Source organism: Magnolia sinica, chromosome 7 (genome assembly GCF_029962835.1).
Source record: "Magnolia sinica isolate HGM2019 chromosome 7, MsV1, whole genome shotgun sequence".
In the NCBI taxonomy this organism is placed as follows: domain Eukaryota; kingdom Viridiplantae; phylum Streptophyta; class Magnoliopsida; order Magnoliales; family Magnoliaceae; genus Magnolia; species Magnolia sinica.
Window position 1 is genome coordinate 74,550,810 of NC_080579.1, and position 144,179 is coordinate 74,694,988.

At 41.0% G+C, this 144,179-nt stretch overlaps 2 protein-coding genes across 6 annotated transcripts; one reads left to right on the forward strand and one right to left on the reverse strand.

The window, feature by feature from the left end:
* The first annotated feature begins 5,360 nt into the window (after nucleotides 1-5,360).
* On the forward strand, nucleotides 5,361-11,296 carry LOC131250669 (polyphenol oxidase, chloroplastic-like). The gene is made up of 3 exons (XM_058250951.1): nucleotides 5,361-5,429; nucleotides 5,511-5,608; nucleotides 10,324-11,296. The coding sequence occupies exons 1-3, from the start codon at nucleotides 5,361-5,363 to the stop codon at nucleotides 11,294-11,296; spliced, it is 1,140 nt and encodes a 379-aa protein (XP_058106934.1).
* An 8,727-nt stretch (nucleotides 11,297-20,023) lies between these two features.
* On the reverse strand, nucleotides 20,024-117,650 carry LOC131251449 (phosphoribosylaminoimidazole carboxylase, chloroplastic-like). 5 transcript variants are annotated; one of them, XM_058252145.1, is made up of 18 exons: nucleotides 117,500-117,650; nucleotides 116,892-117,136; nucleotides 115,803-116,018; nucleotides 115,569-115,680; nucleotides 112,089-112,151; nucleotides 111,857-111,995; nucleotides 105,646-105,701; nucleotides 87,795-87,868; nucleotides 87,472-87,619; nucleotides 87,138-87,311; nucleotides 76,684-76,771; nucleotides 76,487-76,589; nucleotides 67,992-68,094; nucleotides 67,764-67,881; nucleotides 67,569-67,663; nucleotides 35,845-35,951; nucleotides 35,594-35,732; nucleotides 20,024-20,431 (listed from the first exon to the last, which is right to left on the reverse strand). In XM_058252145.1, the coding sequence occupies exons 2-17, from the start codon at nucleotides 117,110-117,112 to the stop codon at nucleotides 35,639-35,641; spliced, it is 1,911 nt and encodes a 636-aa protein (XP_058108128.1). In that variant the 5' UTR covers nucleotides 117,113-117,136; nucleotides 117,500-117,650; the 3' UTR covers nucleotides 20,024-20,431; nucleotides 35,594-35,638. The 5 variants fall into 5 exon arrangements, with proteins under 5 accessions (XP_058108128.1, XP_058108127.1, XP_058108126.1 ...); XM_058252144.1 differs by having other exon boundaries at nucleotides 67,992-68,089; nucleotides 76,473-76,589; XM_058252143.1 differs by having other exon boundaries at nucleotides 67,992-68,095; nucleotides 76,473-76,589.
* Nucleotides 117,651-144,179: the final 26,529 nt, after the last annotated feature.

Sequence of the window (144,179 nt, forward strand, 5' to 3'; positions counted from 1 at the left end):
CCAGGGACGCTGGACGTCCATGGAAAACACAAATATAAGCTTGGTTTTCAAGCCTTTTTGGTGGCCCACTTGTGTAGGCACCACCTTGATGAATGGATTCAATCCACGCCGTTCATTCCTTTCCTAAGATCGTTTTAGGCGTCGATCCGGAAGATGGGGCCAATCAGACTTTCAGGCGGGCCATAACACGGCAAACCGCGGGTTTACCGTTGAAAATCCCCTGTTGTTTTTATACACTGAAACAGGCCCAATATTGGACTTGTTTTGTTTGTTTTGAGCCATGGAAGGCCATTGAACGGGGTAGATTCACCTTACGTGGGCCCCACATGAGCAACCCTCAGAAAAACCAGAAATTCAAAAAAAAATAAAAAAAATTTAAGCAGCAGTTGCTGCTGTTGTAAGTACGGCGGCAGGCGTTGCCTGCGCACGCACGGGCGAGCGGGCAGAAACCCACGGCTCTAGCCGTGGGCCCCACCATGATGTTTGTATGACGTCTAAACCGTTCATGAGGTGGGTCCCTGATTGACGTGGGCCCCCTCCAAAATTCAGGCCCATCCAAAGTTCAGATGGCCCACATCACAGGAAACAGTGTGAATTGAACCGTCTGCCATTGAAAACCTTGTTGGGTCCACAGGAGCTTTGGATCAAATGAAATTTGTTTTTCCCTTTCATCCAGGTACTGACGACCTTATGAATGGGTTGGACGGAAGATAAACGTTATGGTGGGCCCCACGTGGGCCCCACAGGGATGTATGTATCTTTTTTTTTGCACCGTCCACTGACGGTGGACGGTGGCAACCCACCAAATGTATGGATCTAATCCACACCATCCACGTGTACTTGGATGGTGGGACCTAATGTATGTGGGCCACACTGTGATGTATGTTTTGATCCACCCGTCTAGTCGTGGTACCCACCTTGATTTATGTATTTAAGCTGCACCGTCTAGATGCACCTGACGGTGATACCACCTTGCTGGATGAAGAGCAACAAGAATATCAGCTTGAATCACGGCAGTAGGCCGCGTGTATGTGGGACCCACACGCTGTATGTGCTGTATTCCCATAGTCCACGTGGGACCTACCTAATGCCTGACTCATCCTCACCGTCTAGCATTTCTGGATGGTGGAAAATCCACAAATATCAGTCATATTCATGGCTGAGGTGGGACATACGTGTGAACCCACCCCTAACGAATGCGTTTAATCCATGAGGGAAGCAATGATGAATGAGCCTTATCCAGACCGTCCATCCACCAGTCAGAAAACTGCTGGATCGACATCTGCAGTTCTGTGCGGCAGATCATATGGGATGCATCACATCCAACCGTCTATCGATGGGTCATCCCTCAAGTGGACCACACTACAAAACAGTGAGGATTGACGTCATCAGGTTACGTAGGACCCACCTCGTTGTGTATCCACATTGTCCATTTAGACGGTGTGCTGTGAGCCTCACCGTGCTCTGCAGCCACACCTTCCATCTGACGTGTGCTGGGTGGGCCACCATGACGTGTGGGTTGATCCACACCGTCCAGTTTATGGGATGGTAGGCCCCACCTTTGATGTATGCCTTTCATCCAACCGTCCATCTAGGCATGGGGCCACCTAGATGTTTATCTCTACCACCCACTGCCATATGGGGTCCAGAATGATGTATGTCTTTCAACCAGATCATCCGTCAGGGCCCTGCCCGTGTTGCAATTCACACCGTCCACTGTTTGGGACAGTGGGACCCACTGTAGTGTGTTTTATCCTCGCCATCCGCCCAGACTGTGGAACTCCACCGTGATGGTTGTATTGCACAGCGTCCATCTGTAGGGCTAGCTGTGATGTATTTGTTATCCATGTCGTCCAACTATATGGACCCCCCACCAGCAATTCACTTGTGGTGTCAACATCAGCAAGTTTGGCCTGATCATGGGTATGTGTTATGTCCCAACCGTCCGTCCATATGGACAGTGGGTCCCACGCTGCATGATGTCAACAAGTTATGTGGGTCCCATTTGATGTATGTGTTCTTCACATCGCCCATCTGTTTTGCCAGGACCCACCATGTTTCATCCACACCGTCTAGGGGGTCTGGACAATGTTGGACAATGTTTGGACAGTGCTGAATTACATGGACAATGTTTGGGCGGTGCTGACCATCGCTGGTGCGTCATGTGCTAAATAGAATGATAGTGTATAATGATACACACGTTGTACCTGCCACTATTGAAATGATTTTAGATGTAATCCAAGCTCTCATCCACATCCTAGTGGGACCCATCGTGATGTATTTAGGCCATCCTTTGGCTGGACCGTTGGTAGGCCCAGCTATGATGAGTAGGCCCACTTGCTGCATGTACAAGGCCCACTTGTGATGTATATCTGAGGCTTGCTTATTGTGTATTTGAGGCCCGTGTGATGAGGCCCACATGATGTATTTGAGGCCCAGGTGCAGGGCCCACCTATTGTGTATTCATGGCTCTCTTTGGCGTGGTCCATTTAGCTATATTTGTGGCCCTTGTGAGGTGTATTGGGCCCATTAGTGCGGCCCATGTAATGTAGCCCATGTAATGCGACCCGCTTGATATTCAAGGCCCATAGGCGAGGCTCAAAGTGATGTATTCAAGGCCCATGGACGTGACCCGTTGTGATACACTCGAGGCCCTTGTATGAAGCCCAATGCGATGCATGTGGGGCCCAATGTGATGCATGTATATCCGCTGCGTTGCCTATAATTCCCTTATGTGGGCCACTCCTTGGGAGTAATGTTGGTTAGATGCCCTCGTTGAGGGGCAATGATGGTTAGGCGTTCTCATTGTGACCTTCCCTTAGGCTTTGTTAGGCCTGTTCTCCTCGTGGGTTACCCAAATAAGTAGGCCCCATTCGCCATAGACGGATGACTCTATGCTATCAGATTTGATATAACCACGGCCGAGTGTCGATCTTTATACTATGGTTACTCGGCTGATCACCTATGGACCTCGCTTTGTTTATCTACTGATTATCGGTGCCAATTATCGAGGCCGTTTATCATGACCGATCGCCGATTAGCGATCGAGGCCGTTTATCATGACCGATTGTCGATTAGCAATCGAGGCCGTTTATCTTGACCGATTGTCAATTAGCAATCGAGGCCGTTTATCTCGACCGATTGCCGATTAGCAATCGAGGCCGTTTATCTCGACCGATTGCCGATTAGCGATCGAGGCCGTTTATCTTGACCGATTGTCGATTAGCAATCGAGGCCGTTTACCTTGACCGATTGCCGATTAGCGATCGAGGCCGTTTATCTTGACTGATTACCAATTAGCGATCGAGGCCATTTATCGTGATCGATTTGTTGATTCCGATTATTGACCGATTTCAATTGTCGAGGCCGATTATCGAGACCTATAGGGTGTATATGCGACTCGTAGTTGAGGCCCTTTGTGATGTGTGTTAGGCCCATGTGAAAGGCCCATCGTAATGTGTATTAAGGTCTTGAGTGAGGCCCATGGTGTTGTATATTTGTCCCTTGTGTGAGGTCATGGATCCATTATATGTGAGGATCATTCCTCGGGGGCAATGTTGGTTAAATTTCACATTGTCGAGGTCGATTGTCGATGTCGATCATTGATACCGATTATGAGTATGCGATTGCATAGCATCATGATACATGCCCACACGCATCATCTGCATGCTTGTTATGAGAGGTGGTTGACCATTGCATATTTCATTAGACAGATTGTTATGAGACTCCTTGATAGGCGGAGGTTATCTCACATGAGCGCATGGTATGCGCAGGATTGATGCATGACTGGATTGTATGACTCATGCGTCTTGCATTATGTGCCCTAGCGACATTAAGGTTGTAGCCTCCACATACATATCGTGGATGGCTAGATGGGATACCGAAAATCTGTTCTACATGGGGTGCTATAGATATCCTTGAGTGAAAGTTCCAGAACCCTCTTGGTTCCAGAGGTTACTCCAACATCTAGACCGAGTGGATGCATGAGCGCATGAAGGCCGTATACCATTAGGCCGCGTCTCTCACTATGTCATGATCGGTTGGAAGGGGTATGGCCTTACCTGCCCGAGAGGAGGGGGCAATGCTAGGCTGAGTCTGACCAGCTCGAGGAATGGGTCAGGTATCGACGAGTCGGGCCCGATATTGATAGGCGGATAGTGAGGTCTCTTCCACCCACCTTGTTGCGCGCGATGGGGCGACAATTTGGTTTGGAGTGTAATAGACTCTGGTGATTCCTCAAAGAGGAACCGTACTGATATGTGGACTTATTGAGTAGGAATTACATACTCATGCATTCATTTCATTCACTATCCACTCGGGCTGGTGGTGCGCAACTAATTATTGTGTACCTTCGCATGGCCAGGATTTCGGTTGGGCGCGACTAACCTGAGATCAGGAGTTTACTACATTGGGTCTGACTATCCAAATTTAGGTATGGGACTAGTTTGGATAGTAGTCCCATGTGATAGACCCCGTAACTTGCGATACTACGTACTATCATCCCGACTTCACACTCCAGCATGGTCATTTCATTCGCACTGCATATTACATTGCATCTGCAGTACTTAGCATTTTGGGTTACCATGTTTCTGCATTTATATGGCCTAGACGGACTTGGCAGGATTTACGTCTTGCATTGTACCCTCGGTATTTGATATTTGGCTCTCTTTGGCTCCTCATTTATATGGTTGATCTAAATTGCTTACTCTGATATTGTATCTTGTCAGTGTTTCTACTTATTCCATTGTCTGATTTATGGCATTGTATTGTATTCTTAACTCTTACCTTGTGCACAACCTTCGCCACCCCCTAAGCTTTCTATAAGCTTATGCACGATAGATGCGTGCAGGTGTTATTAGGTTGCAGTAACATTGAGCTTGGAGCGTGCAGTTGTATTCTGGAGCTTTGTTTTCGATATATGTACTTTTCCCTTTTTGCATTGTACTCAAATGATTATATTAGTGGATATATGATGATGATGTTGCATTTGTGAATTGGGTAATCTTATGGTTATGCTTATTATGAATTATATGTACCAAAAAAAAAAAATCCTCCTGGTAGGATCGCAGGATCGGAATCTGGCGTATGGACACTAGGAGCCGAGAATGGGGTACTACGGAGGCTGTCGGCACCAGATTCGGTGATCGGGATTCCTGCGAATCCGATTTCTGAGTTTGGGGCGTGACACTCGAGCATCCACTCCACCAAGCCAGTAAGTTTCTTAATACAACTGAGTACCTTAAACATCACTTTTGTTTACATGTTAATACAACTGAGCAACTAATATTTGGGTTTCAACATAATATCTGAATCCTAAATTTCATTACAAACGTCAGATCCATGAGAATCAAAATTTGACGATGGCTATCCACGAGGTGTTCAAACGATTGTTCCCAGAATCAACAATGCAAGCAGATTTCAGTAACCAGGTAATGCAATAAATTTTCTTCCTTATAGCCTCTAGAAATATAGGTGATTAAAAATAATGACCTGGGAATCCGTGTTTACAGTTATTGTGGTTTAGGGATGTGAGGGGTACGTTCTCATCCGCATTAGCAAAAGCATCGACTGAAACGATGATGTCATGTAAGTATGGTAACACAATTAGGTAATTGCATTTTTTGTTTAAACTTTAAACTAAAACAAGCTCCTCGTGGATATATAGGTGAGTGGTGGGCGATGTACGGAGTTGACACGCCCGCACTGCAGTTATTGGCAGTCCATGTTCTCGTACAGACTGTATCCTCCTCACCGTGTGAGAGAAATTGGAGCACATAATCACTCATACACACCAACAAGAGGAATAGGTTGGCATATGAGAAGCTACAAAAGTTCATGTACTGCCACTACAATATGAAGTTAAGAGAGGCAGTTGCGGATAGACCAAGACATGGAGGAAAATCAGGACCCACTAGACTTGTTGTCTATAGGTAACATGATACAGATAGGTGATGATGAGGAACCACTTTATGAGTAGGTCAAATCAACTAATTTAGATGATGCGGAGGGAGACCCTGATCCACAGGTAGTCGAGGGAGCAGCAGTTCTAGATATCGACGTCGATCAGGTAGTATCCGAACAGAAGGCAGATACAGACTCCTTTGATCCTTTAGTGAGGAGTTCAGCACATTCCAATGAGGGTGAGGAAGCATCTTCACGGCCCCCTCTCCATCATCAAGTCGTAGTGCACTATCTTCTACACTATTGCCAAGTGTGGTGAAAAGAATTGTAAGGTGATAGTGGACAGTGGAAGTTGTCAGAATGTGATTTTCACTAGCACCTTAGATCGCTTAAAACTGAAATCCACACCTCATCCAGACCCGTATAAAGTTTCTTGGGTTGACAAGACATCCCTACCTGTCACCCAGCAATGTCTAGTCCCCATCGAGTTTGGGTCATACAAAGAGTCCCTGTGGTGTGATGTTTTACCTATGGAGTGTGGTCCACCTTCTCATCTTCCATCTACACCCTCTCATCTCTCATCTACACCATTACTCTTCCATCATCCACCGTCCAAGGCAAAGGCAAGGAGCATTTGAGGCTAAGGGAGCAAGGAGGAGGCTTAGAGGTGGGTGATCCACCGTTGAAATCTTGATCTTCAGGGCCCACTTGTTGTGGGACCCATTTTGATGTATGTGTTGTATCAATGGAAGGCCCATAGTGGCAGGGTCCCTCCTCTTTATCTCACCGTATATTTCTCTCTCTCTCTCTTTCGTTGTGATGGTGTGGATCCCACCAATATGTGTTATATCTACCCCGTCCATCTACATCAGACGGTGTGGCCCACTCTATTGCAGGTGATGATCCACACCATCCACTGTTTGGATGGGCCCAATGCATCTTTTTTTGTTTATATATATATATATATATATATATATATATAATATATATATATATATATATAAAATATAATATAATATGTATTATATATATAACATAATATATATATATATTATATGTATATATATTGGTGGGCCACATCTACGTGGGACCCACCATAATAATGTGCTTATGTATGCCGTCCAGCGTCACTGGACGCTGGACGTTGGCAAACAGTGATGTGTTGACTGACATGGGACTGTACTACCAAGCTAGCTAAAGAGAAGGGAGAGGTGGGCCACTCATGCAGGCCCCACCTTGATGTTTTTATGCAATCCAAGCCGACCATCCTATTTCCCAGATCGTTTTAGGCGTTGAGCCAAGAAATGATCTCAATCCGAATTTACGGTGGGCCATAGCATAGCAAACAAGTTTCCTACCATTAAAATACCTCCCTGATGCTCCTGTATATCAAAAACCACCCAATATTGGACTCGATGGGATTGTATCGAGCCACAGGGACCAATGGATGGGATGAATTCGTCTATGGTGGGCCCCATCTACCAAAAACCATCAAACCTTTGGTTTTTCAAAAAAAAAATTAGAATAGAGGCAGTAGCATCTGCTGCTGCTGCTGTTAGAGGGCGGGCGGACGGCGAGCAGGGCCTCACGACCCCAGCTGCGGGCCCCACTGTGATGTGTTTCAAACATCAAAACCATGCATTTGGTGGGTCCCCACGGACCAGCCGTCCACCCCAAAAATCAGCCGTAAACGGAACTCATGCGGGCCATACCATCTAAAATCATGTGAAGACATGCCTAAAATATATAAGATCATTTGGTGGGGCCTACCTGAGTTTTGGATGTTGCTGAAGCTTGGTCTGGACCGTCAGCCAGATGGGACCCACATAATGGGTGGGCTGGATTTGTGAACCACGTTTCGGTGGGCCCCACACCCACCGCCAGGTCCAAGTGACCTTATCAACAGGTTGGACGTCAAATGAATGTCACGGTGGGCTCCCTGCCCACGTGACCTCATCAACAGGTTAGATGAAAAATAAACATTTCGGTGGGCCCCTCCCTGACGGCGTGGCCCTGTGAACGGGTTGAGTGCAAATAAACATCCCAGTGGGCCCCTGGTCCACACGACCCTATCAACAGGTTGTATGGAAAATAAATATTACAGTGGGCCCAAGTTGAGTGGAAAATAAACATTTCAATGGGCCCAGGTTGGGCCCCAGGTTTGAGTGACCTTGTTAATGGGATGGATGGAAAATAAACATTATGGTAGGCCCACTTGGGACTCACTTAAGTATGTATTCCACACCCTCCATTAGTGTGGGCCCCACCATGATGCATGTGTTTCATCCAAACCGTCCAATCACTTGGAAAAATATTTTAATGCCATGTGATAAGGCCCATCTTGGTATGTTTGTGGCCGTCATTGAGGCCCACCTTGATTTGTATAAGGCCCATACTATGAGGCCCATTGTGATGTATGCAAAGCCCATGTGACTAGGCCCATGTTGATGCCTTGTGGCCGTCATTGAGGTCCACCTTGATATGTATATACGAGACCTATGTATGAGGCTCATTTGATGTACTGGAGGCCCATGGGTTAAGGCCCAATAGGACGTACATAAGGCCCAATATAGTGTAATTCCACCATGGTATATGTATTGATTTTGTAGTGGGCTACGCCTTAGGAGCAATGATGGTTTGACGTCCACATTGAATGGATAATGTTGGTTAAATGTCCGCATTATAACTCTCTCTAAGGCCCATTAATAGGCTCATACTTGTAGTAAGTAGGCCGTCTAGGCCTATTTTCGTTATACACAGAGCCCATCTCTTATACATGTTTAGTATAGACCCATGATTCGTGATCATTCGCATCATATTTATGCCTGATGTGAGGAGTGACCGATCATAACATATGCCTTTGGGCGGACCATTTATGGGCTCCCTGAAAGGCGGAGTTGCCCCATATAAGTGCATGGTGCACGCAGAATTATTGCATGACTGTTAATGTGACTCATGCACTTGCATTTGTGTGATTGTAGTTACTGTATGCCCTAGCGACATCAGGGTCATAGCCTCCACAGACACATCGTGGATGGCAGGATTGGATACCGAAAATATTTGGTTCTAGCATACGGGCGCCATAGATGTCCTTGGATGAAAATTTCTAAACCCGATAGTACCAGAGGATGACTCCAACGTCGATACCGAGTGGATACACGAGCGCGCGAGGGCCGTATACCAGTAGGCCGCGTCTCCCACTGTATCGTGGTCGGTTGGAAAGGAGTGTGACCTTACCCGCCTGAGTGAGGGAGCAATTTCTAGGTTGAGTTTGACCAGCTTGAGGAATTGGTCCGCTATCGACGAGCCGGGCCCGATATTGGCAGGCGGATAGTGAGGTCTCTTCCACCCTCCCAGTTGTGCGTCCGGATAAGGGTGGCAAGCTAGCGTAGAGTGTACTTGACCCCAATGATTATCCATACTGAGAACCGCACTGATTTGATGCTCTAGTGAGGAGCTGCATTGATATGTGAATGAGGATTGACATGCATGACTTGCATTCTGCATCACATGGCCTTGATGTGGCCGATTGTATTCATGTTTTGCACCGCATGGCCTTTGTATGGCTGATTGCATACATTTGTTCATCAGCATGATCCCGCATTTCTCTGACCTTGCATCCAGAGCACGCTTATATTGCGCACACACTTACATCGCCCCCTAAGCTTTCTATAAGCTTATGCACGATTGATGCGTGCAGGTGACGCTAGGTCGCAGCCGTAGCATAGCAGCAGTAGGAGTGTGCGGCCGAGCCTTTGGAGTTTTTGTTATTCGCACTATCTTGTATTTCCCTTCTCACGTATTGTACTTAAAGTTTTTTATCATAGTGGATTTTGTGATGGTGTTCTTGTGTTTATTGTTCGTGGGTTATGCCTTGGTTATGCTCATTATGAATCAAACTGATGATTATAAATCCTCCTTTTAGTATCCCAAGATCGGAACCTGGTAAATGGGTGCCGGGAGCCGAGAATGGGGTTCTACGGAGGCTGTCGGCGCCGGATTCAGCGATCGGGAATTTTGTGAGCCCGGTTTCCAAGTTCGGGGCGTGACACTCGGAATGAAGCCGGTTTTGGTTTGAAAGGGAGTGTTGGAATTGTAAACCAAAGCTCAGCAATTGCTATACTGACTGTTCATCTTCCAAAGCACAGCAACACTTTCCATGGAGATGCTCTTGGAAGATGAAAATGCTTGTGTATTTTCTAGGAACATTTAAGTGTTAGAAGCTCCTAGTAGGGGCAGTTTTGTCTTTTCAACTTACATTCAAAAGCCTATAAATAGGCACCTTGTATCCGGTTGTGGCAAGCAAGTGAAGCAAGAAAAACAGCAAGTGTGCAGCAGCAGCAACAGTAAAAGAAATCAGTTTTTTAAAATAAAAAAATTTCTTGTCCTGTTTCTTCTCTCTTTCTTCCTCCTAAAAATCAGATTTTCTAAGTTGTGCAGAGGCTTTGTAAAGCGAAGAAAAATTTGTTATCTTGAAGCAAAGAGAAAATCTGGCTTACTCAGCCAACAGTTTGAGACGGCTATTCAGAAGATGAGGGAACTGGACACGACCGAACCAAATAACCCACTGGGCTTCACTCAGCAGGCGAAACTACACTGCACCTTCTGCAACGGGGCGTACAGCCATAATAATAAGGAGGCAGCTTCTTTGCAAGTCCACTTCAGCTGGTTCTTCTTGCCGTGGCACCGATGGTACATCTACTTCTTCGAGAGGATCCTAACGAAACTGCTTGATGACGGTTACCCCGTTAGGCTTCCCTACTGGAACTTTGATAGCCTTGACGGGATGGGGTTCCCGGGTATATATGCCAAAACAGATTCGCCCCTCTATGACGAGTTACGCAACAAGGACCATGCACGTGAAGACAACAAACTGGATCTGTTTTACCCCGATGACACCAATTGGCCCGCCAATACAAAGGAAGAACAGGAACTGATGAACAGGAACCTGTGCTATTTCAAAAAGATCTTCGACGAGACCAAGGATGATCCATTGCAATTCATCGGATGCCCTATTAGATCAGGGGAACAGTTTAATTTTGATTATGCTGGTTACCTAGAGAACTTGCACAACGTTGTCCACGTGTGGACGGGGACGACCGATTCTGAAAATAATTACAATTTCGACTTGGGTAACTTCATCAGATCAGCGCGGGACCCTATCTTCTATGCACACCACTCGAATATGGATCGCGTGTGGGAAATCTACAGGGCCCAGAATAAGGGCTCCACTAATTTGAATCACCTCGAAACCAATGAAACTGACTGGCTGGACTCTTCCTTCGTCTTCTACGACGAGAATAAAGAGTTGGTGAAAGTGATGCCCCTGCCCGACTTTTCCTCTAATCTTCTCGCTTCTCCTTACCGATTTCATTCTCACACCTGCAATCGTTAATATCCACATTTGGGATGATTGAGACCTTCCATATCCAGGGGGTCATTGTGAATGGACCACAGTCCAATGGTTGAACTGAAACCTTGGATCCAGATCCTTGCTTTCTTCTATCGAATGTGAAGCTTACTCCTTTTGGGGTGAGAGGTTAGAACTGTGAAACATCCAAGTTAAAAGCAATGAGTTAGTATGGATAGTTCTGATCTGATCACCTGACAACACATATGGGGCCAAATGTGCATGTTACAGCTTTGGTTTTTTTTTTTGTTTTAGTATAATTACCGTCAAGCATCTATACTTAATAGTATACACACACATATGCACCGTAAAAATATTATAATACATTTTTTCTAGGAATTTTAGGGCTTGATCCCAAAAATTTGAGGGATATAAATCTCAGGTGGACCACACCACAGAAAGCAATAATGATTGGATATCCACCATTAAAATCTTCCTACGGCCCACTGTAATGTTTATTTGACATCCAATCTGTTTATTAGGTCATACAAACCTAGATGAAGGGAAAAAATAATAATAATAATAATAATAATAATAATAATAATAATACAAAGATCAGCTTGATCCAAAACATTTATGGCCCCCAAAAAGTTTTTAATGGTCGACTCTCATTCAACACCGTTTCCTGTAATGTGGTCCACTTGAGAATGAGATATACCTCATTTTTGGTCTTAAACCATAAAATGATTTAGAAAAATAGATGAACGGCAAGGATGAAGCACATGCATCATGGTGGGGCTCACAGAGCACCGACCATCAGCCAGGGGATGGTGGCAGGGGAGTAGCCAAATCCGTTTCAGCCCCTGGCTGGTGGTCGGTGCTGTGGGCCCACCATGATGTATGTGTTTCATCCATTCCGTTCATCCATTTTTTTCAGATCATTATATGGCTTCATTTCAAAAATGAGAGGGATATAAATCTCAGGTGGGGCACACCACAGGAAAACAATAGAGATTGGATATCCACCATTTAAATCCTCCTAAGGTCCACTGTACTATTTATTTAACATCCAATCTGTTGATTAGATCATACACCCAGATATATATATATATAAAAGTTTGATCCAAAACTTTTATAGCTCCTAAAAATTTTTTAATGGTCCACATTCATTCAACACTGTTTCCTGCAATGTGGTCCACTTGAGATTGGAATATACCTCATTTTTGGTCTCATATCATAAAATGATTTGAAAAAATGGATGGACGGCATGGATGAAACAATACATCATGGTGGGACTCACAGAGCACCGACCATCAGCCATTGGCAGGTGGCAGGGAGAGTATACAATCCGTTTCCCTCATTTTGGGGCCCGGATTGGGTACGGAAATAGCTATAGACGGACAGCACTCTTTACGGCCCATCATGGTGTATATAATTTATCCATGCCATTCATGGAAGCGGATTGGCTGGTGTACCTCATAAGCTCGCAGTTGTAGGAATGGTTCAAGGGAGATCAAAGTTACATGGTCCCAGAATGATGTATTTGTTATATCCACGCCGTTCATCTATTTTTCAAGGTCATTTCTAAGCCAAAAATATGAATCATATACAATAGTAGGGCCCACAGTAATTTTTTTTTTTTTTCCATATAATCAATTCATAAGGTCACAGATACCTGGATGAATGGGAAAAACAAATATCATATTGATCCGAAACTTCTGTGACCTCAGAAAAGGTTTCAATGTAGATGTTCAATCTCCGACTGCTTTTTTCAGCGTAGTCCACTTGATATTTAGATCTTTCTTATTTTTCATCTTAGGCTTTAAGACAAGCTCACCAAGTAGATGGACGGTTTGGATATAATACATACATCATGATTGGACCACAGAACTTGCTGACATCAATACACAGCTATATAGCTGGTGTGAGGTACACCAACCAATCGGCTTCGTCCATTCATCTATTTTGAAAGGTTATTTTATTCGCCACAAAAGGGAAGTGGATTGGCTGGTGTACCACATCCAGCTATGTAGCTGGTGTAGGCAGTGTGGTGCGAAGACCAGTGGTGACGCTCCTCAAGCTCCGAGTTGTACGAACGGTTCAAATGAGATCAAAGTTACATGGGCCCAACAGTAATGTATTTATTATATTCACACCATTCATCCTTTATTCGAAATCATTTCAGATCATTATGCAAAAAATAAATCATATCCAAAGATCAACTGGACCACACCACAAATAGCAACAAGATAATGATTTTCAATGTTAAAATTTTCGTAGGGCCCACCATAATGTTTATTTTCCATCCAATCTGTTCATAAGGTCACAAATACCTGGATGAAGAGGAAAAACAAATTTCATATCGATCCAAAACTTTTATGACCCCTAAAAGGGTTTCAATGGTAGACATTCAATCCCCCGCTGCATTTTGAGTGTAGTGCACTTGATGGTTAGATCTGTCTTATTTTTCATCTCAAGCCTTAAGACGAGCTTGTCAAATGGATGGACATTTTGGATATAACACATACCTCATGATTAAATGGACAGAACTTGATGACGTCAATACACAGGCTATATAGCTGATGTGTCGTACACCAGCCAATCCGCTTCCCACAAAAGGATGAAGATTGATCGCTCAAGTCACCACGGGAAGCAATGGGGATTGAATTCCTACACTTTGAAGACTTTCTAGACCCGACTGTGATGTTCATATCCCATCCAACTTGTTCTTAAGGTCACGTATATTTGAAAGAAGGGAAAATATAAATATCATCTTCATCCAAAACTTCCGTGGCCCCAAGAAGTATTCATCGGTAGGCTCTAAATCCCCGCTGCTTACTGTGGTGTGGTCCACTTGAGATTTCTATCTACCTCATTTTTTAGCTCATGTCTAAAATGATCTTTCAAAATAGATAGATGGTGTAGATAAAACATATAAATCATAGTGTTCCCACAGAGCCCCTGCCTGGACCGTCCTTCTCTAGCTAGGTATGTCCTGCAGGGGTAGTACCCAACACCCAGTTGGCTTTATCGTGCTGAGTAAACTCTGTTGGGCCCACTGTTGTTGAATGTTGCTTATCTACACCGTCCATCCATTTTTTTTAGCTCATTTTATGGGTTAAGCCCAAAATGGAAGCATGTCCAGAGCTCAAGTGGATCCCTCATAAGAAACAGTGGGGAAAATGATGTCCACCCATCGAAAGCTTCCTAAGGTCCACAGTGATGTTTATTTGTCATCCAACCTTTTCATAAGGTCACAAATACATGGATGAAGGGAAAACACAAATATCCGCTCGATCAAAAACCTTTGTAGCCTTTTTAAGATTTTGATGTTAGGCATTCATTTTAAACTGTTTCTCGTAGTGTGGTCCATTCCATCTTTTCATATTCTTCTATTTTGGGATCATACACTAAAATAAGCTGTTGAAACGGATGGATGGGGGTGGATAAGACACCTAACTCATGGTGGGGCCCACATATTTTACTCAGAACGCAATCCAATTTCTTTTGAACTCGTGTAACCGAAAGTTTGATGCGTCCCACAGTAATGTCCTGGTCACATCCACTGCGTCCATTAATTTCGCCACCTCATGGTATTGCGTGAGCCCAAAAACTAGACAAAATCAAAATTCAAGTAGGCCACATTACATTACATTACATGAAACAACGGGATTGAAACTTGAATAGCGCCACAAAAGTTTCAGATATGGCTGATATTTATGCTTTTCCTTCATCCATGTAGGCATCTGTTTATAAATGAGTTAGATGGAACATAAATATGATGGTGGGCTTTATGAAAGTTTAAACAGTGGGTGTTTCCATCCCTTTTCTTTGATGTGGCGTACCTAGGTTTATGATAAAAGACTATCTCCTTTAATAAAAAGCCCACCTGAATTCTCTATGGAGTATTTAACCCTTTGATGATATATATAAAGGTTATGGTGATCGTTGATATGTTGGGAAGCGTGGAAGATGAGCCCTCAAGATCTGACAGTCTACACGAGTTTTGGAACTCTTACAAAGCAGAAGATTGATGCTCCAACAGTCCGCTATCTACTACTGGAGTAGATGGATCTATTCACACCTCTGATCCTATAGTATAAGTGGTTCTTGATTACGATTTATGGATTAGATCGTCCCAAGGACAAACCAAAATGGACAGACTACTGTGCACACTATATCTCTCTCTGTATACTCTCGATATTTCTTATGATTGATTACGAGAGAGAGTCTCATCCTTTATACAGGAAGGAATAAGAGCTTGGATGAGATTGGATGATACCATATCATCCGATCACATCCCTATCTCCCAGCAAAAATCAAATTCATATTTGAATTTGAAATTTAACTGAAAAGAAGAGACCGGAAAAAACATGGGACGTACTCACTAGTGATTGCTCACCAGTGGGCCCCACTGGCCTAGGTCCAACATCTCCCACTCAATCACATTGTGGGATAGGGACAAAAATTTGTCCATTTAACTCGCCTAATAACAATCAAAGACCAAACATTGTGATCAAAAGAATCAGAGGCGTGGAACCAGCTGGATCACCATAATCTTCTCACAGGTACTTAAGTACTAAGTGACCACCTAACAAGTACTCAATAACCCAAGCTTTGCAATGCCTGTCCTAGTCCGCATGACCACACCGGATGGAGTTAACTCCCGATCTGGAGTACTCGGCCAACATACGCACTTATCCAACATACGCACTCGGACATTTCAATAAAAGTTGTTACAGAGACCAGTACATTTTAGTAGTCGTTTAGATAGAGTTTGCCTCGCTATGAGCAATAATAAAATGGTAAATCACTTACAGAAAAAATTTACTGTTCAATGTATTAATAATCCTGTCAAAGAGATAACTGTCATTTTATGAATGTCGGTATAATCCAGAGTATTGGACAAACACTAGTGGACTTGGAATCCCTTAAGGTGATAGAATGATGCTACATAAGCATCATTTCACAATAAACAAGTGGCATACTACTCTGGAAAACCAATCTCAGGGTTGAAAAGGCACTTGGTAGCACTCAAACTATCTACAGTAGCACAATCCCTATTTACAACAATAGGCAATAATTGAAGAGAAACAATAACAGATTATAGTCTTCGACATGATATGGACACCAATGAACATTGTCCCTCAAGCTGATAGTAAATTAGTGATGTGGACATGTGTCATGCCCTACTTGGACAGCTAGGATCACACCAGCCATAGCCGGCACCATTCATGAGACACATCAGATAAATGACGTCAAGTAGGGATATTTTTGCAAATTTTGGAGTTTGGCAATATTTTTGTAATTCCTTCTTGTGTTGGTTAGTTGTTAATTGGTGGTTAAAGAGTTATAAAGTTTGACAGAGTCGGTCTTAGTTCGTTGGGGTTAGATATATTAGGAACTAATTACCTCGGATTAGTTAGTGATCAGTTAGGGGATTACAAGAGGTCTTCAGGATTAGTTGTTGTATAAGGTCATGAAAAGGGAAATTGTATTTTCTGTATATCCATGCCGTTCATCTGTTTTTCCATCTCATTTTAGGACTCTATCCCAAACCTTAAGAAGATCTAAATCTCTGGTGGACCACACCAATAGAAATTTTGAAGAACGACATTTAAAATCTTTTTGTGGGCCACAAAAGTTTTGGATCAAGCTGATATATGTATTTTCCTTTCATCCGAGTCTTCTCGATATTATCAACAGGTTGGATGGCAAATAAACAATACGAAAACCTTACTATGGGCCCTTTAGAATTTTTTACGGTGAGACACTCGAACATATTTGTTTCCTATGGTGTGGTCCATTCAGATCTGGATCTACTTAATTTTTTGGACCACGTCCTTAAATGGGCCAGAGAAACGGATGAACGGCATGGATATATAACACATAGCTGTGTACACGAACCGAGCTAGCTCAGTTAGCTCGCTCAACTCGACTCGAAAAAGCTCAATTCGACTCAGATCGAAGTTGAGTTCGAGCCGAGTCAAGCTGATTTTTTGAGCTCAAAAATGAGTTCGAGCCGAGTTCAAGCAGGCCCCAGCTCAACTCGACTCGGATCGAATCCAGCTCGAATCGAACTCAGATCGAACCGGTTCGGTGACTCGGTTACTTTGCCATTGATGTTGCTAACCAAGTGTTTGATAAAATGACTCAACGAAGTGTGGCCGGTGGCAAGGTATGTACATGAAACAAATACCCTTTTTTTCTTGGTTTTTCTTGGTTTTTATATTGCCTAGAAGGTGTTTGATAAAATACCTGTAAAACCATTGCTTCTGTTTCACATACAGAGGGATTTTGAAGGTGCAATCCAGGTGTTTGTGGAAATGCCTCAATGTCGAACTTGACTCGATCTTGGCTTGAACCCGGCCTGAGCTGGCCTAAGCTGCTGACCAAACCAAGCCGAGCTGGCCAGTCAGGCTCGAGGACCAAGCCGAGCCAAGTTCGAGCTAAGGTCAGCTAGTGGCCAAGCCGAGTCGAGCTGGACTCGATGTACAACCCTAATAACGCATCATCAAAGTGAGCCCCACCGTAGCACCCACTAAGGTGTTATCCGGTAACTCCTTGTCTGCTCCCATTTGGATGAGTTACGGATTGCCTACTGACGCCTGGCTACTGGACAGTGCTCTGTAGGCCTTACCATAACATATGTCATTTATCCACACCGTCCATCTATTTTTCCAGATCATTTGAGGATGTAATGTAAAAACTGAGATAGATCCAAATCTCAAGTGGACCACACCACAAAAAAACAGCAGTGATTGAACGCCCACCATTAAAAACTTCTTAGGGCCCACTGTAATGTTTATTTGCCAACCATCTTGTTGATTAGGTCTCAAAGATCTGGATAAAAGGAAAAACAACGAAAACAAAAATCAGCTTCATGCAAAAAGTTTTAAAGATGGGCGTTCAATTACCATAGTTTCCTATAGTGTGGTCCACATGAGATTTGGATCTACATCGTTTTTGGGCTCAGACCATAAAATGATCTGTAAAAATGGATTGACGGCGCAGATAAAACACATACATCATAGTGGGATCCACAGAGCACCGTTCAGTAGCTACTGGCTACTAACAGTGTCAGTAAGCAATCCGCTCCATTGGAATGTATCATGAACCAAAAGTTACACACTTGAATTTTGAATCTTCATGATTTTTTAGTCTCTTCTTCTCTTCCAACCGGCGGATTGACGGCGCAACGCAACTCATGAACATGTTTTCTTCTTAATTACCCTAAATCTAGTCATTGCTAAATCAATCACTACCAAAATTTAATAGTATGGCTGATAATTTTGATCACATGATAGTTAGCATAGCTCTATATGTCTCTTTTATTGTTACGAATACGTATAATAACAGTTTTCCTCCATTATGCATTTTCTTCCATCTTACAATTTTGTTGAACAACTTTACCAACTAAAACTATTGGATATCTCTCATATACTTCTAAAACCTCAATGACCAACCTTATATGTCTCCTTGTGAGTTTCTTATGTTAAATTCTCTATAATTATTTCTTGAGAATGCCTATGTAAAATTTTCTAGAATTTGCGAATCACTTCAATTCTTCTTATGTGAAATTCTCTGTAATTAATACTTGAGAATTGCTTATGTTAAGTTCTCTTAAAAAGAAGAGGAAGAAGAAGAAGAAAAATGCTAGTAACATTGCCTCCATGGGCCCTAAAATCATGCCTAGAGCCTACAAGTTCACCCGGTGTGGCCCACTTAAATTTCAGATACGACTGACTTTTAGGGAGTCACATCATCCTGATGTGGCCCGCCTGAATGGCATATACAATCACAGTCACTTCTCTATTTACAATGAAAAATGTGGGGTAGCAAAAAAGGGTTAGTAGGACCTCAGGTTCATATTAAGCAATGGCATGCAGAGCCTCCACCCAGACCCAGCCTATCGCACTTGAACAGAACCAGTCAAGAGTCTAGCCGATGGGCAATGGGCTACTAAAACCACATACATGTCATTAAGAATTCGTCAGACTAAAAACGACTTAATAGTTCTAAGGCTCACTGACTCAACTGAAAAAAGCAAAATTTCGAGCCAACTAGCTAGGAAATTCGGTCTTGGGTCTGCCTTGATGCTGAGTGAGGAAGACATGAAGAATTGAGTCAATGTGACTTGTAATGACTGGAACCGAGATTTTACGGTTGACTAGGATTATCAATCCCTCAACCTATAATAAAGAACAGGGCACACTTAATGAAGGCATCATCAGGTTGTTCGATATCTATTAGTAATTTGCGCTGCCACTTGGTTCTAGTCACCCCCGAACCTGACCGATCTAGTTGTCAGAGTCCTCGGTCGGTTTAGGGTTGGAAAACCCCAACCCAACTTGAAATCAGGTTGGGTTTCATTTGAGTAAATTCAGGTTGGGTTGGGAATAATCACACGTTGGATCGGGTCAGGTTGGGTATGATTGGGCATCTCAGGTTGGAATTCAGGTCCAATCAGGTTGCGGATTGGGCCTAGGTTGACCCTAAAACCAACCCCACCTGCCCAAGTTGCAGCCCTATTGGTATTGCTAATATTTTCAATCATTTTTATTAAACATCGAGTCAAGTCGAGTCTAGTCTTCAAATCTTTGATTACACCCAACCCATCAGAACATAAGAGTCAGTCAGAAGTTTTCAGGTTTTCAAACCATTGTTTCAACACACACCCAAGAGTTCACATTCTACTGGCATAAGTACATTTGTTAAAATGATTAGAATCATCCCATTAGTGCAATATTTGGAGCCTGGCAAACCCACTGCAGCACAATGAAAAATCTCGCCACCACTTAGGTTGTGCCTAATTTCTCAAAAAACATTACTGAACTCTCCCGCAGGTGTGTCAGGCTGTCATTTCAACTAAAAGTTGAAACTAATATCATTACATTCCAAAACTTCTATTATACTTAAAAACAAATCCCATAAGCATAGCCACCTCCCATCCTATCAAAAAACCAAGGATCTGAAACCCTCACTCATGAAGATTCTATTCCCAGCCAAAATGCCCTCTTTAAGTTTAAATAAATAAATAAATAACAAAAACTCAACATTGTTACTCTTCGAATGAGTCAGTTTCTACGGCCGTACAATACTAAAAATTCTTTAAACAGATTCAGTGCCTGCGCGACATCAATTGCTGCCATCGCAATATGAATGCTGACCTGCACCTTCCTGTCAAGAAAATGAGGCATTAGCTTACAGTGAGCAGGGCGACAAACATTGCCAAGATATTTAAAATATTGCGAACTAAATCTATGAAGGTTTCAAGGTATCACATTTTTAAAGATTTTATTTTCAGTGAGATTTTTGTGATAATATCCAGAGAAACACCTCTCTCTCTCTCTCTCTCTCTCTCTCTCTCAAAAGGACAATGGCTCGACACCAATGGTAAGGTTATAGACTGTATATGAAGTTAGCTTTAAGAGAAATGAAATCACGTGAAGAGTTTAACCATGTGAGGTTAAATCTGATTTCAGCAAAAAAAAAAGGCATCTCTAGTGTGACAAATAAACCAAGCCGGAGCTGAGAAAAATAAAATGTAACCCTGGCCAAATCAATTCAAAATACAGGACCAATGGGCAGTCCAATCACTAATCAGACATGCTGCTTAAGTAGATAATTGGAGAATCAAGTTCTCACTGCCTGTCTACGAAAAGGAATCATCCATTCAAGCTGCCATTGTACCCAAGGGCCTGTTTGGATTCATGGAAAGTATAGGAAAGGAAATAGTGTTTCGTGGGAAACCCTATTTCCTAGAAATTTTGGGAAAGGAAACATTGTTTTCCTTATTTGTTCTTCAACAAGATTTTCCTAGAAATTTGAGATTTTGTTTTTTTTTTTTGGTAGGCAATCATTTATTTATCTAACAAAACTATTTACAGACAATTACAGCACAGACCAGAAATCTGAAAAGGGAAAATTAGAATCTATAATATTTATAGAGATATCCCATAGGCCACAACTTTATGCAGGGACATGTGATGTCGTAATCCTATATGTATGTATAATCAGGTTGAAGAGAATCGAATAATAAAATTAATCAACTAACTGTTTTCAATCAAGGGGATAAAGCAAATTTCAACACAGATGAAATCATTCCGTCAGGATCATGCCCCTTGGCATAAAATCACGATGACAGTAAAAAAGTGAGGACCTAAGGATATGAGGATATCTCAAATCTAGTATAAGCTAGTCCACAGTCAAGTTAGTATCCGATTATCCTGACTAGCCATCCCTCTTTTCCGTTCAAACCAAAAAGGAATATCTAGAGAGGGACGAAAGAGATGAAGAAGAGATGGGTTCGAGATGAAAGAAAGTACGGATTCTGGGGCATCAAAGAAAAGAAGACGGTTGATTCTTACATTTTCTTGCACCTCGAAGATCTAGAAAAAAGGAAAATCTGATACCGGAGTAGAATCCTCAACACCCAAGGGTCAATCCTGAAACTATAATCTCTTTGGTAAAAGAGGAAGAAAGCATACAAATTCTCATTCATTTAATAATAAAATAGGATTTCTCACAGTGTATATATAAGCTATGGAAAAAAGAAAAAGTGCACTTAAGCCCCTAAAAACAAAAACAAAAGAAAAAAAAAACATCCTAAAAATAGAACACCCACGTGATAACGTGTGAAATCCGTCTCATGGGCTTGCAGTCAGGGTGTGGTCATGTCGTTCTTGCACTCGTAGTGCATCAGAAAATGGGATCCGATGGACCTAGTGTCCATCCACATCAACTCCTCCGCCCTGGTTCTCTATTGGCGACGCCTCCTCCTCCGGTACACTCTAAAGGGTGCACCACTGATGTCCACATCACAACTAGACTAATTGCCTAGCCCTGTTGAAACAAACCAAGACCGGACCACTTTGATTCTTGAAGCAACGTTTGTGTCGTTCCTCCCAAAGTGACCAAATTCCTGCTATTAAAGTCAACCTCCAAATGGCTCTGCTTTCTCTTTTTTTTTTTCTTATCCCTCCCCCATGCTAAGCTAGGAGGAACTGCCCCATTGTTTTAGGATTCACCGAAAAGGGAGAAGAAGTTGTCTTGTAACTCTTTTGCAAAAGAGCAGTGGAGAAAGAAGTCCACAAATTCCTCAACTTTCTTACACACGATGCACGCATTTGTAAGTGGCAAATTCCTCCAGCAAAGATAGCACTTTGTTCTTCCCAACTAACCAAGCCAGGACCACAAATTTGGGAGCCCCATAGTGCCAAACATGGGCAATGTGGTCAGGTGAGGATTCCGAAGGGGAGCCACTGAATAGCTCAAATGAGGATTTCACGGAGCATCGACCAAATTTCTCCTTAAACCATATCATGACATCATTGACCCCCATTAAAGGCTTTGCGATACGAAATAACCTTAAGAGACTAACGAAATCTTCAACTTCTTCATACAAGAGGTTCCTACGACATGGTAGTGCCCATATTATCACATTTCCTACTACCGAGAAGCATTGTGCGACTGTGAACCTTGTTGAAGATGAAATTTGTGCCAACCATGAAAAAGCTTCCTGCAACGGTTTGTCACCCAACTAGGTGCCCTCCCAAAAACAAATCCTTTCGTCGTTCCCAATGAGAAAGCCACCCCCGCCAAGGATTTGCTTTCAAGTCAAGCCACCAATTTCCATACATATGAGGCTAGGCTTTATAAAGCGGTGAAGCTCAGCTCCACCATCCCCCTCCTTGAAGTCCATATTTCCTCCCAATGATTTCTTTCCACAAAGAATCGACCTCCGATCCGAACCTCCACAGCCATGTGCCGAGGGGAGCTTCATTTATCATATCCAAAGAGGCCAGCGCCTCCATCTTGAGGTTTGCATACATCTTCCCATTTCATCAAATGGAATTTATGGTTATCAGATGCTCCTTGCCATAGGAAATTCCATGTAAGCTTTTCCATTTTTTCTAACACTGATTTCAGGCAATGGAATATAGACATAAAATAGGCCAGGTGGTTGGACATCGCCGCCTTGATTAATGTCAATCTTCCACCACATGGAGAAATGCCTATTTTTCCAATTTGAGAGCTTCCTTTCTACTCTTTCGATTACTTTATTCCACTAGTGTTTCACCAACTTGCCTATGCATAGTGGGAAACCAAGGCATGAAGTAAATGATGTTGTCATACATCTGAATTCTAGGGCAAGCTTATTTGTCTCCTTTTCTGAAAGACCAACCCTAAGTAGTTCACGTTTAGCTATCTTCACCTTTATGCCCAAAATGTTTTTTTCTTTTTTCAAAGCATGTGATGACTTTTCTCAAATTGCCAACCTTTTCTTTAGATGCATCGCATATTGAGGGTGTGATATTTGAAAGTCCGATTTTTCTACCCTAAAACCTAAAATTAAACAGGTAGAAGATAGAGCCTCCACTACAACCACGAAAGTAGTGAGAGAGCAAGTCACCTTGTCTCAAACCCCTCAATACCAAGAAATAGCCTTTTGGAGAGTCGTTTACCAAGATCGATAATTTAGATGATTGCACACGTATGGAGTTCCAATTTCACCATTTCTGCCCACATCCTAGTCGCCCCAACATACAATCTAAAAAGTTTCAATCCACATGATCAAATGCATTTTTTGGTATCAAGCTTGCAAATGCCCCCTTTCTTACCTGACCAATGCCACCCATCTAAGCATTCATGGGCGACTAAAGGAATGTCCACTATTTGTCTACCTTCAAGAAATGACCCTTGAGGTTTGGATATCACCATTGATAACACCACTTCAAATCTTGAAGCCAAGATTTTTGCCAAAATTTTGTAGGGACCTCCAAAGAGACTAATTGGCCTAAAATCTTTAAGACATTCTGCACCTTCCTTCTTTAGAATGAAAGCAATGAAAGTTGCTCCCAATTATGTAGTTAGGTAGCCGCCTCTTGCAAATTCATTTACGAAATTCATCGAATCCTCTTTCACCTCCTCCCAAAATTTTTGGTAAAAAACACCACTGAGAAGCCATCTAGGCCGGGGGCTTTATCGCTGCCTATCTCCTTTACTGTCAAATTAAACTCTTCCTCCAATAATGGCCTTCCAAACCCATCCGCCTCTTCTCGACAAAATTTTATCAAAATGCAGATTGCCAAGACCCATGTGACTCTAGACTCTTCTCCAAACTCTTCTCCAAAGAGAAGATTCTTATAGAAATTGACCATCACGTTGCTCACTTTAGCTTTGTCTTTGATTCTCTTTCCATCCACCACCAATAAGCTTTGAATCCTATTAGCCTAAGCACAGGCACCTGCAATTGCATGAAAGAATTTTGTATTTTTGCCCCTTCCTTTAACCATGTAGATCGGGAGAGTTGCTTCCATTTAATTTCTTCCAAGGTGTCCCGAATCGGATACGATATGCCCGTATCAGCCGTTACGTATCGGTAACGGCCAATGCCGTTACGCAATATGAGGCCGTATCAGTGACTCCCCCGATATTGTATACGTAACGGCCGTTACTGCCTAGTAACAGCTAGACCGTAACGGTCAAAAAAACGGTAACCTGTTTTTTGGCTTTTTAAGGTCTATTTTTTAACTTTTTTTCAGATTTCTTTCTTCCAAACACTTCCTCAATCAATCTTTTACTATTTTCGACCAATCTTAGCTTCATATTTTAGAGAAAAACAGCTTAGATTAAAGATTTTCTTGATTCGAAGCTCCGTAGGTCATTTTCCAAAAATTTCTCAAAAATAGGTATTTATACTTTTTATTGAATGTTTTACTGTTTTAATGGTAGAATATGATGTGTTAATCATAGTGAAACATGTTAATGTGCATTTTACAGATTCTTGACGTCATTTTCTTTTCTTTTTCTTTTTTTTTCTATTTACGCACTATTTTTGGCACTTTTTTTGAAAATTCGAAAAATCATTTTTTATTGAATGTTTTGCTGTTTTAATGATAGAATATGATGTGTTAATCATAATAGAACATGTTATTGCGCATTTTACAGATTCTTGATGTTATTTTCTTTTTTTCTTTTTTTTTCTATTTACGCACTATTTTCGGCCCTTTTTTTGAAAATTCGAAAAATCATTTTTTATTAAATGTTTTGTTGTTTTAATGATAGAATATGATGTGTTAATCATAGTAGAACATGTTAATGTGCATTTTACAGATTCTTGATGTCATTTTCTTTTTTTCTATTTACGCACTATTTTCGGCCCTTTTTTTGAAAATTCGAAAAATCATTTTTTATTGAATGTTTTGTTAGTTTAATGATAGAATATGATGTGTTAATCATAGTAGAACATGTTAATGTGCATTTTACAGATTCTTGATGTCATTTTCTATTTACGCACTATTTTCGGCGTTTTTTTTTTGAAAAGTTAAAAAATCATTTTTTATTGAATGTTTTGTTGTTTTAATGGTAGAATATGATGTGTTAATCATAGTAGAACATGTTAATGTGCATTTTACAGATTGTTTTCATTTTAAATATATTTTTTAATTTTTTTCTATTTTCGAATTAGTGACTTTATGTTTTTATTTTCTTATATTGGACAGGTTTTGAAGCTTCTTATAGTTTAGAACATAAAATCATCTTTATTGATTAGATTCTGTAACTGTATATAATATTATAAACTTAGAATAGTGAGAGTGTCGAGTAGACTAGATTACTGGACTCACAATCTCACATAGACATAGGTCATACACTCGTACTCATATCTAATCTATATCTAATTATCTAGTATCTACTTAAACCTAAAGAAATGTCTGGGTCTGGCCAACAAGTAAGTGAGGATATTGGATGGCAACATTGTCAAAGGGTTGGTGGTACTAGGCACCAAATGAAGTGCAACTATTGTGATAGACTAGTGACTGGTGGAATTACCCGTCTTAAACAACATTTGGCACATCGAAAGGGTCAAGTTGCGGGATGTACTAGAGTACTGAAAGAGATAATGATTTTAATGCAAGCTAGTCTGGATGAGTCGAAGGGTAAACGTGCTGCTGTACAAAAGAAGAAAGATGATATTTTGGATGCAGCTCGACAGGAGGTGTTTGGTCCTGAATATATGGGCGTTCGTGATGAAGATATTATTGATTCTAACGAAGATTCACATATGGAATGAATTATAGCTAGGAGAGAGAGCTTGCGTCTAGCTCGTGAAGAGGAAGAACGTCGCCGCATGACAACAGGGGGCAAGTGGGAGTGCAACTGCTTCTATAGGTGGGAGTGGAGGGGTAGGTTTGGTGGGTTAAGACGTGTATTTGGGAGCCGACGACAGACATCTTCACATGATGCCCCTATACATTTGGATGAAGAAGTAAATGAGCCTAGGTGACCCTCTATTGATCCAATCCTGTTTAGGAAAGAATCAACTAAACAAAAGAAGATAAAACAAATATGGAATAGAACTTCCATTGAGAAGCTAGGTAGAGCAGTAGCAAAGTTATTTATACATGTCAACATACCTCCTAACGCGGCCAATTCTCCATATTAGCAGGTGGTAATTGATGCAGCAGCAAAAGCAGGTGAAGGAAAAAAAGCTCCCACGGTTAAGGAGATTAGGGGGAAATGGAGAGATGCAGAGTATGCGAATGTGAAAGCATACGTAGCTATCTTTAAACTTATATGGCAAGCCAAAGGATGCACGATCACATGTGATGGTTAGACTAGCCCAACCAGACGTAGCATGATCAACTTCATGATCAACTTAGGAACTATATACCACAAGTCAATTGATGCCTCAGAGGTAACGAAAAATTCTACTTATATTACTAGACTAATGGATAAAGTTGTGGAAGAGATTGGAGAGGAGAATGTAGTGCAGATTGTGACGGATAATGAAGCATCATATAAGCTTGCAGGACATACGTTGATGAATAAGAGAAAACATCTTTTTTGGTCACCATGTGCTGCCCATTGTATTGATCTTATATTGGAAGATATTGGGGAGAAAAAGAATGTTAAAGAAATGGTCGAAAGGGCAAGAGAAGTGACTAAAGTGTCCCGTATCGGTATCGGTTGGCGTAACGGTGACCTCCAAAACCGATACGGATACGAGGTCGTAACGGCGATACGGGGTCGTAACGGCCCGTAACGGCGTAAAATATTTTTTTTGCCAAAAAAATATTTAAAAAAATATGTATTAAATCCGGAATATTGTAAGCATTCCAAATATACATTCATTTATAAATTGGAACATGTTTATGGTGGTGCAACGGTCCACTCTTTGGTGAGAAGCCATATCGGACTGTCTGATTAATTTTTAAACCAGGTAACCTGAATTTGACTACAAAATGTATATATTTAATTTTCTAAATATCTAATTTATATACTTAACAATTTAATATCTTTCTCCCAGTAGTTCTTTAAAAAAATGAAATTAAATTCAGGTAGATGGCGTTGCCAATTTCGGGCTGACTGGGAGGACCAATCTATGCCCCAAATTAGCCTCAAATTCATGCAATTTATTGTCATTATCCCACTTATGTATTAATGGACATTTATTGGACAATGAATCATGAAAAAAATCAAAAGGCCCTATTTTAAAAAATAAGAGTACACAAAATAACAATTAAAACTATTCAAATAATTTGATTTTGGCATTGTGAGTTAGCAATTGCAATTTATAATTTAATTGGTAAATTTTAAGTTAATATATGTCTTTCGTACAATTTTTTAAGGGCCCAAATTAGGCGGTACTCGGATTGTGAAGTGTAGCACACATGTCAAAGTTTTTTGGGCCCCACCCATGAGGAATGTGTTATATCTAAACCGTCCATTCATTTGACGAGATCGTCTCAAGGCTTGACACGAAAAATAATACAGATCTAATTATCAAGTGGACCACACTGCAAAAAGCAGTGGGGGATTGAACGTCTACCATTGAAAACTTTTTTGGGATCACAGAACTTCTAGATCAATATGAAATTTGTTTTTCCTCTTCATTTAGGTCTTTTTGACCTTATGAACAGATTGGATGCAAAATAAATGTTACGGTGGACCTACGAATTGTTTAACAGTGAAAATCATCATCTCCGCTGCTATTTTTGGTGTGGTCCAGACAATCTTTGGATACGATTCATTTTTTAGGTAATGCTCTAAAATAATATTTAAAAATAGATGAACGGTGTAGATATAATAAATACATCACTGTGGAGCCCATAAAACTTTGATCTCCTTTGAACCGTTCGTACAACTCTGAGCTCGAGGAGTGTCAGCGCTCGTCTCAGCATGACACGTACCTACAGCAGCTTACGCCTGCAAAAAAAAAAAAGAAGAGAGGGAAACCAAAAAGAAAAAAGAGGGAAAGAAGAGAAGAAAAATGAGGGAAAGATGGAAAGAACAGAGAGAGAGAGAGAGAGAGAGAGAGAGAGAGAGAAGGAGGAGGAGGAGGAGGCCGCAGCCGCAACCGCAACCGTAGCCGCAGCCACAGCAGGGCCATAGCAGGCCGAGAAGAGGAAGAAGAAGAAGAAGAAGAAGAAGAAGAAAGAGAAGAAGAAGAGGAAAAGAAAGGAAAAAGGTAAGGTTTTCTTATTTATTTTATTTATTTTATTTTTCCAAGGCCCGTAACAGCCATTACAGGTCAGTAACGGCAGTTACGCCCGTAACGGCCGTTACGTGTACAAAAACGGGACTCAGCCGATATGGCCCTGTATCGCGTAACGGGTACCACCGTTACCATTACGTATCAGCCGTTACGGCCGATACGTAACCATTTTGGGACACCCTGGAAGTGACGACGTTTATTTACAACCATAATTAAGTAGTTGCAATAATGAAAAAGTTCACGAAAGGACGAAAGTTGTTGAGGCCTGCGACGACTAGATTCGTAACAAACTTTATAGCATTAGAGAGTTTATTCCAGCATAGGGGAGAGTTGAGTGAGATGTTCGCTTCTCAAGAATGGCTCAACACAAAACATGGGCAGAAGACATCAAGGACACCGATTGAAGTTGCGAACACCATACGGGACAACAAATATTGGAAGAGGGTCAAGTCGATCCTAAAGGTGATGGAGCCACTAATGAGGGTACTCCGTCTTGTCGAAACCGATGAAGCACCTACCATGGGCTTCCTATACGATGCCATGGATAAGGCAAAGTTGGCAATTCAATGTGATTGTAGAAGCTGTGAGTCTTATTGGAGGATGATCGACAGGAGATGGACAAGACAACTCCATCACGATCTCCATGCAGCAGGTTACTACCTAAATCCTAGGTACAGATATGCCCAATCATTTATTGCGGATGATGAAGTTCGTGTCGGGCTAAAGAATGTGATAAAGAGATTAGAGCCTGACTAAGATATGCAAATAAAGGCATTGAATGAATTAGATACATTTGAAAACTACCTGGGTAGCTTTAGAGATGCTCTTGCACAGCATGCAGTATCTAGATTGCAACCGGCCGAATGGTGGATTAATTTCGAAGAGTACGAAGGCTCTCCAAAAAATTGCAGTAAAATTTTTGAGCCAGACAACATCTTCCTCTAGCTACGAAAGGAATTGGAGTTGTTTTGTGCTTATTCATTCAAAGAATAGGAATATATTGCAGACTAGGACATTAGATAGACTTGTCTTCATGCACTACAATATAAAACTAAGAATGCGACGACATCATAAGAGCATTACAGCCGCCGATGACGCAAACTATGTCCAATAAACGTGGACAATATTTATGATGAGGATGACCAGCTTCTACCTTGGTTGGAAACAAGAGAAAAGCAAATTGAAGAGGATAGTGAAGAATTGAAAATTGATGACCCAGAAATACGCAGAGCGCAACAAGAGAGTCGAGCAGATGTGTTGGACCCAGTAAGAGGGGCATCGTTTATGCCAAGTACGGGTACGGCTCAGGATCAACAAAAGAGTACGAGCAGTGATAGCATGACCATGTCGAATGATGGTGATGATGACCTCCCTGCCCCTGGTGCTGGCACTTCTGGTGTTGCTCAGCACCCTATACAGTTGTCTACAGATCGCGATGCCGATGAACATCGACGAGGTAGTACACGAGGTCGGACTTATGAGTATACCGAGTCACGATATAGCCAGCAGGAGGGTGCGTCTAGTGGTGCACCGGGTCCAGGAAATCCGGAACATCAGCAGGCTTATGGTCATGCTTATTATGATGGATATTCTTATGGTCAATTGGATTATGATTACGGTGGTTATACTGAGCCTGTTCCATCACATTCATGTCGGAGTAGTCCTCCCAATCAATATCCATATGATTATAGATATCCAGATCCAAATCCAAGTTACTCATAACAGCAAACATACTCTCAATCTCAAGATTCTCAACAGTCTGAGTACGGGCACCAGTATGGCTATTCGACGGGCACTGATGGATATCCTTACTCGGGGTCGGAGTCGTTGCCTAGTCAGGATCAGTCATCCTCTGGTTTCGTTGATCTAGTATTTCCTTCTGGCATTGGATATTATGGATATGCAGCACCTACACCTATTGGACAGCCTCAGCCTAATGATGACGATGACGATGATGTGGAGGTCGAGCAACCACAAAAAAGCAAATTTTCATTTTGGTGGTGACTTATGATTGTAAGTGTATATTTGTGTTAAGATAAGTATTTGCAGCAGACAACTCACAACAGTATTATTGCAAGAAGCCAAGCACACACTTGACACTGCCAAACTTGTATTTAAAATAGCTCCACTGACAACCAATCAATCAAGTAATCCTTAATCAAGTTGCAGGGGCGTATATCAGACACTACTATTTATTTATTTTTTAATATTCTTCACACTATCACAGTCACGTGCACCACACTGCACAGGACCACAGGTATGTTCGAGAAATTCCTCAAAAATAATTGCAAACACCTAATGTAAGATATTTTCATATTACATTCATTCTAATATATCTATCATTGATAGTAAATAGTTAGAAAATTAAATATATGAATTTTGTAGTCAAATTCAGGTTATCTGGTTCATAAATTCATCAGACAGTCCGATACAACTTCTCACCAAAGAGTAGACCATTACACCACCATAAACATGTTCCAATTTATAAATGAATGCATATTTGGAATGCTTAGAATATTCCGGATTTAATCCATATTTTTTTGGCAAAAAAAAAAAAAACCCGTATCACCGTTACGCCCCCGTATCCGTATAGATATCGAAGGGCACTGTTACGCCAACCGATACCGATACGGGATGCCTTGATTTCTTCCTCTCGTAACCCTGCATTGTATTTGTCTAAGGGGACCTTCATACTAGCTATCTCCTATTCAAATATAGTGCTTTCCTCCTTGATATCTAGTTCTTGAATCTTTTGAAGAAGCGCATCAAATTCAGCATCTTGGTTTCCCAAAACAGCTTTCTTCCATACCTTGATATGTTCTTCCAACAGTTTTAGCTTTTGAAAGAGCTTAAAACACGCAAAACCTTCTATTCATAGTTATGAATATCGGTATTGTATCAGTTGATACAACGTATCGTATCCATGTCGGCTGGATACGATATGCAATACGGTACAGTATCGGTTATTAAAAAAAAATTTAAAAATTAAAAGGTTATATTGGGTCGTATCGGCTCGTATTGGCCATGTCGAGTCATATAGGTACTGATATTGTTTTGTCGTATCGGTTCAACCAAAACAGCTATAAAAAGGCCGCAATCGGTCCTTTTTTCATTGTTTCTCCTTCCCTTTATTTTTTCAATGAGGGAGCATTTTAAAGGCATTTCCAACCAGATCTAAGATCAAAAACTTTTTTATTAGCATCAAATCGAAGGATTCAAGCTATCGAGCCTAGTTTTACAAAAATTGAAAAAATGCATGAATATATTGTTATAGTTGTTTCAAATTGGAATCCCATCAAAACAATACTAATTACCATTTCGATCAAATTGTGGTTGATTTCATCTCAATTTTGGGTTTTTAATTTTTTTTAAATTTAAGAATTCTTTAAAATTTTCAAAAAAGAAAATAATTTACTTTTTTTATATTGCTTGTTGTTAAGATCTACTAATTCGGTCTTGATTTAGGGGTTTTTCTTTTTTAACTTTTTTTTTTAAATTTATGCACAAATTTTCTGTAAATTTCAAAAAAGATAAAAATCTTTTTCTACAAATTGACGTTAGGATGCTTGAGGAGTCTTCTACTAATGATTTCACACATGCATTGACTGAAAAAAACAAAAAAAAAAAAAAAATCCTACATTTTTATGATAACTATTTTTTTTAAAGATTATCAACATTTAAAGTATTTCTACATTCACATATTTCCCAACCACACACTTGACACTGCCGAACTTGTGCTTAAAATAACTCCCCTGAGACTGACAGTTACTAGTCCAATAGTTGATAGATAGTCATATTAGTAATAATATGATATCAATTTCTGACATATATCAAACAATTTATACAAAAACAAAAACAAAAAATCAACACCACACGCCTTACAATAGGTCAACGTATCAGGACAACATTATTACCAAAGAATGGTCCAATACCCCCATTGAATACATGGTCAAAATACGAGACGGAGAGGGAGAGAGAGGGAGAGAGAGAGAGAGAGAGAGAGAGAGAGAGAGATTAGATTCATAGATATCTCATTTTTTTTCCTACCATTCTAATATTTTTCTGTGTTTTTTATTTTTATTTTTATTATATTTTTTTGCTTTGAAACAAAAAAATTTGGCCGATACAACCCCAATACCAATATGCAACTCCATATCATATCATTTTCTTGCCGTGTCGATATGCCCACTAATACCAACATTTAGAACCATGTGTATATTTTGGAATAATTTGCACCTCTTTTATAAGCAGAGAGAAGCCTTTTAACTCAAGCCACGCTAGTTTGAGTCATAATGGGTGTGGCCCCCAATTCTTTTCTTCCAAGGATAAGATGATTGGGCAATGATCAGATATCAATTCTCTTTGTTGTACCAAAGGAAACTTTTCAGCCTGGTCCGTTGATAATAAGAATCTGTTAAGTTTTAATTTGACCGAGTTAAACTGTCCATTAGTCCATGTGAATTTCACATCCCCCATCAAAGGGTCCAACAAACCATTCTTCAAGATCTAGGAAGAGAAATCTTTCATGTTGCAGTAATGTGACCACCAATAGATTTTTCGAAGAGGTATCTAACTACATTAAAATCCCCACCTATGCACCAAGGAAGTTACCACCTATTCCAGCACGAATCCAATTATGACCACAGTTGAGACCGACGACCAGGGGTGGTTTGGGAAAACAAGAAATTTTCTTGGAAAAAAATTCTAGGCAATCACTAACATGTGCCAAATTAGCGCATGTGGGATGCTTAAAAGATAAACAAAATATCACAATAGTGACCATGCACATGTGGGATGTTAAATGGTGACAATTATGCACCCTGGCACTATTGGCACATGTGGCATGTTTGGAGCAATTGAAGATTGATGATGACACGTGACACATTGGCGCATGTGGAGTGCTTTGCACATGCAAGGCGCAAGAAAAGATGAACAGTGGTACGTGTGACACATTAGCACATGTGGGGCGCAAGAGATGGATGGGTGGCACACTACCACATGTGAGACGCTTTACACATGTGGCATGAGAGAAGATGGAGGGTGACACATGGCAGATTGGTGCATTGGCACATGTGGCATAGTGGAATGTGTGGGGCATAACTGAAGATAGACAATGGTTCGTTTGGCACATTAGTACATGTCGCATATGTGAGGTGATTGAAGATGGATGGTGGCACATTTGGGGCTCAACCTTTGAGAAACCCATTTTTCCTTCCATCATGGGAAAATGCCTTTCTTAGGGGTAAAGGTGGGAAAAAAAATTATTTATTTTCCAGCAAAGATAGAAAGTGACTTTCATGAGAAACAATGTTTCCTTTCCTTTCTTTTCCACGAATCTAAACAAACCCTTATGGATGTAGAGCATCGGTAAAAAGGAAAATTTCTCAAAACAAAGGGAGCCAAGACTCAAGACAGAATACAATAAAAGGGTGACGAGCAAAAGACCATGGTTGTCAAATCACCTCAAAATCCTAGGCAATCCTCCAATACAAAAAAAGTGAGAATTTTGACAAAAGAACGCTTAAGATCTTATAAACGATAACTTTTGCATAAAAATCCTCAACACTTCATTTCCCAAAAGAGGCCTTGACTTTTCTAGTCGCAAACCAATCTTTTTGGAGGGTGAAATAACCAAATGCCCTTTATGTCTTTGGATGGTGAAATAACCAAAAGCCCTTTATCTGTGCATAAGTGGAGTCAAGAATTTTGGTGGTATTTGTATAAATTAACATCCAACCCCTCCAACAGGTGTGCAGTGTGCACACCATGATAATTAGACACCCAAAAAATCAGGCCAATCCAATCATCATGTTGGCCACACTGTAAAAAAACCATGAATACCACCCAAAACCTCTAAATTCTCAACTGGCACACATGATGATTGCATTTGCCTGATTTTTGGGGTCATCTGATCGTCATGGCCGGGTTCATCTGTTGAACAAGTTGGATGCCATACAAACATCATGTGGGCCCCATAATGCTTCACTCACCACTTTTGTAGGAAACAAAAATAGATGAAGCCTATTTTGTTTCACTTGCAAAAAGATTGTTTTGTGACTTTAGAAAAGTCAAAGCCAATTTTGGGCAAATCAGATATCTTGAGAATTTGTCACAAAAATCCTGTAGATGTATAAATAAGTTACCTCAAAACTGAACCATGACAACTTCACAAGTTCCAAAAATTGAGCCACCATAAAATGGTAAATGTGAACCAACATAACAAGAAGTGTTGTCATATGTGATCGCATATTCGCTTATGTGATCGCATATGCCATAGTGGCATATGCAATTTTATGACCATTAGGCATTACGCCATGGCATATGTGATTGCTTATGCGATTATGCAATTATGCGATCGAATATGCGATTATGCCATCACTTATGCAATGAAAAAATGTAATTTTTTTGGAGAGCTGTGCAATCGCATATGCGTACAAGCCCCATATAAAATCACTTACGCTATTTGACAACAATGATAACAAGCTAAACATTTAGAAATGAAAGCTATCCTCGTTAATAAACAATAATTCGTGTCTTTAGCCAAACCAATATAATTAACCAAGGGCGTGTTTAGATGCAATATCGAACTGAACCAAAATTATCAGTCTAACATAGTCAAAGAAGGCAAATTGCCAATTCCTTTTACTTTTATGAATAACCAAATTTAGTAAGAATGGGAGAAAAAAGCTTTTTCATAGACCATCACGGGCCTAGGCCTAGGTTTTACTTTAGGTGCCAGATTTGGACATAACTGGGCCCAGCCCAAGCCCAGCCAGTTGACAGCCTAATGAGAACCAAGGACACAGCCAGCTTAAAACAATATTGCAGGTTACCCAACTTACTGAGGTACGTTGCACTCGTGTACTTCCTGGAAAGCATGTGATCCATCAAGAGTTTGAATATCCTTCCCAAGCTTCTCTCTCTAGTCGGTCTGCCTTTCTCAATACCGTGTCCTTCATGTCTTCATGGTATTCAATCACTCTGACAGAACATAAATAAGTAAAAAACATATATTCATAGCAATATCAGCACAAAAGAGAACTGTAATATTGTTTCTGAATGGCAACCCATAATGGTGAGAAGTGGGATCAACCTTTCCTTTAAATCAACATCCCATATCGCTAAAATTTTAACTGCCAGTAAAGCTGCATTTGTAGCATTCTCTATTGCAACAGTTGCAACTGGAACCCCTTTTGGCATCTGCAGACTCCAAGGAAGCTTAAGTAAGTGGCTTGTATCCCATGAGGATTTGATGCGATGCATATGCATACATATAAAGGATGACAAGAGCCTCATGATGATGTTATGTAGAACCACTTTTCATGAAGGGGTCGTTTGGCAGCATGGATTTGGATTCTGACTTCAGAATCCAAATCCTAGACTTTCAAACCTCGATTTTGCATTCTTTCATTTACATTTGGCGGCCTAGATTTTTACTCAAGGGAGCCTCAAAAGAGAGGATAGAGCAGTTACGACAGTTGGAGAAGGTTGAAAATCTAGGATTTTGCACCCCACCTTTTGTCTTTGATTTTAAAAGGGGGCCTTTGAGGATTTTCAATCCAAGTTCAATTTGAAATACATGATTTTGGGGAGTGTCAAACATGACTTGGATTGAAAATTCTAGATTCCAATTCCTAACTGCCCAAAATCCATGCTGTCAAACGACCCCTAAGGTAACTTGGTAGGATCATCTCTTAGTGATCGGCATTTGTGTTCATCCATCTACATGCTCATGTGTACATATACACTACTACGAGAATGCACACAAGCATTTAGATATATGAATACATGCAAGCATGTAAAATGATGAGAACCATACATAGTGCTAGCAAAACAGTGTATTATATACACACAAGTGCACGCCTAAACATTGTGGGACAACAATAGAGAAAGGGTAACAGCCTTCCTTTTTTTTTTGTCATTTTCATGCTTTTCTTCTGTATCATAATGGTCACTAAAATGCTCTTTCACAATGGTTAGTAGCAGTTGACTATTATAAGTTCATTCGAACCCTGAACTAAACGCATGCAATATTCTTACTTTAAAAGGTCAGAAATAAATGAATACACAAAGGCCATCATACACTCCATTGCTTGATCATAGATCTTCTATAGCTCTTCCATGTCAATCTATGTTACCTTTTCTTTTCACTGGATAAGATATTCGTAGACCATCTCATCTCATAACTTTTCTTTGACCCAACATGGTTGATCTCTTGATTGGCCTCTTAGGCATGCCTCCCATGTATACTTCTATGTCATCATTGAAATCAACTCGCTGCATTATTTTCCAACAATCAATATGTTGGTAGAAATTAATTTGCAAATTGCTTATGATAGGATTGAGTAACCTTTACTGAGCAGGAGATAGGTTTTCATCTCAAGTGGAGGATATAGATATGGAAGTGCATCTCATCAAATAATTAATATTCTTAAGAATGGTGAGCCAGTTTTTCTTTTTAAATTATTAAGGTTTCAAACAAGGACAACCCATCCACTACTTTCTATTTACTCATGGAAGAAACACAAGATGGGTTTTCATCTCAAGTGGAGAGTTTATCAATGTTTTCAGTATCTACATATCAGCCCAATATATCCCACGATATTTCCTATATCCCACCTGTGCGATACGAAATGCAAAGCTGTTGATCTAGAATTCAGCCACGTGGTGCACCTGTGTGATTTGCGAGCATGCCAAAACCGATTGTGGTCCGATTCAAACCGAATGCCACTAACCCCAGGCGTCGAGATAGAGCAGTGTGAATTGAATGGTGGTAGACCGACCGTCTATTCTGCTGAGGGTGGAGCTTTTCCTCCTATGGGTTCTTTTTTGCCTTGGGAATCAAGGACTTTCAAAATTGCAACAAGTACTACCTCGAACTAAAATGAACAGCAGAGCTTGTAGTTAAAAATGACAAGACCTACCACTAATATGGATCACCAACCTGACTGAAAGTGGCAGGGTGCTTAACCAAGTAGTGCGTTGACAAGCGAGGAGTTGGTAATGCCGAAATTACAAACTACTATCGACCCAGCATATGAGCATAGGCGGACGATTCCTAAGGCTATAGTCTTCCTTCATATCATGCACACAGGTGCAGATGGAAGGAAATTACAACTACTAGCTAAGACTAAGTCGGTCCTACGTAAAGCGGGGATGGACAGAACTACTCCTAGATTCTATCCTAGATTCCAAGGGGTCCATGCTAATGAGCGGTGGAGAGGATTAGTGTTCCAGGGGACTGGATAAGCAGCATTGTGCTGGATTTGATTTGTTTGAATTATTTGTTGATTTGATGATTGATAGATGATCCTTAGATGATAATCTCCTTCGTTATGTATAAATTTTCCAATGCCATCGTGAGGATAACCACTACTTACGTGGCGACATCATTTCCTACCAACTGTAAAATGGTGGTTGCCTTTAGTCATTTGTGTTTTTCCTCCGTCGAATGAATCCTTATCAAGATAATCGGTTATCGATCGTGCATTGATGTTGATGTACCCTTAACAGTTACTCATTCTTATCCACGGGTTACCCAAGCGGTACGACTCTTCGAAGCCTAGTTACTAATGAGTTGTCCTTCGTATTTTTAGCGCACATTGTGAAGATTTCACGCTTGCAACATGCCTACAATTGCATCGTCGAATCTGGCATTCTCAGATCTCGTCCAAACAATGACCCCCCTACGAAACGGCACTTCTGCCTCTTCATTCTTTTTGTAGGTTGCGTCCACATGTTACTCGAAGAAGACAATACCGTCTCTCTACCACAGCTTTTATCTCGAAAATCTCTCCTTATCATCATCTGCATTTAATGCAACGCATGCGGCGTGCCTATAAATAGCCATTCGTCTTTCTTCTTTATTCTCTCCTACTTCCGATTTCCATAACCCTAACTTCCTCCTACTCTATCCATCGAAATGGCCCTGAAGAAATCTTATGTCACCCCGTCATCGATTTCCCATCTCCTCTTCTTCCTTTGCTGGAAGAGCTCCGTGTTTCCTCTTCCCGCAAGTAATCTTCTCCCCTGAATGCTCCACTTCAAATTCAATGCTTTTCTTAGATCCAGCTTTCCCTCCTCCTATGGATGTTTTTGAACTCTTCCAATATTTCCCTGCCTATGAAAGGATTCTTGATCGACCATGACTACATTGATTAGAGTCATTGGCAACTGGGTAAAAACCCCAAGATTATGTTCTAAAATTCCTATTGAATAGGTTCGCTGGTACAAAAGGGCTAAGGCCAAATTCCAACCCTTATGCTAGAGAATTGGTATTGATGAATGTCTCCATATGTCTGTTTACGAGATCATTCCTGATTCTGCCATTCTCGTTGTTGTTGCTTGTTTTTTAAGTCGTTCGACCAATTCTTTTCATTTTAGATGCGGTCCTATGAGCCCCACCATTTTAGACATGTGCCCTGACAAGTCTTCCACCTATATGGGATGAAGTCTACCTGGGGTATCATGCTAATCTCTCCAGCCCTCCTTTCGACAATTCTAATGTGAGGATGTCGTATGGCCCTTACCTGGAATGTGTGGCCAAGACTGAAGGTGATGTCTCCCATCAGGAGCATTGTGCTTTCCTCCTGATGTGGATTTGTCGTTTTTTATGTTGTCCCAGCCATTCAGCCAACAAAAGAGTATACCGACTTGATGTCTCCCATCAGGAGCATTGTGCTTTCCTCCTGATGTGGATTTATCGTTTTTTATGTTGTCCCAGCCATTCAGCCAACAAAAGAGTATACCGACTTGATATCTCCCATTAGGAGCATTGTGCTTTCCTCCTGATGTGGATTTGTCATTTTTTTTGTTGTCCCAGCCATTCAACCAACAAAAGAGTATACCGACTTGAGCCGAAGCCCTTGTGGCCAGCCAAAAGATAGCATTGGTCCCTTTTGTTCTTTCTCATCTCTAGCAAGGTCTTCATGACCTTTTGACCAAAGGTCCTCATCTGATAGGAGGTCCTTTCTAGCTTCTCCAACTGTGGTTTTACGAATATTTTTCCAATGTTTTATGTGATGAGATTCCCGAGGTTGTTAACCATTTTTCTTCTTACAGTCGACTAAGGATTTCTGCCATTGTAAAGTCTGATTCCTTTAGTGGTTATTTGTCCTTTTTTCTTATCTTTTTGATCTGATCAATCCATTCATGCATTTTTCCCATTTTTGGAATGAAATATCGGTTCAACTGGTTTACCGATAAAAATTTTGACACATTAGACCCTGAGATGATCCAACAGTGTTATTTGATCTGGGCCAATTACCTCCTGCCTCAAGATTTACCGATTGGTGGCATTGGGGTAAATCGAGGAAGTAATGCCAAGAACGGCATAGAGGTGTACTCTCCCAATCTCCTCACCCGCCAATTTGGTCTTGGCCAGTCCATTCTTTTTCCTTTTTGCCATCTTTCTCTCAATCAAGCTCCCCATGACTGTCTTCACATTAAATCAATTGCCAAGTTTCAGTCCGTCCTTGTGCAATACTCCAAAAATGCTCAACTCATCTCTCTAGTCACTTTTCCTAGCTACCCTCTATCAATAGATACTTCTAAGACCTGGTGGTCTTCATACTATGAGAGCAAATGGAAGTTGTCAACCCAATCGATCATCAACAAATTATCCCCACCTATTCGGTCTCCAAATGCCAAACAACTAAGGCACGGTCGTCCGAACCTCTAGCTTGCTAGAAGGGGGCTGTCTTCAGCCAAAAAATCAACCTAATCGGCCAATGAACTTTGCCACCTCTGCCTAAAGGCAAATAGGAAGGGGAAAAGGATCAAAGTCACTGCACCCGACCCGATGAAACCAGGTATTCTTTAGACAATTTTGGCTATACAAGCCTTTCAAAAATTTGATAATGTGAAGTTCTATCCCAAGAAAACTTTGCCAAACATTGGCCTGATATGCAGAAGGGTTTGGAGAGGCGTGAGCGGCTTCATGAAGGTCGACGTGAGAGGAAATGGCATAAAGCCATCCTCTATATGGTTATGGGAGATAATAGATAGAAAATTTTACTTTACTCCTTGCAATAAGGAACCGCCACCCCCTCACCACATCTAAGTTTGCTTTGGCCCTTACTGTTGGACCTCTTCATCTAGAGGTGACATTTCACTGGCCAATATGAATGCAGCTCTGTCTTCTTATATTGGTTAAATGGGTACATATTTGGACGGCCATTATTCTTTCCTTTTTCGTCTGACATCACACTTATGATGTCGTTTCTTCATTGTAACTCTTCCTTGCATCGATCCAGAGGCAGTAATGAGAGAAGATCCACTAAAAGTAGCAGTAAGAGAAGACTCACCACAAGCAACAGCAATAAAAGATCCAGTTGTGGTCTCTGAAGGTTTAGTTCTTGTTTATTGCCCCAATGAAGAAGAAGACATTAATCATATTCTGCTCATGCAACTCCAACGTTCGCTTTGCTTAAAGAATCCTCCTGTGGTTCATTTGTCGAATCCTCCTTCGGCTTTGGAATCGTCCTCTCGCCAAAAAGAGAAGGACAGTAGTCCCTCCGTGACTTTGATCGAAGATCCAAACACGCAAGCAAATTCAATTAAGAGTCATGAGCGTTCGCTAGTGACCATGGAGCCTACTACTTCGTACAGGCAACTCTGTCTCATCCTCCTGCTGACTCAGAGAGGACCATTACTAACGACCAACCCTCCAACAATCCAGCTCTAGTTTCAGTAGATTCCCCACAAGTAAAAGAGTCTTCTTATCCTCCACTAGAGAAAATGGATTTCGCTTCAATGCCTCAGTCCGTAGAAGACCTGGAAGTTATGTATATTTCTCTAGTTCAATCTTTTGAGGCAGATTCAATGGTAGTCGATACTCCTCCAACCTCACATCCTCAATTTGATCAGCAATCGAAGCTCAACCATCTAAAGAAAGAGATAGAGGCAATCTTGTCTTCCGACCTAACCAAGCTTGCAGTCAATGGTCGGTTGGAAACTTTAGTTGTGTTGGTCAACAAACTGGAGTTAGCGGGAGCTTCTAATTCGACCTCTCCACTCAGATCACTTTGTTGAAGCAAATTCTAGTGACTGCTCATGACTATAAAGAAGCCAAAGACAAAGTCAATCGAGATTAAACTTCTCTAATGCCTCTCTAATGGCTGGTTTCGACTACGACCGCCTCTATTCAAAACCTGTGTTCTGAACTTCAACAAATCAAGGACTTGTCTACCGAGAATAATTCGACCACGGCCGAGGAGTCAATCCAGAAACAAATAGAGGAGCCTTGATCCTGCTGAACATTGTGTGGCAACTCTTGAGGGACATTCCCAAAGGGAGGTACCTTCATGTTATAATAGTGGGTGTCAGGAAATCTTTCATTAAGAAACCCCAAAATTCTATTGAAAGCTTCGACTCAGTGTATTAAATAGCATCTGTAGCGTAGCGTAGAGCTGTTGTAGCGTGCCAAGTAGCGTAAATCCCTTGTAGCGTAGGCTACAGGGGTCGTAGCGTATGCTACGGATGCGTAGCGTGTAGCCCAGGTAGCGTGCGCTACTCTGCACTTTTTTAAAAAAAAATTCTTTGTTAAAAATGGTGGAAAGCACTCTCCAAATGCAACTTCCTCTCCCTCTCTTCAATCTTGCAATCCAAAAGCCCATCGAGGGGCTTCTTTGGCTAATTGTTGGAGCCTATAAGGAGGTCCATTTGGTGCAGTTTCACGATCATTGGAGAAATGAAGGAGAAATCAAATTTCCCCAATTCTAATTCCGGACGACTATGCAGCTTCAAATTTCAGAGTTTTCATTAATTGAATCTCATCTTGAGATAACAACAGGTACGTTTGTTCACCTTAGTGAGTTTCTTTTGATGTACAATGATATTAATTTATTATTTTGAGTTTTTTTTTCATTTTTTCCTTTTTAAAATGTTGGTTACTATGCATTTTTTGTTCTTTATCATTTTTTTCATTTCTTTTTCAATATCTCTGTGGCTATGCATTGTTTTCTATGGTATGGCCCACGTAGGGCCCACAAAAGTGTGTGCATGGGTGGATTTGCATTGTTTTCTATGGCATGGCGCACATGGGGACCACTGAGGAATGTGACATTTGTACAGTATTTGATGCTCTTACCTATGGAATTTTTATTTTGAAGAATGTGACATATATATACATACATACATACATACATACATATATATATATATATATATATATATATATATATATATATATATATATATATATATATATATTCTTTTTCCTTACTATTTATCATATTTTCCTTTTATTAAATAAAAATATAGAAGTATAGTGTAGCTTAAGCTACTCTACACTATTTCGCTACACATTAAGGAGGGTTGAACACTACGCAACACGCTACCGCTATTTAAAACACTGCTTTGACCTGAGCTTTGGATTGCTCAGCCTAAAACCTTCCCTGTTCAGCTAGTTGTTGTGGGCTCACATGCATGCTACCTAAAGCTCCTGTTACATGCTCCAGGGAGTTAGCATATGATGATGACCCTATCTCCGGGATAGCCGAAGGTGAGGGACCTGGAACTTCTAGATCGGCCTACATCGGAAGTCCTTCCGAAGCCTTATGGAGTTCCTGTTCTTCGATATTACCATTGTTTCTAGTGAATCGCCTACTCATATTGTTATATAATTCGATTAATGATTGCGCACCTGTCCCATCAGGCGTGCCAAATTAGTGTTGATCTAGAATTCAACCACATGGTGCACGTGTGTGATTTACGGGCGTGCCAGAATCGATTGCAATCTGATTCAAACCGAACGCCACTGACCCCTGGCGTCGAGATAGAGCAATGCGAATTGAATGGTGGTGGACCGACCGTCTATTCTAGCAATTGTCAAATGTGCTATCAGGCAATTTGTGGAGGGTAGGGTTTTTCCTCCTATAGGTTCTTTTTTTGCCTTAGGAATCAAGGACTTTCAAAAGTGCAAGAAGTACTACCTCGAACTAAAATGAACAACAAAGCTTGTGGTCAGAAACAACAAGACTAACCATTAATATAGATCATCATCCTAGTTGAGAGCAGCCGGACGCTTAACTGAGCAGTGCGCTGATGAGCGAGGAATTGGCAATGTCAAAATTACAAACTACTATCGACCCGGCGTATGAGCGTAAGCGGACGATTCTAAAGGCTACGGTCATCCTTCCAATCCTGCACACGGGCGCGGATGGAAGGGATTTACAACTATTGGCTACGACTAAGTCAGTACTACATAAAACGAGGATGGACAGAACTACTACTAGATTTTAAGGGGTCCACGCTAATGAGCAGTGGAGAGGATAAGTGTCCTAGGGGTGTTGAGCTGGATTTGATTTGTTCGAGTTGTTTGTTGATTCAATGATTGATAGATGATCCTTAGATGATGATCTCCTTCGTTGTTTATAGATTTTCCAACGGCATCATGAGGATAACCGTTACTTACATGGCAACATCATATACAAACAATTGTAAAGTGGTGGTTGCATTTGGTGTTCGTGCTTTACCTCCGTCAAATGCATCCTTATCAAGATAGTCAGTTATCTATCGTCCATCAATGTTGACATAACCCTAACGGTAACGGCTCCTCTTTCTTATCCATGGGTTACCCCAAGCGGTACGGCTCTTCAAAGCCTGATTATTAATGAGTCATCCTTCTTATTTTTAATGCACATCATGAATATTCCGTACCTGCCTTGGACTACATCTGCATTGTTGAATCCAGCATAGCCAGATCTCGTCCAAACAACAAGTAGTGCCGATATATCCCACTTGTTCAATCCAGTGAGCATTTTCGATTTTCGATTTTCGATCCTTCGTTTTTGTAAATCATGTTAAATCAATGTTAAATGGTTACAAATCCATGAATCCTAATATTTTGCATGAAAAATCATGGATTTTGAGCTTCGATTTCGAGATTTGAGGGAGATTGGCCGAATTATGAAAAATGGGAAAAAAATCAAAATTTCTCAAATTCTTGCAAATCGGTTGCAATCTAGTTTAAACACAAAATCAAACATTTATATAACCTGATCTAGTGATTCTTGGTAATTTTGGGATTTTTCAGGAAAAAAAATAATAATTTAAGCTAGAAAAATATTTTTATTTAAAATGTAAATTTTATATATATATATATATATCGAAATTCCACTTCGATCGGAGGTCAATTGACCCATTTTAGAGTATTCAGGAATGTTTGATGAAATCATCATCACATACACACTAATTTTGGAATTTTGGGGATGATGGGCTGATTTGTGAAAATTTGAGAAAAAAAAAAACCCATCAAAATTCCTCCAAATTTTCTCAAATAGGAGAGGATGATTACCACCATTATGTTAAAGATTATCTTCACCAGTATCATTCTACTATGACATGCACATAGTATTGTTGGTTTGTTGAGCAGTAGAACTATGGTCAGCCCCGTCACACGGAGATAATGGTTTTAAGCCACCACATAGCTTTATTCACAAGTATATTTCTAGTTTTCTACTTCTTTTTCTTTGGAATGTATTTCTTTTGTTTCCATACATGTCTTCTTACATTTATAAATTATATAAATAGACTTTGAATATACTTGCATCAATTCAATTAGATGGCGCATAGATTAGGACCATATACAAAGGAAACCTATAGTGTGCACTTGTTTTTTTTTTTGTGATGTTTTGATTTCAAATTGTGTATTGATGTCTTTTTTAACAATCCATGAAGTTCCATTGAAAACTTTGACCAATTTCCCAATGTTTTCCCATGTTTCCCAACAATAGGGATTCATTACACGATACAACCGATATCCCAGGCAATGTTGTCAAATAGCATATGCGATCCTGTGCGATTGCATATGCGATCCTGTGCGATTGCATATGCATGTGTGCATATGCGATCGCACAATCGCATATGCAGTCGCATATTTTATTTTATTTTCACATTTTTTCAAAAAATTAAAAAAAAAAATCAAAAAAATCAAAATAAATTATTATATGTCATTGGGACATGAAATACATTTAATTTAAGTAAAAAATAAAAAATAAAACCAACCAATTACATACATATGATAATGATACATTTACAAATTACAATATATTTAACTTCTTAAATCTTAACAATTAACATTTTACATTTAACAATAAGTCAATAACAAATATCAAATATCCATATTCAACATTCAACACTACATGTACATGATACATAATATAATATATCAAGTTATCAATATCAAGTTATCGACAATCAACAACATCAACATCAATACACTTAGACTTATGAGACAAGCATTAAACAAAATTAAAAGTTACGCATTTATTATTAATCTAATCAATAATCATTAATCATATACATTGATCTAGTAGCCATTGTGGCATATCACCACCAAGTCCACCACCACCATCATCATAATCATTTGAGTCATCTTCTTCCACATACACTTCTTCTTCTTCCGTTTCTTCATCATCTATACGTACTAATACTTCATCAACATCCAATGGTAGATGATCTTCAACTTGATCATCATTATCACCTTCTCCTTCTTCAATCTCCTCAATCTCATCAACGGGTTGATAGCTACTACCTCGCCCCCCGGCTCCCCCCCCCCCAATTCTTCGCCTTCGAGTGGTACGACTACCTTCATCAGGTGTCGATCCATATGTAGCATCTTCAACTTGTGCCCATGTCAGCTCCTCTCCAGCAAATACCAGGTCCTCCGTCTCTACGAGGGACTCGTTATCTGCATCCAACTCATCTAAGCAAATAGGGTCAAAGAAACCGGGCCTTTCTTTCCTACTTTGGAATCGTTCTTGCAATTTTTGATTGTATTGAACGAAAACCAAGTCGTTAAGCTTTTTTTGCTCAAGGCGATTCCTTTTCTTGGTATGAATCTGCAAGAAAGAAAGCACATTTGGCATTAGCTATTTAGGTAATTAATTTAGCTTAGGCCACTAAAAAATTAAAGTTTACAAAAAAACAAAACAATTACTAAATAGTCTAAACTTACCACCTTGAATGTGCTCCAATTGCGCTTGCAACCACTGGCAAAACACGTAAGTCCAAGAATCTTCATAGTCAGCTTCTTTAGAGCTGGATCCTTCCTATTCGGGTCCACTCCATAGGCAGCTCACCAGTCAGCTGAGAAAAACAGTTCAAGTATAGGTTAAGAGTCTTAGTCTCTTAGAGACACTTTGTAGAAAAACTTTTTGTAAGAGTTCAGTACACAGTTGACAGTACACTGACATCCATTCATATAAGTTCTTACTAGGTAATTTCATTGTCAGATGTCTTATTACGATATCCCTTGAGAATATCCCTTCACTTTTTGTGTAGAAGTCCAGCAGAGTTGAGATCTTGTCCTGTTCTACTCTATCTGGAATCATTATTTCCAAGACATCAATAAATCCAACCATATGCATAGTTAGTGCTTCTGCTAGATCAGCAGAAGCGAATAAACAGGCTGGGTTAAGGATGTAAGCAGCCGAATACAAAGGGGATGACATTTGGTTGCCCCATCTTCTATGTATAATATCTAAAATTGGCTTGTAATCACGGTCTCTATAGTTAAAATGGTCCGTGATCTTATTTTTTACCCTCTCCATCGCATCATATATGTAGCCCATTGCAAGCTTCTCATCCCCGTCCACCAATCGCAACACAGTGACTAAGGGATCGGATGATTTTAGCGCCTTTACCACTTAAGTTCAAAAACTTTGAGAAAGAATTGTTTGTTGAACCCGTTTCGCTTCAGCCTTCTTTGACCAAGGCCCACTTGTAAAATCGGCCGACACTACAAAGCTTCTAAGTTCTGATTTCTTTGCATGTAGCCCTTGTAGTGTTAAAAAGGTTGTTACGAAACAGGTGACTGTTGGACGTAGCAAGTTACCCCCAATGTGTTTTCTCGTTCGACTGAGAAGAAGGGCGTGTTTTTACATAAAGACCGTGATTCTTCTAGCCCTTACAATCACATTTATAAATAATCTACATATATCTTCTAACATAAGATCAATACAATGGGCCGCACAGGGGGTCCAAAATAAATGTCGCCTCTTCTCCATAAGAAGACGACCGGCCATTACATACGAGGCTGCGTTATCTGTAATTACTTGTACAACATAGTCCTCACCTATTTCTTCAACTACACTATCTAGTAAGTTAAACAAATATTCTCCTGTGTGTGAATGGCCCGACGCATCCACTGACTTCAAAAACATTTTCCCAGCTGGACAATTTACCAAAAATTTAATGAGAAACCGACCGAATCTATCGGTCCATCCATCGGCCATTAGTGAACAACCATATATTTTCCATGATTCTATATATTCAACTATGAAGGATTGTGTATATTCAACTTCAGTTTTTAGGCATGTCTCCCTTATTTCATGATATGAAGGAGGTTTAAGCCCAGGTCCAAATTGACCTATAGCCCCAATCATTACTTTGAAGCCTTTCGATTTAACCGCGTTGAAAGCAACGCCGGTTTGGTAAAACCACTTAACAATATATTGAATTATGGTTTTCCTATCTTTTTGTTTATACCGGTTCTCTAAAGTTGTTTGAGCCGGCCCTTTCCCTCTACCCCTTTGGTCGACCACATCCTCAGGGTGTAGTCTATACCATCTATCTATGGGCCCATACCCTCGGGCTCTTTTCGATGGTTGTACTTGTGGTCTAGACCGGTCTTTCGAAGTAGGGGGAGTGGGACTAGCATCATATACACTAACTACATTTATATCTTCATATGCATCTTGTTCCATATATTCCTCCTGACGTAGGGCACTATCGCATTTCTTTCTTGATTGTTTTTCCATATACTCCACGATCTCCCTTCAGATTTCTGGAGTAATTTTGATGCATTCTTTTGCATTTGACCCCGGTAAATGTGCAAGGTGTTGCTTGTGCCTTGCAATGCCACCGGAACTCACATACCCACATAACTCACATACTATGTGAGTCTTTTCGATAGCACTACGGTAGTGCCCATACTTCCAACCTGGGTCATTCGACTTGGGCTTCAAAGAGGAAGATTGGGAAGAAGACATTATGATTTATGATAGTGGATGGTGTTGTGTGTATTATTGATTGCCACTTGCTAGTATCCTAGCACTAAAAAGTAACTAGCTAAATACTAAGTAGAAACTAGAAAGTAAACTACAAATAAAAAGAAAACTAAAGTAAGAGACTAAGAAGAAGAACTAAAAAGTAAGAAGTAAGAAAGAAGTAGATCTAAGAAAGTAAGTAAGAGTAAAGACTAAAGAGCCTAAAGAGATGGGACTTGGGAGAGAGAGAGAGAGAGAGAGAGAGAGAGAGAGAGAGATTTACACACAAATAAAATTAAAATTACAAATCTAAAAAAGGTTCCCAACTTCCAAATTCTTGTCTAAGTTGTCTACTTGTCTTCTCTTCACCTTTGCCCCTTCACTTGAGTATTAATCTTGAATTCTTATTGTAACTTGTAAGTTGTAACTTGTAAGACGTAACTTGTAAGTTGTAACTTGTCACTTGTAAGTTGTAACAACTAACAACTAACAAAGTAACAAATCAATTAACAAACAAAATAAAAATAAAAAATAAAAAATTTGATAGAAAGAAGTTGTTAGAATTAGAAACTTAGAAGTTAGAACTTAGAAAACTTAGTTAGAACTTGGATATTATGAAATATAAAACTCTAAATGAAAATGAGATAGAAAGAGAAAGTGATGTTATGTATGTTCCCTTGATTGAACTAGAAAGTAGAAACTAGAAAAAGAGTTCAATCAAATTTAGTGGATGGAGATTGGAGAGGAGTCTCTTGACTCTTGAATCTTGATTCTTAAATATGGATGGTATGATGTATCATGTATCATGTATCTTGGATTCTTGATTCTTAATTCTTGTACCCTTCCTTGATTCTTGATTCTTGAAAGTTGAAAGAAAAGAAAAGAAATATGGAAATGGAATATGGATGGAGATTGGAGAGGAGTGGATGTAGAATGTAGATTGTAGAGTGCTTAGAAGTTAGAATTAGAAATATGTAAGAGAGGATGTAGTAAGAGAAATAGAGAATAGAGAGAGAGTTTGAGCTTTTTTTGCACGTATGAATGCTAAGAATGCATATTTATAGAGAAAAAATCAGGATTTAAAAAAAAAATTAAAGAAAAGGTCAAAAAACGGTCAGATTTCTGAATGTTGGCCATTATGCGATCGCATATGTAGTATGCGATCGCATACATCGCATATGCTGGCACATGCGGCATATGCGATCGCATGTACAGGGATCGCATATGCCACTACCGCATATGCGATCGCATATTCGCATATGCGATCGCACATGACAACACTGATCCCAGGTGATAATCGATATGTATATATCCCAAGGGTGCTCTACATTACGCGATAATGATACGGAAAACATTGGTGTTTATATGGTTGTACATCTCATTGATTGGTTAATGTCCTAATATATGGTGGACCAGTTCTTTTCTTCTTTTTCAATTTACCAAGGCCTCAAACAAGGGCACCCCATGTGCTCTTTCTATTTACTTCAAACGTAGAGCACGTGGTTATACCCAGTGTTCGAGTTGTCGGTATCGCTACAAGTTTCGCTGGCCAGAGATAAAGATATAATATCGTTATCGCCGATAATATCGCCAATAACCGGAAATATGGGGAAAAAGAGGAAAACATGGGGAAAACAATGGAATTTTTCAGTGAAACTTCAAGACATGCCTAAATACACATATTTACATATTTAGGAATAAAAAATTGCGAAAAGAATATATTACATAATAAGTTTTCATTTAATAGGAGCCAAAAAGCATGTGATGCCATAAAAAATCACTTTGATAGCAATCAAAATGAGTTTATATAATACAAATGCAGCTGGCATACAATAATTAAGACTTGTAAAAGAAAATGAACTCAAAGATGCCAAATCAAGGATGGATTGGATTATCCAATCAGTGTGGTTTTAGCATGATAGAGATGTACGTCACAAATCCACTCCTACCATCTGTTTTGAAAGGCCACAATAGGACAATGTTCTAAAAGTTGGGCAGATCCAAAACTTTGGTGGTGGGCCATACCAACAAAACAATGGGAACAACAACGCGTTGAAATCTTCCTGTAGGCCGTAGCTAACCATATGATGTTTATATGCCATCCAAACCGTAGTACAATTATTACCAATCATACAAATTGTAGGAACAAATACCATCCTGATACAAAACTTTTGTCACTGCCAGATGTTCAATACCCATGTTTCGTGTGGTATGGCCCCCCCTGAGCTTTGGATCTGCCTAATTTTTAGAATTGTCTTAATCTGATCTTTCAAAACAGATGGACGGAGTGGATTTGTGACGTACATCTCTATGGCCCCACACAGGGGTCACATGCAATCCACATCCAGTTTCATAAGGGCGCGGATTAGGTGTTACCCAGGCAACAGCTTAGTGGATGTTACCCTTACTGTAGGGCCCACCTTGATTATATATTGTATATCCACACCGTCCATCTGTTTTTACAGCCCATTTTAGGACATGGATCCAAAAATTAAGTGTATACAAATCTCATGTGAACCACATCCAAGAAAGAGTGATGATTGAAGGGTAACCATTAAAAACTTCCCAAGGACCAATGTAAAGTAGATTTGTAATGCTTTTTTGTCATCTAACCCATTGATAAGCTCAACTAGAACTGGATGAAAGGAATATACAAATATTAGCTTGATCCAAAACTTTTGTGGCCTACAAAAAGCTTTTAATAGTCCTTCGCTACTTTTTCCAATGGTGTGGTCCACCATAGATTTGGATCTGCTCAAGTTTTTGGATATGGTCCTTGAATGAGCCGAAAAAACGGATGGGCAACATGAATGTGGAAAACATTCATCAAAGTGGGCCCCACACAGTAAGGGTAACACCCACTAAGTTGTTACCTGGTAACAGGGCTTCTGTTTCATAAAAGGAAGGTATTTGATACTCTGGCTGCATATGACACTTGATACCTGGCATTTGAAAATGGTACATGTGGCTAATTCTAACATAATCTAAACTGTGTTTTCGCCCCATCAAGATATGTGTGACCTAATCAAGAGGTTGGATGGCAAAAAAAAAAAAACATTACAATGGCCCTATGAAGTTTTTAATGGTGGGCATTTAATCACCATTGTCTCCCTTAGTGTGGTCCACCTGAGATGCAGATCTGTCTCATTTTGGACTCATGCCTTTAAATTATCTATCAAAATAAATGGACAACATTGATAAAATATTTATCATTATGATGGCCCCACAGAACAGACCTGGAGCCATCAATCCACAGATCCAAACAAGTCACACCTACGCACCATATAAATCAGTACGCTTATCGTACTAAGTCAACTGTGTGGGGCCATTGTGATTTATGTATTTTATCCACCCCGTCCATCCATTTTACAAGATATTTTAAGGCTTGATCCCAAAGATGAAGCATATCCAATGCTTAAATGGACCACACCACAGGAAACAATGTGAATTGAACATGCTTACTGTTGAAAAGTCATTAGGGGCCACAAAAGTTTTGGATCCATGTCATTTTTGTATTTTACCTTCATCCATCTCCGTGTGATCTTATGAACAGCTTGGATGACAAATAAACATCACTGTGGGCCATAGGCCCTAGGAAGGTTTCAACGGTAAGAATCTTTGTCCCCACTGCCTTGGCGGTGTGGTCCACCGGAGCTTTGGATCTGCCTCGTTTTTGGGTTCACGACCTAAAATGATCTCGCTAACTAGATGGACCATGTGGATATAACATATACATCATGGTGGGGTCCACAGAACTTGGTGACGTCCACACACCACCGAGGTTCCCACCAGCACACCACACAAATCTACTCTCGCAAAAACCCATCAAGCGGCCATTTTCGAAACGGAAGAGGGTTTCGGAAGGGAACCCTCAAAACCCTAAATTCTCGAAAGAAAATCTCTCCAAATCCCTAATCTTCAGCAGATTCTTCACCGAAATCATCTTTAGGTTTGAAATTTTTGACGTATTCGAAGAAAAAACGTGGAAAGTACAGATTGGATGGCACTTATGGCACACCGATCGATCAATTGGCCCACTACAATTTCCGTTCACCGATCCTCTTCTACAATTGGCCCTCCTCTTCTACAGGTATGGAAATCTGCGAGTTTCCCTTTTTTTCCCTTTTTTTGGGATATTTTGTGTATTTACGCAACGCCCCAATGTTATTGATCCTTTTATCGTTGAAAATGGGTTGTTTGCTACAGTTATCCCGTGACAGGGTAAGTAGATACAATGATTTCTCGCTGACAACTGGACTTTTCACAAAAAATCGATAAAATTGCCGAAAAATCGATGATATTAGGAAGAGAAACGAAAAAAGGGAGTTTCGGTGTCGCAACTCCAGCGATACCGAAATTATTGGTGATAATTCAATAATATCGCCGATAATTTAAACACTGGTTATACCTTTCAATCTACTAAAGTTTGTCATCTTTAGGTGAGGGAGACAAGTTGCTCTGTCACCAAACTCCATTATGAGTGATGGACAACACTATCATTCTCATAAAGACATACTTGAATTAAGTTATTAAACTAGGGTTCCTAATTTTCGTTATTGAGGAAAGTAAGGGTTTGATTTTTTTTCTTTTTCGTTAGTAGGCTTTAATCATATTAATTGTACAATGATAATCATCCATGGCATCAATCATGACTCATGAGAGCACCACCCAAGGTGATAAAAGGTGATACCGCCACAAGATCTCCCATATTTTTTATTATCCTTATTAGTTAATTTTATTTTTTGAATAGTTGGAATTGTCATACATACATATATATATATATATATATATATATATGGCAGTTGTCCAACATATGCTCGAATGGGTAGTTTATTAAGTTATTAGCTGAATCAGCATTTTAGGCAATTTTCGTATCCAACTCTTCTTCTTCTCTATTTCTGCATTTTCTTATTTAAATATAGCAGGATCATATCAAAAGGTTGCTTGCCAATGAAATGCAAGGATCACCTCTTGAAGACTGCACCCTCTAAGAATAGGATTTTAATCCTGTGGTTGAGTGATTTGCTTCTTAGGCATCATGATGTAGGCCCATGGCCCATTGTAGGGCACAACATGTGCTGATTTTGTGCCATTTGTAGGAAGATTTTAGGCGTGAATGTCAGATATCACATTTGTCATTTTTAGAAGATAAAGAGGACCTGATGTGGAAGATACGATTGAAGATTCTGGATGTATTTAGTAGGTCAATTTTTGCAATTTTAGGCCAAATCTTTGTTGGTGGGATTTCTATTATCTTAAATAAATTATAAATTGATTTCGAATAGTTGGGGGATTTTCATTAAAGATTCATAGAAATTTCCTTTAGGTTCTATATAAGTGGGGGTGATGTAGGAGGTAGGAATTCCACATTTTCTGAGTTTGCAAGTTTTCTCAAGTATTTGTAAGAAAGAAAAAAAAGTTTGGTATCAATAAGGTTATTTCTCCCTCTATTCAAATAGTCTTGTAGGTACTCTCTTATCTATACTTTGCGATTCGGTAATCAATGACAGACTGAAGAATATCATGTTGGCTTTGGCTTTATGGGAGTCAGCCCTCATCAAGAATTTTTTCTTAGGCTACTTTTTGAATCAGATTATAAGTGCTTACAGGCGCATCCCACTAAATAGCAAGACCACCGGAAATCTTGACTATAGTAATGAGAAGAGGAAAGTGATTATCCGACTCATTATACACATGGTGTAAGTGATTTTCTATGATGTAGGGGGTTTTTTTTTTACTCCGTCCACATTCTTTTTGTTGGAGCGCGGGTACAATGATAGGAAAGGGTATTTGAAATTAGTGGACGCAATGAAATGAAGGCAAATTAACATAGCTTCTTACAAGAGACAGAGTAAGAAGGGGCGAAAACTAGAGATATTGATAGATATGAACTTCGGCATATAGTCAAGGACAACAATAGAAATGAGGTAGGGACAGTGGTTGACAAAGATTCAAAGTATAAAGTTGTAGATGTTAAGAGAACAAGTAATATGCTTTTATTAATAAAGCTTGCATTGGGAGAGGAGATAATCAAGAGACATCTAGGAGGACATGGATAAGCTAATGCAAGGAATTCCAATAGAAGAGAAGATATTTGAAAGAGGGAACTTAAATAGCCATGTAGGAAAAGAGAATAGAGGATATGAAAGGATGGATAGATGACATGGTTTTGGGAGAAGAAATGAGATGGGGGATGTTATCCTCAATTGTGCTATGGCATATGATCTAGCTTTAGCAAAAACTTACTTTCAAAAGAAAATGAACATTTGATAACTTTCAAAAGTGGATAAAATACAAGTCAAATAACCCTCAATTGCAAGATCCTTATAACTAGGTGCAACAACTACTTTGAATCCCTACATCAGAATCTCACTCCTGCTCCCGCATCCTATTTATTTAAACTTGTTTACATTTTGAAAGAGACACTTTCTCACTCCCATACCCAAATTTGTTGCCACCTCGCTTCACACTTCGTGGAACTATAAGATAGACTTCTACTTGGGAAGATAAAACGATCATTAGTATACCAAGAGAGTTTGACTAGGCCACAAAGGTTAATGGTTACAGATGTTTACATTAAGAGGTGGAAGGGAGTGAATTTAATAGGTTCCCAAAACAAGATGCTGGAATTTAAAGTTTAGGTGTATGTGCATTGTGCATGGGGCCTATGATTGGGCCCAGAGGTACATACACCTAGGCCTTGTGCTATGGGCCTTAGTCTTAGCATTTTTCCTGTTTTTTTTTTTTTAATTTTTATGCTTACCTTATTTGTCATTTTTCTTTCTTTAGTTTTTTTCTTCTAATAAGGGCATATATGTAATTGTACCCTTCTTCTATTGCTACAAATAAAATAAGGCTAGATATCCTAGCCCTATGAGCTTCTTCTCGCCTGAATTCTCTCTTCTAACATGGTGTCAGTCACTAGTAGAGCTAGAGTGCTCCAAGGGTTCTTTCTTCTTCTTCTTTCCTCCTTTCTTCTTCTTTCTTTCCTTCTTTTTCCTCTTCTTCTTTCCTCTTTTCTTCCTCTTTTCTTCCTCTTCTTCTAATCTTTCTCAACAAGTAGTCTTTCCCTTCCTAATCTTCAATGGTTCCCTTCCTTTCCTACACAACAACAGCTTCTTATTAATTATTTTTCCTTCACCCTTCTTTCTTCTTTTTCTTTTTTCTTTTTTCTATTTTAAAGTTGCAAGGCCTTTTCCTCACTAACTCATTGTGATTCATGAGAAGGGGGTGGCTTGTGGCTAGAATTTTTTAGGATTTTAAATGATGTGTTACTGGATTTGAAGCCTCTCAGATATGCAGTTAAAGCCCTTGTGTATTTTTTTGTTGTCCGGTTGAAGACGTTACTAAAAATTCTTATTCTAATCCTTTTTTGAAGAATTTTTCTAAGAAATTTATTGTTTCTTGTTGGATTTCTGGAGGTATTGCTATACATCCAAGTTTGACAACTTTTTAAGCACTTTTTTCTCCACATTTCCAACATTTGGCTTGCAACAGTAAGAGTTTGTTGCTTATTGTTGTTTGGGCTTCTTTTCTAATTTGTTTGTCCAGCCATAAGGCCCCTCCTCTCATTTCTTAGTTCTCTCACTATTTTTTGAGATTATCTATGGCCTTTTCGTCGACTTCTAAGGTAGCTGATCATGTTAAATCAAAGATGGAACGGTAGCTTGTTTATTCTGAAGAAAAAAAAAAACTGATTTACCAATTACCACACATAAAAAGTCTAGCAATTACCTTCAACGATAGAAAGTGGTTGAGATGTTTATTGGAGAAAAACAAAAGTTGGGGTAAATAGATTGCAATATCACAAAACCTCAATTGCCTGATCCTTCAAATAGAGATTGGAAATCAAATAATTCACCTGTCATGTCCTGGCTTCTGAATTCGATGGAACCAGAAGTTAGTGATTTTTTTTCTTGCTCATGAGATCTTGTAGACAGCCCATGAACTGTATGCAAATCAGAATAATATAGCTCAATTTATAATGTTTATTAGGAGATTGGAAATCTAAGACGGGGGGCAATCAGTGTCTAACTTTTATGCCAAGATACGTGATCTGTGGCAGGAATTGTCCTTTCTTAATGATCTTCAGTTTGTATGTTTCACAAATCCAAAGGGATATAAAAAGAGCAATGAGAATAAAATATTTTTTGAGTTATTGGTAAGCCTTCTTAATATAGAGTTTCAACCAATTCATGCCCAGATTCTTGGTTCACCTTCTTTACTATCACTTAAAACCATTACGTGATGAGGAGCATCGCATTACTATGGGATCGACTGTGGTAAAAAAAATCTGCTGTACTTACAGGTTTTTGAAACTTTGATGATGTTGTTGCTGGTTGTGGTGAAGGGCCAGAAAGAGGACATATGGTGGCCGTGGTCGTAGCCATGGTATTGGCTGTAGTCATGGCATAGATCGATTGTGTGCCCACTATGGTAGACAGGGACATGGATCATTGTTGGGTTCTTCATGGTAGACTTTTGGGCCAAGATTCCCACACTACTATCAAGGACACGGTTCCTAGTTCAACTTCACCTGTAGTTCCATTGGTTGGTGATATTGTTCATCTCTTAAAATATGAGTATAATGCTTTGTAAGAGATGTCACTCAGAATAAGGCCTCATCAACTTTCTTGGCTCAGATAGGTAACACATCCACTGCTCTCCATACTACCTCTGCATCAAGCCTTTGGGCCATCGATTCAGAGGCTACCAATCATATGACGGGTACATCTGGCTCTTTTCCTTTACTTACTCCCAATTCTAGCTTAAGATGTGTGAAATTGACAGATGGTACTCTTTAACTCCTATTAGAGGTAAGGGTACTGTCTCTGTTTCCCCGTCTTTTTCCTTGTCATCTGTCATGTTGGTGGCTAACATTACGTCTAATTTGTTAATAGTAAGGTAACCAAGGACTTAAAACTATAGTCTGACCTTTTATCCTGATCATTATGTTTTCTAAGATCTGAAGATGAAGCTCCTGCTTGGTGGCTGACATGAGAAGGATTGTTTATACCTTTTTCTTTCTTTTTTAATGCTTCAAATGAGTGTCTTAGTACCAAGAAGGAAGACCTTTATCTCTGGCATTGTAAGTTTGGTCATCCCTTCAAGTCTAGCATTGCTGTCTTTATTACCAGCATTAGTCGACTCTAGTGAAGTTAAAAACATAAAGTGTGGAGCTTGTCTTTTAGTCAACACAATAAATCTATCGATCCGCCTAGAGAAAACATTCCAGTAAAAAAATTTATTTGGCTCATTCGAATATTTGGGGTCCAATTCTTATTGTTTCTAATGGTCATTTCATTTATTGATTATGCATCTCACATGACATGGATTTATTTGATGAAATCCAGAGATTTGGTTAGCTCTATTTTCAAAGTATTTCATAGTTGGATTAAAAATCAATTTAATATGTGTATTGGTACTCTTCATACAAATAATGCAAAAGATTACCTTTTTCATACTATGATATCTTATCTTCAGGAAAATGGTATTAACTCTTAGACCACATGTGCATATACCCCTAGCTGAAAGGAAGAATAGACATCTTTTAGAAGTCACTCGGGCTCTTCTTATTGGAATTTCTTTCTCATACTATGATATCTTATCTTCAAGAAAATGGTATTAAGTCTTAGACCACATGTACATATACCCCTGATTGAAAGGAAGAATAGACATCTTTTAGAAGTCACCTGGGCTCTTCTTGTTGGAATGTATGTTCCTCAATCTTTTTTGTCAGATGTTATTTTAATAGCCTACTATCTAATCAATTGCTTTCCCACTAAAGTTCTTGCTGAAAAGTCTTGCATTGGTATTTTTTATACTTATCCAATCTCTAACATTCCCCTACGTGTCTTTGGATGTGTACATTATGTCTGTATAACACTAATCCTCTTAGAAATAAACTGTTAAACAGAACTGTCAAATGCATTTTCTTCAAAAATTCGTCTTCACAAAAGGGGTATAAATGTCTTGATCCACTTACTAAAAAGAGTTGTCTCTATGGATGTTAAATTTGTGGAAGATGCTCCCTACTTTTCTTATAAAAAGGGAGAGACGTTCCATGGTTCTTCCTGTTCCTATTCTTGCGTTTGATTAAACAGTGTGCGTCTTCCGCACCTGACAATGCTAGAAATAAGGTTGCCATTGATTCCACCAAGTCAAACTTGAAAGCAAATGAACAGAGAAATATTCATAAATACAATGCTTCTCAAGACACCACAAAGCATGCTCCTTTAGCTACAGGTACTAATAGTATTCCTCCTAAACTACCTATTTATAATGATCCTTATTTAGAATCTTCCTTACATTTACCTCTTGTTGTCAGAAAAGAAAAAGGGCAGTGTAGCTTTCATCCTATTCAGATATCATTCATTGTCCCCTTAGCATGTCCTTTATTTCAGTTGTTGAGTGTTCTTCCTCCATCATTCCTAAAAATCTTATGGATGGAGCTGAACACAAACCAAGCTAGCTCAGTTAGCTCGCTCGATTCGGCCCAATTTAACTTGTCTTGGTTCTGCTCAAACAGACAGTTCGAGCCGAGCCGAGCTAGAAATCCTAGCTCATTTCAAAATCGAGTCAAGCACGAGCAGTATGGCAACTCGATTTGGCTTGGCTCGAACCTTGGCTTAGTTCGGCTCGACCAAGTATGAATGTAGTATAAATACAAAATACAAAATACAAAATAAAATAAATCCTAACTTCTAAGTTTGCAACATTACCCAAGTCCCAAACGAGCAGCGAGCACCCTCCTCTCCCTCCCATTTACCCTACACACCCAACTGCGTACCATCATCTCTTCCTCTCCCATTCTTTGAATCTCATCTTCCTCTCTCTACCTACACCCAATCGGTTGACCCGTCCATTGCCCAACCCGCCCGCCAAACCCGACTCCAATTTTCCTTTGCTCTCTCTCTCTCTCTCTCTCTCTCTCTCTCTCTCTCTCTCCACAGCAACCCGACCCACACACAGCACATCCGACTCACCTGCGGCTGCGAACCAAGTCAAAACCCCAAACCCCTCAATAGAACAAAAACCCAAACCAAAATCCAAAATCCAAAAAAAAAAAAAAAACCCAAAATCTGAGCGGAATCAGTGAACCGACCAAATGAGTCGGCTCTAACCTGGCTCGAGTTCGGCTCAATTCGATTACCAAACCAAGTCGAGTGACCAGGTCGGCTCAATGATCAAGACGAGCCAAACTCGAGCCAGGCCCCTGGGCTGAACAAGCCGAGCTGAGCTGGGTAGAGTTTGGCTCGATTCAGCTCGTGTACAGTTCTACTTATGGAGGCTCTTATTTCTCCTTTGCGGTGCCGAGCTCTAGAGGAGATGGTAGCTCTTGAAAAGAATCATACATGGAAGATGACTAAGTAACCAGTTGGGAAAAATCATGTAGGTCGTCATGTTGGGTGTATGTTCAGAAGTACAATCTCGATATAAGTATAGCTCACCAGAATGCTCGTCTTGTAGTTGAAGGTTTTACACAAACCTTTGGTGAGAATTATGCTGAGACCTTTAATCCTATTGCTAAGATGAACTCTGTACATGTGATTATTTCTCATACTGCCAATTTGAATTGGCCCTTGCATTAGTTGAATGTTAAGAATGTTTTTTTGAATAGTGATTTGACTGAGGAGATCTATATGTTTCCTCCTATATTTGGTCGAAAGTGGGAGGAGAGCAAGATATGTCGTCTGAAGAAGGTGATATATGGGTTGAAGCAGGCTCCTCGCACCTGATTTGTAAAGTTTAGTCGGGCCTTGATTCATATTGATTTCACTTACATCTAGTGTTCGAAATATCGATACTATCGGCCAATATATCGGCCGATATTATCGTTATCGCACCACTGTGAGACGATACACTCGCGATAACTCCCGGAAGATACCAAAAAATTCAAAATCTAGATATCGGCCGATATATGGTCGATATCGCACCAAAAAACCCAAATATCGGCCGATATATCGTCAATATCGCACTAAAAAACCCAAAAATTTGAATTAGAAAAAAAAAAATCGGAGAGTACCTGGCCATAGCAGTGATCGGAGGCAGGCCATTCGACATGTAAGTACGATTTCGGCGAGGAATCGGCCAATTTTCTTGTCATTTTCTTCTCTTTCTCAGAGATTCTGGCGAGGAATCAGGCCGGATCGACGAACCGTTCCTTCCGAAACGAGATTTGAGGGGTTGCGTGTGTGAAAGACGGATCGGATTGCATGGATGGGGGTAAAAATGGAGAGGGAAAGTGAAAGAGGAGCGCGGATGAGGAACAGACGAGGCCGTACGATGCCTTTTTTATTTTCGCTGGCCGGAAGACTTATTAGGGTTCAGAAGCTGCTATTTTGACCAAAATAACCCTTGACTTTAAGGGTAAGCAGCTGTAGAAGGAGGGGTATTTTGGTCTCAATAAACTCACTTGGGCCCACCTTTAATGTATGTGGTCCATCGCCGTCCATCGGTTTTTCCATCTTATTTTAACGGTTGACCCCAAAATTTAATCATACCCCAAGATCAAGTGGACCATACCATAGGAAATAATTGGAATAATGATTTCCACCGTTGAAACCTTTTTAGGTCCCACAGTCATGTTTACATGCCATCCATACCGTTAATAACGTCATTCTTACTGGGATGAACTGAAAACACAAATATTAGCATGATTCAAAAATTCTGTTGGCCCACGAATATTTCAACTGTGGACGTTCAATTATCCCATTTTCTGCCCACTTGAGTATTGGATACGGTTCATTTTTGGCCTCATATCCTAAAATGCACTCACAAAACGGATGGACCGAGAGGATTTCTCACAGTGGACCCCACCTGGGTTCCCAGCACAGGAACTTCTTGCGAAAGGCTTTCGCAGGAAATCCATGTCCGAAACGGATTGGCTACTCCCACAGGCACCAGCCAATGGCTGGTGGTTGGTGCTTTGTGGGCCCCACCATGATGTATGTGTTTCATCCTTTTTGTCCACCTATTTTTATAGATCATTTTATGTTATGAGAGGAAAAATGAGGTATATCAAAATATAATCTGGACCACATTACAGAAACAGTGTTGAATGAACATTGACCATTAAAAATGTTTTGGGAGCCATAAAAGCTTTGGATTAAGCTGATATTTAGTTTTTCCCTTCATCTGGGTCTTTATGATCCAATCAACAGATTGGATGTCAAATAAATAGTGCAGTGGGCTTTAGGAGGATTTAAATGGTGGATATCCAATCATTATTGTTTTCCTGTGGTGTGGTCCACCTGAGATTTATATCCCTATAATTATTTTTATTAAATCCTAAAATGATCCGTAAAAATGGATGAACGGAATGGATGAAACAAATACATTATGTTGGGGCCCACATAGCACCGACCGTGGCTAGTGTCGGGGGAGTTCTCCCGCGTCCCGCGGATACTGACATGTTGCGTAGCCAGACTGGCTACTGAATTGACGTCACCAAGTTCTGTGGGGCCCACCATGATGTATGTGTTGTATCTACACCGTCCATCCACTTGGCTAGATAATTTTAAGGCATGAGACAAATAATGAGTCAAATCCATATTTGGAGTGGACCCCACCACATAAAACAATGGGGAGAGGGACGCCCACCGTCCATCCATTTATGGAATTTTACTTCTTCAGTTCTTCTTTTGCTTTTCAATGAATTGATTGTGTTTTCATACAGGACTATGATATATTTATAAATATCATGCATCCAATTTAAATATACTTGCATTAGTTCAGTTAAACATCACATAGCTTAGGACCCTATAAAAAGGAAACTTATTATATGCATATTTTTTTTAAGATGTATGATTTAAAAGTGTGCATTAAGGGCTTTTTTAACAATGCCCAAAGTTTCATTAAAAAATTCAACCATTTTCTCAATGTTTCCCCATGTTTCCCAAAAAGTGAGATAAACTATGCGATACAAACGATATATCCTGTGCGACCCAAGGGTGCGATACAATGCGATACCGATATTTCGAACACTGCTTGCATCCATTATGATCATTCTATGCTTGTCAAGCAACACGTGAAGGGGACTATTATCGTAAGTGTGTATGTGGATGGCATTCTTGTTACAGGTGATGATATCAATGTGACATATGAGAGCTAAAATTATATCTGAGCAAGGTATTTGATATCAAAGATTTGGGACCGTTAAAATACTTTCTTAGAATTGAAGTCTCTCGGTCCAAGAAGATATAGTTCGTCTCAACGGAAATATGCTCTTGATTTGTTGATTTCAACTAGGAATCTTGGTATTAAACCTATTGATTCTTCATTGGAAGTTAATAAGAAGCTCAAGGCAAATGATGGGGAACTTCTTGATGATCCTCACATGTATCGACGCTTGGTAGGAAGATTGATATATTTGACGTTTACTCGACCAGATTTATTTCATGTAGCTAATTTAGTTAGTCAGTTCATGCATGCTCTCCGCTCTAGTCATTTTCAAGTCGTTCGTCGAATCTTTCACTACATCAAATTGTCCCCAAGGTGTGGTATCCTCTTTGGTCGTCATCATAATATTGATATTGGGGGGGTGTTCTGATGCCAATTTGGTGCGCTTCCTAGATGATCAGTGGGTCATTGTACTTTTTTCAACGGTAATTTGGTCACCTGAAAGACTAAGAAGTAGATAGTTGTAGCATGATCCAATGCTGAAGCAAAGTATCATGTTATGTTGAATATTACATACCCATAGATCTTAAGAAAAAATAAAATAAATTTTGGGTAAATAGTGTTGCTGATTTGAGACTAATTTGGGAGAACCTTCGATGCCCCAAATCAACTTCCAATTAATGCAATGTTTTGGCACTAATCCCACTAATGGATTGGTGGACATTTATTGGACAATGAAGAATGAAAAATGTCAAATGTTCCTATTTCAAAAGGCAAATGTTTGCAAATTAACGGTGAAAATCATTCAAACAATTTATTTTTTGGAACTTGACTTAGTAACAATGGTCCCACAATGTAATTAATTGATTTTGACTTAATATACGCCTCATGCACAATATTTTAGGGCCATGTACGTGGGACCCACCTCAACGTATGTATTGTATATCCATGGCGTCCATCTGTTTTACCAACTCATTTTACAGCATGGTCCAAAAATGAAACAAATCCAAATCTTAGGCAGTGTTCGAAATATCGGTATCACGGTATGTATCGCACCCTTGGGATACAGATAAGTATCGGTTATCGCACGGGATATATCATTTGTATCGGATACTTTATCGCACTTTTTGGGAAACATGAGGAAACGTTGGAAAAATGGTCGAATTTTTTAATGAAACTTCAGGGATTATTAAAAAAGAACTTAATACACACTTTTAAATAATAACATCTCAAAAAAAATGTGCACATAATAAGTTTCCTTTGTATAGGGTCCTAAGCCATGCGATGTTTAACTCAATTAATGCAAATATATTTAAATTGAATGCATAACATTTATAAATGTATCAAAGACATGTATGAAAACACAACCAATTCATTAAAGAGCAAAAAAAGAATTAAAAATTGAGAAATATACATATCAATGATGTGAACTGGTTGTGGCCTAGACCCACATAGAGTTGCACGGTGGCTCGTAATCATCATCTCCATCTTGACAGGGCTGGAAATATTACTGCTCCTCCACAAATCTACAATATTGTGCCCATAGGAACTAAAGAATGAGGAGATCCAAAGTTCAAGTGGACCCATTATGATGTGGCCACGACCCTAGTGCGGATTGCCTATTGATAGCGAGGTGGCTACTGACACTGCTATGTGGGCCCCATCATGATGTATGTGTCCTATCCGGGCCATCCATCCATTTTTTCAAACTATTTTATGGTATGAGATAAAAAATGAGATAGATGCAAATCTCATATGGCCCACACCGTCCATACATATCCAAATCTCATATGGCCCACACCGTCCATACGTCCAAGTTATGTGGGTCTATCATGAGGTATGTGTTATATCAAAACCGTCTGTCCATTTGGCGAGCTAGTCGTATGGCTTGAGCCAAAAAACAAGGTAGATCCAATTATCAAGTGGACTACACTGCAAAACATAATAGGAGATTTAACGTCCACCATTGAAACCATTTTGTCGTCACAAAAGCTTTGGATCAATATGATATTTGTTTTTCCTCTTCATCCAGATACGTGTGACCTTATGAATTGATTGGATGGAAAATAAACATTATGGCGGGCCCTACAAACGTTTTAATGGTGAGAATCATTGTCCCCACTGCTATTTAAGGTGTGGTCCAGTTGAGCTTTGGATATGACTCATTTTTTGGGTTCATGATCTAAAATGATCTCGCCAAATAGATGAACGGGGTTGATATAATAAATACATTATTGTGTGGCCCATGTAACATTGATCTCCTTTGAACCATTGGTACAACTCGGAATGTCAGCGCTCGTCTTTGCACCACACATAACCACACATTGAGTAAACTCTGTGGGGTCCACCGTGATTTATATATTTTATCCACTCCTTTCATCCATTTTATCATATAATTTTAGGGCTTTAGCCCAAAATTGAAGTATATCCAAATCTCAAATGGACCACACCATGGAAAACAATATGAATTGAACATATACCATTGAAAAATTCTTGAGGGCCATAGAAGTTTTGGATCAAGAATATATTTATGTTTTACAATCATCCATGTTTTCTTGATCTTATGAACAGCTTGGATGACAAATAAACATCACTGTGGGGCCTAGCAAGGTTTCAACGGTGGAAATCATTATTCCCGTTGTTAACCAGGGTATGGTCCACTTGAGCTTTGGATATGCTTCAATTTTGGGCTCAACCCCTTAAATGAGACGGAAAAAAATATTGGACGGCGTGGATAAACCACATACATTCGCAGTGGCCCCACTGAGTTTTCTCAGTACAATAAGAGCCTACCGGACTCAGTACGAAATCCGATTTCAACAGAGGGCGAAAGCCATTTTTGAAGAAAGGGAGGGTTCCGGACCTTCCGGAACCTAAAATCCCCAAATCCTTCTCAATCAAACCCAACATTCAAAAAATTTTACAGATTTTTCCCTAGAATCTCCGTTGATGAATCTCCGATTATGTAATCTTCACTTCCAGGTACCGAAATCCCCTTTTTCCTCTTTTCTTTTTTAAAAACCTTGATAATATCGAAGAAAATCATGCGATATCGTATGATATATCGTGCGATACAAATATTTTTTCTTTTTTTAAAACTTCCCGCTGGTTTCGTGTGGGTTTCGTGTCGCTGGCCAGCGATAACGATAATATCGGCCGATAGTATCGATATTGCGAACACTAATCTTAGGTGGACCACTAGTGGATGAGGCCCTGAATGTGGGGCCCACCTCATGTATTTTTATATCCATGCCGTTAATCTATTTTGCCAACTCACTTTATGGCACTGTCCCAAAAATCAGGCTAATCTAAATATTAGGTGGACCACAATGAGTGTCACCTTGAGTGTGAGGCCCACCTTGACGCATTTGTTGTATATCCAGGTTGTCCATCCTTTTTGACAACTCATTTTGGACCGTGGTCCAAAAAATGAGGAAAAACCAAATCTCAGGTGAACTGCACAGTGGGGATTGAATTTCCACCATTAAAAGCTTGTTGAGACCAAAAGATGTTTTGGATCAAGGTGCTATTTGTGTTTTCCCCTAATCTGGGTCTATGTGACCTTATCAACAAGTTCAATGGCAAATAAACATTACAGTGGGCCCCACGCACTGGCACAGTGCATGTGCACTAAGCAGCGTACGCCGCAAAGTATTAAAATAAAAGGTTAAGTGTGTGGCAACACATAAATAAATCAATTCATTTTGAGAGAGAGAGAGAGAGAGAGAGAGAGAGAGGAAAAGAGAAGGGAGAGGGAAAAAAGAAAAAATGAGGGGAGCAGGAAGGCACCAGAAGGGAAAGAAGAAGCAGCAGCAGTGTCGTATCAACGCCACAGCAGTTGCAGCAGTATATGAAGAAGAAATAAAAAATCAGGTATGTTTTTTTTTCGTTTTAAGGTTTACTATGCGTAACGACTGTTACAGGGACCCTAATGGCCGACACAGTTCTTTTTTTTCTAGACCCTGTTGTTTCAACCCCATATCATGTAACGGTAACCATCGTGTTACAGCTGATACGTAACCGATTTTGCACACCTTGCCAGGAAGTACCACAAAAGACTATTTTCAATATTATAAGTTGATAATTCAGAAGGGCCGAGAGATTGAGAATAATGTTGCACATAGAATTAGAGCTAGGTGGATGAAGTAAAGATGTGCCTCTGAATTTTTATGTGACCGACACATACCAATGAAACTAAAGTAGAAATTTCATAGGAGAGCTACAAGATCAGACATGATTTATAGGAAAAAAAATGTTGGGTAGTCAATTAATAACATGTTCATAGGATGAGTGTGGCTAAGAGGATGTTAAGATGGATGAGTGGCAAGACAATGATAGAATTACAAATGAATGCATTCAACAAAACTTAGGAGTAGCACAAATAGATAACAAGATAAGGAAAGTAGACTTGGATGGTCTATTTGTAGATGACCCAGGTGATTCGGTCCACCTTCAGTTGAAAAATAACAGGAAGCCTTGAACAACCAAAAGTCATCACCATAATTTTCCTTGCATATTATCAATTAGCAAATATCTAAAAAGAAACAACTGAATATTTGTGGAAAAAAAAAAATCAGTTGTCGTTATCCAATTTCTGATATTCACTTCGAACATAAAAATTAAAGAAACTTCAAGGATCTGCTACACTATGTGCTCCCGAAATTTAAAATCCACACAGAATCTAGAATTAATTAGCATCACACACCTGTAGGATTGATAAGAGCGAGTCAACTCCATCTAATGATGAACCTTTAACCGGCACACCAATAACAGGTAAGGAAGTCAAAGAAGCTACCATACCTGAAAGCCATACCAAAGCTTCTCCAAATGAGAATTCTATACTGCATACAATTTTAGAACAATATTGACACTTCTATCATTGAACACATTTTCAACAAACCTGGCAGGTGGGCTGCACCACCGGCACCAGCAATGATAACTTGAACCCCCCGTGCCTGAGCAGATGAAGCAAAAGAAAACATTCTTTCTGGTGTCCGATGTGCTGAAACTATTGATACCTGCAGAATATACACAGAAAAGTCTAGTGATGATAGGCTGTCTAGACAAAGCAAAAAAGCATTTCCAAATATTCATCAAATCGAAGTTTCTTCATGAGTATAAAGCCAACCTCAAAAGGCACATCAAAGGTCTTCAAAACCTCTGCTGCATTCTTCATGACTCGAAGATCCGAATCAGAACCCATTATAATGGAAACACGTGGGGCAACTGTGCCTACAAAGTGAAGGGGAACAATATGAAGGAGCCATTCAAATGCAAGACAATATTTTTAAGTTTGAAAAAAAAAAAGCCTTTGCATGCAGCAAGCTGAAAACTCGTTTCTAGGTGAGGGATCAGAGAACCATCTGTTTCAAAATGTTAGCAAGTAAAACAGCTAGGAACCAGGAACACGGGGTCGAAGCCCAAGTTTGAAGCAAGAGCGGCACACAAGTAGAAGATTCCTGCAACTAAGAGGTCCTTCGAATGCCCGTAACTCCAATTCCCATAACCCAACTTCCGCAAGTTTCATGACCTAGTGGTGGAAGCCTTCATCCAATGGAACTCAAGTTCTTTGAAAATAGGTAACTTCAGCCCCAAGAGAAAAGTTATACTGATGCACATCTTTAGTTCCAGATGGGAATTTCTACAGCAGGGTAGCGCTTGCAACAAAAAGTTCCATGGGTCCACCATGACATGTATGACATCCACTCCATCCGCCAGTTGCACCAGCTCATGTCAAGGACATAAGCCCAAAAATAAGGCCGATAGAAAACAAGTAGACCACACCACAGGGAACAATGGGAATGTGGATGTCCACTATTGAAAGCTTTTTGGGGTACACCGTGATTTTTATATGCCATCCAAACTGTTCATAAGATGAGCTTCACTAGGATGAGTGCAGGGACCAAATATAAGCCTGATTCAAAACTTCCTTAGGCCCTAGGATGGTTTCAGTGGCCCAAATTCCACAAGAAAATGTCCACAAATCAGATGGAAAAAACATTCAACCTGATTTTGGAATGATGACTCATGCACAGTGTCCCCACATTTTGGGCAGTTTGATTTGAGTAAATGTATATACCATGTATGCGATTTCTAGAGTGCCAATGTATCAACCATCACACTATGCCAAACTATGAAGTAACTATCCCTCCTGCCTTTTCTCACATACCAAACTGTTAGAGCATAAGATATCTATTGTACAATTGGATTGGTGGTATCACCATATTTAGGATTCCATGAGAGACTGTGCTGGTCTGCCTTTTTCGATCGGTCCTGTACATACTATAGATATCTATATGGATGGACACGTGCAATATCTATTAAGATCTCCTACAGATCTATATAAATCTCCCACCTCAACCATATATTCTCTTCATTCTCAACGAAACATAGGCAATACAGTTTCCAAAATATAATCTCTGAATTACATGGTATCAGATCCATGATTTAGCCCTGATCCTTACCATCTATCTTCCCTCATCTCTCCCCACCCCCAGTTGCTGCATCTCTAGTAGCCCCACACTTCCGCAATCTAGACACCACGCATCTTCATCATTTGCAACCTCCAAAACCAAATTGCATGTTGCCGCTTGCATAACCGGAACCAACCCATCTTCCCAGATCCACCACCATCCTGCTCCTGAGCTAATGCTGGCAGCGTCTGTCCCTGCCTTTAAAATCACCATCACCATCCCTACAACAGTCACCAGATTGATATGCGACCCATCTTTCTCATCCCGTGGTCAACCTTGCTCTACAACCTGCTACCATTGTTTACAATAGCCCACTGCTCCCACTGTTGTTTCCGATCAGATCTAAACAGAGCTCATCAATGACCAACCAGATCTGAACAGATTCGCATCCAATCTAACGTCGAACCCTCACCATTGCAGCTGTTGTTGTCTGCTCACTCTCCAAAATTCATTCTACACCGTGATCCTATGACTCTCCAACTCCAATCCTTGGATTGACTGCCCACCTTCGTTTGCCTGTTTGACTCCACTTTCACCATCATCTCAAATAAGCCAGCACCTACCCATAGCCATTCTACCGGAATCCATCAAAGATCGCTTCCAGCAACCCACCCATGCCTCCATTTTTATGTCAACCATATGCACGCCTTCCGGCTCTCTGAACCACACCACCTCCAGTGCTTCACGTTCTCTGTTGTCTGATTGCAGTTTCAATCACCAGATCTTGTCCAAGCTCTGCCCCTTTACTCATTCCTCGCATCAGCAACAGATCCTGCTACGGTTGCAACTTACATTCACCAAATCCATTGCGTGCCAACCAATCTCTAATCTACCCTCACAACTGGCCCCCACCATCTTTTTCAGTCACCATTGTTGCCGCATCCTCTTTCATTGCATCGGCTCTTTATTGCTACTAGAAAGGGTTTGCAAAACCCATCCCCTTTGAGAAAGAAAGACATGTTCGACCTTTCATATTCTTGGTTTGGAACTAGGTGCTTCGTAATGATGGGGACATCACGCGCGCACGCACACGCGCGCACGCTCTACGTACGTACGCATGGAGAAGGAGGGCCCCACCGTCGATCTGGATCGATGACGACATCCAAGGAGGGCCTCCTAGTTAGAAGACTGAGTTTCCGTTCGTTGGAGTGGGCCCGGTAGTCAAGTAAAGCCCATCATGGAATCTCATGATCGTGGCCCACTAGTCTAATTAATTTCATATGTTAGGTTTTGCTTATTAATGTTATTTAGAGTATCATGGACGCTTTAGATTTCTTTGATTAGTTTTATTTTGGTTTACTTCATCGCCAAGTAATAGGTTGCGCACATGGGGTATAGGGTTTTCTTATAAATAAGCACCCCTTGTAGGCTTTTTTTCTTCATGAATATTCATAAAAAATGTTGTGTTTTCCTGCTCCTTTCCGAGTTATAAAAACCTAATTGAGTGTGAAGCCCTCCCTTCTTCAAAGGGCTAACTACCGTGGTGCGAAGCAACATCTATCCCGATTCGCTCCCATCTTCTACCATCCACCCTTCTCATCTCTCACAATCATCTGTGCTACAAATCTGTCCTTTATTGCATCAATTTTCCTCTTTTCAACGGGATTTCAAAATCTGGCCCTACAGGAGGGCTGAAACTTCGGCGGAGCACCACGCACAGCCCGTAGCTCGGATCGACCCGAAACTTGGGGGTTTTGGAGTCCATCCCTGGCCGACCAGGGCCAAGGTGGCCTTTTTCTAAATAGTAGGCCCCGCACACGTGCGGCTGCGATCACAAGCACGTGCGTCTAGGCCATTGCTGCTATCCACACGTGCGGTACTTCTCTAGTTCATCTCTCTCCTCTTTTTCACTCCTCTTTCACCCAAAATTCCTAAAACTAACCCTAAATTATTCAAATCCCTAATTTTATGCCATTTCTTCAACCTTAGGGTTCCTCAAATTGAAATTTCCGAATCCTTGGATTGGGGGAATTATTTCTGCGCATGTGTGAGTGAATTTACCGTCCTTTAATTCTTGTTTGGTCTAAAATTTTGATTCATCCGGCCCTAGCATGTCTAGGCCTGGATCCGCATAAGATTCCCCTTAATTGAGTGTTTGAACTTTTGTGTGGGATGTGAAATTTGTGTAATTATTTCTGAAGTAGTGTGATCTAAAGCCTGAGAATCTTGCACATCATACTTGAATTTCATGTCCTGCATCAAATTTGGTATCAGAGCCTAGGGTTCTTATGGGGGAATGCATTACATGTATAGGGTTTAGTTGTTTATGTCCATTACGCATCAATTCTCATCATATATGGTTGTTTAGAGGTCCATAAACCCTGACATAAGCTGCTGAAATTTTCTGTTATCCCCTTATTTGAATTATTTTAGAAATTAACTTAGCTTTCTATTTCTAGGTTTAGAAACTTTCCTTTTCTGTTTTTAGAAACTAATTTTTTAGAAACTTTCTTAATCTGTTTTTAGAAACTAATTTTCTTTCATTTTTCTTTTTTAAGAAACTAGTTTACTTTCCTTTTCTTTTTTTTTAGAAACTTACTTTCTATTTTTAGAAACTTTCCTTTTTCTTTTTTAGAAACTAGGTTGCCTTTTTAGAAACTTTCCTAATTTGTTTTTAGAAACTTTCATTTTTTTTGTTTTTAGAAACTAGGTTGTCTTTTTTTTTTTTAGAAACTTTCCTAATTTTTTTTTTTTTAGAAACTTTACTTTTTCGTTTTTAGAAACTAGGTTGCTTCTTTAAATTTATTATAAAAAAAAAAAAAATTAAAAAAAAAACCCTTATATTTTGACAACTATATTGCGGGATTTTGGTAGCGCTATGTAGTTTTCCTCATATAGAGTCTCATAGGATCATTTAATCTCATTTAGTCGCATATAGTCATAGTAGAAGGTCCTTAGGTTGAGTTAGCAGTTGTATGCCCACACATACGGGTCGTGGTTTTGGCTTACACCTACACTAAACATGGAACAATTGCAAGAGTCACTAAACAAGTTGTCCCAACAGTTTGAGTCTTTGGGTAAGCGTTGGGAACAACATATAGACCAATGCTTTGAACAGCTTGATGTGCGTATCACCCAACTAGAGACCTCCGCCGGGATAAACCCCACCATTGGGGAAGATGCCCAATCTCAAGCAGGTGGCCAGGAAGATAAACCAATGAATAGAGGTGGCCAAGGAATCAGTTATGGGCGTGCACCCATGCACCCACCCCATGAGGGACATCAAGACTACTATTTTGAGTGGTACAACATGTATGGCCTTGTAGCTAGAGAGAGTGCACCAGAGGCTAGTGTAGAGTTACCCACTAAGGTCATTCCGGTAGTTAATGAGTTTCGTGATGTCTTTCCTAATGATCTACCGGATGAGTTTCCCCCTATGAGGGATATAGGGCACACCAGAATATGGGACACCATACTACCTATAGCCAAGTTTGCGTTTAATAATTCCGTCGATAGGTCCACAGGTCTAAGTCCTTGTGAAGTCGTTACTAGTTATAAACCCAGGAAACATATTGATCTTGTCCCTATGTCGTTGTCTCATAGGCCATCAAAGTCTGCAGAGTCTTTTGCGCATCACATTCATTCATGGCATCAAGAAATCAGGCAAAAGATCATGACTAGTAATGAGTATTACTCACTTTCTGCAAACCAACATGAACATTTCAAGGAATTCAATGTAAGAGACTGTGATGGTCCGCATTAGGCCAAAGCGGTACCCTCAGGGAGCCGTTCATAAATTACACGCGCGTAACGCTGGACCATTCAAAATTATAAAACGAAATAGTCTCAACACGTATGAGGTAAGTCTTCCACCTTCCATGGGAATTAGTCCCACATTCAATGTGGAGGATCTAGTTGCATTTCAGGGGACCACTGATACATTGTCCGGCCTGTCACCTAACCATCCTGATTCCCCAAACCTTTCCCTTAATTCATGGTCCCCTCCCGACCCATCTTCCCAGTCACTACGTCCCATACCTACCCCTCTCGACCCATCTTCACAGCCACTACGTCTCATATCTACCCCTCCTGACCCATCTTCCTAGGCACTACGTCCCATACCTACCCTTCCTGAGTAATTTTCTCGGCCTCTACCTCCCATACCTACCCGTCCGGACCCATCTTCTTAGCCTCTACCCCCCATACCTACCATTCCCACACCTAAAGAGGAAATAGAGGGTATTCTGGACCATCAGATAATATCTATGTCGGATGGTGGGTTTCAGAAGTACCTGGTTAAATGGAAGTCACGCCCAGCTTCAGACAGCACGTGACTCACTGAGGAGGAGCTTCAGAGAGTTGATCCTGACATCTTGGAGCGGTTCAGGAGTTTTGTTTCGCCAGTGGCGAAATCTTCACAGCCGGGGAGAGTTGATGAGGACATCACACTCGCACGCACACGCACGCCCCCTCTACGTACGTACGCATGGAGGAAGGCCCCACCGTCGATCTAGATCGATGAGGACATCCAGGGAGGGCATCCTAGTTAGAAGACTGAGTTTTTGTTCATTGGAGTGGGCTCGGTAGTCAAGTAAAGCCCATCATGGGATCTCATGATCGTGGCCCACTAGTCTAATTAATCGCATATGTTAGGTTTTGCTTATTAATGTTATTTAAATTATCATGGACGCTTTAGATTTCTTTGATTAGTTTTTATTTTGGTTTATTTCATCGCCAAGTAATAGGTTGCGCACATGGCACGAGCTTTAGGGGTATAGGGTTTTCTTCTAAATAAGCACCCCTTGTAGGCTTTTTTTCTTAATGAATATTAATAAAAATTGTTGCGTTTTCCTGCTCCTTTCCGAGCTATGAAAACCTAATTGAGTGCAAAGCCCTCCCTTCTTCGAAGGGCTAACTACCATGGTGCAAAGCCATATTTATCCCGATTCGCTCCCCATCTTCTACCATCCACCCTTCTCATCTCCCACAATCATCTGTGCTATAAATTTGTCCTTTATTGCATCAATTTTTCTCTCTTCAAAAGGATTCCAGAATCTGGCCCTGCAGGAGGGCTGAAACTTCAACGGAGCACCACGCACAGCCCGTAGCTCGGATCGAACCGAAACTTGGGGGTTTTCGAGTCCACCCCTGGTCGACAAGACGCAAGGAGTCGGTTTCCAGGTGTAGGACCCCCTCGCACGTGCGGTCAGGCCCCTACACACATGCGTTAGGCTTGGCTTGCTGTCCGCACGCAGGGACTGTCGTCCGGTTCAGGTTTTCTTCGTATTTCCCCCTCTCATACTTGTTTTCCATAACCATAACCCTAGATTGTGTTATCTTTAATTTGTTTGCCCCTTTTCTTACTCTAGGGTTCTCTGAATTGAAATTGGTGAATCCTTTGAATTAGGGGCTGATTGCTTTGCATATGTGGATGATTATTACTTCCCTTTGAGTATCGTTTGGTCCATAATTTTTATTGATCCAGCCCAAGCCTGTGTAGACCTGGACCCGGGCAGATTCCCCTTGCTTGAATGTTTGAACTTTTGTGTGGGATGTGGAATTATTATGTGATTGTTTCTGAATTAGTATGTTCTAAAACCTAAGATCTTGCATATCATATTTAATTTTCATGTCCTGCATCACGTGAGTGCACGGAATTCAGTATACCTTCAAATGTGTCCAGGACAATTGCCTTGATCATATGAACCCTACTCCGTTCGACCTATTGAAAACCATATTCCCCATACATCTTCTTGAGTGTCTGTGTTATTCTCTACTGTGCCAGGCCTTTCTAATCGGACATGTTTCCAATGTGTCATGCGATTAATCATTACAACAACACTGTTATTGTTACTTACTCTGATTCAAATTTCTCCCGGGTATTTTGGAACTAATAACATAACCAATTTGTTGTCAGAACATTCTAGAGCCACCGAAAGAGCAACAATAGAAATCCCAGCGACCGTAAGAGCATTGATTGAAATCCCAGCCACTGGAAGTTCCACTAAATCATTTTTCAGTCAATGGAAATGCCCAGTTCGCATCCCAGAGATCATTGACAGTGCAGCCCACGTATATTCAATAGTTTGGTGCACTATATGCTTGGAGATGATAATTGTCACCCTGCCTACTCACCATATTCAGTTGTCCTCGTCACTGCTCAGATTGTCATCGTGAAAATTTTCTCTTTGTTTTTGAACCCAAATTTGAGTTACTAGAGGAACTAGGTATCCATGTAACTCGAGTTACATGGATACTCAATTCCCCCAATAACCCAAATTCCTTGCACCCAAACAACCTTTAAGGCTCTTGCGTTCCTTCAAATAAGGTTGCATCCAAAGCAAGGAACGAATAAACACTAAGATCTTTCAAATGCATCCTTGATTATTAACCGAATGGTATGTGCTAGCTTTTGATGCATAGGTGAATTGAATTTTCAACATTCAGTTTAATCAAAGAGAAAATGACAAAAACTAGTGATGTATCCTTGCATTCATAATGAGGAAGTATCCCTCGCAGATATGTTTCTTTCAAGTGTAACTTGAAATTCTACAATAGCAATTTGGGGCCTTGACCCTTAATATAAATTATAATTTGGAAGGAGTAAAAATTTAGGTGTGACCACTTTCTTTGACTAAATAATTGCATTTTAATTTGATAGTGTATCCAAACCAAAAAATGAAGTAAAACGATACCGGAATCAGCATCTAAGTGTGCTTGCTAAGGTAATCATTTCTCCTCAACACAGATAAAGCTGTGCTTAACCCGCTGTTTAGAATTTGTTCCCCCCAACAGGCCCACCTGCACATGGGACCCATCTGCTAATCTGCATGCTGAAATGATGGGACATTGGTGGATGCAAATACCACAACAATCTCCCATTTCAAATGATCCTATACACCCCATATGCCCCTATTAAATAGGGACCATTGGTTGTATTTGTCCATTTGCGTTAGATGGAGAGGATCATCTGATAGGGATGTATTGTGGTACAGCTCATTCCATGATGGCTTATATTAACCAAAAAATGCTCCCTAGCAATTTCATTGCTTGGTTGAACGAAAGATGTTTCTTTCAAGCATCATCAAATACCTCATAGTCCAGACCTTGCTAACTAGACTAATACTCAACCAATTTCTGAATTTCTACAAAGCATAGAGTAGACGAAAACAATCAAGAGAGAATAAGAAATTGACCTGCAGGATGACCTCCTGAACTTTCTGTACTCAGCATAGAGGCCAGGCGTGCTTTCACTACGCTCATAGAAGGACCTACAATTGTGATGTGACCCATCTTTCGTTGCTTTCGCATTTCTACAGATTTGACACCAACATTATGAATAAAGAACAAGACTGAAATATAAAACATATACTAATTTAATCATGAAAGTAAATTTGACAGTCTAACCTGGTTTATCATACCAATGAACAGTGGCACCGGGAGTACTCAAAGCCCTCGCCATCAGTTGATGAGCTAAATAGAACCCCAGCTCCCCCTAAAAGTTACCAATTTGCCACAAGTTTGCTGCTCTGTTAGCTGTTTATTTACAGTTTATTTGTTGATATCCAGCATGTTCTTCTTGAAGGAAGTAGTACTCATCAATCTAAAATTAAATTAATTGATCTAAAATCCTGAATACTTATCAAATTAGCAATGAATAAGCTTTGTGATCTTACATGGTTGAATCATTGCATCACTTGAACAACATCATGGTAAAAACACAATGAGCAATTCATAAAGCATGAAGAATGCAAGCAACATTGATCAAGAAGTTACAGCAATTGGGTTTACAAAATCCCAAACAGGAATTAGCGCAACCATCTCCTTTCAAAAAAAAAAAAAAAAAAATTTAATAGCACAACCATCAGTTGTGAACATTCCTACCATAGCTTATCCAACTCAGTGTAACAATAAGGACCTATCACACCACGTGCCACAACCCTGCCCATACACACACACCCACCATGTGAACCCAATGTACCTAAATCTCCAATCCCCTACATCTTCCACTCTGATTCATGGGATCCAGTAGATTTGAAGATACATTTAACCACATGAACCAATGGAACCTAAATCGCCAACAGCCCTACATTTTCCACTCGGAGCGGTGGGATCTGGATTATGGGGAATTTACATCCAGATAGTTATTTCTACTGACCAGAAATTATGGTATCCACTCTTTTGTTGATTTTTCTGAGAAATTAATACAATTTTATTAGAAAAAGAAGAGGAAGATATTGCATCAAAGCAGAAGTACAATCAAGACCACAAAGAATCCAAAGAGATATAGAAAAAGAGGCACAATGCTTGAGAAGCAATGCCCACGATGTGACATCCAATTTAGCCTTCCTGAACACCTAATCCAGGCACCGATGACGATTGTTAAAACACCTCTCATTGCGCTCAGTCCAAAACAACCATCAAGCCAGTAAGAAGTGATAATCTCCACAACGCTCTCCCTCTAAGACCATCTCCACTACCATGCCAAGCTATGAAGAGGGACCATATTGAACGCAGCAACACCCAGAAGCATTGGAACAAATCAAAAAACCGATGCCATACCAGTCTTGCAACAATACAATGCATAAACAAATGGTCCACTGACTCCGAATCTCGAAGACACAATCAGTTATTGGGAATGACCATTTGTCTCTTCTGCAAATTGTCCATCATGAGTGCCCTACACTTCCCCACCAGTCAAGCAAACACAGCAATCCTAGCGGGTCTCTCCTTGTTGGTTAAGTTGTAATTTATAATTATACTTAGAATGTAGAGATATATTCTCTACATTCAGGTATATAGAATATAATACTGCAGATGAAGAATTTATAACAATAACATTCTTCATTTCCTTTTTAAATGACAAAATAAATTACATGCATGTGCATGCATGCATACATACATATGTATGTATGTATATTATGTGTGCTCAGTAGTACACTGACGTAGAGCGGGTCGCGGAAAATTTCATGGCCAAGATGGACCAAAAAGGCCCAATTGGAGGCGGAAGTGATCCGGACCATCAGAACCTTAAAACAGGCATACCTCGCAAACTAGAATGAGTTATTTGATGTACCATACATGATTTTGGGGTAGGAGAAGCTACCTTATCCAACCAACCCCGCTACCCGGGGTTACCCATGCCAAATTTGCAAGCTTCCATCAGGTCGACGGTCGAAAGCCCATTTTATTTCCGTTTTTACTATTTATAGTAAGTTTTAGTTTGATCATAGCTTTTGAGCCATTGAGTTTTAGGAGTTGTGTCCAACATGAAAAGTGCTTAGAAAAATTAGTATAATAACATGGTTAGGTGAAATAGGACTCTTACTATTTTTGGCCGAAAACAATGAGGTCTAGTAGAAATCATGACCATCTATAAATAGCGAGTTTACTATTTATAGTAAGTCACGATTTTAGGGAGTTTTGAGTTGTAGTTTGATTCTGAAACTTCTTCATAGGGTTCATATTGCTATTTAAGGGATTGTAAACTCATTTTTTTTAATTATAAATCAATTTATTTCAAATTTTATTAGAATTTATTTCTATTTTCTATCTCTCTTCATGGATATGAGGAATCTCTGCGAGGAGTCCAGAGAAGCTCCGGGGATTCGGAGTAATTATCCCCTGAGGAAAACGGTTCTCGACCTCATCAGGTCCATCCCTGTGTCAGTTTGGTTTCAGAGCGAGGCTTTCTCCTCGGATCTATGGCTTCTAACAACGGGTCGGGCAACAATCCCATGGACGGTGCTCCAGGGAATTATCCTTTAACAGCGGCGTCTTTCGAAGTAGCACAGCGAGAGAATCAGCAAGTCATGCAAGGGTTACAAACTGCCATCGATCGCATGACAGAGGCCCTAGAGCAACTCCGTGTCCATGGCGGTGATCCACCCCTAGCAGTTGGTAGAACTCGTAATCGCATTGATCGCAAGACAATGAATCATAGGATCATTCTTGTGGAGGGGAGATCCAGTGACGAGGAGGTCGATAACATGATCCTCTAATATCCCGAACAATGCGACGATCAAGCAAATCGAACAGATCGAGAATTCAGGATGAGGGTCAATCTTCCTAGCTTCAATGGCCAACTTCACATTGAGGATTTCCTCGATTAGCTCTCTAAAGTTGAGCGATTCTTCAACTATATGGAAATCCCTTAAGCGAAGAAGGTCAAGCTTGTGGCTGACAAGTTGAAGGGTGTAGCTTCAGCTTAGTGGGAGCAACTACAACTCGCACAGACGAGTCAGATGAAAGCATCTATCTGCACATGACAGCGGATGAAGCAGCTGCTACGCGCATGATTCCTCCCTCGCGACTACGATCAGGTATTATTTCAACAATAACAAAATTGTCAGCAAGGTAGTCGGTCAGTAAGAGATACGCAGAAGAATTTTACCGCTTGGCAGCACGTAACAATTTGGTGGAAACTGAATCGCAACAATTCGTCCGATTAACGGTGGATTGTGTATGGCGATCCAGGATCAGGTCCAAATGCAGCCCGTGTGGACGATGAATGATGTAATCAAGTTGGCTACTCGAGCAGAAGTGCAGCTTGAGCATCACAACCCATGGACCTATCCTACCACCAAGGTCCCTGCGGCAAGTCCATCCCAAGGAGCTTCACAGCCCAAAGGAAAAGAACCTGTAGGAGCAAGCACTCAACCTCCTACACCCACGAACCGAGATCAAGGAAGTGGGCAAGTGTTGAGGGTCAAATATTGCATATTATCCCTTATTTATATCTTGGTTTTATGAACATGATAATGCTTAATGTCATATTTTACTCATGTTTGTGTTACAAGGTGAATTTAAGAGCTTGGATTAAAAAGGGTGCTAAAAGTATGGATTTAATGCTCAAGAATCACCTAGGCAAGGGATGGAGCTTAGGAGACCAATATTGAAGAATTCGTATGCCAAAGATCCAAGAAAACCAAGTGAGGAATGAAGAGAATCAAAGATTTGAAGTGAAGAAAAGGAATCCTGAAATCGTCCTAAAAAAGCATATTCTGAAACTCTAGGTCATTTTGTGAAATTGCATAGAGTGAAGTCTATTTTGAAAAACTGCACAGAGTGAAGTCTATTTTAGAAAACTGCGTAAATTTGAAGCGGTTTCTAGAGTTTTCCAACTAGGTGTGAAAGTTGGAGTTTCACAACTATAAATAGGACTCCCTAGGATATTCCTCGGCATCTTCTAAGGTTTAAGGAGTAGAGCAAAAGGATGGAGAAGCCGTCGCCAAGAGTTTTTTCTTCTTCTTCCTTAGTTGTTTTCATATTTTTCTTAAGAGACTTTGGTCCAATCATGTCTATGGTTGGCTAAACCTCTTAACTAGGGCTAAGAGGTGAAGCTTGTAGCATGATGGGATGTTTATATTGCTTTGATTCATGTTTATGTTGAACGTCATGGATTCTAATTTGATATTTAAAGAATACTTTCAGTTTTTAATGGTTTATTGTGATTCAAATTACAGTAGATCTACAATAGCTTTGAGTATCTTCTTTTCCTGATTTGAGATTGTGAAATTAGTAAGTCATGTTGTTCACCATCGTCCCTTGGGCATGGTAGGGTGATGGAATCCTTCCTAATCTTCACAATTCTCCTGTTTTGAGATTATGGGATTGGTAAATCCAGTTGTTTGCCATTGTCTCCTATGCATAGTTTGTTGATGGAATCCCCTGCCAATTATCATAGTTCTCCTTCGTTGAGAATTAGGTCAATGGAAGTTCAGATTTGGTTTTATTGATATATTTTCCAATTGGATAGGATAAGACTCCAATTTTAATTGTCTTACTTCAATCAAGCAAGAGGGCTCCCTGACCACTACAAGTGGATCCTTGGAACCCTAGTTCCCACCTTTAAATTCTTAGTTTTAATTACATAATTCACAATTACTCTCTCAATCACTTCAGAATTAGTTTTACATCTTCTTCTAGTTCTACTTCTAGTTAATTTCAGAAACGCACAAGATCAGTCCCTTGGATTCGACCTCGGTCTTACCGAGATTATTACTACATCGCGACCCTACACTTGGGGTTGTGAACAGCAAGCTAAGCCCTAAAGGGGCATAACGACGGCTGCTGGTCCGAGCAAGATCCTGAACCCCTATGGTCGGCCAAGACCCAACCATTGCTATCGTTGTGGCCAACCGGGTCACCTATCAAACACTTGTTCCCAGTGACAAGTGGCGAACCTTGTCATCAATGATTGTAGTGCTAAAAACGCCGATGAAGACCCAGATGTTGAGGGACTGGAGCACGCTACAGAGGACGAAGCGGATGACGCAGATAGGGTTCCACAGGATCATGACGAGTCGCTCGTCGTGAGGCGACTATTATATGCACCAAGGAAAGAGGTACACCCACAACGACAAAACATCTTCCAAACTAAGTGTACGGTGAATCGAAAAGTCTGTGATGTGATCATTGACATTGGGAGCAGCGAGAATATCATCTCCAAGGTCATGGTGGAGAAGTTACAATTAAAAACAGAGTATCACCTCTCCCCATATACGATCGGTTAGATTAAGAAAGTCAGCGAGACGAAGGTAACTGAATAGTGCACTATATCTTTTTCAATTGGCAAACATTACAAGGACCAAGTAGTATGTGATGTAGTGGACATGAAGGCTTGTCACATCCTACTCGATCGACCATGGCAATTTGATCATGACTCCACTCATAAAGGGTAAGATAATGTGTACATTTTTGTCAAGGATGACTGAAAAATCATACTAGCCCCCATGGATGCAAAGGAGCCACCCGAAACTTCTAAAGTGGAGGACCGTTTTCTCTTAACCATACAAGACATTTTAAAGGGATCCAAAGAAACAAGACAAGCCTATACATTAATCATAAAGGGGAAGGAACTCGAGCCCATCATCATCCCTGAGAAACTAAAGCCCTTGCTGCATAAATTCAAAGAAATTTGGCCCGATGACCTTCCCGATGGATTGCATCCCATGCGAGATATTCAGCACCATATCGACCTTTGTCCCCGAGTCTAGCGGATGAGTCCGAAAGATTGCGATATTCTGCAAGGGCAAGTGGAGGAATTAATCCGTAAGGGTCTCATCCAAGAAAGCCTGAGCCCATGCGTCGTACCAACTCTATTAACTCGTAAGAAAGATAGGGTTGGCGCATGTGTGTCGACAGCCGGGCGATCAATAAGATTACCATAAAATACATATTTCCATCATAACAGTTGGACGATATGTTGGACATGCTTGAGGATGCGAAATTATTTTCTAAATTGAATTTAAGGAGTAGCTACCATCAAATTCGAATACGGCTAGGTGATGAGTGGAAGACGGCTTTTAAGACGAAAGAAGGGTTGTATAAATGGATGGTCATGCCCTTCGATCTTTCGAACGCGCCTAGCACATTCATGAGGTTGATGAACCAAGTTCCAAAGCCATTCATTGGGCGGTTCGTTGTGGGTTACGTCGAAGACATCTTGATACACAGTCAGGACGAAGTAAGTCATATGAAACACCCCAAGTAGGTCCTTCAAGTGCTTACCGAAAACAAGTTGTATCTCAATTTTAAAAAGTGCAGCTTTTTTATCGATAGCCTGTTATTTTTGGGCTTTGTTGTGACGTCCACAAGCATCCGGGTGGACGATAAAAAGGTGAGAGCCATCAGGGAATGGCCGGTTCCAACAAACATCCACGAAGTACGGAGTTTCCACAGATTTGTGACATTCTATCATCAGTTCATGAAGAATTTTAGCACCATTGTATCACTAATTACAGATTGCATGAAGAAGGGATAATTTCAATGGACTGACGAAGCCGACAGGAGCTTTATTGAAATTAAGCACAAATTGTCCACAACCCCAGTTCTATCACTTCCCAGCTTCGACAAACTGTTTGAAGTCGAATGTAATGCTTCATATGTCAGAATTGGGAGAGTTTTGTCTCAAGGCAGGCCGGTAGCCTTCTACAGTGAAAAGCTTAGTGATGCATGCAAAAAAGTGGTCAACCTATGAGCTTGAATTGTACGCAGTGATCCAAGCACTTCGACATTGGCAACATTACTTAATTCAGAACGAGTTCATTCTTTACAGACCATCAAGCTCTCAAATTCATTTATAGCTAGACTAACGTGAATTGTGTGCATGCTAGGTAAATTTCATTCTTGCAGGAATTCACATTTGTGCTAAAACATAAGTTTGGGAAGCAGAACAAAATGGTTAATGCACTTAGTCGTCGTGCAACTTTGTTAGTCACCATGAGCAATGAGGTTGTCAGGTTCAAGTGCCTCAAAGACATATGCCAACGACGACAAATTTAAGGACGCATGGATTAGATGCCAAGAAGGTCACCCCAGTGACCTACATATGCAAGACAGTTTCCTTTTCAAAGGGAATCAAGTTTGCATCTCCAAAAGCTCGCTGAGGGGGCAGATTATCCAAGAGCTACATGAAGGTGGCCTTAATGGACACCTTGGGGGGGACAAGACGGGAGCTCTTGTTGAGGAACGGTACTACTGGTCGCAGTTAGTACGTGAAGTGGGTAGAGCAGTGTAGCACTGTCATGTTTGCCAAACTTTAAAGGGGTAATCTTAGAATATGGGTCTCTGCACCCCGTTACCTGTACCTGACGGCCCTTGGGAGGACTTATCTATGGACTTCGTGCTAGGTCTCCCACGAAAACAATGTGGCATGGATTCGGTGTTCGTGGTGGTAGATCATTTCTCGAAGATGGCACACTTTATCCCATGCAAGAAGACCATCGATACAACACACGTGGCGAATCTATTCTTCAAAGGTCGTGCGGCTACACGGGATTCCCAAGATCATTACTTTTGACCGTGATACGAAGTTCATTAGCCACTTCTTGCGAACTTTGTGAGATCAGTTCGATATACGACTTCAGTTCAGCAGTGCCTACCAGCCACAGACCGATGGGTAAACTGAAGTTGTTAATCGCACGTTGGGAAACCTCCTTCGATGTATTTCAGGTAAAAAATCGAAGCAGTGGGACTTACGGAGTTTGCATTCAACAACATGGGAAATCGCTCGACAAGGAAGTCCCATTCTAGATTGTTTACGGTCGCGTGTCTCGCCGCACAATTGACTTGGTCCCTTTGCCCAATCTCCCAGGCATGAGCGTTGCAGCAGAGCATATGGCAGACAGAATCATGAGCATTCATGCAAAGGTGCATGCCAAGTTGTGTGCCTCGAACGACAAGTACAAGGAGCAAGCCGACAAGCATTAGCGACAAAAGGTGTTCGAGGTGGGCGACCAAGTTATGGTCGATCTACGCAGGGAGAGATTTCCAATCGGGACTTACAACAAGTTGAAGAACAAGACGATTAGGTAAGTACCGATTCTCTGAAAGATCAATGACAACGCTTACGTTGTTGATCTTCCGGATAACCAAGAGATCTCGCGTACTTTCAACGTCGTAGACCTGACCAAGTATCATGAATCGAAGCGAGATGAGAACTCGAGGACGAGTTCTTTTAAAGTGGAGGGGAGTAATTTAGAGTGGGCCACGGACAATTTCATGGCCAAGACGGACCAAAGAAGGCCCGATCAGAGGTGAAAGTGATTCAGACCGTCAGAACCTTAAAACAGGCATATCTCGCAAACCGGAATGAGTTATTCAACATACCATATATGATTTTGGGGTAGGAGAAGCTACCTTAGCCAGCCAACCCCGCAACGCCGAGTTGTCCATGCCGAATTTGCGAGATTCCATCAGATCGATGGTCGAAAGTCCATTTTATTTCCGTTTTTACTATTTATAGTGATTTTTAGTTCGATCATAACTTTTGATCCATTGAGTTTTAGGAGTTATGTCCAACATGAAGAGTGCTTAGAAAAATTAAGAGAATAACAAGGCTAAGCGAAATAGGACACGATTTTAGGGAGTTTGAGTAGTAGTTTGATCCTGAAACTTCTTCCTAGGGTTCATATCACTTTTTAAGGGATTGTAAACTCATTTTTTATTATAAATCAATTTATTTCAGATTTTATTAGAATTTATTACTTTTTTTATCTCTCCTCGTGGATTCGAGGAATCTCTGAGGGGTGTCCAGAGAAGCTCTGTGGATTCGGAGTAATTATCCCCTGAGGAAGACAGTGCTCAACCTCATCACGTCCATCCCTATGTCATACATTGGAGCCACCCACATGATCCTTGATAAGGGCATCACGTCAAGTACGCCTTAGCGTACGTATCAAAGGAGGCGGGCCCCACTGATTTCCCTGTGGCTAAGCAAGTACCCGTGATCATGTTGAAGACCCCATGTGCATATGCGAGCATCTAGAAGACCGTACACTGGGAAGATGCACATGGGCTGCTTTCTAGAGTGATCCAGACCGTGAATGGAGGGATGTGACAATCGGGTCGTTGGATCACATGATCAAGCCATTAATCGTGGATTATCTACACTAGTTTTTCCTAGACTTTATCATCTTATAAGACTTAGTTTTGTTTATGTTATGTTTGGACACCATTAAGAGTACTCTTAGTTAATTTTATTTAGATTAGGGGTGTTTTCATTAAAAGTCACAAAAACGGGGTAGTTATTGTAATTTTGAGAACTCCTTGAAGCTATTGAAGAGGGTGAGCGTGTGACCCTCTCCCTCATTAGATTTTTGTCGGAAAAAAAAAAAAAACAAAGAAGCTTTGCTCCTTTTCTTCTTCTTCTTTCATCTTCATGAGATTTGAAGAAACTTCCATGTGATTTGGAAGGGAGATTGTTGTGAGGCTAATCTTCATCAACGGAAGTGCGATGTCTCCATATATCCCTACACCATCATCTCTTTTCTCTCTATCAAGGTATTTTCTTCAAGTTCTTCGATTCTTCCCTTCTAAAGTCCTCATCTTCTCCTAAAACCATCTTCCCTTATCTCTCTATCATCCAAACCCTTACCGAGTTAAGCCCATCCATCCCACACCACGTGTGACCGTACGGCCACACGTGTGAACCCTTCGGGTTGGCCGTACAGCCACACCTTGTCCTATTTGGGTTTCTCATCACCCTTAGATCAAACCCTTCTTCTTCCATTCCCAAAAACCTAACCCTAAACCTAAAATCCATAATTTTTCCTACTTTCCCTAATTACCCAAACCCTAACTTTTCCCATTCCTCAATTCACCCAAAATCATTCCACCCCTCCTATCCAAAACCCTAATCCCCTCATCCTAACCTATAAACCCTTTGATTCCTTCACCCACTTTGAGTCCATATACCCTAATTCCCAGATTTCCCCAATTCCCACAACCCTAATTTTACCTTAGGTTGTGTTAGGTCTTCTACTTTAAAATAGACTATACCTTATGCTAATTGGATGACCCTACATCCATTAGATCATAGTTTCCGTTGATTTAATGATCTTGTGTGACGATGTTGGTAACTTAGGCTAAGATTATGCATGATATTCTTTTGATTTTCATGGTATCTATGATGATTATGGCAGGGTTTGTGTTTTTTATTAATTATCTTAATTTTGCTACTTGATCTCACATCATATGTGGTTCATGCATATGTCATACATCAATCCTACCCCTAGTGCACCACGTTCCAGAAGAAGTAGCTTACCATAGGCCCATTCCAATACCACGTAGGGGAACCCACGATTTAGGTAACCTTCTGTGAGACAAGCATTTCTTAACTATGCATATTGCTAAGATAAGCACATTGGCTGGGAATGCATTTCCAATTCAAGTCATTTTTTCATATGCTTTGGTTGCTTAACTATACATATTGTAGACCAGTCTCTTCTTCTTCTTCTTTCCTTTCTTTCTTTCTTATTGGCTAAAAGAATGATTTAGAATGACAAACACATGGTCTTTGATTTTAAAATAATAATAAAAATGAAAATAAAAATTAAACCTAAGTAAAAGAAGGTTACCTCCTCTTCACCCAGTAAATTGTACATAATTGCCGCAGGAGTTTTCATCGATGGATCACCAAGTGGAAGACCGGTAACGGCTCGCAAGTGCTGCTCGAATTGTGAGGTATAGCAGGACTCAATGGTGTGATGCCCACTATTGTGAGGTCTGGGTGCCACTTCGTTTAGCAAAATCTGTGGAAAAACGAACAGGCAACAATTTACTTGATAAATCATATAAGAATAAAGCATCAGCAAGCATGAATAACGTCTTAATTACCATCGAAGACCAAGAAACATCACAATATGAAAATCCATGAATCATACATGAAGATGGAAGGAAAAGCAGCCCAACCTGACCATCCCCCGTTAAAAATAGTTCAACTGCAAAGACACCAGCACCTTCTAAAGATCTAACAGCTTTTTCTGCAACATCAATGGCAAGCTTCCTTGTTTTTCCAGGCACATTAGCAGGTGCTTCAACTATATGACAAATGTTATCCCTGCAGAAGTCCAATAACCAACACAGACAATGTTAGATTCCAAACTCATAGAAATGTCGAAAAGAAGCAGTAAACACCTGTTGCTTTTTATATTCTTAACAACGATGCAATGTGATCCAAAATGGAAAACATGACTACATTAAGACAAGTTAGAGAACTGAATTCAGCATCTTACTTGTGAATAGTCTCAACCACAGGATAGCATGACGTCGACCCGTCTCTTCCCCTAGCCACAATGACCGCCAGCTCCTGAATCAGATAAGAAAGGAGAATGCATGATGCCTTCAGGTAATTATTGGCTTCTAATTGTATAGTCCAAACTCGTTGACTGTAATCAATTCATTGATCAAAATCAACCTATGTAATAGACTATTACATAGCACATGATTGTAGTAAACCTATGTAATAGTCTATTACATTGTGCCTGTGGGCGTTTTATGCTCTCATTGCCAGTCCCCAGCCCGGATAAAGATGCGTCAGGTTGGCAGCTGGGGTCAAATTTGTGCCATAACTTTCATTGTGAATCCAAAGAGCCAACCCCAATAAATTAGGATAAGGCTTAGATGATGATGATGATGAATTCATAGTCCAAACCAGAAGTTCCCATTATCTAAGAACTTCACATAAACAAAAATGTTCATGAAGACATTTCATGAAGGAGACAACTTCAAACTTAACTTTCACAGAAATTGCTGAAGCAAACTAACATGACTTACACCAGTGAGCAGAAAAACTATGATTTAAGCAAGAAAGGAAAGAAGATAGCTAGTTCATACACCACTACAAATTAATTAGGATGGCCCAAGAAACACACAACTGAGATAACTGGAACTATGATATGACAAATCATTAACTCGACTTCAGAAGCCTGCTTAAATTCTAATACATTGCATTGATGGGGATTTTAGGGTTGATTGTTCACCTTTGCTCTTCTATCTCCCATTAAAGAACTTCATTTCCCCATATCAGAGGTCATCACTAATGGTCTTCTCCGGTAATGCTCTTCAACCTCCACAGAGAGAAGATTCATATAAGCCTTTAAAACTGTAGGTTCCCTTTTAATCTTCTTCTTCAAGACTTCCTTTCTTTCATTCTCTAGCCTGTGCATCCCACTCTTCCTTTAGTCCAATTTTCCTTTATTGTTCTCTCTATATCCCTCTACTCTTCCTTCATCTTTTGACCCTTTCCTCCAGACTCTGGACTGTGCACTGTTCAGTCTCTATTTCCCTTTCTCTTCTCTCCAATGGGAGTGGGATTTTGCTAGCAGTGACCTCCACTGTTCGTGTTAGAAAACAAATCATTATCAAATGCATTCATAGAACCACCCTTTAAAAAAAAAATCACTCAACTTCAAACCCAGCACCTAAACTCAAGTGCATGTATCTTAGAAAACCCTTTGCCAGAAGCCCATTTGGTTTATATGATTCCTCTCCATCACTCCTCTCTCTATTGCTCCTCCCTCTTCCAAAGGAAAACATAAAACTCTACAAGCATAAATAATACCTATGTGCTATGCTGAGAGAAAATTAGCAAGAAGCTACTGTATAACAGAAGTTTGCTGCAACTTCCATTTTTGAAGCCACTAAATAGCCATACAGCAACAGTGGAAACTACTGCATGAGTACATTGATTAGTTCCATGGTATCATTGCACTCAGAGCATCAAAGATTATTAAGCAGTTTTCCGAAGTACACTCCAGGAAAAGAAAAAGAAATATATATATATATATATATATATATATATATATATATATATATATATATATATATTGATCATAATGTAATGTTTCAACATATCAAGTAACATGAGGTTGCATGTCTGTGTGTGTAATCACTGCTACAAATAACATGCTAGTATACTGACTTTTAAATAAGCAAAATATTAAGCAATATAAGTTCTGTCCTATTAAAAAATACTAGGAAATACAACCATATACAATACTAAGATATGACTCGACGGAATATAATGGGCATAATATATACAATATATAGTCCGTATAGTACAACACAATAAGATCCCATATTGTCTATCATCATTATTAATATAAAAGGTCGATTGCAACAAAGGGAAGTACAGCAAAATATATAAAGCAAGTAGCACTCCCCTCCATGGATTCTAGGTGCCACTCCTGCATGAGGAATTAAAGATAATTCTGCAAGTCTTACCTCATAGATATTGTTTCATATTCCATCAACTGAGCTGGTGGACTATTACATGCAATAGGTTGCTACGAAGCACCAAAGTAGATGCAACAAGTCGCATCATTTCCATTTTTATGCCAATGAGTAGGTATCAGGTCATTCAAGCATTAAAATGGCTCAAACTTGTCAAATGAAGCTAAATAAAATACACGATAGTCTGTGTAACTTCAGTATGAATAAATTACTCGTCTCAAAATGTCATGCACAAGAATGATGTAGACACTACTTGCTTGATGATGTGATACGGCAACCTATACTGACAAGAAATGGGCAGAGTGTGTATTTAGAAGGAAAAGAAGCTGCTCCTAAGTATCACTTGGTTAGATTGGGAGCAATGCTTTCAATATTGATGATATCGGCTGATATATCATATGATATATTGTGTATCCCACCTGTGCGATACGAAATGGACATGTTGTGTTGATATATCCCACCTGTTCAATCCGATGAGCATTTTCGATTTTCAATCTTCTTTTTTCTTTATAAATCATGTTAAATCAGTGTCAAATGGTTACAAATCATTGATTTTTCGTATTTTGCAAGAATAATCATGGATTTAGAGCTTTTATTTCAAGAGTTTGGGGAGATGGCCTGAGTCGCTGATGCAGGACATGAAATTCAAGTATGATGTGCAAGATTTTCAGGCTTTAGATCACACTAGTTCAGAAACAATTACACAAAATTCCACATCCCACACAAAAGTTCAAACACTCAATCAAGGGGAATCTTATGCGGATCCAGGCCTACACATGCTAGGGCCAGATCAATCAAAATTATATACCGAACAAGAATCAAAGGAGGGTAAATTCATCCACACATACACAGAAATAATTCCTCAATCCAATGGGTTCACAGATTTCAATTCGAGGAACCCTAAGGTTGAAGAAATGGCATAAAATTGAGGATTTGAGTAATTTAGGGTTAGGGTTAGGGATTTGGGGTGAAAGAGGAGTGAAAGAGAGGAGAGAGACGAACCAGAAAAGTACTGCACGGGTGAACAGCAGCAATGGCCCAGACGCACGTGCATGTGATCCCGGCCACACGTGTGTGGGGCCCATTATTCAGAAAAAGGTCACATTGGCCCTGATCGGTCAGGGATGGACTCCAACACCCCCAAATCTCAGCTCGATCCAATGCATTGCTTGTGCGTGGTGCTCCGCTGAAGCTCCAACCCTCCTACAGGGCCAGATTCTGAAAATCTGCTGTAGATGGAGAAACACCTGCAAATATTAATGGATTTGCAGATGGAATGCTTGTAGGAGAAGAGAAATATGGATGGAAGAAGGTGGGGGCGAATCGGGATCTTCACACCACAGTAGTCGGCCCTTCGAGAAAGGGAGGGTTTCACACCCAATTGAATCTCCACAACTCGGAAATTTAGAGGAGCGGAAAAATGCAGCAATTTTATTAATCTTCATTGAGGAAAAAAAAAAAAAAAAGACTACAAGGGGTGCTATTTGTAATAAAACCCTATACTTCAAAACTCGCGCCGTGTGCGCAACCTATTACTTGGAGACGAAGTAACCAAAAATAGTAACTAATCAAAGCAATTTAAGTCGTCCATGATATTCCTAATAATAATAATAAGCAAGTACTAGATCAATTAGAATAGTGGGCCATGATCATGAGAACCCATGGTGGGATTCACATGACTATCGGGTCCACTCCAACAAACCAAAACGCAGTCCTCTAACTAGGAGGCCCTCCCTAGACATCGTCATCGATCCAGATCGATGGCGGGGCCCTCCTCCTCCTTGCGTACCTGCGTAGGAGGCGTGCGTGTTGGCGTGATGTCCCCATCAACTCTCCCCGGCTGCGAAGATTTCCCCACTGGCAAAACAAAACTCCTAAACCGCTCCAAGATGTCAGGATCAAGTTTTTGAAGCTCCTCCTCGGTGAGCCACATACTGTCTAAAGCTGGGCATAATTGTCACTTAACCAGGTACTTCTGAAATCTGCCGTCCAACGTGAATACTATCTGATGGTCCAGAATATCCTATATCTCCTCTCTGGGTGTGGGAAGTGTAGGTATAGGAGGTAGAGGCTACGAAAATAAGTCGGGGAGGGTAAGTATGGGAGGTAGATGCTAAGACAATGGGTCGGAAAGGGTAGGTATGAGAGGTAGAGGCTGGGAAGATGTGTCGAGGGTCGAGAAAGGGTCATGGATCAAGGGAAAAATTTGGAGAATCAGGATGGTTAGGCGAAAGGCTGGACAATGCATCAATGGCCCCCTGAAATGCAACTAAATCCTCCACATTGAATGTGGAACTAATTCTCATGGAGGATGGAAGATCTACCACATACGCATTGAAATCGTTTCGTTTTATAATTTTGAATGGTCCAGCACTACGCGTGTGTAATTTACGAATAGCTCCCTGAGAGTACCGCTCTGGCCTGATGCAGACCATTATAGAGTCCTTAATATTGAATTCCTTGAAACGTTTATGTTGGTCTTCAGAAAGAGTGTAATGTTCATTACTAATCATGATCTTCTGCCTGATTTCTTAATGTCATGAATGAATGTGATGCGCAAAAGACTCTGCAAACTCTGAGGGCCTATGGAACAGTGACATAAGGACAATATCAATAGGTTTCCTAGGTTTATAACCAGTAACGACTTCAAAGGGACTTAAACCTGTGGACCTATCGACAGAACTATTAAACGCAAACTCGGCTATAGGTAGTACAGTATCTCACGTCCTAGTGTGTTGTATATCCCTCATAGGGGGAAACTCATCCGGTAGATCATCAGGAAAGATATCACGAAACTCATCCATTACCGGAATGGCCTCAATAAGTAACTCTACACTAGCCTCTGGTGCACTCTCTCTAGCCACAAGGCCGTACATGTCATACCACTCAAAAAGGTGGTCCATGTCTGCTTACCAATCTTGAAAAGCTTTAAGGTCCAAGTGGCCATCAAACGTGGGGCATATACTCTAACTCCTTTAAGAAATTGCGCATCGGGGTCATAGTCATCTTAATGTCCCTCACAGGGTGGGTGCACGGGTGTGCGCCCATAACCGATTCCTTGGCCACCTCCATTCCTTAGTCTATCCTCCTAACCACCTGCCTGAGATTGGGCATCTTCCTCAATGGTGGGGTTTGCCCTAGCGAAGGTCTTTAGTTAGGTAATGCGCACATCAAGCTGCTCAAAACGTTGGTCCATACGTTGTTCCAAGCGCCTACCCAAAGACTCAAAATATTGGGTCAGCTTGTTCATTGACTCATGCAATTGCTCCATACTTAGTGTAGGGTGCAAGCCAAAACCATGACCTGTACGTGTAAGCATACAACTACTAACTCAATCTAAGGACCTTCTACTGCAACTATATGCGCCTAGATAGGACTATATGCTCCTATAGGACTATATGGAGAAAATGACACAATACTATTCAATTTCCATCAACCTATTTGCCCAAAAAATCTGTCAACAGAAAATCCAGCAAAGAGATGCGGATTTTCTGATAGCAGAAAATTCAGCAGGCTATATCAGAAATTATGGACCTCTAAACAGCTCTATATGATGATACTTGATGCATAATGGACATAAATAAACTAAACCCTAAACATGCAATGCATTCTTCTACAAGAACCCTAAGCTCCGATACTAAATTTGATGCAGGACATGAAATTCAAGTATGATGTGCAAGATTTTCAAGCTTTAGATCACACTAGTTCAGAAACAATCACGCAAAATTCCACATCTCACACAAAAGTTCAAACACTCGATCAAGGAGAATCTTATGCAGATCCAAGCTTACACATGCTAGGGACGGATCAATCAAAATTATAGACCAAACAAGAATCAAAGGAGGGTAAATTCATCCACACATGCACGGAAATAATTCCTCAATCCAAGGGATTCACAGATTTTAATCCGGGGAACCCTAAGGTTGAAGAAAGGGCATAAAATTGAGAATTTGAGTAATTTAGGGTTAGGGTTAGGGATTTAGGGTGAAAGAGAGGAGAGAGACGAACTAGAAAAGTACCGCACACGTGAACAGCAGCAATGGCCCGAACGCATGTGCGTGTGATCCCGGCCGCACATGTGTAGGGCCCACTATTTAGAAAAAGTCCACTTTGGCCCTAGTCGGCCAAGGATGGACTCCAAAACCCCCAAATTTCAGCTCAATCGGATGTACGGTTTGTGCGTGGTGCTTCGCCAAAGTTTCAGCACTCCTGCAGGGTCAGATTCTGGAAATCTGCTGTAGATAGAGAAATGCCTACAAATATTGATAGATTTGCAGATAGAATGCTTGTATAAGAAGACAAATATGGATGGAAGAAGGTGGGGGCGAATTGAGATAGGTGTGGCTTCGCACCACGGTAGTCAGCCCTTTGAGGAAGGGAGGGTTTCGTATCCAATTGAATCTCCACAACTCAGAAATTTAGAGGAGTCAAAAAATGCAGCAATTTCATTAATCTTCATTGAGAAAAAAAAGACTACAAGAGGTGCCTATTTATAATAAAACCCTATACCCCAAAACTCGCGCCATGTGCGTAACCTATTACTTGGAGACGAAGTAACCAAAAATAACAACTAATCAAAGCAATATAAACTGTCCATGATATTCCTAATAACAATTATAAGCAGAACCCAAAGTACGAGATCAGTTAGAATAATAGGCTACGATCATAAGAACCCATGGTGGGATTCACATGACTATCGGGTCCACTCCAATGAAGGAGGCCCTCCCTGGACGTCATCATCGATCCAGATAGATGGTGGGGCCCTCCTTGCATACGTGCGTAGGGGGGCATGCGTGTGCGCGTGATGTACCCATCAGTTGCGGAAAATTAGGAAAATTTTAAAAATTCCAATTTCTCGCAAATTGGTGCAATCTTTGTGTCCAAACACAAAATCAAACATGTAACCTGACCTAATATTTCTTAGTACTTTGGGTATTTAATAAAAAAAGAAAAACTATTTTTTATTAAAATTGTTTAAAAAAATATTTTCTTTCAAAATTCCACTTTGATCAACGATTAATTGGCCCCCAATTCAGAGAATTCAGGAGTAGTTGATGAAATCATCATTACATACACTCTAATTTTGGAATTTGGAGGAAGATGGGCTGATTTGCAGAAAATTTGCGAAATTTTGAAACTTTCACAAATCGAAGAAGATGAGTACCAGAATTATGTTAAAGTGTATCTTCACTAGTATCATTCTACTATGACCTGTGTATAGAATTTTCGATTTGTGGAGTAGCAATACTATACCCAGCCCCATCAAGATGGAGAAAATGATTTTGAGCCACCGCGCAGCTCTACATGGGTTTGAGCAACAATATACATTATTCATAGGTATATTTCTAGTTTTCTACTTCTTTTGCTTTTGAATATATTGCTTCTGTTTCCCTACATGTCTTCTAACATTTATAAACCTATTGTGCACACTTATTTTTTGTGAAGTTTTGATTTCTAAGTGTATATTGATGTCTTTTTGTTTTAACAATCGCTGAAGTTTCGTTGAACATTTCGATCAATTTCGCAATGTTTGCCTTTTCCTAACAACAATGATACGTTACACGATACAACTTTTAAATCCCATGCAATACACTACGCGATAACAATACGGAATACACTGGTTGGAAGGTGTGTAAAAAGCCTGAACAATGGATGATTAACATTGGAGAATTTTAGAGGAGAATTGGGTGCTTCCGGCTAAATGGTGATGGTGGCAGTTTGGCAATGATCATGATGCTCTATGGAGGAGAATTATAGCAGACAAATATTGCAAGAAATAGGGGGTGGGTCCCTGGAGGTCTGATCAGAGGAAAAGGAATGCATATTTGGAAGGCCATTCCAATTTTGGGGATTCATCCAAAACCATTGGGAAAGCTAGAAGCTTCAAGATTCCTAGCAGGAAATGGGGACAGAATTCTCTTTTGAAATGGCATATGGGTGGAAAATGCCAAATTTGCACAAGAATTCCTTGACTTTACATGATCTCCATGAGGCGGATTAGAGCCTTCGAATTACGTGAATTAATTGGTGGAAAGATAGTTAACGGCCCACTAATTCAGAGGAACTTGGGGGACCATGAGATCACCATCGTCGAGAGCTTTTTGCAACACTCAATGAGGTGTGTTAGAATGGTCACACGTGTGACGTGATCACACGTGTGGACACAGGTGACATGTCCACACGTGGACATAGGTCGCGCGTGTGATCATCCTATTGGGGTTCAATCCTTGTGCATTTGGGTTGAGTGGGTCTTTAATAGTCTCTTTATGTTTTTTTGCACAAGGGTATTCTTGTAAATTCATCTCCAAAGTGAAAGCCCTAGTAATAAAACAACAAAGGGTGGGCGTGTGGAGCTTCTTATGCTCTCTCTCTCTCTCTCTCTCTCTCTCTCTCTCTCTCTCTCTCTCTCTCTCTCTTCTTCCATTCTTTCTTTCTTTTAGATCAACATGGTATCAGAGACACGTTGATCCGTTTTTTGCTTCTAGCTCTCTCTTCTTTATCTTACTTCCTTTTTATTTATTTTCTTTTCATTCTCTAGTGGTAAACCCTAATGTGTTTGGGACTGATCTAACCTAATCTCTTCCATTGTTGTACCCCCACATGATGGGTGGTGAAATCGTGTTTATTGAAGGTGTAAGGCCCGCTTTTGCATTATACCCGTGTGATGGGACAAAGTGGGCCATTTTTCATCCAGTGTGCAATCTACATTCAATTTTTCGAAGCATGAAAACAGATTTAAAGGCTGAAAATTCAGAAGTTCATGAAGTGCCTCCTTTATTGTGTTGATTGAGACAAGTTGAAGCTCGGAATCAGGTATTGACTTAGTACGTCAGTTTGTTGGAGTAATTGTGTTCAAGAAAAATTATTGTTATTATTCAGATGGATTCCAAAAATGATCTCGAGAGCAGTATTTTATCATCATCGAATTTGGTGCCTCTCCAAATAATATCAATGAAATTGAATGGCAGACTGAGTGGAGATACCTCGTTTCAACACTTGAGGTCTTGGTATCGATCCCTAGTGGGGGTGGCTAACATGGAGCGTGTGTACTGACATGGGTGTGTACTAACAAGCTAACTCAAAAAAAAAGGAAAAAAAAAAATGAAATTGAATGGCACGAACTATCTATAGTGGGCCACATTTGTAGAAGTTTTTTTGACTCGAAAGATATAAGTAAAATATCTAAAACTCACCGTAGTGTATCTGGTGAGGGCACTGTATGTCCTACATCAGATCTTTCCTTGTCATCAATTTTGTACATTCCAAAGTTCTCATTGAGCCTATTATCTATAAGTAAACTAACCAAATCCCTGAATTGCTCTATCAAATTTTTTTTCCCTCTTATTGTAAGTTTCAAGATCTAAAGACGGGGAGGATGTTGGTGGAGGGCGTGAATTTAATAGACTATACTATCTTAAGAGTGAAATGACTGAAGCTAGAGCTACATTGCAAGCTAACATCTCTCCACATCAATAGCATTCCAGGCTTGGGCACCCATCCTTAGCTTCTCTTCTTTTTTTTTAACACACACGCACACTCACGCTGTAGTGGGATTTCACCACCTATGGGTACTCGAACCCTTGACCAGGTGTTGAAACTCCTAAGAGTCTACCACCGGAGCAAGAGTAAGGACCCATCTTTAGCTAATTGAAAGAGTCTTGTCCCGTCTTTGTCATAAGTATCTAAGTTAGTATGTGAAGCTTGTAAGTTACGCAAGCATCACAAAGTGTCTTTCTTTCTCGTGAAGATAAAGTTAGTGATAAACCATTTTATTTGGTACATTTAGATGTTTGGGTACCCATTCATATTTCTAGTTTCTCTAACATTAAATATTTTGTCATTTTTGTGGATGATTGCTCTAGCATGACATGGTTATATTTGATGAAAGATGATTTTGAGGTATTTATGTGTTTTAAAGAAATTTCATTCTCAAATCCAAACTCAAATTGATTTTAAAGTGTGTTCCAAGATCAAATGATGCCAAGGAGTACAAATCAAATCTTTTTAACTCCTATCTCTTATCTCATGGCATCATTCATCAAACGTCAGGTGTGCACACACCACAGCAAAATGGAGTTATTGAGCGTAAAAACCATCATTTACTTGAAGTATCTAGGGCGTTATTATTAGACATGAAGGTTCCAAAGAGTTTTTGGGGTGATGCCATTTTAGCTACATGTTATCTTATAAATCGGATACCCTCGTTGATATTAGGAGGTCAAACTCCTTTATCTGTCTCGCATCCCCAATGTCCTTCATTTTCCCTTCCTCTCAAAATTTTTGGATACGTATGTTTTGTACATCAATTTGATCATGTTTCCAATAAGTTTAGACCCAAAGTTGTAAAGTGTGTATTTCTAGGATACTCAAATACTTTGTGTGGCTACAAATGCTATAATCCTATCACCCGTAGATGATGTGTCCATGGATGTCACCTTTTTTTAAACTACTCCATATTTCTCAAATGATGAGAAGACATTGCAATATTCCAAAAACTCTAACACCCTTCCTATGGTAACAGACACCAATTTACCTAGAAAGCAAGCCATAGAGTCACGTTCAAAACCTCCACCATTGTAAGTCTACTCCAAACGTTCCAAGAGAAGTACTAAAGAGCCTAGTAATGTGCCCTCCGTCAATTCTACCAATCCATCTGAAAATCCTCCTAGTAATGGGCCTCCACCAAACTTGTTGAATGAAGCTGATCAACCTATTGTTGTTCGAAAAAGTATACGTTCTTGTACTCTAAATCCTATTTCCAATTTTATTTCATCGAATGGTCTATCACCTTCATTTAGACAGTTTGCTTTTCCTTGTTGTTTGTGCCTGTCCCTTGATCGTTTCAGGACGCTCTACGTTCTAATGGGTAGAAAAGAGCTATGAAAGAAGAAATGATTGCACTTCATCAAAATTAAACTTAGACTTTGGCTAGATTGCCTACGGAAAAACGTGCATTGGAATGCAAATTGGTATATACTGTGAAGTAAAAGTCTTATGGCACTGCGGATCCTTTAAAGGCCCATTTGGTGGCGAAAGGATATACTCAAACTTTTGGAGTTGACTACTCTGAAACCTTTTCCTCGCTGGCCAAGCTTCATTCAATTCATGTGGTGATCTCTATTGATGCAAATTTGGATTGGCCCATATATCAACTATTTGTAAAGAACGTGTTTCTTCATGGTGATTTTTGAAAAAGTATACATGGAGCAATTGTTTGGCTTTGTTGCTCAAGGGGAGTCTGATAAAGTCTCTCAGCTAAGAAAATTGATTTATAGGTTGAAGCAGCCTCCATGTGCATGGTTTGACAAATTTAGTAAAGTGATAATGCAATTTGGGATGAAATGCAGTAATGTTGATTACTTGGTCTTTGTTAGGCAGAGTGAGATTGGTATTTTGGTTCTTGTGGTTTATGTGGACGACATCATCATTACTGGAAATGATGGTAAAGGCATATCTGAGTTGAAGAAGTTCTTGCAGCAACACTTCCGTACAAAGGATTTAGGCCATCTTCGATACTTTATGGTATTGAGGCAGCTCAATCAAAGTTGGGAATTATTTATCGCAAAGGAAATATGTTATAGACTTGTTAGAAAAGTCAGGTTTACCAGAGGCTAAGCCAGTTACAACTCCTATGGATGCAAACTCGAAGTTAAGTACAGGTGAAGGATACTTGTTTGATGATCCAGGCAGATAACGCCAGTTGGTTGATAAATTGATCTATTTAACTATTACACCGACCGGATATTACTTATCCAATTAGTGTAATTAGTCAATTTATGCAAGCCCTCGTGTATCTCATATGGAAGTTGTGGTCCGGATACTTAAATATTTGAGGGGCACCCCAAGCCGTGGAAATCTCTACAAGCAAAATGGACATCTTAGAGTGGAAGAATTCTCTGATGCAGACTAGGCTGGATCTCCTTCATATAGGCGATCCCCACAGATTATTGTACCTTTGTAGGAGTTAATCTTGTTACTTGGAGAAGCAAGAAGCAAAGAGTCCTTGCCCGTTCTAGTGCTGAAGCAGAGTATAGAGCCATGGCCCATACCTCGTGTGAACTTGTGTGGTTGAAGACGTTGATGTATGAGTTAGGTTTTGTGGTTGATACTCTCATGAATCTATATTGTGATAATCAAGTTGCATCACATATCACCAATAATCCAATTTATCATGAAAGGTCCCAAGCATATTGAAGTGGATTGCCACTTCATCCGAGAGAATGTTGCAAACAAGGAAATATCCACACCGTTCATCAAATTTGAAGATCAAGTTGTTGACATGTTCACGAAAGCTTTAAGTCAAGCTCATCTAAACAGGTTTTTAAATAAGTTGGGCATTTAAGATATATGCTTCATCTTGAGGGGGAGTGTTAGAATGGTCACACATATAACATGATCACACGTGTCATGTGTACGTGGGTCACACGTGTGATCATTCTGTTGGGGTTTAATTCTTATGCATTTGGGTTGAGTGTACATGGGCCTTTTGAGTCTTTGGTAGTGTGCTTCTTTATGTTTTTTGCTATAAGGGTGTTCTTGTAATTTCATCTCCAAATTGAAAGCCCTAGTAATAAAACAAAAGAGGGTGGGCGTGTGGAGCTTCTTATGCTCTCCACTCTCTCTACATTTTCTCTCTCCTCCTCCTTCCATTCTTTCTTTCTTTTAGATCAATAAGGTGTTTTAGTCAGTGAGCTTGAACAATGGATTGGGCACCATCTGCTGGTGACATCTTTTCCTTTATTCATGATGACTTGCCGCACTCATAATAACTTAATAACGACATCCTAGCACAAAGAGTATACCAGAGGAGGAGGAGAGCCCCAACAGCTTCGTTGTAGCTAGATAATTTTCACGTTGGACCCCCTGGTGGGCGGAGTTTCTAGCCATTGTAGAAGACCCCACATGCATATGCGTGCATCTTTGAAGGGCTCACACTGGGAAGATGCATGTGGGTTGCTTAACTGGGAGATTTCGACCGTTGGATCGCTATGACACAATGACTGGATGGTTGGATCGCATGGACAGCTTGATCAGACCATTGATCGTGGACCATCGTCATCACTGAACACCATCAAATATTACATACTTTAGAATTTCATTTTTTTTTAAGCTTAGATTAGGCGTTATTCCAATTTATTTCATATTTGGTACTCATATTGTGTGTTTTAAGAGCTTTGGGACGGAACAAAAGGGAAAAGTCGTAATTTGGTAGCCCAATGTCCATTTAGGGTTGGACGTCTAGCCCTTTAGGGTTTTTTATGCATGATATTTTGAGAAAAAGAAGAAAAAAAAAAATGGTTCTTCCTCCTCCCCATGTGTGATGCATGGAAATCTCTTGTAATTAGAGATCTTTTGATGTGATTCCAAAGTGGTGCGAAGCCATGAGTTATCCTGTAATCTTCTCTCTTCTACAACAAGGTATTTACTTCCTTCACTTTCTTTTCTTATTTTCTTCTCCTTCTTATTATCTCAATACATACCCAACCCTCACCAATCCAAACCCATCTAGAACCTCCGATGCCTAAGTCGGACATGGAATCTGGGTCTAGTAAAGCATAGGGTTTTGTGCGTAGAGTTGTGTGTACCTTTCACCGTTAGGGATGCTCCTATTTATAGTTGAAAGAGGGCGGTGGCGTAGGTCGTGATCTCCCTACTTAGTAGATGTGTGTTGTAGAGGGATTCGTATCCCAAATATGTCATGGGTATCTCCCGAGATCCTCGGCTGAGATCTTGGGCAGATCCGTATTGTAGTCGTCTCCCGAGATCCTCCGCTGGGATCTCGGGTAGATACAATCGATACAATCGAAACCAGTGGAAGCACGTGGTAGGAGGCCAAGGTGGAGAGTCCGAGGTGATGGCTGTTTCGAAGAGTTTGCCGACCTGGATTCTCTAGTGAGTTGTGGTCGAGTTTTCCCTTGGTATCGAGCAGATGGTCGATCTGCCGACCTACCCTTGGGATTCATGTCCGAGCACTAAGACCGAGCTCCTTTCCTTAATGGAATGTAGGCGGGATCAGTGATGACCATCCTCTTCTTCTTACCACACAGGACAGGGTTTCCCTGAGGGTAGTAGCTCGGAAATGGATGAGACCGTGGAGGGGCTCGGCATCTGATGGGAATGTAGATACTTCATCTCCTAATGGTTGAGCTCGAGGGGTAAGTCGTTTCCTCGACAATGGCTGCTCTCTGGCTGTTGAGGGGCTCCCGGTCATAACTAGTACTGGCTAATCACGCGACGAACACAGAGGTCCAAGTTGACCTCTCTTCCTTTGCTAGTCCATTTTTAACCATAACAGTAGCCCCCCTACTTCTGAGCTTGCGTAGTAAGCTCGGGAAGTAAGTCGGTTTAGTAAGGTCGGACCTTCTTGTGCGTGGAGCGTCGAGTCTACTCGTCATTAATGCTTAATAAGACAGTAGGCGCAGAGATTGAGGCGGATCCGCAATCATGGTATAGCATGCTCGAGATAGCATGCGTCGGCTCGAGGTCACGTGCACTGGCAGGGCGTCTGCTCGGATATCGGCTTATGGGGCGCTGACGCATGGCGCTTCTTGGGGAGTTGAGCCGTTCAGCGAGTGGGAAAGCCCCACGTGGCCAAGCACGGGCGTCAAAGAGTCGTTTCATCTACTGCATTAATAGCGGGCATTTATCATCATACAGTCGAATTCCTATAAAAGGGGGATGCCCTAGCAGTGTGAGGGGTATTTGCTCTGTCGCCCCTCTACTTCTCTCTGCCAAACCGAACTTGACGATTCCCAACGAGCCAGAACCCTTCTTCTCCGGTGAGCTTCGTCTCCTCCGTCTTCTTCTTTTACTTTTCTTTTGGGTCCCCGTCTTCCGACCATAACCTCGGCCAAACATGTCAAACCCGTCGAACCAATGGGAGGAATCAACAGCGTTCCAGCACGATGGGGAACCGGAGGATTGGGATTTGCTGGAGAATCCACCATCTCCACTCGTGATGATGAGCGATAAGGATTTCCAGACGTCTCACAGATCGAGGATGGCTGCTCAGTCCTCGGTTGAGCGGCCCATGCATGTTGAGGGGTCCGCCTCAGTAAGGGAAGAGGCCGTCCAGTCTCCAGCGGAGTCAAAAGAAACCAGCCTGATTGGGTCGACACTGAAGGAATCCAACCTAATGTGGATCAGGTCGAAGTACCACATTCCAGACTCAGTGGTGCTCCAAGCTCCCACACTTGGCGAAATTCCAAGTGAACCTAAGGATGGTGAGGTGGCCGTGTTCCTGGTCGCCCTTCAATGCGGCTTGAGACTCCCTTTCCATCACATAATTAGGAAGCTCCTCTTGCACCTAGGGCTAGCTCCTGAGTAGATAATTACGAATACCTGGAGAGCCTTGGTAGGGTCGTTCATTCTGTGGTTCCAGCTCGAACAGCCCGAGCTGACCGTGCAAGAATTCCTCCACCTGTACTAGGTGAAGTCCAACCTTCGCCATGAGGGTTGGTATTATTTTTCGGCTTGGGCGAACACGGGCAAGGCCATCATTACGGACACCCCGACCTCAAATAAGAACTGAAAGAATAAATGGTTCTGGGCGTCAGGAGACTGGGACGCTCTAGCGACTTCCGGGCTACGACCTCGGGTTCCGACCCGTTTTGCTCATCCAGGTGGGGTACATCTAAACTGACACTTCTCTTAGCTTATTATTTTTTTGTTCTCATTTCTAATTGTAGTGGTCTTTTGGCAGTTCTGCCCAAGTATCCTTTCAGGGTGAGTGAGTCGGAGCGCGACCGTATTGCCGAGGCGAGATCGATTAACGCTAGATCGAGATCTTGGAAGCAATTGATCACGCCTGAGCTGCTCTATCAATCTGGTCTTGCCCCATCTGTATCAGGTATATCCTAGTTTACTTAGTCAGAGGTCATTCTATCTTTTTCTGTTGCTGATCATTTGCTTTTGTTGTGCAGGGATGGTTGACCAGCCTCGCTTCAAACGTCGTGCTCCTTTTAAGGCTGAACTGGCTCAAAAGAAACAAAAACCACCCCCCGAAGATGAGGGGAATTGCCCCTTCATTCACAACAAGCTAGTCGAGCTCGGCTGCAGACCCTGCCGCCACTCTTGCCACCATCACTTCAGACCCGCTAGTGGTTGAGGTCGCCCCAACAAGGGAGGCAACCCCTGTCGTTAAAGCCCAACCCACTGAGGTTCAGGTAGAGCCTATCCCTGAGGCTTAGCCCCCCATAGCCCAAGCTCATGCGAGCAATTCAGTTGATCGCCAAGAGGGCGAGCCCCAGGGGGTTCTGAAGTCCGTGTCCATCATGACAAAGGGCCTCCTTCCGTAGATAGCTCGGCATGTTCCCAATGCCGAGTTTACTGAGGCGATGGAGATGCACCAGGTCACTGTTGTGGGCCAAGTGGCCGCCCTCTTCTACAAGGTAGGACGTTTCCCTTGTTCCATATTAGTTGTCTTTTATACTTAGATTTTTTCTCTAGCGTGAGTTTCTTTTTAGCTTGCCCCTGTTTTCTTGTCTGCTCGTCGCGAAATGATACTCGTCGGGAAGAAGTGTGAGGAGGCAAAGGCGAGTCTTGTAGCGAAGACCGTCGAGGCCGAGCGGCTCCGATCTGCTTTGAAGGAGTCTGGGGAGGAGCTTGCAGCTCTGAAGATCCAAATGGAAGCTCAAGCGGAAGAGGCCCGAAAGAAGTAAGTGTGGGCGGAGGAAGAAGCTCGACAGAAAGAGGCCCAAGCAGAGGCCGATTTGGAAGCAATATGTTCGCTTCTGAAGGAAGCCCAGGAGAAGGCTGCTAGGTGGAAGGCCGATTTGGCTGAGGCGAAGGTTAGTTTTGAAGCAAACTGACGGAAGCCGAGGTGTCTATCCCGGCAGCTCGGGCATCGGCGGTGGAGGAGGTCAAAGCCTCCAAGGAACGGGCAGAGGAGAAGGACCTTCTCTACAACCTCGGTTACAAGAAGTGCTTCAAGGATGTTAAGGGGTTATACCCCGAGCTAAACCTGAACCCCCTTGAGGGCAGCCCCAATGAGGACTGATCCCACCGGAAGCCGAGGACCCAATTCCTACTGAAACTGAGCAGCCGACCTCAACGGGACTTTAAGCAAGCCTCTTTAACCTCTTTTTTTATTCCTCCTGCATATGTACACTCCTTTTATATTAATGAAAAGAGAGCTTTATGTAGCGATTGTTGTGTACGGAATTCTAAGTAGATTTAGCGGGTCGGTTGGCCGTTCGTTGGTCATAGTGGTAGGCCGAACGTATTGGTCGAGTAGGAGCGTTGGGGCAAGCTCTTGAGCTCTTCCTTTCATTAAGGGAATTCTGCCTTTGTAGGACAGATGGACTAGTTGCAATGACCCTGTCATAAAGGGCCGAGCAGTTTACTTAGGAGGATTGTTTTCCTTTGCACTAAGAGATCCTCGTTTGTAGATTATGCAATCCAAGTAATGTTATTAATTAGTGGTCTAACCTCTTCTTTAAGGGTCGGATGACTGGTGAGGAGTATTTTTCCCTTGCACTAAAGGAAGTCCTTAATAAACCATGTAGTTGAATTGATTAATTGTCCGACCTCGTCTTTAAGGGTCGGGCGATTAGTGAGAGGGTTGTTTTTCCCTTGCACTAAGGGAAATCCTTAGTGGACTCATGTAGACCGAATATTCTAGACAGTGAATGTAAGTTTAAATTTCCCAGCGAATGCCACATACAACATCAACAACTCTTCAGAGCTCACCCAGGTACTCTGATATCTCAAATGCCATTCAGGTAGTAATTTGCTAAGCCAATATCGCTACAGAAAAATACCACGAGAGCACACCTCATGTAAAAGGTAATGGACTTCGAGATTACAGTATCCTTCACATCTTTGGAAAAGAAATGCTCATGAAAGACTAACCTTCACAAATGGTGCCCACCTTTCAACGTATAAGCCTCGCTTGTATCCTCCTAGCACTGCATGAGGAGAAATTAACAATAAAATTGCAAGGGGTAATCAACATGCTGCAACTTGATGTTGTTATGTTATAAAACATGACAAACGGCTATAAAACAAATAACAAGGTAGGTGAACGAACAGAAGATAAATTAGATGAGGCACTATACAATGGTAATCAATACATTAAAATATATAAAGAAGTGTGATGCAGGACATGGAAAATTAAATATGATATGCAAGATTTCAGGCTTAGATCCTACCAATTCAGAAACAATCACACAAATTCCACCTCCCACATAAAAATCCAAACATTCAATTAAAAAGGGGAATCTATGCGGGTCCAAGCCGACATAAGCTAGGACTGGACCAATAAAAATTATAAACCAAACGATGTCAAAGGGAAATAAAATCAACTACTCATGCATAAAAATCAGTCCCTAATCCAAGGGATTCCCTAATTTCAATTCAAAGAACCCTAAAGTGATAAAAAGGGGCAAATCAATTAGGGATCATGTAATCTAGGGTTAGGATTCATGAAAAACGGCTATGAGAGGATAAAAAATGATAAAAACCTGAGCCAAAAGATGATCCCGCGTGTGGACAGCAACAATGGCCCAGACGGACGTGCGTGTGATCCCAGCCGCACATGTGTGGGGCCCACTATTCAGAAAAAGGTCACCTTGGCCCTGGTCGGCCAGGGATAGACTCCAAATCCCCCAAATCTCAGCTCGATCCGATGTACGGTTTGTGCGTGGTGTTCCACCGAAGTTTCAACTCGCCTGCGGGCCGAAATCTGGAAACCTGCTGTAATGAAGAAATCTAATGCAACAAAAGGATAAATTCGAAGTACGGACAGTGGGGGAAGATGGAAAAAAAAAAAGATGATGGAAGATGGGGGTGAATTGGGATCGATGTGGCTTCGCACCACGGTAGTTAGCCCTTCGAAAAGGGAGGGCTTCGCACCCACTTTTGAATTCTTCCACAACTCACGAAGAGAGCAGAAAAATAAAGCAGAAATTTTTTTATTAACTTCAATCAATGAAAAGAACTACAAGAGGTGCCTATTTATAGGAAAACCCTATACCCCAAAACTCGCACCATGTGCGCAACCTATTACTTGGCGATGAAGTAAACTAAAATAAAAACCAAACAAAGAAATCTAAAGCGTTCACGATGTTCTAAATAATAACAATAAGCAAAACCTAAAATATGAAATCAATCCGACTAGCAGGCCATGATCATGAGATCCCATGATGGGCTTTTCTTGATTATGGGGCCCATTTTTTTGAACAAAAATTCCGTCTTCTAGCATGGGGGCCCTCCCTGGACATTGTCATCGATCCAGATCGACGGTGGGGCCCTCCTTCATGTGTACATGCGTAGGGGGCGGCGTGCGTGCGCGTGATGTCCCCATCAAAGTGTTCCCAGAGTCTCCAGGCATCACCTAGAGCCCTGGCCACTCCAAAAGCCCTTGCTGGATGTACCTCACTAACCCTAACAAATGTCATATAGAAGGGGGAAAATGAACCAAGGAATTTACATTTCATGTTCATGTGAACATGAAATTGGAATCTTTTTTGAAAACTTAATGACTCACTAAGGGTCCATCAACTGCAGGGTGTGCCAAATCGGTTACGTATCGGCCGTATCGGCCGATACGTAACGGTAACGGTGCGAACCGTTACCCGTTTCGGGGCCGTATCGGCCGATACGATTTTTTGTACCCGTATCGGCCGATACGGGCCCGTTACGGGGTGTAACGGCCGTAACGGTAACTTTTTTTTTTTTTCATTTTTAGCTCATTTTTTGCTGTTTTTTTGAAACCTCTTGCTTCCAAACTGTTTTTCACTCCTTCTACTACTAATTTCGACCAACCTTAGCTAGGTATTTGAGATAAAAACACATTATATCACAGATTTTTTTGAATCAAAGCTCGGTGGGCCATTTTTCAGAAATTCGTCAAAAATAGGTATTTATACTTTTTTTAATATGTTTTGCTGTTTTAATCATGTCATATGATGTGTTAATCATAGTAGAACATGTTAATGTACATTTTACAGATTTGGGGTGCCATTTAATAAATTTTTATTATTTTTTTCTATTTACGCATGAATTTTGGCCCCTTTTTTTTAAATTCAAAAAATCAAATTTTAATGGTTGTTTTGCTGTTTTAATCATGCCATTTGATGTGTTAATCATAGTAGAACATGTTAATGTGCATTTTACAGATTTGGGGTGCCATTTTATATTTTTTTAATATTTTTTTCTATTTACGCATTTATTTTGGCCCTTTTTTTGAAAATTCGAAAAATCATTTTTTAATGATTCTTTTGCTGTTTTAATTAATTCATATGATGTGTTAATCATAGTAGAACATTTTAATGTTCATTTTACAGATTTGGGGTGCCATTTTATATATATTTTATATTTTTTTTCTATTTACGCATTTATTTTGTCCCTTTTTTTGAAAATTCGAAAAATCATTTTTAATGATTCTTTTGCTGTTTTAATGATGCCATATGATGTGTTAATCATAGTAGAACATGTTAATATGCATTTTACAGATTTGGGGTGCCATTTTATATATTTTTTTATATTTTTTTCTATTTACGCATTTATTTCGGCCCTTTTTTTGAAAATTCGAAAAATCATTTTTTAATGATTCTTTTGCTGTTTTAATGATGTCATATGATGTGTTAATCATAGTAGAACATGTTAATGTGCATTTTACATATTTGGGGTGCCATTTTATTTTTTTTATATTTTTTTCTATTTACGCATTTATTTCGGACATTTGTTTGAAAATTCTAAAAATCATTTTTTAAGGATTCTTTGGCTGTTTTAATGATGTCATATGATGTGTTAATCATAGTAGAACATGTTAATGTGCATTTTACATATTTGGGGTGCCATTTTATATATATATTTTTTCTATTTACGCATGAATTTTGGCCCTCAAAAATAATTGCAAACACCTAAATGTAAGATATTTTCATATTACATTCATTCTAATATATCTATCATTGATAGTAGATAGTTAGAAAATTAAATATATGAATTTTGTAGTCAAATTCAGGTTATCTGGTTCATAAATTCATCAGACAGTCCGATACAACTTCTCACCAAAGAGTGGACCGTTACACCACCATAAACATGTTCCAATTTATAAATGAATGCATATTTGGAATGCTTAGAATATTCCGGATTTAATCCATATTTTTTCATATTTTTTTGACAAAAAAAAAAAATTGCACCGTTACGGGCCGTTACGCCCCCGTATCACCGTTACGCCCCCGTATCCGTATCGGTTTTGGAGGTCACCGTTACGCCAACCGATACCGATACGGGACACCTTGATCAACTGCAACAGCAGTGTATCAAGCGGATCAACACCCTCTAGCACCCAAGCTACTTGACATAATCTGCCCTTTGGCTAAAGGATACATGGCTAATCTAAAGGACTAGCAAACAAATTGCCAATGTCCAGATCCACCAGACATTGAAGTAATAGCTCCACTTACCATCTTAAACAGACCATACTAAATGAGTACCATCTCCAAGACTAGAACATGAAGGTGTTCAGGCTCAGGAAAGACTATAAACTAACTTCACATGTACAGTTGAAGGGAAATGGTTAGCATCAAATAACTGTATCGGTGATGTATAAAACATATTTTACTGGTGAAGTGGCCTGAAACAAGGGAAGGACATGGCTGCTCATTGCCGAAAGGTCTTTTATTTGTGATGAGAGAGAGAGAGAGACATTGTACCTCATATTATCAAGGGAATAAATGAGTATTATGACAGCATTACCCTATGAGAACAAGTTCGCATAGTAACGGGTGAGAAGTGAAGGAAGAAAAAATCCAAGGCAGAACATGTATATGGCATAGTTGGAAGAAAAGTGATCAAGAACATGGACACAGATACGTATTGGTTATCGCACGGGATATATTGTATCGCATCCTTGGGATACAAATACATAAAGGCTATCGCATGGGATATATCGTTTATATCGGGTAATTTATCATACCTTTTAGGAAACATAGGAAAACATTGGGAAATGGTTATATTTTTCAATGAAACTTTAGGGATTGTTTAAAAAGACAATAGTATACACTTTTAAATCATAACATCTCAAAAAATAAGTGCACATAATAGGTTTCCTTTGTATAGGGTCCTAAGTTATGTGTTGTCTGACTAAACTAATGCAACTATATTCAAATTGAATGCATAACATTTAGAGTGCATGTGATGATCATTTCATCAAACACTTCAAAATTAGTTTCAATTGATAGCTGGTTGAAAGAAAATTTTGAGAAAAATTAATATTTTAATAATTTGCATTAATTTTTGATTTTTTTTAAGTATTTTTATTTTCTAAAAATTGACAAGAACTTAACAAATCAATAGATTAGCCCTCATACATGCATGACTTCATGTTTGGAGTGCAAAATTACAAACAATTTGGGAGAAATTGGGGAAATATCGAATTTTCTCTAAATTTTTCCAATTTGGACCACCTACACTTAAATTTCAAAATTAGAGTGTACGTGATAATCATTTCATCAAACACTCCTGAATACTTCGAAATTAGTCTCAATTGACAGCTGGTTAAAGGAAATTTTTGAAAAAAAAACATGGCAAAAATGACGAACCAATGGATATCGAAATCAAAGTTTCAAGTCCAACTCGATGATTTTTTATGCAAAACATGAAGAACCGATGGATTTATGACCATTTGACACTGATTTAACATTTTTTTTTTAAAAAAATGGATTAGAAATTGAAAATGTTCACAAGATCAAACATGTGGGATATATTGGCACTACCCGTGCGTTTCGTATCACACAGGATGGATACAAGATTTATCGTGGGATATATCAGCCAATATCATCAATATTTAAAACATTGTTTGTTATTTGGTGCTCTTTTCCCTATTCAAATATGAAACTTAAAAAAAAAATAATAATAAATCTCTGCACTAATGAAAACCATGTAAAAGAGAAAGAGAACAAGTTCCTATACTTCTTCATATTCATTTTTTTTTTTAATATGAAACCCATGATTTCCCACATAAACCACATTTTTTACTCCCATGCTTCTCTATTTCAGAGAAAAAAGTACATTTTAATGTTTTGATAATTTTAGCCAATATTTCAAACAAGCACCAAATGGTGGCCTTTTGATTTGCCAGTGAGAATTTTGTAAATTTAAGTCAAGCCAAGCAAATCCACAAGAGAAGTAGAGTGTCAAACAAGGATAGGAGCATGAAGATTCAATCATGCATGAACACAACTAGTCAACAAAATAGATAATTGAGGGCCTGTTTCAATTGGTAGTAAACTAGGGGAAGCATTCAGTTTACGTCAACAAAACATTTGCACTTGCTTGGGAAGTGCAAGATGCCACGGCAAAATGTTTTCTTTTACCTTTCCCGCCTCAACAAGAGAGAAAAAACTTGGAAGGGGAAAAAATCAAATTTAAATGACAAAATTTGTAGGGGAAAGAGGTTTGTGGAATTGCAACCCAAACACTTTCAAATGCAAAGGAAGAGCATTTTCCAAGATTTCTCTTAAGAAAACAAACAAGTACAAAGGGTTTGCCCTACCATTGATGTCAGTTTACCGTCCTCTTATGTCACAATTTGCTTCCCCTTACATTGCCCTAGTTTACCCACAATATAAACAAGCCCTTAAGGGCATGTTTAGATATCACCAGTTTCATGGAAATGAATGGAAATGGAAAATGTTTTCCATTTATGCAACAGTTTGAGATGTTTGGATTGCAAATAAAAGGACGAATTTTGCATAGCAATCATTAAACTTTCCCATAGTTTGGATTCTTTGGCATAAGAAACTAGGTGACCATTGTCTCACGAATATGAGATTGACATTAGTTAGCCAAACAAAACCTGTAAAAATGGAATCCATGTTTCAAATTTCAATATTTCTCATGAAATCATTACATAATTATTACCTTTCCTCTTCTTTTTCCATAGAATGCATGTATCAAACATGGCCTAAGAGTATTACATGGCTGATAATTCAAGTTTTGAACCCATGTCAAATAAGGTGATGCCTAAAAATAATGATGTTGTAGCCTCGAATACATGGAATTAATATGATAATATTAGCTGATTTGCACTTGGCATTGTGTTATGTCTTATTACCAGAAACGGCAGAAGAAAGCTCCTCCTCCTTGTGAGCAACAGCATTCCCACGCCCATCATAAGCTAGCCTTTTGCTTTTTATCATCAGGGGATAACCAAACAAATCCCCTGCCTTTAATGCACTTTCAAGATTATTTATCTGTCTTAACCAGATTTGCAAAAATTAAAACCCTTCTAATCACAATTTTTCAAGTTTTAAGAAAATCAGCAAGCACAACTTCTAAATTCTAACCTCCATAAAATCTGGAATTGGAATTGCATGCTTGGAAAAGTGAACCTTCTGAAGATATTTGTCCTGTAATTAAGGAACAAAGCAGAACACCAATGAATAACTTTTTTAATTTGGATAAGCAACTCAATGGATAACTTTTGAACAGAGTAAAAAGAAGGCTACAAGTGAAGTCTGGAGATAAGAAGTTTAGAGAAGACAAAACTAAACAAAGATATTGTCATACACATGGTATTCAGTAACAGTAATGGCCGGCGTAACAGCAGGCCATATGACTATTATGATACCGGCCGTAACAGCTGTTCTGGCCCTGTAACAGTAAGATTTTTTTTTAAGGGAAAAATATATCAGCCCTATATCACCCAATACATGCCAGTATCAGCCCTTACGGCCATTACAGACCCCTTTTTTTTGTAAATTGGACATTACAAGCCTGTATTACGTAACAGGTCCCACCATTAACATTACGTAATGGCTGTACAGCCGTTACGTGACCATTTTTTGATACTTCGATCATACATGATGTAGATTTAAAATAGGAGAGAGAGAAAAGAAGAATGTGTGGAAGCTTACAAATGAGAGTTAACAAGCTAGATAATAATTGTTGTACTGTAACAGTGTTACTTAGAGTCTCACTGGCTATGAGTCAACACATGAACGCAATACATGCGCAACCCCAGCATACATGTTCAAAATTGAAGCTTAAAATCATCAGCAAACCATGGAAATAAGGCTTTATTGCTTTTTCATAACTTGCAAAAAGGCCTGTATAAAGGTTAAATTTTCCTCCTCAAGTCCCATCATGTGGAAGTACAAGTCGATAGGAATGAAACTCAGCAAAATAACCTCTATCATTTTCTACGGCATCACATGAACACATGTATTATTATATATGCATGTACCTAACTTTATAAAACAGATCGATTAGCTTCTACATGTACGCATAATATTAGTTCATATCCATATACACATGTTGTGCATCAGTTCGGGACTTGGGGTCTCAATGCATACTCTATGGTAGACGCACTGCATTTCCAGCCATCCATTTGCTTTGTACACTATGGGCCCACCTGAGAAGTGAAACAGACTTATTTTCATGCCAGAGGTTCTTTTATTCCACCAGATGGTCTCAAATCCCACACACTTGTGAGATATTGACCAACTGCATTAGGTTTAACAGCCATCATGTGTTTGTGTGTGGAATCATATATATTAAAAGCATCAATTACATCCCTTTTGGAATCCGCCATTTACGCCCACCGTGATAGAAAAAATGAATCCACGCTTTCTACTGTTGGCAATACAATAGCAATGTCATAGGTAGGAATGAAGGGTGTATTTATCAGACAGTATCAATGCCCTTTTTGTAAGCAACTTTGAGACCCTATTTTACTTTTATTTTTATCCCATATTTAGGATCTCTTTTTCCTTTTTTCCTTATCTTTCTCAGTTTCTCTTGACTTTTCGAAACATGTCATAACAATACTTCCATCCATATAATAAGAGAATATAACAAATACGGTACAGGTGCGGTGATTTCCATCTGTGTACTTCATTGGCTACTTGTGACTCATGCCGAAATCAGGTGAGCCAAGGTGAATCCTGGACAGAAGTCCCCACCTAGTGGTTGGCATAAGCTGAATTTTGACATCTCATACATAGGCAACCTAAAGCATTCTGATATCTACGGTAATGCAGGGGCATTTTTACACCGGGCTCGAGTGGGGTAGCCCGTGGGATGCGGGGACACACTCAGGGTGGATGACGCATGTGATTTGGGGCATACGGGGGAGGTCTCGTGTTCGAGACTCCTCACCGGGGGTGATTAATACGCATTTCACACCAGGCTCGAGTGGGGTAGCCCATGGGATGTGGGGACACACTCGAGGTGGGCGGCCCATGTGATTTGGGCCCCACGATGGGGGTTCGGTCGAGGTTCTAACCCATGAGATGTGAGGCCTGGGCTATGAGATAAATGGATTAATTCATCATACTCTAACAGTTCGAGCTTTTAAAGCAAGTGGTTAATTGTCCTACATCAAATTAGTATCAGAGTGGGAGGTCTCGTGTTCGAAACTCCTCACTGGGGGTGATTAATACAGGGGCATTTTCACACCGGGCTCGAGTGGGGTAGCCCGTGAGATGCGGGGACACACTCGAGGTGTGTGACCAATGTGATTTGGGGCACACGGGGGAGGTCTCGTGTTCGAGACTCCTCACCAGAAGTGATTAATGCGCATTTCACACCGGGCTCGAGTGGGGTAGCCCGTGGGATGCGGGGACACACTCGACGTGTGCGGCCCATGTGATTTGGGGCCCACGAGGGGGGTTCAGCCAAGGTCCTAACCCATGAGATCAGCCTAGGCTATGAGATAAAGAGATTAATTCGCCACACTCTAACAGTTCGAGCTTTTAGAGCAAGTGGTTAACCGTCCTGCATCAAATTGGTATCAGAGCGGGAGGTCTCGTGTTCGAGACTCCTCGTCGGGGGTGATTAATGCAAGGGCATTTTCACACCGAGCTCGAGTGGGGTAGCTCGTTGGATGCGGGGACACACTCAAGGTAGGCGGCCCATGTGATTTGGGGTCCATGAGGGGGTTTCGGCCAAAGTCCTAACCTGTGAGATGTGGGGCCTGGGCTATGAGATAAAGGGATTAATTCGCCATACTCTACCAGTTCGAGCTTTTAGAGCAAGTGGTTACTTGTCCTGCATCATATGGTGTTCTTTGTAATGATACAGGTCAAATTCCTTGATGTTTCTCCAAACCAAGTGGAACAGGAAATTCTTTGCAAGTAAAGGGAAAGGCTTTCATGGAGGCGGCAAAGAGGATACTTGTACAAATAAATAGATTACATAGAGTATGATATTGAAGCCTATATATACAACTATTAAACTACCCTTAGCATGCATATGCACTAGTTTTACATGCATACACAGCACTGTGACGTATTCTTTTACAAGACTAGTTCCACATGCATGCCCATAAAGTCAAAAACCTAAGAAGAGATAAATAACAGTTACATCCAACATTTGGAGTAAAATTTTGGTGTTTTTCCGAACCTATTTTACTCCTCTTTTTTCTTTTTTCTTTTTTCCTTTTTCTTTTTTTTTTAAATTTTTGAGAGAAAAAATTATGAAAATCAAGAGTTTCGGATTACTAATTAAAATCCCCAAGAGTGATCACTATCCATCAAGCACAGAGGAGAAGAACAAACACCATCAGGATTAAAAAGCCCCTTCCTTAACAAGTGTACCAGCCAACCAATTGACTTCTTAGGGGACATGTTGTAAATATGACTTTAGACAACATGCTTTTACGATTTTATTTCTTTTGCTACAAAACAAAAGCGATATATTGAATAGTTTTCACTTGATGACCATCTCTGTGTTATTCTAGTTTTTTGCCTAGTTTCTAACAATAGCACAAATGCTACACTCAGAACTGAATTCAAAGATTAACTCTTTCAGTAATGAAGACTTGCTTGGATTATCCGAATTGTAGAAGCGTTGGGTTGACAATCTATTCCTTGCCGCTCGAGTTTCTCCAGTGTGGCGACATCAACATGCTCAATTTCAACAGTCAATACTCCACATCTAAATACCAAAAGAAAAAATCAGCTGTCAAAGTACATAAATTGACTGTATGTAGGCATAAAAGAGGCATATAGAGCAACTCGGAGATAACATATTCAGCTCCAATCTTCAGACGCCCTCACCTCTTTGCAAATTCCTGAACCATATCACTGTCATCAAAGCTTCCAACCATGTGGTGAAATGATAGTGCACTTGCTGGGCAGTTTTCAAGGGGATCCAAGATCGTGATTTTGATGGCCATCTGTGAAGCTGCCTGACAAAGCATACGACCCAGTTGTCCTCCTCCCAAGACACCCACAACTTTCTCAGACAGTCCATGGATTGATACACCATCCATTCTACATACATAAAAGTAGATGTCATGCATTCCTATATATATAGTACAGAAAAGTAGATGCTACTTAGAAACAATCAAAACGAACAAGATAACTTCATCTCTATACCACTCCCACAAATAAGGAAAACAGTTAACAAAGAATCAGGTATCATGCTTGTGAGTATAATAGTTCATCGACGGGATTCAACAAGAACCAAATTTTGTGATTAATACCAAACATCCTGAAAGAAATGGAATTTAGTCTTTTGCCTAAAAGGTAGAGATGCCAAGATAAATGTGGTGAGAGAGATTCATTGAGGATTGCATCTTTGTGGTTACCCAGGCAGACAAGATGCACTAGCATCAATCAATGTTTCAATAAGGATGGGTTCTTTTCATTACTATCTTGATCGAGATTTGGGACAAAATTAACTGCCAACTGCTTTATGCAGGTAGCAGTTTCATTCACCGGGCACTTGGGAAGCCCACCAACAACAACTCAGTGGTACGCCCAAACACTACCTAAAATCAATGTTTTCATAATCGTTATCATATCACAAATCGTAATAGAGGCTGAATTGTATCGAATTCCAGATTCTATCGCAAATCATAAGAATTTTTTATTTTCTTTATAAATAATAATAATAATAATAACTGAAAATTTACAAATGAATCAGAAAAAGTAAGAAAACAAATCAATCATCCATTTTCCATCAATATGCACAAAGTAGCATACCATGACATTATCAATTGAGAACTGTGTAACAGATATGTATGTATCATAGTAACTCATAATATAGTTTAGATAATTCCACACATTCCCGTTTCTACATTTTTAGTATAATTTCAAAAAGAATTTTTTTTTAAATGCAATTAAATCGTAACTAACCAGTACCTGTCATCACAGCCATCAGATGGTCCAGAAGAGCAAAAAATGTGATTTTTCTGCCGGAATGATGATATTCTGTCACCGCCCTTTCTTCCAACAGGTGCAGCGGAAAACCCCAACTCACATTTTCGTCTAACGAAAGCCGGAGCATGGGAATTGGAACAGAGTGCGGGGTCATGACAACTCCGGCCGCTGCACCATGAGGAGGACATGCACCGGAGAAGCATCGCGAATTTCACCTAAATCGTATCCTTGAAAAATGACATCATTTGATATGAAAAATAAATTAGAAGAAATGAGAGAACAAAGAAAGGGGGAAAACAGCAAAAACGATTACTTTTCAATATGAACAAGTGGGGCACATGGTTCAGTAGCCCATACTCCACATCATTGGCCTGTTGGGCCGCACCTCGGAAATCTTGTTGATAGGACAATCGCAGCGGTACTGCATGTGTCCTGCAACTAGGTTGTCGAGGAGGGGAACAGAGAAAGAATCCAAGAAAAAAATGGATATGGTCTATTGATGGTGGGTCCCAACAGAAGAACGTTCTGGATCAGTGAAAAATCGGGCCCATTCCAATAAGTCTGAAAGCAGAGCATGCAAGTAAGCTTACAGGGATGTGTTTCTCAGGCGCCAGAGAGCTGTTGCAGCGGAAGGTTTTTTTGAAGCCCAAAAACACCGCAAGGCGGGATTGGTAAAGGGATATGTTGTATTTATACATGGAACTGGACGTTCCGACTCGGACGCTCACAGTCGGGTCGACTCGAGACTCGGCGGGTTGTTCGACCAGCGGCGGAGCGTAGCGTCGTAGCGTTACGGCGCGGATTGGGTACTCACCTCACCAGAACCTAGCTAGAGACGGACGGACGCGGATGGAAACGGATTGGCTACTCCCCCTGACACCAGCCCCGGGGCTGGTGGTCGGTGCTCTGTGGGCCCCGCCATGATGTATGTGTTTCATCCATTCCGTTCATCCATTTTTACAGATCATTTTATGGCTTGATCATGTGGACCACACCACATGAAAACAATAGTGGTTGGATATCCATCGTTAAAATCCTCCTAAGGCCCACTGTACTGTTTATTTGACATCCAATATTTTGATTAGGTCATACAGGCCCATATGAAGGGAAAAAACAAAAATCATCTTGATCCGAAACTTTTATGGCCACAAAATATTTTTTAATGGTCAACGCTCATTCAACACTGTTTCATGTCATGTGGTCCACTTAAGATTGGGATATACCTCATTTTTGGTCTCATACCTTAAAATGATCCGTAAAAATAGATGGACGGCATGGATGAAACACATACATCATGGTGGGTCCCATGGAACACCGACCACCAGCCATTGGCTCGTGTAATGGTAGAGCTGGGCATCGAACCGAGTCGGACCGGATTCGGTCCAACCCGATCAGGTCCGAAATCCACGTGGACGGATCCGAACCCGATCAGATCAGGCACCGAGTCCAGGCCATTGGAATCGAACAGATCCTATGCAAGTTTGGTCTGACCCGAACTGCCGAACCGAGTCGATCGTGATCAAATTTTTTTAACGGTGAAAATCATTATCCTCGTGGCTATTTTTGGTATGGTCCATTTGAGCTTTAGATATGATTCATTTTTTAAGCAAATGCTCTAAAATGAACATGAAAAATAGATAAACGGTATGGATATAATAAATACAACAATGTGGGGGCCATCTTGAACTCATTGGAGCCGTTCGTACAACTCAGAGCTCGAGGGTCGAGGCATTAAAAGTTGCAGCTGTAAAATAGCTATGAACGGCGTCAGCGTCAAGTCCATCCATTGGCGAGCATGTTTGATGGTGGGTTTGATGATGGTGCATGTGTTATATCATGGTGCATGTGTTATATCAAAACCGTCCATCAATTTGGCGAGCATGTTTTAAGGCTTGAGATGAAAAATAAGATAGATCTAACTATTAAGTGGGCCACATTGGAAAAGGCAGTGAAGAATGAATATCTATCATTGAATCCCTTTTTGGGGTCACGGTCTGATGAAAGTTTTGGATGATTTCAAATTTATTTTTCCTCTTAATTAAGGTCTTTGTGACCTTATGAACAAATTAGATGGAAAATAAACGTTATGGTGGGCCCTACAAATTGTTTAGAGGTGAAAACCATTCTCGGTTGTTATTTGTGGTGTGGTCCAGGTGATCTTTGGATATGATCCATTTTTTTGGATAATGTTGTAAATTAATCTGTAAATATGTATGAACAGTGTAGATATAATATATACATCACTATGGGGCCATATAACTTTGATCTCCTTTGAACCGTTCGTACAACTCGCAGCTCGAGGAGCACCATCTTGGCACGACACGTACTATGCTAGCGCAAGCCAGCTACATAGCTGCTATGTATGGTACACTGGCAAATCCTTTTGCTAATGTACACAGCAAATTTTGTTGGGGCCCACCTTGAATTCATGTGATTTATCCACGCCGTCCATTCGTTTTTGCAGATCATTTTAGTGGTTGAACCCAAAATTGATGTGAATGGATCGGTTTTTGGCTGGGGTCGGATCAGGGCCAATCCGAACTTGACCCGAAAAGTTTCGGATCTGGATGAGGCTACCTGATCCGCATCGATCCAGACCGTCGGTTCAGTTATGATCGGGTCGGATCGGGTCTGATCGGGTCGGATCCACCGGATCGGGTCTGTTTTGCCCAGCTCTATGTAAGGGGGAGTAGCCAATCCGCGTCTCGACGGGAAACGGATTGGCTACTCCCCCCGACACCAACCCGGGGCTGGTGGTCGGTGCTTATGGGCCCCACCATGATGTATGTGTTTCATCCATTCCATTCATCCATTTTTACAGATCATTTTATGGCTTGTGCCAAAAATGAGAGGTATATAAATCTCAGGTGGACCACACCACATGAAAACAATAGTGGTTGGATATCCATCATTAAAATCCTCATAAGGCCCACTGTACTGTTTATTTGACATCTACTATTTTGATTAGGTCATACAGGCCCAGATAAAGGGAAAAAACAAAAATCATCTTGATACGAAACTTTTATGGCCACAAAATGTTTTTTAATGGTCGACGCTCATTCAACACTGTTTCATGTAATGTGGTCCACTTAAGATTGGGATATACCTCATTTTTGGTCTCATATCATAAAATGGTCCGTAAAAATAGATGGACGGCATGAATGAAACACATACATCATGGTGGGTCCCACGGAGCACCGACCACAGGTGTACCACGCATCCGCTAGTGTAGATATGTGTCGTGCGAAGAAAAGCGCTAACGGTCCTCGAGTTCCGAGTTGTATGAACGGTTCAAAGGAGATAAAAGTTACATGGCCCCACAACGATGTATTTATTATATCCACACCGTTCATCCATTTTTAGAGATCATTTTAGAGTACTATCCAAAAAATGAATCATATCCAAATATCATGTGGACCACACCACAAATAGCAACAGCGGAGATAATAATTTTCACCATTAAAATTTTCATAGGGCCTACCATAACGTTTATTTTCCATCCAATCTGTTCATAAGGTCAAAAAGACCTAGATGAAAAGGAAAAACAAATTTCATATTGATCCAAAACTTCAGTGAACCCCAAAAGGGTTTCAATGGCAGACGTTCAATCCCCTACTGCTTTTTTCAGTGTGGTCCACTTCATCGTTAGATCTATCTTAATTTTTGTCTCAAGCCTTCTAATGAGCTCGTAAAATGGATAGACAGTTTGGATATTAGACATACCCATGATGGGACCCACATAACTTTCTTTTCTTTTTTTTTACACAAGCACACACACCCCCGAACACTCATGCCATAGTGGAATTTCACCACCTATAATTAGAGCTGGGCATATCTGACCTGATCCGGTGGATCCGACCCGATCAGACCCGATCCAACCCGTTCCGAACCGAACCGACGGCTTGGATCGATGCGGATCGGGTAGGTCCATTCAGATCCGACATTTTTTCAAATTAAGATCGGGTTGGGGTCAATCCGGACCGATCCGATCCGAAAACCCGATCCAAATGGATCCGGCCTAATCCGATCAGACCCGATCCAGAGTTGTTCTTATCAATAATTCTACTTTTTCCAGTGGTATGGTCCACTCGAGCTTTGGATATGCATCAATTTTGGGTTCAACCACTGAAATGATCCGGAAAAACGAATGGACGGCGTGGATAAACCACATGCATTCACGATGGGCCCCAACAGAGTTTACTTAGTATAATAAATAGTGGATTTGCTGGTGCACCATACACAGTTATATAACTGCTATAGGATAGCTGATGCAGGCGTAGCTTAGCTACATGTCATGTGAAGACGAGCACTGACACTCCCTCGAGCTCCGAGTTGTACGAATGGTTCAAAGGAGATGAAAGTTATATGGGCCCCATAGTGATGTATTTATTATATCTACACCGTTCATCTATTTTTAGAGATCCTTTTAGAACATTATCCAAAAAATGAATCCTATCCAAAGATCATCTAGACCACAACACAAATTGCAGCGGAGATAATGATTTTCACCATTAAACAATTCGTAGGGCTCACCATAAGGTTTATTCTCCATCCAATCTGTTCATAAGGTCACAAAGACCTGAATTAAGATGCAAAACAAATTTCAAATTGATCTAAAACTTCTGTGAGGCTGTGACCCAAAAAAGGTTTTCAATGGTAGACGTTCAATCCCCACTGCTTTTTTCAGTGTGGTCCACTTGATAGTTAAATCTACCTTATTTTTTGTCTTAAGCCTTAAAATGAGCTCGCCAAATGGATGGACAGTTTGGATATAACACATGCCCCATGATCAGACCCACAGAACTTACTAACGTCGATGCAGTAATAGCCACTTTCGTGCACGACACGTTACAGCTGCACGCCGTGTACAACATGTCAATGCAGCTGTAGCGCCTCGAACTCTGAGTTGTACGAACGGCTCAAATGGGGAATGGAGTGGTCGATGGTATGTGGGCCCCAACATGATGTATGTGTTTCATCCATGTCGTCCATCTATTTTTCCATGTTATTTTATGGTGTGAGACAAAAAATGAGGTATATCAAAATCTCAAGTGGAATACATTACAGGAAACAGTGTCAAATGAGCGTTGACCATTAAAAAACTTTTGGGGGCCATAAAAGTTTTGGATCAATCTAATCTTTATTTTTTCCATTCATCTGGACTTTTATGACCTAATCAACAGATTGGATTTCAAATAAACAGTACATTCGGGCTTAGGAGGATTTTAATTGTGGATATCCAATCACTTTTGTTTTCCTATGGTGTGGTCCACCTTAGATTTATATCCCTCTCATATTTTGGGTCAAGCGCTAAAATGATCTTTAAAAATGGATGAACGGAATGGATTAAAAACACACATCATGGTGGCTCCCACAGAGCATCGACCACCAGCCACGTGGCTGGTGGTAGGGTGAGTAGCCAATCCGTTTCTGCTCAAATGAGATTAACGTTACATGGCCCGACAATGAAATATTTATTATATCCATACCATTTATCCATTTTTTGTGATCATTTTAGAGCATTTGGAAAAAAAAAAAACAAATCATATCTAAAGCTCAAATGGACTACACCGAAAATAGCAGCGAGGATAATGATTTTCACCATTAAAAAAGTCAATCCGAATAGTACCCAACCCAATCTGACTCGGTTTCCCTGACTGAGTCGGACTCAGTTCGGGTCAGGCCGACCGTGTGTCGGATCGGTTTGAGTTCTATGTCCCAGACCCGGACTCGGATTGGATTGGGTTCGGATCAGCCGAGCTACATTTTGGACCGAATCGAGTTGGACCCATTCCAATCCGACTTGGTCCGATGCCCAGCTTTACCTATAATACTCAAAACCCTTGACTAGGTGTTGGAACTACTGGGAGTCTGCCAACCGAGCAAGAGTAAAGATCCAGGGACTCACGGAACTTGGTGACGTCAATACACCATCTATATATATAGTTGGTGTGTGGTACACCAGCCAATCCGCTTCCTTGTTAAGGGGACCATGGGTCCCACCATTATATAGGTGTTGTATCTGAAAATGGCTACTCCCCCTGCCACTAGCCAATGGCTAGTGGTGGGCCCCACCATGATGTATGTGTTTCATCCATGCCGTCCATCTATTTTTCTAGGTAATTTTAGGGTATTAGACCAAAAATGAGATATATCCAAATCTCAAATAGACCACATTATAAGAAACGGTGTTGAATGAGCATCGACCATTAAAAACTTTTCGGGGGCCATAAAAGTTTTGGATCAATCTGATCTTTGTTTTTTTCCCTTCATCTAGGCATGTATGACCTAATCAACAGATTGGATGTCAAATAAAAAGCACAGGGGGCCTTAGGAGGATTTTAATGGTGGATATCCAATCACTATTGTTTTCCTGTGGTGTGGTCCACCTGAGATTTATATCCCTCTAATTTTTGGGATCAAGCCCTAAAATGATATGTAAAAATAGATGAATAGAATGGATGAAACATATACATCATGATGGGCCCATAGAGCTCCGACCACCAACCACGGGCTAGTGGTAGGGGTAGTAGCCAAACTGTTTCCGTTCATTTATTTTGATAGATCATTTTAAATGAGAGTCTAAAAATGAGGCAATGTGATGCGAAAAACCTATTAGGGTAAACAAAAGTTTTGGATTAAGTTGATATTTAAGTTAGCCTTCATCCAGGTACATGCGACCTTGTGAGCAGGCTAGATGATCAAGGTGGGCCATAGGAAAGTTTCAATGGTTGGGTCATTCTCACACTGCCTACTATGATATGGTTTATAGCCTTTGATCCACCTCTTTTTAGTATCCTAGTGGGGTGTCAATGTATCCAGCTAGCGCAAAGTCAGAATTTTGAATAGGGCCAATGACACAGGGATGAATGTGATGAGGTCCATCACCATCTTCCTTAAGGGGGCATTTGGCGCATGGTATGAGGTGGGATTAGGTGGGATGAAATTGCATTTGGTCCCGTGCGAAATCTACTAAATGTTGGGGAAGAATGGAAAAGCTTGGAATTAGATTAGATAGAATTGCATTGGGTCTCGTGCCAATTCCACTAAATGTTAGCAAGTTGTGTAGGTCCCACCATGATGTGTGGGCTATATCCACACCGTCCACCCATTTTTCGAGATCATCTTAGGGCATGGGCCAAAAAATCAGGTAGATCTAAAGCTCAAGTGGACCCCACCATAAAAAGCAGCAAGGATTGAATACCTACTGTTGAAAACTTCTTTGGGGCCACATAAGTTTTGGATCTACCTCATTTTTAGGCCCATGCCATAAAATGAAGTTACAAAACAGATGAATGGTTTGGATTTAACACATGTGTTATTCGCAATAGTTTCAAATGGTGGTGGGTATATCTATTCAATGTACCACCATATTACAAACATAGCATGGAATTAAGCTTATCCCATGGTAACAGGGGACAATCCCTGCCGTATGTAATAATTATGTTTTTTTTTAACCCCATCCCACCTAATCCTTCCCAATACCATGCGCCAAATACCCCCTAAGGATCACTACTTTAAATCCACGTAGCTTCTCTGGACTCCTCACAGACACTTCTCGAATTCACGAGGAAAAAGCAAGGAAAATATAAAATAAATTCTATAAAATTCATAATTTGATTAATGATTGTCTAATATGTCTCCTTACACCATTAGTAAAGAAAAAAATAAACCAAAATTTGTAATTACTAAAAATAATAACATTCTAATTCTAATAAAAATCATGGTTCTAATAAAACTCTTATAAAGCCTAATTTTTAAAAATAAAAATTCCAAATAAACTTATGCTAGAAGAGTCCTAGCACAATTACAAGTTATTTCTAAAGAGGAAGAAAAATCTAAAACTCTAAAAATAGAAAAATAAAAAAAACTTGAAAATAATAAAAATAGTAAATTTTTTCTTAAAATTCATTTTTGAACTGAAAGTGCGCGTTTTCTGACGAAATGGAAAGATACGACCCACATCATCAGTTGATTCACCTCGGATGGCCCGTTTCAGTAACGATTGCTAGGTTATGCGCCCCGTAATGATGCTCAGATCAAAAGTTACAGTCAATTTACGGTCCACCTTCTTTTGGCCTAACCATGCTAGGAACGTATCTGTGACACATTTTGCATCAACCAGGCACATTGATTGTCACACCCCAAATTCGGAAATCGGGCTCACAAAATTTTTGATCACCAAATCCAGTGCCGACAGCCTCCATAGTACCCCATTCTCAGCTCCTGTCGCTTATACGCTAGATTCTAATCCTGTGATCCTACAAGGAGGATTTTTCAACGTACATTTATCTCGTAAGAAGCATAACCACAAGTTTACTCAAATCACAAAGGCAACATCATCACCACATATCCACTAATATAAACTATCGAAATCAAAGCTCCAAAAAACCACTGCATACTCCATACTCAACGCTGCTGCAACCTAACGCCACCTACACGCATCTATCGTGCATAAGCTTATAGAAAGCTTAGAGGGTGGTGTAAGTGTATGCACAAGGTAAGTGCCAAGTATGCAATACAATGCCATAAATCATACGATATCAAAGTAAGCGAAAATACCAACAAGTCCATGAGTCATACAATATCAGAATACGCAATACAAATCAACTATGCAAATGAGGAGTCATAAAGAGCCAAATATCAGATGCCGAGGATGCAATGAAATATACAATTCCTGATGAGTTCACGAATACCATCCGGATCATCTGGGCTATTTAAATGTAGAAACATAGTAACCCAAAATGTCAAATGTTACAAATGCAATATAATATGCGGTGCGAATGAAATGACTAAGCTTGAGTGAAGTCAGGATGATAGTACGTAGTATCGCAGGCTATGGGGTCCATCACAAGGGATTTCTATCTAAACTAGTCTCATACCTAAATTTGGATAGCCAGACTCAATGTGGTAAACCCCTGACCTCAAGTTAGTCGCGCGCCCCAACCGAAATCCTTGCCATTGCGAAGGTATAGTTGCGCACCACCAGCCCGAGTGGTTAGTGAATGAATGAATGAATGAATGAGTATGCAACTCCTACTCAATAAGTCCATGTATCAGTACTGTACATCTCTGAAATCATCACCGGGGTCTAATACACTCCAAACCAGATTACCGCCCCATTGCGCGCAACCAGGTGAGTGGAAGAGACCTCACTATCCACCTGGCCAGTAGTCAGCCAATACCTACCCGGCACGTCGATAGTGGACCCATTTATGAGCTAGTCAAACTCAGCCTAGTTTTTTTCATTACGAATTGGGCGGATAAGGCCACACCCCCTTCCAACCGACTACGATATAGTGAGAGATGTTGCCTACTGGTATTCGGCACTCGGGCGCTCTTGTAATCCACTCGGTCTAGATATTAGAGCATCTCCTAGCTGCAAAGATTTAGGGATTTTCACCCAAGGACATCTATGACGACCATATGTTAGAACATATTTCCGGTGTCCCATCTGGCCATCCACGATATACCCGTGGAGGCTACGGCCCTGATGACGTTAGGGCGTACAGTAGTCATATCCCAAATAAGAGATGCATGAGTTAAACAGTCCATCCATGCATCAATCCTGGGCATACCGCGCGCTCGTGTGGGGCAACTCTGCCTATCAGGGAGTCCCATAAATAACTTGCCTTATGGCATATGCAATGGCCAACCACATCTCATAACAAACATGCAGATGATGCATATGGGCATGTATCATAATGCTATGCTGTCACATACTCATAATCAGTATTGATAACTGGCACCGATAATCGGCCTCGGTAATCAGCCTCGACAATTGAAATGGTCTCGATAATTGGCCTTGACAATCAGAATCGGCCTCGACAATCGGAATTGGCCTCGATAATCAGTCTTAACAATCAGAATCGGCCTCGACAATCGGCCTTAACAATCGGAATCAGCCTCGACAATCAGAATCGGCCTCGACAATCAGCCTTAACAATCAGAATCGGTAATCGACCTAACAAAGGGCCTAAGAAAATGTCACAATGTGGACATTTAACCATCATCGCCCATCAATGTGGACATTTAACCAACATTGCTCCCAAGGAGTGGCCCACATAGAGCTAAACGTATAGTGGGCTCATGGCCTCATACAATGGCCTAATATACATCACCATGGGCCTCTCCCAAGGGCCTAATACACATCACGACAAGCCTCACTCATAGGCCACATAAACATCATAATGGGCCTTATTAAATGGGCCGCATATACATCACATTGAGGCCTGATATATGGGCCTCAAATACATCATAATGGGCCTCTTACTTGGGCCTCAAATACATCTCAATGAGCCTCATCTAATGGGCCTAATATACATCACAATGGGCCTCACCAAATGGGCCACTAATACATCACAATGGGCCACATCCCATGGGCCACACATACATCATATGGGCCTCATCATGTGGGCCAGAAATACATCTCATTGGGCCTCATTATATGGGCCGAAAATATATCACAATGGGCAACATGACATGGGCCTAACATATATCACAATGAGCTGCACCAATGGGCCTCGTATACATCAAGTGGGCTGTATCAATGAGCCGCACCAAAGGGCCTCATATACATCAAGTGGGCTACATCAATGGGCCGCACCAATGTACAATAGGTGGGCCCTGCACATGCTGCAAATGGGCCCCACCATATGGTCGGTGTGGATATAAAATGCATACATCAGGTGGGTCACACGTCCCACGGACAATGTGGATAAAACATACATCGAGGGAGGCCCTATATGATCTAGATGGTTAGGATATAACACATATCATGGTGGAGTCCCCACCGTCCCAACCTGATGGACGGTGTGGATTAAATCATACAACAAGGTGGACCACGTGTATAGGGTCCACGTCCAACACATGGATGGGACGGTGTGGATGAAACACTTACATCATGGACGGTCCCACATACAGATGGATGGCGTGGCTAGAATATATACATCAGGGCCCCAGCTGGACAGATGGCGTGAATATACAACGCATGCATTATGATGGGGCCCACTATCCACGCCGGACAGAATGGTGTGGATCAAAACCGATACATCACTGCAGTGTCCCATCGTCCAAAACAGATGGACGGCTGGGATAAAACACTTACATCTCACGTGGGTCCCTCAGCAGGGATGAAACACATACATTGAGGTGGTCCCACACCACTTGCTGACATGGTACAGTAGCAGCAAGCTGCTGGTGTGAGGTATACTAGCCAATCCGATTCCCAAATGGGTTCACGTGGTGGCCCACCATCTGGATGGATGGTGTGGATCAAATCCAGTAGAGGTGGACCACGTGAAATGGATGGGCGGTGGATATACAATACATACAACCAAGGTAGGACCCACAAAACTTACTGACGTCAATTCAGCAGCTGTCTGCTACTGGGGTCCCACGTCCTGGTGCTGAACTAAACGGACAACATTGATATAGAATATATGCATCCAAGGTGGGCCCCACCCCACACGTGCAACACGTGTGGGTGGGTCCCACACACCAGATAAAATGGATGGCTGGTATGGATATAACACATACCTCAAGACCATACCCTGCTGACATCAACAACAGTAGATAGACGGCCAATGGCAAAAATCCATTCATTGAGGTGGGTCCACACCAGCCCCAGGTGAAGCTGATATTTATGATTTTCCCTCGTCCAGGCTCCATCGTTAGATGATCTAGATGAACGAGTTCATCAGGTGGGGTCCACGCAAGTGGACGGCGTGGATAAATACATGCATCAGGTGGAGCTACGTCCAGACAGCTGGACTGCTTGGATACAACACATACATGGGCCCCACGTCCATACAATGGACGACATGGATATACATCACTATGGGTCCAGCACCGTCCATAGGCTGCTGGACGGTGTGGATCTACATGCATCACAATGGGTCCAGCACCGTCCCAGGGTGCTGGATGGTGTGGATTTAACACACACGTTTGGTGGGTCCCTCAATTAACACCATCCATCAAGGTGGACCATTGCACAAGGAAAAAAAGAGAGGAGGAAGAGAGAGAGAGAGAGAGAGAGAGAGAGAGAGAGAGAGAGATCGGTGAAAATGGGAGGGACCCCCACCATGGGCCCTTCAAGCTTACAATCACATACATCAAGATGGGTCCCAACATATGTGGGCCCTCTAATCATCAAATTCAAATAAAAAAATCACCCCCATTCGATCTTCTTGGTCTGATGGAATGCCAGACTCCTTGGTTTTGACTTTGACGGAGGATGATGGAGATTGGACGGTTAGATTGGGTGGTAGGGAGGTGGGCCACACTAGCTTCTCCTCTCTCCCATGGAAATGCTTGGACGTTGGGTGCTCATGGGGTTGCTTGGGAGAATGAGAGAGAGAGGTTGTAAGAGAGAGAGGGATGGGTGGAGAGAAAGAGTGTGTGTGTGTTGACTTTAGGGGAGGGGTGGTTGTACTTGCTTGAGGTGATTGATGGGATATGCACTTCACATGATTGATGTGATTTCTCTTGGGTTTTGTAATTGCGTGACGTTTTTCTTGAATTGAACGCGGGCCCACATCTCCTGGCCCGGGTATCTCCTCGATGTGCGAGACGCTGCATCGGAACCGCTGCGACAACGCGTCGCTAGGGTACAAGTCTTGGGTCGAGCCGACTCTGGAATACGGGATATGACTTAGGGTCGCACATAAATGCTATCTACGCATCGCGGGTCACCGAAATTCGACCGGGTGGACCACGGAAGTTTACGGAACGGTACGAGCTAGGATACGGGCCTGACATTGATAGTCCTATTTTTTACCTTAAAATGATTTGTCAAAATGCATGGACAACATGGATACAACATATACATCAAGGTTGGCCCCACGGTGACCCCGACAAGACCAACAGTCTCTAGTTAGGTCCTTGTGAGGTAGCACTCAGTCTGTACTTAAAATGGATGGTAAGCTTTAGATAAAACATACACATCATGATAAGCTTCACGAAGCCCTATTCTTGGTGGAACTGATTGGGTACTACCCCCACCAATACCTAGCTAGAGACGAATGGTCTTTTCAGGGTCTTTGTGGGGCCACCATGATGCATATGTTTTATCCACGCCATCCATTCATTTTCACATATCATTTTAGGGCATGAGCTCATGAATTACACATTAAAAGCTAGCATGGACCACACCACTTGAAGCCATGGGGATTGAAAGCTTAATGATAAAACTTCTTGAGGGGTATAGAAGTTTTAGATCAAATTGATATTTATGTTTTTACTTCGTGTAATTACATGTGACCTTATGAACAGGTTGGATGGCAAACAAACATTACGTGGGCCCTACAAAGTTTTTAATGGTAGGAAGTCAATCCTATTGCTTCTTGTGGTGTGGTCCACCTTTGCCTTCAATCTACCTCCTTTTGGGGCTCATGTCCTAAAATGATTTGTCAAAATGGATGGACGGCATGGATAAAACATATACATCACAATGAGCCCTGCAAATCCTGTGACAGGCCAGGTGTTCATGGGGGTAATACCTAATCCACATCTAGTGGGTTAATGACTGGCCAAGCTTTGTCCAAACTCGACCCACATTGTTTATGAGGCCCGTTACAAGCCAAAATGGTTCAGTCGGAGCCCCAATCTCAAATGTTTATGCCCAGCTTGATCCCAAGGCGAGCTTAAATGTTTCTAAAATCAGAGAGAGAGAGAGAGAGAGAGAGAGAGAGAGAGAGAGAGAGAGAGAGAGAGAGAGAGAGATGTTTAAGGTTCACTAACGTAAAAACCAGATTAGAGGATCCCATCGAAAATTACCAATTTGGCTGGAAGCGATAGTCAAAGGAGCTTGTAAGATGAGAGAAAAAGAGATGGGGCCTAAGTTAAGCTTGGAAGAGGAGGAGGCATGGGTTGAGTTTATAATATGTGTGAATGTGGGTTGGAAGATGGGGGGGGGGGGGGGGGGGGAATAAGGGAACGAGTGGGGCCCATTATAATAATTTTTTTGTAAAATCCACTTCAACCACTAGGTGCATCACCCCATTTGGGCATAGGGTCTATATATCCACCCCATTCGTAATTCAAGTGGACCAAATAAATGGAAATAATGTACAAAATAACACTCACCCCTCAATTTATTTATCTTTTTGTGGCCCACTATAATCACTTATGAGCCTACAATTTGGTGACCATGCCTAAATTTTGTTGTGTCATCTAATAGTTGGAGTGGATTTCATAGAATCATCACAATGGGCTATATAAAAATCAAGGGTGGACGATCTCTCCCAACTATTTCCTTTAAGCCCACATGAATCACGAGTCAACTTGATATTTTGACCATTGGCCTTATGTCGGATTGTACATCTAATGGTAAGAGTGAATTTCACATACGGATCGCGTGTCACGCCCCATACCCGGAGATTGGACTTACAAGAACCCCGATCACCGAATTCGGTGTCGACAGCCTCCGTAGTACCCCATTCTCGGCTCCTAGCGTCTATATGTCAGATTCCGATCCTGGGATCCTACAAGGAGGATTTTTTTTTTCAGTGTACATTTACCTCGTGATAAGCATAACCACAAGTATACCCAAATCATAGAGGCAATATCATCATCACATATCCACTAATATAATCATTTGAGTACAATGCTGAAAGGAAAATACGTAAATCGAAAATCAAGCTTCAGAAGATCGCTGCATGCTCCAAACTCAACACTGCTGCAACCTAACATCACCTACACGCATCTATCGTGCATAAGCTTATAGAAAGCTTAGAGGATGGTGTAAGTGTGTGCACAAGGTAAGTGCCAAGTAAGCAATATCAGAGTAATTAGAGTAAGCAGAAACACAGACAGGCCCATAAATACCATTAGCCTTATCTAAATGATGAGATGCAACAATATAATAAAAATAATATCATGTACTGATAAAGCAATGTAGATCAGTTATGCAATGCGGAGACAGTAAGCCAAATATCAGATGCCAATGATGCAATGCAATATGCGATGCGAATGAAATGATTAAGCTGGAGTGAAGTCGGGATGATAGCACGTAGTATCGCAGGCTATGGGGTCCATCACAAGGGGCTTCTATCCAAACCAGTCCCATACCTAAATTTGGATAGCCAGACTCAATGTAGTAGACTCCTGATCTCAGGTTAGTCGCGCGCCCAACCGAAATCCTTGCCATCACGAAGATACACAACAATTAGTTGCGCACCACCAGCCCGAGTGGATAGTGAATGAATGAATGAATGAATGAGCATGCGACTCCTACTCAATAAGTCCACATATCAGTACAATTCCTCTCTGAAAAATCACCGAGGTCTATTACACTCCAAACCAGGTTGCCGCCCTATCGCGCGTAACAAGGTGAGTGGAAGAGACCTCACTATCTGCCTGCCAATATCGAGCCTGGCTTGTCGATAGCGGACCCATTCCTCGAGCTGGTCAGACTCAGCCTAGCAATGCCCCCTCCTCTCGGGTAGGTAAGGCCGTACCCCCTTCCAATCGACCACAACACAGTGGGAGATGCAGCCTAACGGTATACGGCCCTCATGCGCTCATGCATCCACTCGGTCTAGACGTTGGACCAACCTCTGGAACCAAGAGGGTTTAAGAACTTTCACCCAGGGATATCTATAGCACCCCATGTAGAACAGATTTTTGGTATCCCATCTGGCCATCCACGAAATGCCTGTGGAGGTTACGACCCTGATGTCGCTAGGGCGTATAGTGATCACAATGCAAGATGCATGAGTTATACAATCCAATCATGCATCACTCCTACGCATACCATGTGCTCAGGTGAGACAATCTCTGCCTATCAAGGAGTCTCTTAACAACCTACCCAATGACATATGCAATGGTCAACCACATCTCATAATAAACATACAGATGATACGTATGGGCATGTATCATGATGTTATGCTGTCACATACTCATAATCAGTATCAATAACTGGCATCGACAATCGACCTCTACAATGTGGACATTTAACCAACATTGCCCCCAAGGAATGGCCCACATAGAGCCTAATATATAGTGGACTCATGATCTCTCACAAGGGTTAAATATACAACACCATGGGCCTCACTCAAGAGCCATATATACACAACAGTTGGGCCCTGCTCATGGGCTTCAAATACATGACCTGTGGGCCCTACACATGGGTCACGAATATATCAAATGCATCATACATCCTGGGCCTAATACATATCACAATGGCCTTGCCCATAGGCCACGAATACACCAAACGGGCCTTGCCCATGGGCCATGAATACATCACATTAGGCATCAACTACGGTTCACATATACATCATAAAGGTCTCGACAATCGGAATCGACACTCAGAATCGGCCTCAACAATCGGGGTCGGACTATACAATCGACCTCGACAATCGGAATCGGCTTTGATACTCGGCCTCAACAATCGGGATCGATCGATAATCAGAATCGGTAAATCGGTCACGATAATCAGCCTTGATCGTAATCAGAATCGGCAAATCGGTCACAATAATCGAATAGATCGATAATCAGAATCAGTAAATCGGTCACGATAACCGGGATCGATCGATAATCAAAGTCAGCAAATCGGTCACGACAATCGGATTGATCGATAATTAGAATCGGCAAATCGATCACAACAATCGGATCAATCGATAATCAGAATCGGTAAATCGGTCACAACAACCGGATCAATCGATAATCAGAATCGGCAAATCGGTCACGACAATCGGATCAATCAATAATCAGAATCGGCAAATCGGTCACGACAATCAGATCAATCGATAATCAAAATCGGTAAATCGGTCTCGATAATCGGATCAATCGATCGATAATCAGAATCGAAAAATCGGTCACGACAACCGGATCAATTGATAATCAGAATCGGCAAATCAGTCACGACCACCGGATCAATCGATAATCAGAATCAGCAAATCAGTCACGACAATCGGATCAATCGATAATCAGAATCGGCAAATCGGTCACGACAATCGGATCAATCGATAATCAAAATCGGTAAATCGGTCTCGACAATCGGATCAATCGATCGATAATCAGAATTGGTAAATCAGTCACGACAATCGGATCAATCGATCGATAATTAGAATCGGTAAATCGGTCACGACAATCAGGATCGATCGATAATCCAAATCGGTAAATCGGTCACGTCAAGAGGAATCGGCAATCGGTCATGTCAATCAGAATCGGCAATTGGTCATGTCAATTGAAATCGGCAATCAGCCATGATAATCAGGATCAATATTGACAATTGGGATCGGCCTCGATAATCGGCCGAACAAGGCCTAAGGGAAGGTCACAATGTGGACATTAAACCATCATTGCCCAACAATAACAATGTGGCCATTTAACCAACATTGCTCCCAAGGAGTGGCTCACATAGAGCCAAACATAAGGTGGGCCCATGGCCTCATACAAAGGCCTAATACCCATCATAATGGGCCTCACTCATGGGTTTCATATTCAACATGTCGGGCCTTGCCATTCGGGCCACAAATACATCACATTGGGCCACATACCTGGGCCTAATACTTATCACAACGGGCCGCATGACATGGGCCTCAAATGTGTCACTATGGGCCATACCCCATGGGCCTCGATACATCACAATAGGCCACAACCCATGGGCCTCAAACACATTACAATGGGCCTCTCATGTAGGTCAATGTATATCAAGTGGGCCTCAATACATGGGCTTCAAATACACAATAGGTGGGCCCCGCATATGGGCCTCATACATATCACAATGGGCCTCGTGTACATCAAGTCAGGCCTCATCATGTGGGCTTCAAATACAAAATAGGTGGGCCCCGCACATGGACCAAAAATACATCATGATGGGCCTCATGGATGGGATACAAAGGCATCACAATGGTCACGCCATATGGGCCGAAAATACATCACATTGAACCGAATATGCATCTCAATGGGCTACGACCCGTGGGCCTTAATACATGGGCTTCATCACATTTATAGTGGGCCTGATGGGGCAGCTCATGGTGCGACAAAACAGATGGGTATACTTCAAGGTGGCCCTACACATATAGCAGGTGGACCTGTACCACCAAATGGGCCACCAGATGAACAACTTGGACATACAACACATATCGAGTGAAATACAAAACATACGTCATGGTGGATTTCCAACAGATGGATGGACGGTGTGACAAACTCAAGCATCAAGGTGGGCCATTGCACAGACGGTACAGATGCAACACTGCATCATGGTGGGGTAGTACATGGCAATACAGATGGACGGCTTGGAAGAATACATATATCACGGTGGACCCCCAAGCTGCTGCTGCATGTGCAGCAGTGCTGGCCACCATCAAACAGATGGATGGTGGGGATTCAGGACACATCCAGCACGGTGGGTCCTGCAGGAACACGTGGATATAAATCATACATCATAGTGGCCCCACACGTGGGGTGTGGATTCAAAACATTCATCAAGGTGGAATCCCAAAGAAATGGATGGCGTTGATGAGATACATCCGTATAGGTGGGTCCCACTTCCACACATGCTACATGTGTGGGGTGGGCCCCTCATCCCAAAACGGTTGGACGAAATGGATACAGCACATGCTTCGTTATCAAGTGGGCCATTATGGACAGCGTGGAACTAAACACGTTCATTGCAGCAGTCCTCCTGGACGGTGTGGATGTAAAACATCTGCAGGGTTTAGTCCAGATAGACGGTGGACAGAACCTATGCATTGGTGGGTCCCACGTGTGGCCCACCAGATTTATATTATATATATATATAATATCATATAACATACACACCTCAACGTCTAGCTCTGGATGTCCTTTAACGAACGGTCTAGATTGCAGCAGCTGTACAACTGCACATCTTCATGGCAAGTGGGTCCCACACATGTTTGGGCCACACGCGCCATCAAGGTGGGCCCACGTTTCTGATCAAGCAGATATTTGTGTTTTCACATCGTCCAGGCCCGCTGGACAGCCTGGATAAAACAGATGGATGGCGCTGATACATACATCAAAGGTAGGCCCTACACGTGCAGCTGCTGGACGTGTGGAATTACAACACACACGTCACACGTGCAGTCGTTGGACGTGTGGAGTTACAATACATACATCATTGCAGGCTCTCATCCAGCCAATGGACGGTGCAGGTGCAACGCACCAATCAAGGCAGCCCCACACGAACCGTTGGATGAAACACTTTCATCAGGTGTGGCCTACTAGCTCACCGTCTAGATGGACGGTTTGGATGTCAGAGGTGGGTCCCACGCTGCATGGATGCAGCACACGTGTAAGGTGGGCGGCAGGAACACATACATTACGGTGGAATCCCACCATCCAGAAAACCTCCTGACAGTGAGCGTAAAACATATAAGTCACGGTGGATCCCACCGTCCCTGATGGACGGTGGATATGTATACCTCATAGTGGACCCCACACATCCAGCAGATGGACGGTGTGAAGAATCACATACATCAGGGTGATGCCACGTCAAGGGCCCACCCATTTTGGGTTCAAGCTGATATTTATGTTTTCAATTCACGCAGTCCAGCAGCCTCAACTGCTGGACGATCCACTGCTGGACAGTGGATCCCATACGTCCGTCAAGGTGGGGCCCACATACATGTGGCCCAACAGCTACATCCATCTAGGTGGCCAAAAAAATAGAGAAAGAGAGGGAGAGGGAGAGAGATAAAGAAAGATCGGATGGTGGAGGGACCACGCCACTATGGGTCCCTCAGAAGATCACAACACATGCATGAAATAGGTCCCACTTGTCCCAAAATCAAGGGTCAAGATCTACTATAGAACACCCACCTCAAGATCTCTTCGTCCTTCTTCCATTAACGCGTTCTATAGCTCCAAAGAACGTGATCCAATGGTTGAGATGAGGCTTTGATGGTGGAGATGAGAGGTAGGAAGGTGGGCCACACCTAACTCTCATGATGTTTGGAAATACCTTGGACGTTGGCTTCTCTCCTTGGGTTGCTTGGAATGAGAGAGAAAAGAGAGAGAGAGAGAGAGAGGTGATGTAAGAGAGAGGGAGAGATGGGTGTGATGGGTGAAAAGGTGAGTGATGGGTGTACTTTGTAAGGGAAAGTTGACTTTGGAGAGGGGTAGTTGTAGTTGGGGATGGTTGTTGTACTTGACTTGATTTAATTGATGGATTTAACGTTTCATAGAGATTCTCTCATAATTATAACGCGCGGTGTTTTTCTCGAGCTGAACGCGGGCCCACATCTCCTGGCCCGAGCATCGCCTCGGCGTGCAGGATGCGGCATCGGAACCGCGGCGACAGCGCGGTCGCACTGGTATAAGTATTGGGTCGAGCCCACTCAATGTACAGAATATAACTTAGGATCGCGTACAAACGTCGATTATACGTTGCGGGTTGCCGAAATTCGTCGAGAAGGATCGCGGGAGTCGACGGAACAGTAGAGACTAGGATACAAGTCTTACATCGCGCTCACTTGACGGTGGGTTTAGAAGTGTTGTGGGTGTGATTGTAAAGAGGTTATATTTGACTGGAGTTGCCACTAGTTAGTTAATCTGATTCCACAGCTGACTATAATCTATAGAAATGTTAAGATAGAGGATTTAAGGATTCCTTGCCCTACGATGACTTCTTGATCTATGCCTAAATATTTTGAGTAAAGAACCATGGTTACAGATAAGGAAGATGTTATGCACCCACTCTGCCCATACAAATGTACAGTCTCTACTTCAGAAGATCTCTTAAACCTTTAATGATTGAGTTAGTTCTTGTGCACTAATGATGCAGGGTTTGTGTAATTTTGTGCTAAATGCAATGTCTACGACAAATTATAATTTTATTGGGTAAATCCACCTTAACTGCCCACTTGCTGAAGCAATAAGCCGACTAGTCCAAGTTTTTTATGGACAAGGTCTAATTAACTCGGCAAGTCATAGAGCATACATTTGAACTGATTGGGGTGTTGAGTGTTATGCATATGATGTGATGTGTCTGACGTATGTATAGGATGAAGTGTGTGTGTGATGTTGTGTTAGATGTAACACCTATGACAGGCTTTGGTTTGGGCTAGATAAATCTTCCCTAACTCCTTTACTTACCAAAGCAATTAACCAATCAACACAAATTTCTGATGGGTAGGATCTGACAATGTCGGCAAGATACAGAGCATACGTTTATACTTACTGGGTGTAAGATGCGATGCAATGCAGAAGTGATAAACTTGATGAGCAAGGGGGTTGAGAAGGGAATGAGTGTTGCATGATACTAATGCTAAGATTAGATGAAGCTAATAAAATATTAGATGACTAGATGGATAGTAATGTCACAGGGATTAGGTTAGGCAGTCAGGATCAAGGTCTTGATGGCTCAGGAGGCTATGGATTGGGTTGGATTGGGATTGACCAAGTATGGACTCTTTCCTTTCCTTGGTTGAGGGATGGAATGGCTAGGCTAAGGGCTTAAGGGGAAGCTTACGGGGTTTCTTAAACTCTTGGTTCATGTTGAAGTAAGAAGGGAAGTGGGCTATTTATAGCCTCCCAGCCTAATTTTCTAGTAATTCTTACAAAGTTTAAGGTAAAAATGGGGTTGCATGGTTGGAATTTGAGATTGCCATATAGCAAGATTTCAATGGTTGGGTTAGATGGCATGGGCCATGATTTTGAGTGCAAGAGAAGGGCATGGTGTTAATTCACATTGGCACTCGTTAAAGGTTGTAAAAAGAAGAAAAGTGTGTGTATGACACCCCCGTCAAAATCAAGAAAGTGCCACGTGCGAGGAGGCACATTGGGTGCCGCCCAGGCCACATGAGACTCCTTGCTTTCGTAGGTGAGCTCCTTTAAGTGTGTGGTGGGCTCTTCCTCTATTGACATCGGTTGTTGTACCTTTGGGAGTTCAAATGAGCTTTTGGTTGGGTTTAAGCCTTAGGTTAGTTTTAGATTTGTTATGACAAGGTGAGATTGCTAGGTACGCTGACTGGGTGAGTTGACTCGGCAGTTGACTCGGTGAGTTGGCCGGGTTTGATTGAGTTTTTCCTAAGGTTAGATTTTGATTTTGGGGTTAGGATTTAACCGATTTTGACTAGGTTGACTGGGTCTTAAGGCTTGGATTGGGGTATGGAGTTTGGATTAGGATTTAGTGTTTGGATTATGTTTAGGGTTCCCATCAAACTTGATCAGCTTATCGGCCTAGGGTGGGGTGTATACAAATACCCTTTTTAGCAGAGGTTATGTGCAGCCAAATGTTGTGAGGGGACACTCCACCCTTAGTCAGATTTGAACGTGGTATAGTGTAACGTCTTGGATTTTCACTGTTTTGGATTTTCAAAAATCTTATTTTTTTTTAAAAAATGTAATTAATTTATATTATTACTTACTGACCATTAACACTCAATGTTAGTTTATACACGGGTGGTACCAGTAAAGAATCGCACAAGTCTGATTAATAAACCGTACGAAGCCAACAAATCTGCCCGATCATTTAAACACCGAATTTAACCACATGGTTTGCTCACACAGAGCCTAAATATAATCGACCTACCACTGATTAATCAAGATAATCGTAACTAAATTAAAAGAACTACTCGAAGCCAAGTTAGATAAGGCTCGGATCTTGACTAATAGACCAAATTAACCCCATTACTCTTTTAGCCTAAAATCGACGGTTTAGATTAATCATGACCAAATCTCCACTTTCACTAGTTATAAATAGGCTACACTATGAACATGGTTAATCTAAACCCTAATCATTGCCCACGAGAAATCTCAATACCTAATTCATTCCAGAAATGCCCCGATTTTCTGAACAAGCTCTAGACCGCTCGTTAGTGGGCCACTAGTTTCAAAACTATAGAATAATGTCCGTCTTACTGGGCTCGACGTCCATCGCGGGAGTCGGACCTGGGTAGTGTCCAGAACGGCTCAACTTGGGCCGAAAGCTAAGTGCTTGCAACACGTGAATCCCCTAGGCCGAAATTTAAAACTTAAGTGAAATAGGCATTTCGCTCTTTCGTGAAGTTGTGGCTTTCGAACCATCAATCCACAACCAAAATTAGAGTACCGATTAATGATATTTCCCTGCTCATATCCGTATAGCCGCGGCCCCGATCGACCATCGGTGACCGTTAAACAAACTTCTAATCATATCCGTTGATTGGCATATCCAAATGGCGGGCCGATCATATCTATATGTAGATCATCATTAGGGCAAACTATCCTACAGTGTATATCGACTTGTATACCCCATGATGGGCGCTAAAGGTTAGAAACTCCTATACGGCTAGTATAGTAAAAACCCAACTATTGGGGCCATTTACACTAAATCTGACACTATATAAGGGCTTTATTTGGGCACCCCCTCTTCCTATACGAATTTGCATTTTCAAAGGAGAGAAAGAGAGAAAGAAGAAGAGAAATAAGAAGAGAAGAAGAGAGAGTAGGGTGGGGAAGCTTTAGTGCCTCCCTTCATTGGTTTCCTCCAATCAAAGCCCTAGCATCGATCACTTTCTTCCGCCGAATCCACCCCATTTGCGATTTGGAGGTAAGAAACAAACCTACTTCCTAACCTAGGTTCTTTCTAAAATGGGTTACATGAATCTCATATAGTTCTTGGTGTTTATATAGGAATTTGTGATTTTTCCCAAATCCCTAACCATCGGAACCTTGCATCCACCACCACAAGAGTAAGATTCCCAGGTAATAACCATTCTTCTCCATATATGCATTTTGTAAGCTAGACCCTTGCATGTATCCTAACATGCGGGTGCATTTGACTCAGGACTTCGGCAAACCCTCCCACGAGTCCAACACCCCTAGGATGATTCCGCAAGCCCTCTACAAGCTGTAGGTGCGAACCATTATCCTTAGGTGGCCAAGTACCCATTCTAGAATAAATTTAATGATTGTGGATGCTAGATTGATGTGCATGTGTAATTTAGAGAAAACCTAGTTAGGAACCTATATGATACATTTACCCAACATGCATGCGATGGTGAATTGATGTTTGATTAGTCTTCAAGTTGTTTGGGCATGAAATTTGTGCTGCATGTATTGATGTTTGATTAATCTCCAAACTGTTGGCCATAGAATTTATGCGGCATGTTCATTCTTGCATATGATATTTGCATATTCTTCCCTATTGAATGCATGATAGTATTTCCCTGCACTATACATGATGTGTGATCTTTTACCTCTTAAGGAATCCGGCACCACTCACACGCATGTCTAATTTATGTTGTTAAGAGTAATTACATTCATCTTAATATCCTGAAATTTTATGCTTGATGTATTGCATGTTTAATTCCATCTGAACTTGAAGATGAACTCTTAGCTGCTTAAAAGTGTTATTGAACATAGCCCATTCTCTGTATTGGTCAGGTATCTGTAATTTGTGATGGTGGTCCCGTTAGTTGGGCCGTCCCGTGACTAGATTGTCTGGTTTGGGCAGATGCGAATGGGCGACAGTAGTGGGACTATGTGGGTTGCTTGCACCCAATGTTATGCGTTACTTGTTCGCTTGAATTTGGGCGGTCTAGTCCATTGACTGACCAACTATATTTGTTAACCATGTTTACTCATGCCTGTTTGGAACCTGGAACACCCCTCGCCCACTGACGCCCACTGACAACAACTAGAAGCCGATTCATAGTCTTGTGAGCCAGGCATGGTGGAATGAGACACTATATCCGAGCTGTCAGCCTACACTGGGGTGACGAGCCTCCCTATAGTGACCGCGAGCGATTTCGCTTCCCAGCACTCCCCACGTGCTTGTAATTGAGGGTGGGGACTCTGATGGGATCAAGGATCGTGAGATCTTAACCTCGCATGTTAAGGGGTCCTGGCCTCGCAAATGGATGAGGGCATTGATATCGTCCGCGTGTACCAGTTTTCCCAACCTGTTGGATGAACGAAATCAACTAAATACTCGGTTAACATTATTCATGCATCGTATTAGCTAGGATTTGACGATTTGGTGGTTGAGGTCGCAATGAGGGAGTGTTGGTCATGCGTGACCATAAGACGAAGTTGCTCGAGGGAGTGATGAAGGTGAGGTCATGTATCATACATAACTCATGTATACGCATTAACAAAGACTAGTTAGTGATTTATGAATTTATGCTTTTCATTAAATTTATCATGAAACTGTTATTTGATGTAATTTATGGCTAATGACACTCACTGAGTTAGCTACTCACTCCCACTATGGGATGGTGTTTTAAAACACGAACCGGACCCTTTACTAGATGCAGGTGAGGCGGAGCTCGACAAGCTAGGCGGGGTGAGCATGGATAAGGAAGAGGAGCTTCCCTACTTCCAGACTTTCGGCGGATTCTTTTAGTTTGAGTTCGGGCTACCGCGGGGTATGGGCCAGGGCTCTAATCACTTTGGGTTATGTATGGGTAGGACTAGTTCCCTATTTAGATGATTTGGGATTTATGGTTTGGATATTTTTATATTTAGTGGCACTTAATACTGCTTTATGACTTACTTATGCTTCATGCCTTGCTAAACTCTCCATTATTTATGAGATCATCAAAATGTAATTAAAATTTGAAGCCCATTAGGGCACCCGTGGCACCTGGGAATTCGGGAGCCGAGTTCCTACACGACCCCTGAAAACCCGGGGTGTTACATATAGATTTATTATCTACCTTTGTATCTGTGTCAGTTGATTTTTCGAAAGTAGATAACTCACACATATTAAGGCTTGGATTGGGTTTGGAGTTTGGATTAGGGTTTAGGGTTTAGACTAGGTTTAGGGTTCCCATCAAATTTGATAAACTTATCAGCCTAGGGTGGGGCGTATATAGATACCCATTTTTAGCAAAGGTTGTGTGCAGCCAAATGTTGCGAGGAGACACCCCACCCTTCTTTAGTTAGATTTGAATGTTATATGGCTTTATTGTTCACCTTTGTATATGTGTCAGTTGATTGTTCGAAAGTAGATAATTCACACGTATTACGAGGGTTTGGAGAGAACATTGCGGTTGTCCTTGCGCTTTCTACGACATTATGGGTGTTAGCGCAATATTTTACGATGCATTTTCTTTATTAGGAGGATCTCTTAGGCATTCATAAATAAACATAAACAAGTACACAATTAAGCAAGCAATTAGATTTTAATTATATAGTTTTTAATTGGTCCTAATCAACCCCATCTAGGACTTAGCCATAATTTTATAAGTCCCCAAAGATTTAACATGCGCCATGATAAACTATTCCATGCAATTTCAAGAACATGCAAACATAAGAGACCTCACTACTCGCTTCGTCAATGATATGCCAACACCCACCTAGCTTGCTAATAGCAGACCCATTTCCAAGGTTGTCAGACTTAGTCTTGATTGCCACCACATACTTCGAGTAGTTAAGATTATATTCCATTCCAACTAACCATGACACAGTGGGAGACACAGCCTACTGGTATTCAATACATGGGTACTCATGAATCTACTCAATCTAAGCATTGAAGCAACTTACAGTACCACAGGGGTTTATGAATTTTCACCCAGTACATCTTTAGCGTCTAGTAAAAATAACCCAATTTTCGGTGATCATACTCATATCTACAACCCTGATATCGATAGGGTATAAGCTATAAACCCAATGCTACTAGGGTGTAGATTGTCACGCCCTAAACTCGGAAAACGGGCTCACAAAATTCCCGATCGCCGAATCCGGTGCCGACAGCCTCCGTAGTGCCCCATTTTCGGATTCCGGCATTCTCATGCCAGGTTCCGATCCTGGGATCCTACAAGGAGGGTTTTCAGTATAATTTTTTTTGTAATAGAGCATAACCACAAGCATAACCAAGTCACAAAACAACATCACCACATATCCACTAAATCAAAAACTTTAAGTACAATGCAGAAAGGGAAATACAGGGTGATCAAAAGCTTCAAAATAAACTGATGTGCACTCCGGCCTCAGCGCTTCTACTGCCCAACACTACCTGCACGCAACGGTCGTGCATAAGCTTACAAAAGCTTAGAGGGTACTGTAAGTGTGTGTGCAAGGCCAGCGCCAAGTGTACAATATCAGAGTAATGCGGAAATATGCGATAAGTCCATGAATGCTATCAGCTGTACCAACGCTATATGATGCAAGACATGAATGCTATCGGCCATACCAAGGCCATGCGATGCGAGGCCTATGTAGCCAAATGTCATATGCGAGATGCAAAGCAAGCATGTCAGTCCTCATCAAGTACACATATCAGTACAGTTCCTCTCTGGATATCACCGGGGTCTAATACACCTCACACTGACTGCCTCCTCCCTAGCTGCACAGTCAAGCAAGTGGAAGAGACCA

Bases quoted from the DNA above. Each gene is read 5' to 3' on its own strand.
- LOC131250669 (XM_058250951.1), top strand. From the start codon at position 5,361: ATGGCTATCCACGAGGTGTTCAAACGATTGTTCCCAGAATCAACAATG. The intron at 5,430-5,510 runs GTAATGCAATAA...CCGTGTTTACAG, and splicing joins AAGCAGATTTCAGTAACCAG to TTATTGTGGTTTAGGGATGT. The intron at 5,609-10,323 runs GTAATTGCATTT...CCTAAAAATCAG, and splicing joins AAGTATGGTAACACAATTAG to ATTTTCTAAGTTGTGCAGAG.
- LOC131251449 (XM_058252143.1), bottom strand. From the start codon at position 117,112: ATGCTTCTCCGGTGCATGTCCTCCTCATGGTGCAGCGGCCGGAGTTGT. The intron at 68,096-76,472 runs GTCAATTTCTTA...TTCACTTTGTAG, and splicing joins TTCAGGAGGTCATCCTGCAG to GCACAGTTGCCCCACGTGTT. The intron at 67,882-67,991 runs GTTGGCTTTATA...TATATTCTGCAG, and splicing joins CCTTTGATGTGCCTTTTGAG to GTATCAATAGTTTCAGCACA.